This window comes from Condylostylus longicornis, unplaced genomic scaffold, assembly GCF_029603195.1.
Source record: "Condylostylus longicornis isolate FDR11 unplaced genomic scaffold, ASM2960319v2 ptg000125l, whole genome shotgun sequence".
Lineage (NCBI taxonomy): Eukaryota > Metazoa > Arthropoda > Insecta > Diptera > Dolichopodidae > Condylostylus > Condylostylus longicornis.
In genome coordinates, this window is record NW_026578093.1 from 451,076 (window position 1) to 595,254 (window position 144,179).

Sequence of the window (144,179 nt, forward strand, 5' to 3'; positions counted from 1 at the left end):
TCAACTTGACACCACAGTTACTTCCCATATCTTGAGTTAACTTACCCTATGAGAAAAAAAAGCTGTTCATTTAAAAATAATGAAATGCTTTCAGTAACATATAAAACGTTGAAGGCGAGGGTTGTGCTTGTTGTTTTTCCGCTGTTTCAAGAATTTTAAAATAATTATGAATGAAAATATTAATATATTTTCTTGATTTTTCAAATATACTTTCGAAATTTTACCTGTTTTATAATAAGTGTGAATTTATTTTAATATTTCTTCTCAAAAAATAGCTACTTCGATTTAAAAAAACCCATATAAAATAAGGTCGTGCTTTCAAGTTTCTCTCTGAGCATTGGGACTTGTTAGATATAAAGACATTAATCGTATTTATAACGTACTAAACTTTTTGGAACGTGATACTTTGTAAAGTTTAAGCCCATTATTTAAGTCACGGATACTTTGAAATAGATTCGAATCGTTTAGTAAAATTTGCTAGTGCCAAATATTTGTATATTTGTACAGATAATAAACGTTACATTTACTGTTCTTAGCTGGCATAAGTGAAACTATTAAAAGAATTAACACAATACAACTTTTTTTTTAATTTGAGATATTTTATTTATTATTTAAATTAAAAAGAATTTTGAAAGTTTTTTTTTTACATCTAATGGTAAATAGTTTGATTTTTAATAGCTATGTATTTATATATATTTCATATGTATGCTATTTCAATTTAAAACCATTTTTTCCAGAACTTCCATTTGTAGCAAAAACAAATTAAATACCTTCCTTTTTTTTTTTAAAAACAAAACATATTAGCGATATTGGTGATGTCGCGGATTTGCAAAGTCAGGATAACCTACGTTATGTTGCTGTACATGTTGATTGTAAGTTGCAGCTGAATTGTAAGAATTAAAATTTTCCAATGATTGTGATTGATTACTATAATTTTGTATGCAATAATCTTGCATGTTATTGTTGCCATAAAACATATTAATATTGCTTAGACTATTCATACTATGTGCATTATTGTTAGATTCGTTACTTGCGTTGTTCAAATTAAGCATATCTATTGCTTGTTGGTGTATAAACATATTATTGGAATCGAATTGCTGTTGCATAATAGACGATTGCTGCTGATAGTAAGACATTGCGTTGATATTTCTCGGTAAGTCTTCTTTACTATTATTAATTTGCCGATTTTGCAACTTTTGTTGGTTTTGCTGTTGTTGAGAAGTTGTAGGAATTGGCTGCGATTGTTGTTGATTTTGCAGGGATAAATTTTTACTTTTTTGCAAAGAGCCCATCAAGTTTGCAATCAAATTTTGAGTATCAACTAGTGAAATACCTAGATTAGTAGTAGAGTTTGAGGCAATGCTACTTGTTTTTGACATATTTGATGAATCTTCAATTTGATTTTCATTATCCCGCAATGAACGTGGAACAGAATCTCCACGAAAAGAATGTGCTAATATTGAAGACTGGGATGGAAACACTTCATTGGCCAATTTTAAGGAATGCTGCGTTGACTCATCAGTATTTTTACGTGCTACATTTTTTGAAGCAGCTTTAACAACATCGTCAAAGTTATAATCGTCTTCGTCATCCTCTGAATCAATCATTTTCTGTAATTTACGATCATCATCTTCATCATCTGAAAACATATTGTAACGTTTCTTTGACAAACTGTCATTTTTATTTGTTTCTAGCTTTTTTTTCCCGTTGTCAAAGTTTCGGATATCACTTGAATTTTGAACTTCTGTTAGACTAGATATATTTACGGATTTCCTTAATTTTTCTACTCTAACTGGGTTTGTCATTTCCAATTTTTTTAAATGTGTAATTAAATGATGCTGCTCTTCACTAGACAAATGTTTAAAATTTTGTAGCAGAGTTTGCAGATCAGAATCTGTCAAGCTCTCTAAGTCGGCCACTCCACTCTGGGTGTTTGTATCTTCTTCTTCATCAGCTGGTTCATTTACTTCTTCTGACTCCTTTCTTTCTTCATATACTACTTCAGCGTTATATTCGTCGTGACTTTCTCTTATATATTCTTCTTCTCCTTCAATTGTTTGTGGCGGATCAATAATTCCTAGCTCAATTAACAAATCTCTAACAGTAATGGCCATATCGCGTTCTTTTGATAATTTAACCATTAGTATCAAAACGTAGATTAATTTATTCATTTCATCGGTGGTTATATCGGTGCGTTTCTGGAGTACTAAGGCAGCTGCCAGCTTTGAGGAAATTATTTGGCGATTTATCGGTAAATCACAAAGTAAATTTTTATTAAGCGGAGACTTGCTATTTTTTGCATCATCTTTTCCATTTTCTTTCGCTTCCTGTTCGCCCTGTTTTTGTTTTTCAATATTTTTCTCATTGGCTTGATGGATTATTCCCGCTATATTTTTGATTGCTCTTTTAACAGTTTTAACTTTGTTTGAGTCAAAAACTTCAGCTATCAACTGGCCTTTAAGTTTTTCTTTCACTGTTTCAAAAAATACGCAATGGTCATCGCTCATTAACATGTCATCTGCTGAATTTGCTTTAATCTACAATTAAATCGAAATCATTATATGAGCATCGTTTACTACGGGCCAAATATAAATTTTTGCATATATAAAGAGAAATAATCGACCGATTTCATTGAAATTTAATATTTAATTTCTTCGTATTGAAACAATGAACATATAAATTTTTTGGAAAAATCAGGGCTCGAAAACTGATCTGCGGGCCGATTTTACATTTTTCACCATATCTACGGAAAGAATTGATGGAATTTCTTGAAATTTAATATTTGAGTTCTGGTTAACTGGCGAGCATTTCTGGGAATTCGGGTAGCACAAAACTAAACTCTACTAAGAGCTAAATTTACATTTTTCTAGGTATGCTAACTATAAGCTTACTAATGTCCTAAAAATTGGAAAGAAGTATTTAAAAGACATTTTTATAATACTCTGTAACACTTGCACTTAACTAGACAATACACATTGCGGTCAGTTATGTGCTGACCGCATCAGATTTTTTTTATAATATTTTTATTATAAGTTTAGTTTTTTTGCATTACAAGGAAGCAAATGAAAGACTACTGGGTAAAAGAAAATCCTAGTGTCGTCCATAAAAACGTTAAAAGAAATTATTGGAGGACGTGAAAAACAAATCATCCAAAGGTAAGAAGTACAATTTTCGAAATTGAAGAAAAAATCTATATTCATTCGCGTAAAAGAACCTTATAAAACAGAACTTTGATCCTTTGCCGCTTAAGATGCCTGAAACAGGTTGATATTATCAGACAATTGCAGTCATCATTACTTGTAATTACAGTCAAACTTGTAACCTAAATCTGGAAATTACTATTAGAAGTCTGCCAGGACTACAGATGTAAAATAAATTTCCCGAAGGAAGTTGTATTGAAATTATGTTTTGACGTTTCAATAAGGACCGAAATTTTTTTCGGTTAAGTCAGCGGAATTTTGGTGGTTAGCAGAGCCACAAAAATTTATAAAAAAAACGATAAACAGCTAATGTTTCTGGTAAAAAAAAATCAATATCGAGTTACTAAATACCTTAGGAAGCACGAATGTTGAACAATGAGATTTTGTAAATAGACCATATCCAAATTATATCCACTTAAAATTAGTTTTTACAACGGTGATAGAGTAAATTTACATAAATTTCTAATATAACTGCCGTATAGAAAATGCGATAAGTCTACTATTACAGTACATGCATGATAGTATATACAGTTTGCTCAAAATTATCACGTCGGTCACCAATCCTGAAAAGTTTTGGTTTTCGCTATTTAATAATAAATAAATAAATAATTTCATTCACTTTGTGAAAGTGTGAAGACTATTTAATTTTACAAAGTTTAAAAGTATAACAGCTTCAGCTTTTTAAGCTTTGGAAAAGGGAAAATAAATGATATAAAGAATGAAGATTTTTTGATAAATTTATTTTGAATTCTCAGATTAGTAGAAAATTATTGGCTAAAATCGTGTCAGAAAAGTTAAAGAAGAATTTAATAACCCAAAATTCTGAAAGACAGAGTTATCTACTGGTTCGTATTGCTTAGGTCGTGAAAGGAAAAGGACAATAGAGATACAAAGATGATTAAAACTAAAATTGAATTAAAATCGGATTAAAACACTACCATATTACACCGTGTATTAATTTTGCAACCACGAGGTAGTAAATAATTCATTGAACGTTGATTAAAATATAATATATACCTTTTCTAAAGCTAGTGCTTTTGATAACAAATCAATCACTTTTGGTCCCAAACTACCCAAATGATCCTCAAGGGCTGTAAGTAGCCTTAAAACAGCAACAACTGTCAATGGTCCGTTATCTTCCGCCTCGACTGACTTTTCCTTTTCTTTTGGGGAAGATTTTCCAACTAAATCATCCTCATATTTTACGTACTTATATGGATTAATTGCACGATATGTTTGATGAGGTGGTGCATAATATCTGGGTACATAGCCCACATGACTCGTCAATCTAGTTATACCGCCGGGCTGCGTTATATGTGGTCTTAATATATAATATTCATTTTGTGCAGCTGATGATAAATGCGAATATCCCGTTGCCCTAATATGCAAAGGTGATCTAGAACGATGAGTTCGTTCATGGCTATGATCTCGATGACGTGCCACAGTATGAGTGTGGCTGTGGCTCCTGCTGCGACTACGTCCATTTCGATGTTTTGAAACTTTACTTTTGCCGCTACTTTGTTTATCACTAAAATCATCACTAAGTGAACTTAGAGATGGACTAATGGACCTAGTGCGCGATTTACGACGTCGTGCTCGACTTATATGACTTGAAGTTGATTTGCTAACGCGTTTGGAAGATAAATCCAGTTCGTCATCGCTAATGTCAATAACGGTTGAAGACTCGTTAGATAAATTTGACGATTTACTCTCATTTAATGGTTTTCGAGGTATAGTTCTAATTTTATATTTTTCTTTCAGCTCGTCAGTTTGTTCTTCACCATCTTCCGGCAAGTTAAGGCGTCGTCTCAATTCATTTTTTTTTTTATCTATTTCTTCCTGATAAATGTCTTTCATTCGTTTTGTCCAAAAAGTAACCCATTCGGGTTTAAAGTCATATTTATTAGCATCCTTTTTTTCTGAAAAAAATATAATAATATAATGTTAATAAACGCATTTAACGTGAATAAAATTTTTAAAATGGAACTTTCGTAAGCTCGGACCAAGTTTCAAGGGAACTCCCGAGTTTTTATAGGATTTTTAAGAGATAACATTTTTTTATTGAAATCCCATTTGTAATTGATATTAACTATTATTTTTTATTATTTATTTTATTTAGTTTATTCCATTGTAGTTTTACCTACTTTATTTTACACTGACTAAAATTATGCCACTTCGTAGTATATTCATATGCATTTCATATGGAGGCTTCTCCTGTAATTCTGTGACCAAAAGGTTGATAAAGAAAACCGTAATTTCGTCTTAAAAGGCCGAGAAGATTTTTCGTTAATCCCGATATACACGCTAAAGCTTAAAATTTATAATGTATTACAACATTAGTTCAAAATTAAGCAATAAAATTACAATATTCCGCTTTACTGTTTGACATCTTTTGTTTCTGGTCATCTTCGGAATCTTTTTCAGAATCTTGCGGTCCTTAAAAATCGATTCTTGAAATTATTCTCAATAAATAGTATAGCAGAGCTTTTTAGGTAGTTTTCTTCAATATCTCGCCTGATTAGACATATTTAATATTTTTTTTCTTACGCCAATTTCTGGACTAAAGACTTTTTGCGTAAAAAATGATTTTCATTAAAGTTTCAAAACAAGAAAACTCTGTAGAACTTGCCAAAACCTTTTCTATAATATGCCACTTGGTCACATTATTTTAATATTTTTACGCCTTCTCGGAACTTATTAATGCAAAGGATTTGCCAGAAATAGATAAAGTTGGATGTAACTTCAAAAATTTGATATAAAAAGAAAAATCGTTGTGATCGTTCAGCACTAAATTCATTTCAGTATATCCGCCCCCCCCCCCCTCCTTAAAAATCCATTAAACTAGGGAAAAAAATTTCAGAGAGACCTCCGATATAGCGATTCTTGTAGTAAATTAAAAAATCTGATGTGGTCAGCACATAACCGACCGCATTGTGTATTGTCTAGTTAAATGAAAGTGTTACAGAATATTATAAAAATGTCTGTTAAATACTTCTTTTCAATTTTTAGGACTTTAGTAAGCTTATAGTTAATATACCTAGAAAAATGTAAATTTGGCTCTTAGTAAAATTTCGCTTTGTGCTACCCGAATTCCCTGAAATGCTCGCCAGTAAGTTTCGGTAACAACCAGAACTCAAATATCAAATTTCAAGAAATTCCATCAATTCGTTCCGTAGATATGGTGAAAAATGTAAAATCGGCCCGCACATCAGTTTGCGAACCCTGATCTTTCCAAAAAATTTATATGTTCATTGCTTTAGTATGAGGAATTCATATATTAAATTTCAATGAAATCGGTTGATTATTTCTCTTTATATACACAAAAATGTATATTTGGCCCGTAGTAAACGTCCAGTTGCCGATGCCTGATTTGCTCCAAAGGCTAGGAATTTTCACGGACGGTCGAGCAAAGCTCATATATGAAATTTCAAGTAAATCGATTGAATATTTTCTTCAAAATGGTGAAAAATGTAAAATCGGCCCGCAAATCAGTTTTCAAGCCCTGATCTTTCCAAAAACTTTATATGTTCATTGTTTTAATATGAGGAATTCATATATTAAATTTCAATGAAATCGGTTGATTGTTTCTCTTTATATACACAAAAGTGTATGTTTGGCCCATAGTAAACGTCTAGTTGCCGTTGCCTGATCTTTCCAAAAAATTTACATGTTCATTGTTTTAATATGAGGAATTCATATATTAAATTTCAATGAAATCGGTTGATTATTTCTCTTTATATACACAAAAATGTATATTTGGCCCGTAGTAAACGTCTGATTTCTTCCAAAACATAGAAATTTTCGCGGACGGTCGAGCTGAGCTTATATATAAAATTTCAAGTAAATCGGTTGAACATTTTCTTCAAAATGTTCAAAAATGTAAAACAGGCCCGCTAAAAAGTGCAGTTCCCGAGGCCTGATATATACCAAAAGTTGATCGATTCGTGCCATGGTGGAAACAAACTTACATATAAAATTTCATCAAAATCGGTTCAGCCGAACTTGAGATACACGCGTGCACACACAGACCGACAGACCGACAGACGGACATACCGACAGACCGACAGACGGACAGACCGACAGACCGACAGGTTGCTAAAAATAGTCTACTTACTTCCCTACTATGGAGAAGTGCATTCCCACCGAAAACTCGATATGCAAAATTTGTTGCCATCACATAACCTACCTATTGTATACACAATACGGTCGGTAAAAAATGCATTGACTTATAGTTAATAAATAACAAAATATTAATAAAAGTGCGTGATGGTTTCCTCGTCCCCCTCGTCTCCGGGTTCTAGTTAAAAATAATTATCCTTGATAGTGAGCGAAAATTTTTGGGATAATTGATTGATGAAATACCGACATAATACTGCTTCATCTTCTATTCGATTACTTGTAAAAATAATAATGTAATATTTTCCGTTTTAAATTTAGTTTTTAACTGTTAATAACAATTTCTTATAGCTAGGACACTGAATATAAAATTTTAATTATTAATTTTACACTTTACTATTAAGGCACTCACAACAAAAAATTGATTTTAAGTTTTGAAAAACTTTTACTTTAATTTCTTTATAATTTCAATTTGCTAAAAGAATAAAATTGCCATTTTCTAAATCGCTGTTGCAACAGTGATACCTCGTAGCCCGCAAAAACTAAATCTTACAGGGCGATGAAAAAAGCGAATAGCTCTTTTGTTTCAAATGATAGGTCTGGGATGTGAAAAACAATTTTTTTTTTTTAATTTCAAGGAATAAAATATTAATACATAAAACTTCCAAAAATTATTATTAGGGGAAGAAAATGTTCTTACGAGGTATCACTATTTAATGTTCTTTTATATGAATTGTTGATACGTGGTTCCACAGTACAAAGTATAAACTGTTGATTTCGTACTAGAAAATGTATGATTATTTGTAATATTTTAAAACAAAATTATCAAAAATTATAAATATATTTCTTATTAACGCATAATAAAACAAAAACTTCTAATTCATTGTGTATTATGAAAGACAAACAGCTAATTCATTATGTATTATTAAAAAAGATACTCTTTGTTTATTTATGAAAGATTTTTTTTAATTATTTGTAAGGAAGGTTATCGTAAAAGGAGTTATAGTCCTTTGGAACTACTACTTTTATTTCTTGTAAGTGAAGCCATTTACGGTGTAATATTTTCAACGGCTCATTATGTACGCTGGTGAAATTTTTTAAATTTGCTGACTTCATCATTTTAATGTTCGAACGTCTTAGTGGTAACTCGATCCAACTTCCAGTAAAAGCCGTTTTAACTTTAATGCCAGTTGGACTATATTGTATAACCTTTACGTTATTGACCGTTGAGTCAACTGGTTTAATAGATTTAAATATTTTATTTTTGTCATAGTTTTTTGTAAATTCATAGGAAAGTCTTATTATATATGGATTTTTTTCCTTGCATTTATAGTGTTTTTACAATATAATATTCAATATAGAATATAATATTCGCAATATAGAATTTTAAATATAAAAAATCCGTTCCGCAGTTTTAATTTATGTGACTTACGAGGTTTCGCTGCACAAGAAAAATTCAGAATATAAAATTTAAAATTGTGTGGTAACAAAGTGATAACTCGTAAAGGCTGAAACGAGGTTGACAAAAAATTTTATTTCTTTTTAACAATTTCGTTTGAATAATTACTTTTCGTGTGAGCTGAATTATGCAACAATGAAATGAAATTTTAAATAAGCGATGTGAAGAAACAAATTCATTTTTTCTAAGTTGTGAAAAAAGAAATAGTTTTAAAAAAATTTGAAATCAGAATTAACAAATCCCAAATACACAAAATAGCGATGACGATGAGAAGGGGACTGATGCAGGTAGAAGGGGAAATCGTCATCGCAATATCGATGAAATCAGGTCATCGGAAGAACTACAACGGCCTTATAGACGTGTAGGAGCTTCGTTGGTTAGACTTGGAGATCAGTCTTAGAATAACTCTATGACTATACATAACTCCTGCTAGCTCCTTAGATACTCCTTAGGCGTCGATCGTGTGATGCCACATGGTTCAACAGACGAGTTTGCAGGCCAAATTGCAGAAGCTTTAGAGGTTGGCCTGCCTGAGGGTAACCGGGACAATGCGGAGGGCTCAGACCGCTGTGCAGATGTTGATAATTGGGTTGCGACCACTGCACCTCCATATAGTGAAAGAAGCTTGACAAACGACTTACCGGTTTCATGTATCACAGGATTCATAGAGACTTCATACGCGGACGTGTCCAGGACGTTAAGAGCTGTAAGTAGTTCGTGTGTAAGTAGTATCCGCCCGCAAACGCAAGCTACGTATGCTGATACACTATACTTTAACACAATATTAATACAGCAATTTATAACATAACATGTTATTTAAACTCAGCCTAAGCGATCAATTACTGTTTACGCATAAAATAATTCGCTACTAAAATCCATGCACGTAATATGTATTTGGATCTTATAATACATGTGAATAAAACGCGTAAGTGTATAATCAGTTAGCACTTATACTAATGTATATAGTGTAATGCGTAGAGCATACGATTTTTATGCAAAAAGTCTCAGGTTCGAACCCTGTAAAATGCGATTTATCAGATGAACTTTTTTTTTATGGATTATTTTATTTTGTTTTGTTCTTATTTAAAATGAAATTAATAAAGCTTTACACTTACAAAATAATATTAGTAAGTTTCCGCCCCTTCAAAAACTTAATGCAATAAAATAACATTTTCTTATTAAATTTTGTCCTAAAAATATATTGTCAAGAAATTTGTCAAATGCGTACGTACATACAAACTTGTTATAAAACTATGTAGATTTTATTAACTTTAATAATTTTCTTGAGTGTTTACTTCATGTTATAACTCACACTTCCAAAACACAATTTATATAGAAAACTTATACTGCCAAAAGTAAATACAAATTACCCCTATGGGATGTAGTACCATTTTGTGAAAAGCGGACACATAAGGCATCTTGGGAGGGAGTGAAGGGAAGGGTAGGTGGAATTAATGCTTTTTCTGGGCAAAAGCATTAATTCCAAAGACCCTATCTAATGTCTTTTGTCCCATGTCTCTAACCCATTTAGAAATAACCGTCTAGAAGTTTCAGTATTCACGAATGCGCTCCAATAGAAGGATGGATTGAAACAAAATTGTGTGCACGATCGACGCCAAACTTTCACAAGTAGTTTCCTAGGGTAGCTGCCATACAACTCAAACAGGTTTTTTTAAATATTTCAAAAACTAATAAAGATATTAATATCAAATTTTGCAAAGTTGTGTCTAATTATATTTTGCATATGTTCTGCAAATTTCAATCCAAATTTATGTCACATATATTCTTGGCTTTTTTGTGGAATGGGTTGATAGGTTCTGGTAGCTGACATACAACTCCAAAAGCTAATTTTAAATATTCGGAAAAATAATAAAGTCAGACTCATGAAACTTGGCAGTCATGTGTCTAATTATAGTTCACTTATATCCCTGAAGTTTTAATGGAATGGCTTGATAGGTTCGAGTGTCTGCCATACAACTCTAAAAGTTAATTTTAAATATTTGGAAAAATAATAAAGTTAGATTTATGAAACTTGGTAGTTGTATCCAATATTATAGGTCACACATATTCGTAAGGTTCTATACAGTGATTTGATAAGTTCGAGTAATTGGTATACAACATTGAAAGTTAATTCGAGATATTTCAAGATTTTTAGTCTCAGATTGTCCAGATGCAGGGTATAATTTGGTCGGTTTATACATAGACTCCTATAATGTACAAGACATCTTAATATTTTTTTGTATGTGTCTTTCTGAACAAAGTTTTTTGTTCAGAAAGAAGACTATTCATTTTAGTCCATATATAAATTTCGTACGGGAAGGCTGTGTCGCTAAGCGGTAAAATAATTTATTTTTTCTTTAAAATTTAATTTTGATTCAAATTTAGTGAATAATTAATTTTTTGGGTTATTAAATAAAATGAAGATTTATAATTTATATTAACTAAATCTTGTCTTTTGTTCATAATATTTAGAAACAATGGTGAATTTGAAAAAATAGTACTAAAGTTTACTTTTTTACTAGTAGTAAATAGTACTATCACATTAATATCAAAAAAGAACATATTGATAAATCAAAAACTCAAAATAAAATTAAAGTTTAAAAAAGAAAAGAAATAACGGTTTATTGTGAAAGAAGATTCTAAATACAATTTTAAAATCAGTAGAAGATTCTAAATAAAATTGTACTATTGGTGATGGCAGAAATTGACCAGAGCAGCAGTATAGTATCAAGTATGGTAACTCGAGTTTTTACTGATAATTGCCGCTCAGAATAACAACAGTGTTTAAGTAATCATATTTCTATTAGTGCTTACTCACTTCATATTTGTATATCATTATTCAGTATTATGATAAACGACAATTCAAATTGAAATTAATTAAAACAAAAAAAATTTTTTAAAATAGTTTTAAAAGAATTTTAGTAAAATTATTTAAAAAAATTTTTTTAAAAAAAGTTAACTTTTATCCAAAATTTAAATACATAAATTAAAAGTTATATTAAAAAATAATCCAAGTGATTTAAATAATATAAATTGCAATTTCACACAAGTTGTTAGGACTGATAAACACAGTGACGCCCTTCATAGTCCGAGATTAAAATAATATTAAAATAAAAATATAATATTAAATAAAAATAACATTAAAATAATAAAATGGTTGAAAAAAGCTTTGAAATAACAGTTACTGACATATTTATCTCCTTACGCGTCCCGGTTGCCATCAAAAATCCCAAACTTCATAGACAATATTGACGAAATACTTAATTTAAACGCAGTGTCTAGTGGGACATGTGGGACTAGTGGGTCTACGGACAACTCGTCCAGTTATCTTTAAATAACTGGATTTAATTACTATTATTTTTTACAATTCAAATATAACTGGACCCACGAATGATGTTTTAAATATGTAGGAAACCGCATTAGAATGGGATAAAAATAAAAAAAGTTCATTTTACACTACGCGGACAGAACTAAACCTGGCTTAAATGTGACAAATGTTAAACCTGAGGAGACTGAAAATCATCTGTAAAATAAGAATTCAATAGTTACTCTATGTTGCATGGTTGCAGAAGTCATAAGCATTTATTTATATGCAGGAAGAAAGTGATACCTTTTCTTTCAACAGGCTGCAGCTCGAAAACGAGTATTTCCTGGAATTGGACGCTAACAAAGTATTTTTAATTTAAAAGAGCTTTAAAATTATTTTTTTTTTCATTAATAAGTAATTGATTAAATTATATTCGCCTATATAATTTAATCAATTACTTATTAATGTTAAGATTTCTCTGTTAAAAAAAAATTAAAAAATTTGTGCGGTTTAGATGAATACATAGGTACATTTATGTGATAAACTTTATAGGTTTTCTCATCAAATATTACTTGTTTTAAAAAAATGGATTCAAAATTTTATTTTTTTATGTAAATATGTTATGTACACCTAATTCTCTCTTTACATGACAGAATGGTTCCCGAGAAATTCGTGTAAAAAAAATCGTGTAAAAAAAGATACTGGCTAAGTATTTTACAAAAATAATAGATTGGTTCTAGACTTCAAAAAACAAGCTAAAAATACACTAAATTATATAAAAAAATTATTATTGTAGATATTTTAAGAATTTATTTTCGTTTTAATTCATTAAATTAAATAACTGATAATAAAATAAATTAAAATTTAGATTTTAGAAAAAAATATGTACAGTACAACAATAAAAAAAATTTAAACATCAAACAATTTTATTATTGTCACTGTCATCACTGGAACCAGTTCAATTGTATATATTATTGTTGTTTAGTAATCATAATTATTCGAACAGCTGCTTTTACTTTTGATTCAATTAGAATACCAGGCTTATTTTACGTAAAAAAAAATTTTTTGTATTCGTGTTATTTCAAATTACACTTTTTCAAGTCACTTTTAGTATTTATTTTAAGCACTAACCTCATATTATGTAATAGAGGCTTAGAGCCCACTAAAAATCGGCAGGAGGTTATAGATATAACTCTTATAGATATAACTCTTATAGATATAACTCAAAAGATCATTCCTTTTCTGACCACCGTTATATAGAATTCGAGTTGTTAACCAACCGAAATGCTCCCTTGATCTTCAGAAACCGCAAAAGGACTTATTGGTCAAAGTTCAGAGACTCGCTAAGCGATCTCTTGGGTAGTGGGGTCTTCCTCGTTCTAGGACAAGTGGGGGCCTTGATAGTATGGTGGCGGGTCCACTAGCTCGGTTAAGAGGCAAAAGGAAGCCGCAATGGTGGTCCGAGGAGGTGAATGCTCTTCGGAAAAAATGCAGAAGTTAATTCAACACAGCAAAGTTCAGCAGTGCATCGTCTGATTGGAACGTATATAAGGATGACCTCAGAAAATACAAGCGTCAGCTGTGGAGGGCGCAACGATCGTCCTGGAGGGAGTTTTGCGGAAGGATTGGCGGGGTTGCGGAGGCATCTAGACTAAGGGGGTTCTGGCAGGTGACCCAGTCGTGCCGAGTTATCTGCTGGCAGCTGACGGCTCCTGGACCAGCTTCACTTCGGAGTCCTTTGGGCTGCTTCTGGATGCGCATTTCCCGGAATCCTTGGGGGAGTCTGCTTTAAATGTCTACGACATCGAATCTTGTTCCTCGAAAGTGGTCACCGAGGGAGGAATTCTTTGGGCTATCCACAGCTTTCAGCCTTTTAAGTCGGCAGGCCCGGACGATATAGTGCCTGCGGAACTACAAAATGCGGCGGAGGTCATCCTGCCCTGGCTGAAAATTATCTACGAATGCTGTATAGACCTAGTTCACATTCCAAAATCGTGGAATGTTGCTAGGGTCGTCTTCATTCCTAAAACTGGGAGGAGCTCTCACAGCTGCCCAAAGGATTTTAGACCAATTAGTCTAACATCGTTTCTACTAAAAATATTAGAAAAATAGATAGACGCATACATAAGGAGCAACCTTAACCCGAGGTGGGTGTTTCCGCCACAACATGCGTATCGAAAGGGTAGGTCAACGAAAACGGTCTCCTGATATACTACATTGAAGGATACCTTAACTGCGGGGAATACACACTGGCTACCTTCCTGGATATTGAAGTCGCTTTCAACAATATCAGGTCGCGATCGATCACTCAGGCTCTGTCGGATCTCTCAGTTCATGGCTCCCTGACTGCCCTGATAAGGAATATGCGGTCGAGCAGATCCATTAGGGCCAGCTTTGGCGGGTTATGCATTGAGCGCTCTGTTGGAAGGGCACCCTGCAAGGGGGTGTGCTTTCTCCTCTTCTCTGGGACCTGATAATCAATCAGTTACTAGAACTCCTGGAGGGGGAGGGCTATAAGGTGGTCGCCTACGCAGATGATGTGGCAGTGGCCGTGTCTGAGAAGCACCTCCATGCACTAAGTGGGCTGGTACAGAGGGCTCTTAGCCTAATTTCGAACTGGGCGACCGACTGTTGGCTATCTATTAACCTTCAAAAGACGGAGCTAGTCATTTTCAATAGGAGGTATGAGATACCGGGCGTGGCTCCTCCGAAACTTGGCGGAATCGCCTATCCTTCAGCAGGGAGGCTAGATTCCTGGGGCTGGTTCTGGGTTCAAAGCTGAACTGGAGGCTTAACATCATGGAGAGAGTAAAGAAAGCAACTATTGCGCATTACTCGTGCAAAAGGGCTATCGGGAAGAGAAAGGGAAAACGGAAGAGAAAAGGGCCAAACATGGTTTATTGGCTGTACATCGCGGTGGTGAGACCAGATCTGATGTACGGAGTTCTGGTGTGGTGGTCGGCGCTCCGTACTTCCTTAAACCTGAGGTTAATCAGCAGGGTTCACAGGATGACAATGGTGTAAGTTGGTTGAGCTCTGCGCTCCCCCCCTATACAGGCTCTTGAGATTCTCTTGCATCTGCTGCCATTAGATATACTGGGCAAGCAGATGGCTGCGGAGTCTGCAGTACGCCTTGGGATCGCATCACAGTGGTCGTCTGGCCCCACAGGTGACGCTTTGATTCTTACGTACTGGGGGCACGGGATGGGGTCAATTGATTTGGTTCCTCCCGTGCTTTCATTCGTGAGGAATTTCGGAGCATCGGTCCTGCCGAAGCAAAGCTGGCGGGACGTGGTCAGAGATGGCTCCGTCCATTTCTACACGGATGGATCCAAATTTGATGGAGAGGTGGGTTGGGGGTGTTTACTCCGAACATTTAAGAGCTGAGCTTTTTTTCCGCCTGCCGGACCACTGCAATGTCTTTCAGGCAGAGGTGGCCGCAATTGGGGAGGCTCTGATCTTGGCCGGTTTCCGAGGAACTCGGGCTGGTTCTAGAGAGGGAGAGAGGGGGGATCCGGCGGCATCACATCGGGCCTTAGTGGCCTAGGTGCACCCTTCGGGGGGCCGTGCAATCTAATCTAACCTACTTCTAATTATGTCGCGTAAAAATATAAATATTTTTTGAGGTTTACTCGTGTTATTTCAAATTCGTGTGAAAACAGAATTGGGGTGAGTTAATAAAAAGTAAATTAAAAAATTTTTTTTAATGTATTTACTATTTTTGCTTTACCTGTAAAACGTTTTGTTAACTGTAATTTATTATTCTAGTTTCTAAAAAATGAAATTTAATTTTGTTATTATTTAAACGTAATAATAACAAAATGAAATTTCAAAGAATAACTCGTTCGTACGCATTATATTCAAATTGTTTCATATAGTATGCATAATTTTATTTTTGTTGGGTTGTTCAAGTAACAATTTCCAAGAGTAATACTCTAAAAAATCGACCAAAAATTCATAAAACTCTTATATTACACTCGAATACTCTCATAATTTTTTTTTCTTTTTTTTTGTTTTTATGCATGTAGCTTTCGAAAAAAAAGTCCAGAAAAAATATCTAGAGCTAAAAGCATCATCAAATTTTAAAAAAAAATTGATGTAAATATTATAAAAGGTTCTAATTGTTATTAATCAGATAAAATCATGCCTGACGATTCTACAAATTTACAACAAAATAATAACCTTTTAGAGTCGAGAATTGTCAGTGCCTTCATTTTATGTGTTACGCACGGATAGAATAATGATATACCTGTAAAAATTCGTTTGGGAATCCATTATTCTCATAGGAGGAGCTTAATTCTCATAACTCTAGTTGTTAGGCACGACCATTTTAGTATTGTCATTTTTGCTTATCTAAAATTTAACTCTATTGAGACTGAGAATTCTTTTTTCTGAAAGAAGTCCGAAAAATATTTATTGTACAGAAATTATTAAATTAAAATTAATGAAATTCAAAATTATAGTTTTATTTGAATATAATAAAGCTTTAGTTGGAATTTATGGACATTAGTATATTAAAAAAGAAATAAGATATTATAGGGTATTACATTAGTAAAAAAAAGAAATAAGGTATTATAGGGTTATAAAATATGTATAACAATTTTTTAATTCTAATTATTATACCCTGCACTTCGTGAAGGGTATATTAACTTTGGTATGGAGTTTGTAACTACTTGAAGGAGTCATCTGCGGTATGGACATATATATATATTCTTGCATTCTGCGTCGATTTAGACATGTCCGTCTGTCCGTCCGTCCGTCCATCCGTCCGTCCGTCCGTCCATCCGTCCGTCCGTCCGTCCATCCGCACGATAACTCAAAAACGAATAATGCAATCGACACCAAACTTTCACAAGTTTTTTCTTTTGTGCCAAGGACGAGCCCTATTGTTACTGGACTAATTCGGACCACGGGTTCGGGTAGCTGCCATACAACTCAAAGAGTTTATTTTAAATATTTCAAAAACTAATAAAGCTATAAATATAAAATTTTGTATACATGTGTCCAATTATATTCTACACATGCTCTAAAAATTATAATGGGATAGCTGCACCGGTTCGGGTTGCTGCCATACAACTCCAACAGCAAATTTTTTATATTCGGCAAAATAATAAAGTCACATTCATGAAACTTGGCAGTCATGTGTCCAATTATAGGTCAAATATACTTCTGAAGTTTTAGAGGAATTGCTTTACAGGTTCGGGAACCTGCCATACAACTCCAGAAGCTAATTTTAAATATTTGGAAAAATAATAAAGTCAGATTCATGAAACTTGGCAGTTATGTGTCGAGTTATAGGTCAGATGTATTTCTGAAGTTTTAGTGGAATTGCCTGACAGGTTCGAGTAGCTCCCATACAAGTCTAAAAGCTTATTTTAAAAATTTGGAAAAATAATAAAGTCAGATTCATGAGACTTGGCAGTCGTGTGTCCAATTATAGATCAGACATATTTCTAAAGTTTTAATGTGATTGCTTGACAGGTTCGAGTAGCTCCCATACAAGTCTTAAAGCTTATTCTTAATATTTGGAAAAATAATAAAGTCAGATCCATGAAACTTGGCAGTTGTGTGTCTGATTGTAGATCAGATATATTTGTGAAGTTTTAGTGGAATTGCTTGACAGGTTCGGGGACTTGCCAAACAACTCCAAAAGCTTATTTTAAATATTTGGAAAAATAATAAAGTCAGATTCATGAAACTTGGCAGTTGTATGTCGAGTTATAGGTCAGATATATTTCTGAAGTTTTGGTGGAATTGCTTTACAGGTTCGAGTTGGTCCCATACAAGTCTAAAAGCTTATTCTAAATTTTTGGAAAAATAATAAAGTCAGACTCATGAAAGTTGGCAGTTGTGTGTCCGATTATAGGTCAGACATATCCGTGAAGTTTCTATAGAATGACTTCACAGGTTCGAGTAATTGCTACACAATAACGAAAGGTACAGGGTATAATTCAATCGGTTTATACCGACTGAAACGTTTTTACTTGTTTTTAGTTAGCGTTGCTTTTTTTCGAAGTACAATATCAACTTTTATCAATAAAATTTTAATGCCAGCAATTTTTTGATTTATAAACATGGCAAAAAATTATTTTAATTTCCCATATTTATAATTTTATAATATTAAATTTTTGAATACAATTATTTATTGATTACATATCACATACGTAAACATATGCAAATTTTGGTTCATTTTTGTTAAAAAAATAATTACTAACAGCAGAATAGATATATTTTTTATAAAGTTCGGAAAAGGAATGATATATTTATTCTACAATGTATTGCTTTCTCTTTCTAGTAACATTATTATATATAACTTGTGAGAGTTTTCGTAACTCTCATACTAGTTTTGGTATGAGAGTTATATGTTTTAAAAACTTTCTCATTACAAGAATTAATAACTCTAGTAATTGCGCTCTTTTGTTCTTATAACGATCTCACTAGGGTCTTTTAGTGTTCTACAAGACTGAAATTATAAGAATAATATTCTTTAAGAATTCTCAAGATAGCTCTACCAGAGTCTTTTAAGATGCAAATGGTTACTTGGGTATTACTACATCTTATTGTGTATCTAATTGGAATAGATATGTACTGTATAACAAGGTATGAAATTTTATATTTATAACAATTGCTTTCATACCTTATAAAATGAAAAATAAAAATAGGAAAAAAAAATTTTGTTGTTATCAAAATAAAAATAACAAAATTTTTACCTGGCTTAATTTAATTTAGTTCGACGTTTTTGATACACTCGTTTGTGTACAATATTTTGTTTCTTTTTTCCTACACAACTCTTATCACCATTCCATTTTTATTTTCGGCGAAATCAAAAAGATTTCATTTTTATTTTTGGTGAAAACGAAGAAAAAGCCTTTGACAATTTAAAAATTATTCTATCTAACAAGTTTGTACAAGCAATTCATGAACAAAACGCAGAAACGAAATTACATACTGATAACTCTAAATGTGGGTATGGGACAGTATTATTTCAAATATCATTTGATGAAAAAAAATCAAACCAGTATATTATTACGGTGAAAAAAAACTTTACCCGTCCTCACAATATTGTAAATTCCCTAAAAAAATGAAGAGTTTACTTATTAGGTTTTAAATTTGAAGTTATAATAAGTAGCGTAGCATTCGACGCAGCTATGCAAAAGAAAAGATTGATTATGAAATTTTTAAATTGACTAACGAAAATAATCATTTCGCAACAAAATAAATTATTGCTATAAGGAATATTAGGGTAAACTACCCAGTGGTCGGCACTCCTACCAATAATCGGCACAGAACAAAATAATGTGGAATTCGTAAGAAAATGAATGGGAAAGTAAAAACCAAAATTATGCGAACCTTTCGCTGTTAATTTTCTCTTTCTGAATTGTATAAATTTATTTATTGTTTATTCATTCGTATTTCGCAATATCTCAAGCAAAGCGGGTGTGTCTGAGTGTAAAATAAAAAAAGTGTTTTTCTTAAGTTTTTGTTAAAGAAACGTGTAGGTATTTTCATTATTTATCCTAATAAAACAAAGTGTAGAAATGAAAACAATAATTAAAAAAAAAGAAAAAAGAGTAAATTTTTAAAATATACTATATAAATTTTATAAATATTAATTTAATTAAAAAAAAAAGGGGTGTCGATATTTGGCGCAGAAAATGACATATTTTCAATTATCAGCTTTTCTTTGATTATTAAATAAATTGAGTTAAGTTTCTTTGATAAAACTTTAAAAATACCGAATGTTAAAGGGAAACATATAAGGACGTATTCCGAAGAAAATCTGTCTAATGCTTTAAAAGTTGAAAGAAGTGGTATGCCAAAGAAAACAGCAGCTAAGCAGTTCGGTATTGCTTGGACTACGATTCAAAGCCGGATCAGTGGAAAGGAAGATTTGAAATACTCAAAACGCTGTAAAAGATTTTTGGATCAAAATCCAAGACTAAATCCTTTTAAAGGTAACAAACCGGGAAGCATGTGGTATAGTGCTTTTCTTAAACGACATCCTGATTTAGTGGAAAGAACTCCTGAAGCCGCAGCTGCATCGACAAGGATTCGACATAAGGAACTGCTTCAAAAAACTGAACATTGAAACGATAAATTTAGAAATTTTTCGTTATAATTTCTTTATTTGTATCATAATTACCATTCATATTATTAGAAATATTGATTTTTGCATTACCTTAGCAAAACTGCATAAAAGCCAAAACAATAAAATATATTATTAATAAAGTTGGGTCAAACCAATGGTTTGTATTGTAGCACTTTTCCTTTCAACAATTGAAAATATTGCCTTTAAATCCAGTGTATGTATAACACACAGTTAAAATCATTTTCATTCATAAGCGAAACTTTTTCTAGGATTGCATATATTTAGGATGAACGTTTTATGCAGTCTTTGAAATAAAGCACAAATTAATATAAAGAAGGGTTAATATAATGCTCGATTGTAATGGTTAATTGTGTGAGTTAAGAAAAATAATTATATTTATTATTGTCATGGAATTTATCATTTACCATTTTGTTTTTTTAAAGTTTAATTATAGCACGCCGCGATAGGGGAAACAAGCCACTGCCTTTCTGCGTTTGCAAAATTTGACAAATGCGTATGGTTTTACTGCAATAAATAATTAAAAAATGGCATTTTTAAAGTTTTGGGTGGGTATAACTTGTAGAGGGGGGGAGATAGGTAAAAATTTTATTCTACGGAAATAAGTTTCTAGGAAAAATCTATGCACATATTAAATTTCAGCACTTTTTTTTTGAAATTTTTGGAAAAGTGTTGAAAAGTACATAATTAAACAAATAAGTATTTCCTTTGAGATCTAATAACTTTTGAGTAATTTATTTTACAACCTCGCTTTGAGTTTTGTTGCATAAAATCGTAAATTACCTTTGACAATAAGCACTTTAAACGATCAATTACTGTTTACGCATAAACTAATTCGCTACTAAAATGCATGCACGTATGCATTTGGATATTATAGTGCGTGAATGTATAATTAGTTAATACTAATACTATATAGGGTAATGCGTATAGCATACGATTTCTATGCAAAAAGTCCCAGGTTCGAACCCTGACAAATGCAATTTGCCAGATGAACTTTTTTTTATTGATAATTTTATTTTTTTTAAAATGTAATTAAAAATGCTTTACCCTTACAAATTAATATCAGCGAGTCCCCGTTCTAATTTGAAAATTAGTAAAATTTTCAATAATTTTTGAATATACTCTATTTATAAAAAGTTTAATGCAATAGGATAACATTTTCTTGTAAAATTTTGTCTTAAAAATATATGGTCAAGAAATTCAGTGTACTTTTATGTTTTGCTTACAATTTGCAGCAGATCGAGAAAAGAATACATAACTAAATGCGTAGCTACATACTTATTATAAAGCAATATATATTTTATTAAATCTTTACAATTTTCTTAAGGGAGTGTTCACTTCTTCATATAACTTACACTTCCAAAACACAATTATGTAGAACACTTATACTACCAAAAGTAAATAAAAAGTTACCCCTACAGGATGTAGTACCATTTTGTAAAAAGCGGTCACAAAGCATCTTGGCAGAGGGTAAAGGGGAAGGATGGGTGAAACTACTGCTTTTTCTGGGACCCTAGAGGCAAAACCTTTATCTAATGCCTTTTGTCTTATGTCTCTAGCCCTTCTAGAAGTACCCGTACTTTTTGGCTTCTGAAAAGTAGCTATATATATATAATGTAAAATAGAAAGGTTTTTGAACAGTTATACGAAATATGAATAAAATATAAAATTATAAAGGGAAACTCAAAGTACTACGTAGCCTGGTGGGTAGCGTGGTAATCTCATAACCAGAGGTTATTGGATCGGTGCTTGCCTGGATATTGTCGTATTTTTCTTTTTTTGGATTATTTTATTTTTTTTTTTTATTTTGTTTAAATTTTTTGTTATTTTTTTTGAATATATAACAGATAAATATTATTATAAAAATTTAAGGGAAATTTCCAAAAAAATATTGTTATAATAGTTTGGTAAAATTCGCAAAAATTTTAAGTACATAAATATGTATGCATATTTCTTTTAAAGCTTCCTAACTAATTTTTTTTTAAGCTTTCTATATGAATTGAATAATGTTCAAAACTGTGGTTTGCTACATTGAAATAAATTTTAAATGCATAAATATTAAATCATGGGGGTAACATACAGAAATAAATTTTTCAAATAAAGAAAAGGTTTAGGCATAAATAAAATAATATTTTTATTCAAATATATGCATGTACATATGAATGTGTTAGAATTGAACATTTAAAAAATTTTTCGTTCCAACATATGAACATATGTACGTATGAATGTATTAGAATTGAACATTTTCAAATTTTTTGTTGGAACAATTAGAAATTAAATTTTAAGTACAAACATAAATAATTATGAATGTATACCTATTTTTTTAAAACTGTGGGTGAACATATAGAATTAAATTTTTCAAATAAAGAAAAGGTTTAGGCAAAAGCGAAATAATAATGTTATTCAAATATATGGATGTGTATATCAATGTATTAGAATTTAGGATTTTAAAGTTTTTCGCTCAAACATATGAACGTATGTACGTATGAGTGTATTAGAAATGAACATATTAAAATTTTTTCGTTCGAATAATTAGAAATAAAATTGTTAGTGTAAACATACTTAATTATGAATGGATACCTATTTTTTTAAAACTATGGGTGACCATATAGAATTAAATTTTTCAAATAAAGAAAAGGTTTAGGCAAAAATAAAAAAATAATTTTATTCAAATATCTGTATGTATATATGAATGAATTAGAATTTAGGATTTTAGAGTTTTTCGCTCGAACATATGAACATATCTACATATGAAGAATAATAAAGTTGGGTCAAACCAATGGTTTGTATTGTAGCACTTTTCCCTTCAACAAATGAAAATACTGCTTTTAATTAATATAGTCTATGTATACCTATCACATTATTAAAATTATTTTCATTCATGTACGAAACTATTTCTAGGATCAGTCTGATATAAAGCTAATATAAAATAAATTTAAAGAAGGGTTCACATGATGGTCGATTTTAAGGGTTAATTGTGTGAGTTAAGAAAAATAATTACATTTTTTAATGAATTTACCGTTAGCTTTTTGCGTTTATAGAAATTTGAAAAAGTTTGTGGTTTCGCATTTTAAGGTGCCAAATATTCAAATTTTACAAATTTCGAGAGGTGATAACTTGAGGGGGTGGAGATGGGAAAAAATTTTCTTCTAACGAAATAAACTATTTATGATTATCTAAGAGCTGCTAAAATTGCAGAGCCTTGTGACGTACGGTGTAGAAGAAAACTGGCATCAAAAATAAAAAAAAAGTGATTTTAGATAACGGTAAATTTCAACCGCTATTTTGTTCTTTTAAAGTTCAGAAATGGTATGCCGCGATAGAAGAAGCCAGCTACTATTTTTCTGCTTTTGCAAAATTTGAAAAATGTTTTTTGGCTTTATTGCGATAAATAGTTAAAAAATGCCGTTTTTAGGGTTAGGGGGGCTATAAATTTTAGAGGGGGAGAGATAGGTAAAAATTTTGTTGTACGGAAATAAGTGTCTAGTAAAGATCTATATGCGCACAAAATTTTAGCTTTCTATCTTCAAAGGTGTAGAAGTTTTGTAAACAGGCTCACGGACAGACGGACGAACGGACAGAGTGAAACTAATAAGAACTTTTTTTCAAAAATTTTTTGGAAAAGTGCTAAAAACAATTGCAAAATTTAATATTAATTTTCATGAAGAAGCTTCAACCTTATATTATCTTCCTCTTTTTTGACGGACGGAGAGAGTGAAACTAATAAGCAATTTTTTCGAAAATTTTTTGGAAAAGTGCTAAAAACAATTGCAAAAATCAATATTAATTTTCCATACAAAATCTTATACTATCTTCCTCTTTTGGAGCTTCAAGGATTAACATACCGAATGGTACAAAATTACACCTACTTCTAAAAGTTCAAATTATACATACCCGCTTGCAATTCCTTATAACGACGATTCCAAAATTGCTTCCATTCTTCAGGATATAACGGATGTTTTTCTGGATTTTTTTCATAATTTTTAAACTGTTTATCTAGATCATGAACCGCAATTTCAAGCATACAACTGAAATTAAATACATGTGAAAAATTAGAATTTAATTGTAATAAAAAATTTATAAATTATCTTGATCACTCAAAGCACAATCCAACATAATAAAATATTATAGCGGTTCATTACTATTTTCGCCGTGCTTGTTGAGTTATTGGCCCTTAGATTATTCCCAAAATAGTGCGCAACAACAAAATTAAAGTCAGAATATTATATTTTTTACTTTAGTTAAAAAAAATTATATGTACTCGTAAATTAAATATGCATACCAGAATTCTACGTTTATAAACTAGCATTTTTCATGAACTGGAATACTACTTCTACAAAACTAACCGCTTTCACGGGGTCCAAAATCGTACTGTCACCTCCTTGTAGTGGACCCCGGTAATGGCGGATCCTAAAAAAGTGATTGAAACGAACAAAGTTGCATTCGTGCCGTGCCATGTCTCGCGGCGCAACCCTTATTTTGTAAATTTCAGCTTTATATCTATACGTCAGCTAACGATAGTCGTCTCAAATCAACAGCATATGCCGATGACTGCGTGGCTAACGGAGAGCTTAGTCGTTAATATATGAACTCTGGATACCAGGTATCCTCCTTTAAGCCTCCAGCTTAAAAGAGCCTTTTAATGGTATAACGGGTTCTGCCATGGGTGACTTTACTTTCCTGCTCTACTCGTGGGAACAAAATGGAAAATGAAACAAACACTTAACCAGTAGGTGTTCAAGGGTCTGTGGAACCAGAGTTTCTGTCGACTGACGCAGAGGAGAAACTTCTTCTCAAGCCAGTGGAGCAAAAGGTAGAGCCTTCAATGGAGACGGATAATGAGGATTCTCTTGGACCTATTGTCCAACAACCTAAAAGGAATCTAAAAAGATTGAAGATCAGAGCGAAGAAACAATATATCTTTGGTGTATCTAAACGGCGTATAGCAGCATACGTCAAGGACGGCATGGAGGAAGTTCGCAGAAACGAGAAGTTGAGGGTTTGCGGATCGAATGTTGTGGTCAGCCATCCCCAGAAGAAGAAAAGGTCAGAAAGCGGCACTCCGGATCCAGGACCCTAAAAAAAGAGGTTGATAACGGGCAACTAGACGGTGACAACATGCCCAGAAGATGAAACAACCGTTAATCTCTCTAAGGACAAATTTCTTTGTAAGCTAGGGAAGTAAAATTCCAGCTTCAGGATAAGTTCCTGGAGGGCGCTGAGGATAGATACAGAAAAGGACAGGGACGGCTCTATCATCTTCTTCGTGTATGATTTTTGTTTGGAAGATCTACGGAAAGCGGAGTTCTAACTTTTCCTGAGCTTCTTCCACGTTACCGTTACGGCCAAGGGAAGCAAATCCTCTCCAGGTGCTGGCGACAGGATAAAACAATTCAAAAAACCACCGCCCACCGCGACAATAACGAGCTCTTCAGGTGAACCAAAAGAAATGGAGGCAAGAAGAAAGGAAAAACCAATTACCCCCGCGCCAAATACAAACGTCCCGGTGAACAAAAAAGGCCCAAGCCCATAGAGAAGCCCAAAACTGTTGCAATATTTGCTACTGAGGGGACTAGTCCTGCACCTATGACAACAAAAGAAGCGATGGCAAAAGGTGGCGCCAGCCAAGATACGCAAGAAGTCGACAAAGGAGAGGAAGCTCCATGAAAGCCTTTGTATAAAGAGCCTATGACCATAGATAAGAGCCGTAAAAAGAAATATCACTATGAGGTGTAAATTTATATCATGAAAAAGCTTCTACAGATGTCCTGATTCGAAAACTTGTCAAGGACTACCTTGACATCGCCCTTATCCAAGAGCCTGATGTGGTGAGTTATTATATGATAATGCAACTGAGGGCAGGTTGAGAGCCATTTTAAAGACTTCTGCGCCAAGAATCAGGTGTTGGACAGACTTTATTGGATGCTTATACTATCTCCCGGAGGCTTCGCGATATTCCAACATTTGTAAACGCGATCAGGGAGGAAGTCCTTGACATCATTCTATGCACCGAATTTCAATAGGGTCGATGGGTGTCATGTCCCAAGTGAGACATCTATGTCCGACCACAGGCTGATCAGAGTTAACATCACAACCTCGGGTAGTTTTGCGGAAGAGGTGCTTTAGTCCACAGACTTGAGGCTATACGAAACGCTCCTCATGGATGGAATGCGCTCCGTATCTGCTTTTGTCAAGACCACGGCGGACATCAAGTTGGCTAATGGGGCCTGACAGTGACTATTATTGATGCCTACCGCGGGAATTGTCCTATCAAGCCGAGGCGAAGCAAAAGTAAATGCCCATGGTGGAACGGAGAACTTTTAAGGCTTGTAATAAAGCCCAGAATGCTTTTTGATAAGACTTTGTGGGAATAGTAAAGATGCTCACGCACGGCTAAAATAAAGAGATAAGGAAAGCAAAGATGGGCTCATGAAGAGCGTTCTGCAAGGGAATGGATGAGTTCCCAACAGCACCAGGCTTCATAGAGTGCTAACAAAAAATATGCAGACAGGCTGGGTCTAATTGAACGGTCTGATTGCCTCATGATCAAAGGCGGAAAGCAGACGTTGGAGCTGATGACTTCAACACTTTCCTGATTCGGAGGTCATGCAGAGCTGCCCAAGTCTGGTCATTGATCCGAGGGCTCCAGGCGTAAGGAAGATGATTTGGGCGCTCTGGTTTCGTTTTCACGACGGGAAGGTTAGATGGGCTATATATTCTTTCAGGCCTTTCAAATCACCAGGTGAAAACGACGTATTTAGCGAGGCCTTAAGCCCGTAAGTTGAAACGGGTAGGTGTACAGACCAAGTTAGAAAAGCTTCAAAGGCTGATTTGTCTGGGAGTTATTGGGGCAACGCGGAGGGCTCCCACGGATGCTTTGGAGGCATTCGATGGACTACCACCATTGCACCTCTGCATTGTGCCGGAAACTCGACCAACAACTTACCGACTTCTTTCTGGTCATGTGGCAGGGGAAAAATGGTCCACAGCCCTAATACAGTTTTTGTCGAGAACAGCCAAATTCTCGGGTGTATGTCATGATATAACTTTGATCGCGGATACGAAGTGATGTTTTCTGATCGACGCGGGTGAGGACAAGGTGGCCCAGTTTTTCAGACTACTTCTACTGATGGGTTCAAAACGGAGTCCAGGGTACAGACGGACACATGTGTAAGGCGCCTGGATCCGTATTACTCGGTGTTTCCAGTTCAAATACATGTAATAGTAATTTGTCTGAAAGTAAACTTACAAAGGGGATATTATAAAAATCGCACTATTTATGTGCTCTCAGGCAGGGCGGCATTGTTGGCACTCCATTAAGTTCAGATCACATCCGATTTGGTTTGGAAAAAAGCTGTTTTGGAAAAAAAGCTGGTCACATCCAAGCTTGTTTTCAGTTCTGCGTGCTAGCGCTTATGGAGTTGGCATTAACAAACACAGTAAAGCTCATTTTGGTGGCAGGAAACAAGGGCAACAAGATCGCTGATGGGTTGCGTGGAGAGCATCTGGGGTTCCTTTCGTTCGACCCTTCCTTCTGGAAACCTGCTTGAGGACGAATCAAATGTTCGTTGAATACTACAAACGGATGTCATCATGAGAAACTGTTTCTTTCATCTTGATCAAGGAAGTTCTTCTCAAAGCTACTTGGTGTGGACCGAAATCGGATTCGTGCAATTACTGTTTTCTTCACTGGTCGTTGTGGGGTGAAATATAGCTTTCACACATTCTGTATGACTGTCATGCTCTGGATATCAAGAAGGGCACATGGCTTCGGCGGGGCTTTTTCAATGGGGAGAAGCTTACTCCCTGAGGGATATCTTCGAGGGATTTGATATGGCAGAAGGATACGAGTTGCTTTACCCATGTCTCTCTTCGGCAATAAAAAAAACCAAAAAGAAAAAGTTTTTTTTTTTCTTTTTCCTTCGTCTCTCCTAAGAGGAACATAGGACTAGTGCATGATATCATGCTCCAGTCTCATTGCGTTATAGAGTTTCAACTAAGTAGGCGACTACCTTGTCATAGTTTTCTTTTCTTTGTATTAATCTTGGATAGTAAAATCTATTGTTTATTTTCCTGTTTTTAATATTTGAAAAATTACTTGTATTCCAATTTTTTATTTTATAAGTGTTGTATATTAAGCTATAATATTGACTATAAATTTTTATAGTGATCTGTACGATGTTTGAACACGAGACCCTTCAGTTGAAGGACTGGTGCCATAACCACCGGTCAGGTTAAAAAGAACATTCTAGCTTTTAAAAATTTTAAATATTTGAACATAAAATCGTCTTTCAATTTAACATAGGATGAATATATTCATATTATGTTGCCTATCAAAATTACCATAAAATTAAAGAATGCTGTCTTTTAGTGAATCTCCGTAAACATTTGTAATTCTAAATTATATTAAAAAAAACACGTTGCTAAAATAAATAATAAAAAATTTAATTTTATTCATAGATCAAAATAAGAATTGAAGTTTAAAATAACAGAATTGGTGAAATCATGCTCGTGTGCTATGCTACCCTTCACCACTCGTTTTGAAAGTGAAGCATTTAGTCTCCTGAGTTTTCTTGAAGACAGGTTTATCCTCAAGAATTAATTATAATACAAAACACGTCGATTGGGGTACTAGACTAACATTAGTGAAAGGAAAACCTGATTGTTTTATTTGAGAGTGGCAGCCATTACCATTAAACTGGCAGACCAACATATTGGCCAAATGAATACAAGATTTGTTCTTCTTTACTCAGAAAATGCTATACTTTCTATCATCAAATTTCATTACTCTGAAGAATTTCATTATGCAAAGTGATATATTGCCTAGAAAAAAGGAAAGCGATATGAACATGAATCCTTGGATATTAGTTGCCCGAGAGATATATTTAATATAATACTGCTAAATATTCAATATGATAAACTATATAATACTGGATAATATTATTAAAATTAACCAGCTGTAGAAGAAAATATTTATTCTTTATGAAGAATTGTAAAACTTACAAAACAATCAATTCATGTCCCCCCCCCTTTCATAAACCCAGTTACTTACAAAAGGACTAACAATGCCGACTTTCTAGGAAAATCCAAAATTTATGTAGAAAGTCGAATTACGTAAAAAAATAAGTGCACGATGCTTAGTATTAGAAGTAATTATTATACCAAAATGTCAAAGTCAATATATCAAAACGTCAAACAAAAATTGAAACAAAGTTTTGCAAGCCAATAATGTCTAAAAATTTGGTATTGAAAAAAATTAAATCTGTTATTGAAAGTTATTGAATCTGAAGCATCAATTTGGAATTAGAGAAAAACACTTAGGTATTAATCAAGTTAAAAGCGAAACAAGCCTTACAGAAAATTGGTTTGGTGTAAAGGATCAATCCAAAAATTAGAAAAATTCTATTCAGTTAAAAGATTATTTAGAACCAAACAAAGGTGATGTTCCGGAAATAAGAGTGGGTGCATAATATAGAATAGTGGTAAAATACTGCCTCATTATTTTATTCTTTATGAAGTTTTATAACTTCACCATAGTTTTATTTAAAATATAAGTTGTAAATGTTTACCATGAAATAAATCTTACGTAAGAAAAAAATTGAAACATCTGAAATTAGATTTCAGTGCTGTATTTGCAAAGAGTTTGTGCACATAAAATGCACCAAATAAAATAAAAGTGAAGTTTGTATATTAGAGAAATCAAAAACTGGATTCAAATGCCAGACATGTGTAGAAGGGGGAAAGTAAGAAAACCAAATCTAATGAACGACCTTCAATAATTGAAATCACGGACTATTTTCATAATCTTCTGTAATATAAACTGGACAATACACATTCCGGTCGGTTGCGTTCATCAGATTTGGTTTTTTTTTAAAGTTTAAGTACGGTATTAATACGATTGTTGTACCGTATCAGGGCTTTCATTACCTTTACATTGTAAAAAGAAACTACCAAAGCTTTTGATACATTTTTAGCACTTTTCCAAAAAATTTTTGAAAAAAAGTGCTTATTACTTTCACTCTGTCCGTCCGTTCGTCCGCCCGTCTGTCCGTGTGCCTGTTTACTTCTATACCATTGAAGATAGAAACTAAAATTTTATATGTACATAGATCTCTACTAGAAACTAATTTTCATAGAACATACTTTTTACCTATCTCCTCTCCTCCAAAAGTTATAACCCCTCAAAACCCTAAAAATGCCATTTTTCGACTGTTTACTGTAGTTGAACCATATGCATTTTTCAAATTTTACAAACGCAGAAAAGCAGTGGGATGCTTCTTATATCACGGCATACTATACTTGAACTTTAAAAAAACAAAATAGCCGTTCAAATTTAACATTACATAAAATCCTTTTTTTTCAAACTTTTGATGTTGTTTTTCTTCTAGACCCCAGCATGTGGGAGCTTGAAATTTTAGTAGCTTTTAGGCATTGATAAATAGTTTATTTCGTCAGAAGAAAATTTTTTTCCATTTTTAAAATTTGAATTTTTGATGCCTTATATTTCCGAAACCGCAAGCGTTTTCAAATTTCAATAAATGCAGAAAGGTAACGGTAAATTACATGACATTAAAAAATATAATTATTTTTCTTAACTCACGCAATTAACCCTTAAAATTGAGAATTATGTTAAACCCTCTTTAAACTAATTTTTGCTTTATTTTTAATAACTGCATGAACTGTTCATCCTAAATATATGCAATCCCAGAAATAGTTTCGTATATGAATGAAAATAATTTTAATAGTGTGGTAGGTATACATCGATTGTTTTGCAAAGCAGTTGAAGGGAAAAGTGCTACGATACAAAGCATTGGTTTGACCCAACTTTATTCATTACAATTTTTACAATATTTATACATGCTTTCACGCTTGTTTGAAAATTTAATTTATAGTTCTCTGCAAATGTTAATTTTCAACGAATGTTACCACATAATTAAAAACAAAGCATTTTTATACCCTGCACTTAGTGAAGGGTTTATTAATTTTGGTATGGAGTTTGTAACTACTTGAGGGAGTCATCTGCGGTATGGACATATGTATAGATTTTTGCTCAGCGTAAAATTCTGCGTCGATTTAGACATCCGTTCGTCCGATCGCACGATAACTCAAAAACGAATGATGCAATCGACACCAAACTTTCACAAGTTTTTTCTTTTGTGCCAAGGACGAACCCTATTGTGATTGGACTAATTCGGACAACGGGTTCGGGTAGCTGCCATTCAACTCAAAGAGTTTATTTCAAAAACTAATAAAGCTATAAATATAAAATTATATACATGTGTCCAATTATATTCTACATATGCTCTAAAAATTATAATGGGATAGCTGCACCGGTTCGGGTGGCTGCCATACAACTCCAACAGCAAATTTTTATATTCGGCAAAATAATAAAGTCAGATTCATGAAACTTGGCAGTCATGTGTCCAATTATAGGTCAAATATATTTCTGATGTTTTAGAGGAATTGCCTGACAGGTTCGGGTACCTGCCACACAACTCCAGAAGCTAATTTTAAATATTTGGAAAAATAATATAGTCAGATACATGAAACTTGGCAGTTGTATGTCGAGTTATAGGTCACATATATTTCTGAAGTTTTGGTGGAATTGCTTAGCAGGTTCGAGTAGATACCATACAAGTTTAAAAGCTTATTTTGAATATTTGGAAAAATAATAAAGTCAGATTAATGAGACTTGGCAATCGTGTGTCGATTATAGATCAGATATATTTGTGAAGTTTTGATGGAATTGCTTGATAGGTTCGGGTACTTGCCATACAACTCCAAAAGCTAATTTTAACTATTTGGAAAAATTATAAAGTTAGATTCATGAAACTTGGCAGTCGGATGTCTAATTATAGGTCAAACATATCCATGAAGTTTCTATAGAATGACTTCACGGGTTCGAGTAACTGCTACACAATAATGAAAGGTGCAGGGTATAATTCAATCGGTTTATACCGACTGAAACGTTTTTACTTGTTATGCTGCATTTTAGGAAAAAAACTCAATATTGAGCACTTTATTGCTGGAAATATATGCCAATTTATTTAATTAGTTATTTCTGGCAACATTTATATGACATAGATAAGAAAAGAGTGCTCGATTTTTCGATATTTTATATAAAATAAAAGTAAATCGGATAATTTTATTTAGATTTTTTTTACTACAAATATTTAGAATTAGCTTTCATAGTTTTATGACAGTTATTCGAACCTGTCAAATTTTCCCATAAAAGCTTCATCGATACTTCTGACCTATAATTGAACCCATGACTGCCAAGTCTAATGAACCTTATTTATTAGCTTTTACAGTTGTATAGCAGCTACCCGAACCTGTCAAGGTATTCCATAAAGAGTTCAAGAATAAATGGAATATAATTGGACACGCGAAAGTTAAATTTCATGTTAGCTTAATTATTTTTCCCAATACATACTTAATAATGCGACCCAACCCTGTTAATCTCGCACTTATAATTGGACACATAACTGCCAAGTTTCATAAATCTAGCTTTTTTATTTTCCCGTATATATAAAATTAGCTTTTGTAGTTGCATGCCCCCTATCTGAACCATTCCATTCCATTGCAATTTCTAGAGCGTATATAGAATGTAGTTGGACAAACGTTTTTATACTTTAATTAATTTTGAAATGTTTAAAATAATCTCTTAGAATTTTATAGCAATTGGCTACCCGAAGAACCTAGGGATAAAAGAAACAACTTGTGAAAGTTTGGTGATATTTGCTTTACTCGTTTTTAAGTTATGGTGCGATCGGACGGAAAGACGAACGGACATGTCTAAATCAACGTAGAGTTTTACTGTGAGCAACATACCACAGACGATTGCTTCAAGTGTTTGAAAACTCCATACCAAAGTTATTATATGAATTTAGCTCTAAGTAGAGTTTCACTTTATGCCATCTGAATTCTCTGAAAAAATCATAAATTCGGATCGTAGCTAGGTCTCCTTACCCTGATATTCCCAAAAATTTTAAAATTTCTTTGTTTTGACACCTTGAAATTACATATTAAATTTAAAGAAAATCAGTTGATTATTTCTTTTTGCATGCGCGGAAATATAAACTTGGCCCGTAGTTAGCAACTGATTTCTTTCAAAAGTTATATGGATTCTCGAACTGTCATACTAAACTTATACAGAGTGTCCGAGACTCAATGTTATACCCGAAAAAAGATGATAGATTACATGAAAGCGAACAAAATATACCTAGTGACATTTTCCTTTTTGGGCCTTTAATCTCGAGTTATGGGTTCCAATTCGAGTTAAAGTTGGAACATGCAAAAATCGTCTGATTTTTACATTTTTATTTATAACTCAGAAAATAGGAAATGTAAATCCAACTTTGTACACTCATTTTAAAGCTTATTAGCTTTAAATAAAATCATTTATCATTTTAAATCAGCTACTAAAATTCTCCTTCTAACGGTATACCAGTGGTTGCAAAGACTTTTTTTAGTTTCAGAGAGATTCAGCTTCATAGTCAAAATTTAAAAAAAAAAATTCTAAATTTCTGTTTAACCGACATTTACTCATAGTTCCACGTTAACCTATCGTTTTCTTTACAGGCCTATATTCTGACAAATGTGGGAAAAATTTTAGAAATAACATGTCTATCAGGCGAAAAACTGAGCTTAAAACCAGAAACCAATTTTTTTAATCTTAACATGTATCTTTTCTTTTCCAAAATGAAAAACATTTGCATTACTTTTATGTCTCTACAAAATATTTCTAAAAGTTTCAGGAATATCGTGTCTGCGAGGGATATATAAGATCAAATCACAAAAAAAAAAACAGCAAAAAAAAGTAACGTTTACCCTTTGATCTTCTATGTATTTTGATTTTATTAAAAAAATGCAATTAGTGATCTAAGTTTAGCTAATATTGAAAATTTTAATTTCTTATTACTTACAAAAATCACTAATTCTTATTACTTTCTAAAATCGGCCCGCAGTAAAAACTCAGTTCAAGAGACCTGACATATTATGCAAAATTGATCAAACTGTCTCATCCTCGATAAAAGCTCAGATACAAATTTTCGTGAGAATCGAGCCAGCCGAACTTGAAATGCTAATTTGCACAGACTGCCACACATCTGTCAAAAAATGGTTTATTTTCGCTTCCCTTGCATAGAAAAGCAAGAATATTTCCGCCAAAAATTGTAGATGTGAAATTTGGTGTCATCATAGAACTCCTTTATTGTATGCAATGCTTCGGCAAAAAGCTTTTAGTTAAGACACCTAGAAAATTTGGTTCTTACAGGGAATCCATTTTATGCCATGGGATTACCCTGAAAAGTTCATCAGTTTCTTCCTGTAACAACAGAACCCAAATATTGAATTTAAAAAAAAATCGTTTAAATTTCTAACAATGATACTTCCAAAAAAGTATAAGTTCATTGTTTTTACACCCTAAAATTAAATATTCAATTTCATTTTATAAATCTATAATTATGAAACTCCAGAAAATTAAAACAAGCGGTAACCCCAATATAATAAACAAATTGATCAAAACAACAAACATCTGATTTGTGATATTTTTATTTTTATTATAGTTTAAGTTTTGTAAGAGTGTAGTTTTGTTTCATTTACAATTTGTGTTAATTTATTTTGTTTACTAACTTATATCTTAATAATAAAATACGATTTTAAAAATTTTATTAAATTTAATGATTAGAGCTATTGCGTTAGTAAATTATATTAACATAAAATTAAAATTTGATCAACAACTTAATGTAAAAACAATATTGTCATATTGCCATATAAAATTATATTTTACCCCTGATGAATATTTGAAATTAAATCGAAACGTTGGTGAAGAGCTAAAGAACATTATTTTATTTGTCGTACACCAGACTATACAAAATTTTTAAGTGTTAAAATTAAGGACGCTACAAGTAGAATTTCAATCGTGAAAATATTAGAGCACAGAGTAAGCACATAATTTCCAAAACCATAAAAATATAGAAGCACTGCAGCAAAAGTATTATTCACTTAATCGTAAATGCATTATACAATATGCACAAAAAGAGCCGTTGCTGTAAAATTTCATTTTGAATCCGACAATATTTGATCAGAAAATATTTATAGAGAATTTAAAGATTATTTATACACTTATAACTTAAATCTGCAACAACTGAATGTGTTTACAAAAATGCTGCTCATTTCAAAAAGCGCAAAAGCATGTGATGTCATTTTAATATGTTATCACGTATTTCGGCTCAAAATATGCATATTGGTTCCTGATACGTTTGTTTTGAATTTGTTTATCGATAAAGGAATAAGGAGCATTGGATTTTAATCGCTACAAAATGTCAGATGATGTATATGATGAACATCAGAAAATATTGAAATTGACACATGGCCAAAAAAGTACCACCATCTAAAAAAGTACACTAAATTATATTATAATGTCATATACAGAGTGTCTCATAATAGTGCATTGTTATATGCCATTGTATAGGCTCTCATGAGTAGAGCATACATAACAGAACACAGACACCATTTTGAACGAATTTTGTACAATTTTCTAAGTCATTAAAGGAAAAAATTTAGTATAAAAGAAGAATTGCACTACTGTATTTTTCTCAATAACCATTGAAGGTTGCCTTCTCCTTCTTCTTCTGCCTCTTCGTTTTCGAATGTTGGCGATCTTTATACATCTATTATTTAAGTGATGTTGTTGACAATTTCTTTATGTTTTTCTCGGTCTTTAGAAGATTCCATTAGAACTGACAAGTTCCTCAAACCTGTCCAGAGTCCATGTTTCCATTCCATACAACAATACAGACCATACGCAACATTTCACTAATCTGACCTTTAGTGCTATGTTGAGATCATGATTGGTAAGCACTTTTTTGTATTAAAAGAACATTGCTCTGGCAACTTCAATTCTACACCTTATCTCATCTGAAGAGTCTCAATTTTCATTAAGCCAGCATCCGAGGTATTTAAACTTAGTTACTCTTTCTAGTGCTTTATTATCTATAAGTGTTGTATTGTTGAAGATGTTTTTCCTGCTTACAATCATGTAGTTTGTTTTATCAATGTTAATATGAAGACCGAATTCTTAACTGTGGTGGTTAACTTTGTTAACAAAGTTTGTAAATCTTCAATACTGCCAGCTATTAAGGTGATATCATCTGCGCATCTGATGTTATTAATGTTGATACCGTTAACCTTGATACCTTTTTCTACATCACTGGTTGCTTAAATATGTTCTCTGAGTAGATGTTGAAAAATAGAGGTGAAAGAATACAGCCTTGTCTAACACCTCTTAGAATCTCGATTTCTCGTGTTGTTTCTGCTTCTATTTTGATTTCAGGTATTTGTTTCCAATATAATCGTTTGATGCAGTTTATTTCTTTCTGGTCGATGTTCATATTTTGTAAAATTTCGATTAGTTTATCGTGTTGGACTCGATCGAAGGCTTTTTCGTAATCTATGAAACAAATAAAAACATCTTTTTGCACATCTTTACAATTTTCAACCAGAACCTTTGTACAAAATAAAGCTTCTCTTGTACCCATCCCTGCTTTGAAACCAAATTGTGGCTGCCCCATTGCTGCTTCACATTTTGATAGATTATTTTGGATTATTTTTAGAAATATTTTTAATATGTGACTCATTAAGCTTATTAGCCTGTATTCTTCACACCGTTTTGCATTTCTTTTTTTTGGTAAAGTAACAAAAGTCGATTTTAGCCAATCTCGAGGGTATTCTCCGATGTCATATATTTGATTGGATAATTTTACTAATATTTGTAAATTTTCTTCATTTATCAATTTTATTATTTCTGCTGGGATTTCATCAGGACCTGTTGTTTTGTTTTCTTTCGCTGATTTGATGGCTTGTTCAATTTCGCTTTTCTTGATTGATTGACCTGTTAGATTTGATGTTGCTAACTCAGTCAAAGTCGATCTACTCCCTTTAGAGAAGAGATCTTTTATGTATTCTTCCCAGACTCGTTTCTTTTCTTTTATATCGAATACGACCCTGTCTTCCTTATTTACCAAAACAGATGAAGTCTTTTTTCTATAAATACCGGATGCCTCTTTCAATTTTTTATGAAGGTTAAAATCGTCGTGGACTTGTTGCAATCTTTCTATTTCTTTGCATTGTTGATTGGGCCATTCTTTTTTTGCACATCTAATTGTTCTTTGGATGATTCCGTTTAACTGTTTGTATTTTACCGGATTTATATTCCTATATTTTCGTCTTTCATTTCTCAGTTCTATTATTTCTTCAGTCATCCATTTATTATTTGAGATGTGCTGTTGGTTGCCCAAGTCAAGGGTGCCACCTGTGTAAAATACGAGAAAGCTCGAATGTTACGTCCCCTAGAAAATTAACGTTTTCTTTAAATGTAAAGTTAAAATTTCAAATTTTCGAACTTTTTCGAAAGAAAGTCAAAATTGATTTCAAGTGCTTGTAATTTCGAACCTGTTGAGCTGTGAACATCGTCTCCATACAAAAGTTTTGTCTACTCATGAGGCCCTATACAATGAAGGCCCTATATAGGAAGCCCCTAGTGCGAATCGCACTGGTTTTCAATATTTTTGAAAACATTAAAACAAAATTAACACTACATGGCTACAAAAAATATAAATACTGTGAGTTCCATCGTGTATGTATATTTCACAATTTTTTCCACAATGATTCAACGAATATAGGTTTTTTTATGTTCACCATTGTTGGCATTTTAGATTTGCTCACCGGTATAACACTGCGACTCAGCATGATTGTATGTGCATTAGTAATTCATTTATCGCAAAATATAAGAAATTACATCCATATAACAGCAGTGCTCATTAAAGTCAGTCAATCGTTACTCATTTGAAATGAGCATTTACTAAAATTTTAAAACAAAAAATATAAAGTTCTCCTTTCTATGTACCGTTGGTTTGCTCTAGCACCTGTACAATATACATGAATCACACGTTTAGTATGAATATGGTAATGCTGTGCAAGAATAAAGTCATATTGAAATGAAGCTTAGCATACAGATGTCATATACACTTTAGGTTCTACATAATCTTAATATATTAATTATCATAATAATGCAAGCATTATGTTGATTTATATCACAAAAAAAAAAATCTGATATGGTCAACACACAAACGACCGCCAGACATTTACATACCTAGCAAAATGCAAATTTAGTTGTTATCAGAGGCTGACTTTATGCTAACCTAATTCTCTCGTCAGCTAGCTTTGGTAGCAGACTCAACTCAAATTTTTAATTTCATGAAATTCCATTGATTAGTTAATTCAATTTTACGGAAACTGTGTACAATATATAAAATGATATGCATACCTAAAATATTAGGGGAATTCCCAATAAAATTTTTTTTTCGTTTCTATATTATTCTTACTATGTATTTTTTTGTTTTTTATATATGTATTTTTTTTTTTTTCGTTTTCTTTTTCTATACTATTCTTACTGGCCCGGCGGATTGGGCCACGAAATATCCGCAGTAAGGTATGCTTGTGGTAAGAGTCCACTAAAATCCAAATGGAAATCCAGACGCGACGGACTCACAATGAGCGGCTCTCTGGTCTGCGACTGATCCCTGAGGGACGGCAGAAATTATATTTGCTGCCTTGCACGAGGGAATTACTCTCAAAGGCTAGGAGAGGAAAACTCCAAAATAAAACAAACAAATGCAATGAACAAAACACAAGGATTGAATACCCCAGGTGGAAATCCAGTAATGCTGGAAAGTCCACACTCTTCGGAGGCTGGTCTCATGGATTCTGGGGGAGACCACTTATTGCATAGTAGATCAGCGTTAATGGACCCATTTAGAAGGAGATCGGGAGTCATGTGATCATCCCCATTGGTGATTGCAGAGAAAAAGGACAGAGTTAAGGATGATAACTCTGAGAAAAAGTCTAATAAGTTTGCGAAAGACGAAAAAATGAAAACCCAAGAGGTTAATATGAAAAGGCATCTTATACAGGAGAATAAATTGGCAGAGAATGAATCGTATATGAAACCGACGAGGAGAATCGTATATGAAACCGACGAGGAAGAACTGGCAAGAGAAACTGACTGGATCCTAAAACAGAATAATGCAAAAAAGCGGAAAATGGAAAAGACTCCTGAAATATAGTCAGAGAGGACATTTAAAAAAAATAATGAAACCAGCCCTAAAATGAAGGCTGAAAATCCAAAAAAGAACAAGCCTCCTCCGGTTATATTGAGCAACATTAAGAACTATTCCCACATAGTTAAGATATTAAAAGAAGAAAGAATAAACGTTAAGGTCAATATGATTAATAATGACCAATCAAAAATAAATGCGGAAAATTAAAATGAATACAGATTACTAACAAAAGCTATAAATAAGGCTAGACTGGAGTGGCACACGTATTAGAATAAACTGACGAGGCCAGTTAAAGTTATGGCTAGAAATCTCCATCCATCGTGTGAGCCAGAGGATATAAAAAAAGAGCTTATTAGCAAAGGCTTTAAATGTTTAGACGTTGCAAATAAAATCAAAAGGAAGAAGGAAAATGGAAAATATATTTAAGTAAAACTTCCGCTCTTTATGTTATCTTTTAACCATTCAAAAGAGATAACCAAGATCTATAAAATAGAATACTTACAGCACATGAGAGTAAAAATTGAAGCTCTTAGAAGCAGCAAATCCATTCCGCAATGCAAGAGATGCCAGAGATTTGGACACTTACAAAAGTTTTGCCAAAGAGAGGCTAGATGTGTAAAATGTGCTGGTAATCATATGACAGCAGAGTGCAACAAGAAGGATCATTTCCAGCCCAAATGTTCGAACTGCAATGAGGCACACCCTCCTAGCTATCAAGGTTATTTGGTTGCAAAAAAATTGCAAAAAAAAAAGATTGAAAAAGAATAAAACCAAACAAAGCAAGGTGTTAACGGGAGTATCGTATTCACAGGCGCTTCAAAGCAAAACCCCACAAAACAGGAAAATGATGAAACCTGAGAACAAGACCCCACAAATAAAAAGAACTGAGCAAACATTATGCAAATGATGCATAGTATGTTGATTAGAATTGACGAGATTTCTGAAAGATTATTAAAAATAGAAAATGCATACACTGAGGTGTATACGGGACACCAAAGAAATTAAGAAAAAAATAAAACTCTATGATTGCTAAGAGCGGTACATCCCAGCAATCAACCAAGAGGAGGTAGTGAAATACTAATAAAAGAAAGTATAGAACATAATGAAGAATTCAAGATAGAAACGGCTGAAATTCAGCTTATTTCGATAAAAATTAAATCGACTAAACAGGACTTTAGTGTTGGTGCGCTATACTGTCCACTAAATTGCAGCATTAAGAAAAATACTTTTAAAGATGTCCTGTACAAGCATGGACACAGATATCTAATAGGAGGTGACTATAATGCCAAACATACAGATTGGGGTTTTAGAATCACCTCAACTAGAGGAAGAGAGCTAAGAAAAGCTATTCAAGAGCTAGGTTGTTGCTATCACTCCACTGGCACTCCTACTTATTGGCCTACTGACACTAACAAGATTCCTGATGTTATTAACTTTTTTATAACCAAAAAAATATCAGAAAACTTTCTACGCCTTGAAGATAACTATGATTTTAATTCGGATCACTCTGCTGTCTTATTAAAACTAAGCGAAAAAGTAACTAAAACGTTATTTAGGCCCAGTTTAACAAATAGCACTACAGATTGGATGAGGTTTAAATACGAAATAATGAACAATATTGACGTAAATATTAATATACAATCAAGAGAGCAATTAGATGTGGAGTTAGAAGGATTTATTAAAATCATTCAAAGAGCTGCATGGAACAATACAAAAATGTCAAAGAACAAACCGACAGCAAATAGCTATCCTCGAGAAATAACTGATTTAGTAAATGAAAAAAGAAGGGCCAGACGTAGACGGCAACATGTGTTTTAAACAGACTTTCCGAGGTGCTTAAAAGAAAAATCCAAGAATTTAAATCGTCAACACACGAAAATTATATAAAGAACTTGTCAGCTACGAGGGAAACGAATTATTCCTTACGGAAGGCGGAAAGGAGCAAAAAGAGACCGATAAGGCACGCTCCGCCACTGATGAAAACAAATGGCAGTTGGGCGAGGAGCAATATAGAGAAGGTCGAATTGTTTGCTGATCACTTGGAAAGCATATTCACGACAAACGGAATAACCTCAGATGTAGGTTTGTTAGAATCTATCGCAAATGAAGCAGACAGCATAGCTCCACTTACTCAATTAGAAATTGCGGAAGAGATAAGATCCCTGAAGTTGAAAAAATCGCCAGGTTTTGATCTTGTTACTGCTGAAGTACTGAGAGAGCTACCAGACGAGGCATTGCAACATCTGACGAAAATCATGAATGCAGCTATGGATTTTGGGTATGTTCCTTGTGCTTGGAAAGTCGCGGGGATAATCATGGTGCCCAAACCCGGGAAATCCTTGAGGAAAACAAAGTCTTACAGGCCCATTTCACTGCTACCAATGATGTCTAAGCTTTTTGCTAGCTTTCTAAAGCTACTATTAAGGAGATTGAAGCCAATAATAGAAAGTAGGGGCCTTATACCGATCCATCAATTTGGTTTTAGAAGAAACCATTCTACAATAGATCAGGTCCATAGAATAACTAATATTATAGAAAAAAAGCTTGGAAAATAAGGAAATCTGCTCTTCTATGTTTCTAGACGTAGCACAGGCATTCGACAAGGCATAAGGCACAGGGGCCTTATACTTAAGTTAGGGCAAATGTTACCATCGTCATTTGTAGAAATTTTGGAATCTTACTTAGTTGATAGATTTAGAATTAAGCAAGATGCTGAATACTCCAAGCTAAGAGAAATAAAGGCAGGTGTGCCTCATGGCAGTATATTGGACCCAACGTTGTACCTTCTTTACACGAGTGATTTGCCACAAATAAAAAATGCTACGATAGCCACTTTTGCTGACGATACTGCAATATTGGCGGTAGGAGCGAACATTGACGATTCGACAAAAAAATTACAGGAGGCAATTAACAAAATAAGCGAGTGGACTAGAGGGTGGAAGTTGAAGTTGAATGAAGCAAAATCGGTTCACATAAACTTCACCAATCAGAAAATAGTGAATTCACCACAAATTAACGTAAATGCAACGAACGCAGCGATGCATAACTGAGCAAAATACCTAGGAATGACTTTAAATGTCAAGCTAAGATGGAAAGAGCATATAACGAAGAAATACATAGAATTAGAAAATAAACATAGAGAAATTATTGGTTACTAGGCCGTAAGTCCAATTTGGCAATTGATAATAAGATATTAATTTATAACCAAATCATTAAACCAATATGGCAATATGGCATTCAACTGTGGGGTTGTGTCAAGAAGACTCACATTAACAAAATTCAAACCTTCCAGAATATGGAAGAATGCATGGTAAATGCGCCATGGTATATACGTAACAGTGATATCTACGGGGACTTAGGAATTCCTTTGGTTGTGGATGAAATTAGGAGTTGTACTACAAAGCATAGGGCTCGTCTAGAACAGCATGTAAATATGGAAGCAGCTCGGCTGCTAGTCAATGGCGTTATGACAGAAAGACTTAAGCGAACAAGACCATTCGATTTAACACGAAATACCAATTTCCTTATGGAAGATATTTAATTCCTGCACGGAAAAACCAAGTTAGCGCGGAAGTAATAGTTGGTCTGTAGGACCAGTTTCATCCGTTCAGAATTTAGGTGATTTTTTAGGAAGATAAACCCTTGGGACGACTGCAATATCCTGGTACTGGATGTCGACGACATGGTCAAACAGCATGTCTGCGTCACCTACGTACCAAAGGACGGGACAACCGTCAGTCTCTCAAGGGACTAATTTCAAAGCAGGATAGAGAAGCAAAATCCCAGCCTCAAGATGAGCTCCTGGAGGGTGCTGAGGATGGATAAGGTAAAGGACGGGGGCTGCTCCATCACCTTCTCCGGGGACGATTCCGGATTGGAAGATCTACAACGAGCACTTCAGGCCAACCAAAAGTGCGTCAACGCACTTTCCTGACTCGGAGATTCTTCGGAATCACTCAAATGCGGTCATTGAACCGAGGGCATTCTGGTCCAGGAAAGATGACTGGCAACGATCCCATTTGGTCTTCACGATGGGCAGGATTAGATGGGCTGTTTTCTCTTTCAGGCCCTTCAAATCTCCAGGTGATGACGGGATATATCCTGCGTTTTTGCAGAGGGGTTTCCACCATATCGCTAGAACATTGTTGGAAATTCTTCGTACCAGATATGCGTGGGGTTACATCTCTCAGGCATGGAGGGTGGCTAAAGTGATGTATATTCTGAAGGTGGGTAAGTCACCAAGCAACCTCCCAAGGTCTTTCCGTCCCATCAGCCTTACTTCTTTTCTATTGAAAGCAATGGAAAAAGTGATTGATACACTCACACGGGACGATGCACTGGGAAGCAATCCCTTGCACGAATCTCAGTACGCCTATCAGTCGGGAAGGTCTACTGTATTCGCTCTGAAGAGTCTGTTGGGTGTCCTAGAAAACTCACTCGAGGTGCGGGAGGTAGCCGTTGGCTGCTTCCTTGATATAGAGGGAGCTTTTGACAACGCTCCATATCATGTCATCTGTGAGTCGTTGCATAAACGAGGGATTGATGCGACGACGAGCTGATGGGTTAATCGGATGCTAGAGTCCACCATACCTGACGATACACTCTTCATCTCCGCTGCAAAAGGAATAGCTTGTAGTTACGCCGACGATGTGGCTTTCGTCGTACGGGGCAAATTTGAGAGCACTATTTCTGATCTTCTACAGCAAAATTTACGTGTTGGGGAAAGTTGGTGCGAAGACGTTGGGTTAAATATAAATCTAAGCAAGAGCAATTTGGTCGCCTTCACCAGACTCAGAATCAGTTATAGATTAACGAGCACAATTCTGTTTGATGAACGTATTAGTTACTCTAGGGAGGTGAAGTATCTGGGGTTAACCCTGGATGATCGTCTCTCCAGAAATACCCATAGCTACGGCGGCCTTGTGGACGTGTAGGAGCTTCATCAGTGGGACATGGAAGATCAGTCCCAGGATAGCTCTGTGGCTATATACGGCCCTTGCTAGGCCCATCGTCACCTACGCGTCGATTGTATGGTGCCGTAAGGCTCAGCAAGCGGGTGTGCGGGCCAAGCTGAACAAGCTACAGAGACTGGCCTGCCTGGGAGTGACCGGGACAATGCGGACGGCTCCTACCGCTGCATTGGAGGTGATGATCGGGTTGCCGCCACTGCACCCCCATATATTAAAGGAAGCTCGACTAGTGACTTACCGACTTCTCTCTGGCGAGGACAGGGCGGGGCTAAAGTTGGCCTACAGGACTCACAGAGACTTCATTGAGAGCGATCCGATTCTAAGAATAACCATGTTGGATGCCTGTCTGCCGCGGTACAACTTCGACCGCAAGTACAGGGTTCTGTTTCCCGATCGATGGACGTGGGGTCGGGGTGGCCCGGTACTCGAGCCGGGTTCAAGCGTTCGGTATGCGGACCGAAGTCCAAAACGGAGTCGGGTGTGGGTTCGGGTGTATACGCTGTCCGGTCGGACTCGCGTATATATGAAACCTTTGACCCGTATTGCACAGTGTTTCGAGCCGAAATACATGCAATAGAGATCTGTCTGAGAATCAATTTAGAAAGAGGGTATATAAACCGCACCATCTATGTGTTTTCGGACAACAGGGCTGCACAGTTGCTGCTTCATTCAGCTCAGGTTACATCCAACCTGGTCTGGGGCTGCCTTGCTGCACTTGTGAAATTGGCATTGGAGAACACAGTCACGGTCATTTGGTTGCGGGACCATAGTGGCCATGCGGGCAACGATATTGCCGATGGGTTGGTGCGAAAGGAATCGGGGCTGACTTTGTGCAGCCGCTGCCTCTCTGCGGTCTGCATTCTTCCGCCGTGGGGACCAGACTTGCCTGCCTGCTCGCGGCGGAATGCGGCCGTCACTGGCGGGACACGAAAGGGTGCTGTCATGCGAAGATGTTTCTTTCGGTGTGCTCCAGCGGATTCACCGCAAAGTTGCTGGGAATGAGCAGAAGCCGGGTTCGCACTATTGCGAATTTCTTCATGGGGCACTGCCCAGGGAAGTACCACCTGCATAGGCTGGGGAAGTCTAGCTCCCTCCTGTGCGGAGCGTGGGGAGGCTACAATAAGTCAAGAATGGCTGCGGTGGCTTGGGGGATTACTCCCACTCGGTTCCCTTGAAGTCTACAATCTACTTAGTTAACTAATCTTAAATTATGACTATTTCTAGAAGCCATTTTCTTAACCATGTCCCTCTTTATTAAAATTGTCTTTGTTAAGTCTATCTTCAACATACGTCTGACAACCGTCCTGACAAGCAGTCTAGTGCAAGCATATTATTTCATTTTATCTGGTGAAATAATATATTATGGAAGATAATAACCCTCCTCGGCTAAACTCAACTAAAATTACTGGAAACAACATAGTATCATTGAGAATGAGAACCGATAAAAATTTAATTTAGGAAATATAAAATGTAAGGACGATGTAAGGGATTTGCTCGGCAATTAGAGAAATTAAAATTTGATATTGTTGCTTTGCAAGAAATAAAATATAATAAAGAAGATAAAACTGAAAAATAGATATGATTAATATAAAATATGACGGTTTAAGTTTATTCAGTTCTACAATAATTCTAGCTTGTAGTACCTTTGAAAATTCATGCTACATACACTAAAAATATAGATTTTACTGGCTAGTTCGGAAATTACTGACTGCAATAAAGTGCGTTCGGAAATTCAATCTGCAAAAACGAAATGTTAGAAATGTAGCGCAGGCCTCTAGTATAAATTTCGTCGTTGCCTCATGAAATTTCTTTTTTTTTTTAAATTTAAAATTAAAAAAAATTTTTAAATTTCAAAATGGCAGATTCAGATATTGAAGAGTTATTAAAGTTTTCTTTAAGTTTTCAAATCTTGTTAAAATTTCCTTATTTTGCAGTAAATTGGAAGGCAAAAAATATTGGGATACAATTTCATAAACAATGTCACTTCTGTTATTTTCGAATGAATTTAGAAGTTTCAGAATTTTTAGACTGCGTAAACGAAACAAACTTAGCTAAAGTTTTTGCACACTGTTTAACGCTGCGACTTAAAAATTTTAATTCCAATGTAGAACTTTCAGCATAGCGTGCATATAGGAGTCGAAATAATCAAATTTGGAAAGACCTACAATACGAATATGTGCTTTTGGTGGTTCTTATCTCTGCAAATACTTTTTTTCTAAAATGAAAATTTGTAAGAAAATAACTGGGACTAGATTTCTTGACATGGAAAACCAGTTGCTTATAGCTAGAACAAAGAGTGAAATTGAATTGACTTAAAAAAATGCAGAATTGAAAAAACTTTTAAATTATGTACGGGAATTAAAATTTGAAAAGTATTGTAGTTCCTGTAGCTATTAATTATTGTTATTTGTCAGTTTTCTGTAATTATTATTTAAATATTTTTTTAAACAAAATGAATTAACGTTAAATACTATTTTATAAACAAGAAAAAATAAATAAGTTGCCCAATTGCTGTGGCTCACTTTTAGCATTTTATGAAATAAAATTTTTGCAAAAAAAGTGCTTATTTGTTTCAGTTATTAGGCGTCAGTCCGTCAGTGCACATGTTTTCACTCCTGAAGATATAAAGGTGAAATATCATATATAAATAGGTATTTACTAGTAAGATATTCCATTTTTCTTTTAAGAAAACAAGTTTCTAGCTTATTTTATGTATCTCCTCTCTAAAAGTTATAACCCTTCATAGACCAAAACAAAAACCATTTCAAATACAATTTTTTGAATACTTATTTTGAAAAACCATAAACATTAAAATTTTGTTGAAATTTAACATTCCCAGAGATTTTAAATCCACACGAATTTCAGTGGTTTTCTGAGCAATGTCTTCTAAATTTAGTAAATCTATCAAAAAATAGTTACACAAAATCTTCACTAATTTTTCTGTTTTTAGAAAATGCCACTTCATTTTTAAATAGAATTTCCCGAAGTTACATAAACTAATATCCTTACAAATTTTTATCATTTCATAACCACAGTTTGAAATTTTAAAAATTTCAAACTTCAAAGTTTTAAAAGTTTTTGGAAAGTAATCGATGTACGAAATCATGTACGAAAATGCATCAATATGGTAATACTTTAAAGTTTTGTGTCCAAAAATGCGAAAAATACGCATCGTAAGCGCAACACATTAAACCAGCTGCGCATAAATTTTTTTGGGATTTTGTATTGATGCAAATTTCGTACAAGTAAATATATCAGTAGGGCCAATGTGTTTAATAAAAGTCGTTGAAATTGCTTGGCTCCTTCTGGTAGCTGCCCTACAACTTCAAACGTTATTTGGTATTATCTCAGAAATTATTGGAATTATAATATATAAATCTTGTGAAAAAAGAGTATTATTAGAACTGTTATGTGTGATAAAAATTATGGAAATAGCTTGGCTCCTTCTGGAAGCTGCCATACAACTTAAATAGTAGTTTGGCCATATCTTAGAAAATATTGAAAACACAGTACTGAAATTTTGCATAAATTTATATGGTAATACGGCAACTTAAAATCATACTCTGTCCCGTAGCCAAGCTATGGATCATAGAATTGTGATCATTATTTTCAAGAGTGTTAATGCCATTTATTCCATATGACATCGTCCGTAATCGTAAGTTTTCCAGAGACAATTGTATATCTTATGTTAATAATATTTATAGAGGAAATGTGTCTGATCGCCGATAGATTTTTATATTAATTGATTCTTTGGTTATTTGAGTGACGATCCACAGATATCCATAAATACTGTTAATCATTATTTCTATACTATTTCTTGAATCCAGCTCTCATTTCAATCTGCTAAACACCATGCTTTCAAATATGTTACAGGAGCATTTAGTCAAAGAAATGTTACAATAGCTTTAATAGTCAAATTTCTTTCTAAACAATATAGCTACGCCAACGTGAGCGGAAATTTTCGATTCAATATTTTTAAAATATATTATGAAAATAAGAATTTTAAATTTATTTATATGGATACAAAGATAATAGACTTAGAGTCAGTAAAACTGTGCCTATATCTATACTTGTGCATATTGCTAAGGTTATAGTGAGTTATAGCTACATAGTAGTTTATTCTCCTTTTTATATAGTATACATTAAATGTCATTATATAAGAGAAAAAAAAATAAAAAAACTTTAAATTCATTTCAGTGCTCCAATTTTGCCAACCGTGAATATAACTTACTCACACATCATGCAATTGAAAAATCCAAATTCCAATTATTAAAATACAATAATGTTAAATCATTCTGGTAAAACTTTGGCCCCACACCGCGTTTTTCAGGTTTTTCCGGTATAAACGAATTTGATACATTTATACCAACTGTGAGTAAAACTTAGCCACAAAAAAATTTTTTTTTAAATTACGTACATTTTTAGATAACTTAATATAAACGCGCAATGTGTAAAAATTATTTTTCAGATAAATTTATTTGTAGTTTGCAAGAAAGAAGGCATTTTATATAAAATTTATAAAAAACAGTTTTAAATGCGTATTTAATTTATAATTATTATATATATAAAAAAATGTAATTCATTTAATAATTTTACGAATTCCAATAGCTAGTGATACGAAGTTCAGTAGTACTTACAAGAAATCTGTAATTTGTGCGTAGACGTGAATATCCACCTGATATTCAAATTCTCTAACCTTATAAAAAAACAATCTTTATACTTTTATAGTAACACAGACGTCTAATCGAAAGAATTTTCAATTGAATGTTAAAACCAAACTGCAGTAAAACATCTTTAAGTGAAACTCGCTTCTTAAGCCCGTATTGAATAGAACTAAAGTAATTTGTAGAATTGAGATAATTTACAGCTTCACATTTAGTTGCCTTCTCAAAAATCATGGAAAGAGACGGTAGGAAGAAAATTGGTCTATAATTATCAAAAAGTTTTGGATCACCTTTCATAAATTACAGTCGCTAACTTTAAATCATCGGGAAGAACACAGACAACACATTGGAATTAAATATATAAGTTAGAATAACTACTATTTTAAAAATAATCTTTTTCAAAACTCTATTTAAAATATCATCAATCCTGGGAGAGTTAGAATCTTTACAAGACTTAAGGCCTAATCTTCTATCTCACTATTTTACTCGAAAAGAAAGTGGCTAACAATTATATATTTGTATAATGTAATTTTCGGGCGAGAAGAATTATTCGGTATTGCGTATCTCGTTTTTTTCTAAAATGTATTCAAAAACGTACGTGAATATGATCCAAGCAGGTACAGCTATCCCTACTATAACGTAACTTCTTATTAGATAGTTTTGATTTTTGTAAACTTTATTTTTCCCACCTATTTTCATTTAATGTAATTATTACCTCGAATAATATAAAATACGCTTCTTATTTTCGCGAAATATTAAAAAAATTTCACTCGCTTAAATTGAACTTTAATTCCACTACTTTTAAGAAAATGAACTCACATTCTATGGTCAATTTCTATTTGACATACACATTTGCACATTGTAGTAATTTTTAATTTGTATTTAATTTATTAATTAGCGGTCCAACTTACATTTTTTGATACATACTAAAAGTTCAAAGCATACAGTTCAAATATGTTCAAAAATATTGAAACAAAATTAAGACGTGGATGCACATATCACCCCACAAAATGTAATAATTAAATGTAGGAACAATAATTAAATGTAGGAACAATAATTAAATGTAGGAACAAATATTTAAAATTAAATCGGGTTGCCTCCAACTCACTAAATATAAATATTTATATCCATATATCGGCCCAGCAACAGTCATTCGAGTTGATCTTGTATAATGTTAACCTGTATAATGTTCATAAATAGTATGTTTAGTATGAAGCTCCGCAAGAACACATATTAATGTAAAATCAAGCTACTATACAGGGTGTCTGAAAAGTTTTCGTACTTTTGGAAATACTAATTTTTCTCGTTAATTCTAGTTTTTTTTTTTCAATTTGGTCTCATTATTTGCATTCGTCGTGCAATTTTACCACAAGTAGTACCTGTTAACTCTGTCATTATTTTTTGTTAGCCTTGAAATGAACCGCGATAACAAGTGCATTACTATTAAAGAATTGCATAGCTCAGATATGAAGACAGCTGAGATTGTAAGGAGCGTCCTCATAGTGGCCGTTCTTTCACTTTATGATCGAATATTGCGCGAAAATTATCAACAATTTTCCAAAGCCCCTCCGTGCATGTATTACTTCAAATTGAGCTAAGTTTGAGCATTTGTTAAAATTTTTTATTGAACATGTTTATCACTACTCTAGTAAACGTCTCTGACCAGTTAACAATGTTGATTTCTTAGTCCATATAGCAGTTCTAAGGTGTAAAAATATTTAAGAAAACGTACGGGAACTTTTCAAACACAGTGTATACTCCATGTCATAAAAAAGTCTTATGGATTTCAATTACCAAACCTACATCACCATGTGGCGATGATAGGTGTTACCTTTAATTAATGCACTTACCATTTTCAAGTAATAGCTGCTTAACCCTGCTATCTATAACCGTATACCCGTGTTTTTATAAGCAGTATTTTTTATAAGCAGTTTAAGTTTATGTTTAAAATATTCATTTATAGTGCTTATTGTTGTCAAAAATAAAAAAAAAAGTGTCGTAAATCAACAACTGGTATACCCGGGTATACATACACATTTTATATTCAATCTTTCCGTAACCTTTCAAATTGGCGATAGAAGAATTAACATAATTTTTTACAATTAACCAATTGTTGTTATATTATTTATTCTTAAAGAGGGATTGAAAGGGAAGATGAAATAAAATATAAGCAAAGAAAATAAAAAAAAAAAAATCTGATATAGTCAGCACATACCCGACCGCATTGTATATTGTCTAGTTAAGTGAAAGGGTTATACAATATTATAAAAATGTCTTTTAAATACTTCTTTCCAATTTTTAGGACATTAGTAAGCTTATAGTTAACCTAGAAAAATGTAAATTTGGCTCTTAGTAGAGTTTAGTTTTGTGCTACCCGAATTCCCAGAAATGCTCGCCAGTTAACCAGAACTCAAATATTAAATTTCAAGAAATTCCATCAATTCGTTCCGTAGATATGGTGAAAAATGTAAAATCGGCTCGCAAATCAGTTTTCGAGCCCTGATCTTTCCAAAACATTTATATGTTCATTGTTTTAATACGAGGAATTTAAATATTAAATTTCAATGAAATTGGTCAATTATTTCTCTTTATATACGCAAAAATGTATATTTGGCCCGTAGTAAACGTCCAGTTGCTGATGCCTGATTTCTTTCAAAAGTTAGCAATTTTCGCGGACGGTTGAGCAAAGCTCATATATGAAATTTCAAGTAAATCGGTTGAATATTTTCTTCAAAATGGTCAAAAATGTAAAATCGACCCGCAAATCAGTTTTCGAGCCCTAATCTTTCCAAAAAGTTATATGTTCATTGTTCTGATACGAGGAATTCATATATTAAATTTTAATGAAATCGGTCAATTATTTCCCTCTATATACGCAAAAATGTATATTTGGCCTGTAGTAAACGTCCAGTTGCTGATGCCTGATTTCTTCCAAAAGTTAGGAATTTTTGCGGACGGTCGGGAAAAGCTTATATATGAAATTTCAGGTAAATCGGTTGAATACTTTCTTAAAAATGTCCCGCTAAAAAGTGCAGTTCCTGAGGCCTGATATATCCCAAAAATTGATCAATCCATGCCATGGTGGAAATAAACTTACATATAAAATTTCATCAAAATCGGTTCAGCAGAACTTGAGATACACGCGTGCACACACAGACCGACAGACCGACGGACCGTCAGGTTGCTACAAATAGTTTACTTACACTTCCCTACTATGGAGAAGTACTTTCCCACCGAAAACTCTATATGCAAAATTTGTTGCCATCACATAACCTACCTATTGTTTACACAATACGGTCGGTAATAATGAAATTGTAAAAACAATGTTTTTTTTTTTAAGAATCTGGTTTTTGTGTGACGTATGTTTATGCTATGATATTTGTCTATATATGATTAGAATAAAAAGAAATTTTTACATAGAAATAATCCACAATTTGTTCAACCGCCTGGCTTGATGTCATTTCAGTGCTGTGTAAAGGTAACGCACATATAAAAAGTAATTTTCCAAAAATGTTAGGATCTCTCCTAATTTGTAAAGTTTTTGAAGAATTTTGAAAACTTTTGTAAAAATGTAGGACATATTATAAAGCTTCTGTTTTTGTTGTGAATTATAATAACACAATAAAATTATGAAATATAATTGTAAAATAACGTTTTTTGTTCATTAAAAATTTGTATTTGATGCCTTAGTTAGATATTAGCTATATTTTTATTTTTACGAATGTGATACTATAGATGGATGGATTAAAAACTCATCAAAAATCATAACTCACATTATTCTCTTATTCTTTTCAAGAGAAAAAGAAGAGTAGCAAAAAATATACATATGTACATATTACATAGGTATATATTTATATGTATACCCTTACGTATACGTTGGATATGTTATATTAATGTTATATGTAACGTACATGTGTTGGATATAAGCAAAAATTGTCATAGTATTCTTCAAAGAAAAATTAAAACAAAACAATTAAAGGAAAAATGGAAACTTCTTAACCAACTGCATCGGGTTGAACAATAAATCTATAAGATCATAATTTTTTCCTGTATGATTATATTTTTGATAATTTCTCTACTTTGTTTTTCCGTATGATTATGTTTTTATACTTTACTAAAAATTAAACTAATAAATCGAACGTGAAATACGAAATTTCCCTTTCTTACAACTATTTACTTAAGTATTATATTTTTATATAACAATTAATGTTAAAGCAATTTTAGGTATATATTACGTAAATGTTAATATTTTTTAATTGATTTTGTAAAATGCTTTTGAAAAAAAAAAATAATACAAACTGCTGCAAAGTAGAATGAATGTGCATTTTGCAGGTATAATTATGTACACATGTAAATAAAGGTTGTTACCACTGTGCTTTTCTATGTACTTTCTGAAAAATAAAATTTTGAAAAATATGCGAACCAGAATATTGAACATGGAAGCGAATAAAAATTCTTGTTTAGAATGTTAAGAAAATGCGTTTGTACTAATGACAAGCAAAACTAAACACGCACACTTCATTACTCTTAATAATTTTTGTATTTTATTTCCAAATTTTTATTTTATTTATACCTATATGTACATATATCTGAAATATAAGCAATATATATTGTTTTTTATTTTCTTTGCTTATTTAAATCTTTATCAGCTGATGAAGATTTAAAATTTAATCGAAACACATTGTTTTATTTGTCCTACACCAGACTACACAAAAAAATTTTAAATATTGTAAATTTTTAACGACAGCGTTTTTGTAGTTTTGTGTACAGTCGCGATAAAACCAGTTTTGTTTTTAGTACTTTTCCAAAAAAAATTTTTAAAAAAGTGCTTATTAGTTTCACCCTGTCCGTCATTCCGTCCGTCCGTGGACACTTTTTTTGTTTACAAAACTTCTACACCCTTGAAGATAGAAAGCTGAAATTTCATACATACATAGATCTTGACTAGAAACTTATTTCCGTAGAACAAAATTTTTACCTATCTCCCCCCCTCTAGAAGTTATACCCCTCCAAAACCCTAAAAATGGCCTTTTTTAACTATTTGTTGTAATGAAACCATAAGCATTTTTGAAATTTTGCAAACGCAGAAAGGCAGTGGAAATTATTTAAATAGTGTGATAGGTATACATAGACTGTATTTAAAAGCAGAATTTTCACTTGTTGAAGGGAAAAGTGCTACAATACAAACCATTGGTTTGACCCAACTTTGTTATCGCGAATTTTTGTTTATTTGAAGTGTTTTTTGCCTTACGAAAATTTTGCTCAAAATAATTTGATCTAAATATTAATTTTGATTATAAAATTTATTTTTTTTTTTCAAAGATCAAAACTCCGCGTATTGTGGGACACTTTGCTTCGGGTATTTTGGTCCACATTTTTACATGCATTTTAGTTTTGTTGAATTTAATTTTTAATTAATTTTGTCTTCTAAATTTTTTTATGTCTTTTTTTTATTCTGGTAAAATATTCCACGGTCCACTTTCACCTCAAGTGTGGTCCAAATTTCCCATCCATTTTCAGAACTTTGCAAATATCACTTCTTGCACTAAAAATGAATTTGCAACAAAATTATTTAACATAGAAGTCTAAAATATTGCATTTGAAATTGAATAAAGTAATCTTTGACTGTTACTCTTGTCCGGGTTAAAAAAGTAACTAAAAAGTCTTGTCCGGTTCATATGTACATAAATTTTTACTAGAAACTTATTTCTTTAGAAGAAAATTTTTACCTATTTTCCTTCTCTAAAAGTTACAGCTCCTTAAATTTCAATAAATGCCATTTTTGAGTAGTTATTGGAGCAAAACCAGAAACATTTTTGAAATTATGCAAACGCAGAAAATAGCAAGTGGCATCTTTTGCCGTGGCATATCATCTTTGAACTTCAGTTAAAATTTACTGTTAAACTTTGTCTAAAATTCGTTTTTTCTAAATTTTTGATATGGTTTTTTTCTAGATCTCAGATTGTGGACTATAAAATTTTAGTAGCTCTTAGATATTCATAAATAATTCATTTCGTTAAAAGAAACTTTTTAGCCGTCAATGAAGCCCCCTCTAAAATTATCACCACTCAAAATTTGTAAAATTTGAATTTTTGGCCCGTTAAAAAATATAATTATTTTTCTTAACTAGGCAATTAACCCTTAAACTTTGTTAAATGTTTTTTTTTGTTTTATTTTAAAGATCGCCTGCATTGCTCATCCTAAATGTATTCAATCTTTAAAACACATTCGTATATGAATGAAACTAATTTTAATAATGTAGTACACAGATTGTTTTTAAAAGCAGTATTTTCACTTGTTGAAGGAAAAAGCGCTACATTACAAAAAATTTGTTTGACCGAACTTTATTTTTTTTGTCGATACGTTGTACCTACTTCAACAGTTTTGCTATACGTAACTTTCACGACAGTACCTTCTCCTCACCGATATGAATTTTTCCAGAAATAACTCCAACTAATCACGTACAAAGAGCTTTAAAACTTTGACCAAACCATCCTGTATTTACTTTTGAATTGTTAAAAAAATGTGAATTTGCAACCTCGGCTGTAAAGGAATTGAATGTTAATAATCGATTAGCAGACAAACAATACATGCGATCTATTACACATAGGATGTAGATATGTTTCCTTAATTTTGAGTAGTATTGTCTGCTTAAATTCATAAGGAGCATAAAAAAAAATTACTCTGTTCTCATTTTTGAGTATAACTTTATTCCACATGCATGCATTCACGAATTATAATATTTCCTCAATTATTTTAGATTTACAGAAAATTTCTACTAACATTTTTATGACAATATTAAGAATAATATGTAATGACTTTTATTGCGTAGTAGGCTCATTCAATTTATGAACAAAATCTGTGTACACTTTATATGATACAATTTTACTAATACAATATAAGTATACAAAACGTAGTAACTTTGGCTACAATTTATGTATTATAAGATACATATATACATATAATGTATTTTATGATTTTTATGTTTTGTTTGTGTTTAACCATTTAATACACAATAAGCCAATTTTCTCAAATTTAAACTTCTCTCTATCAACATATAATTTATTACTTTAGGCAAATACCAAACACTAATTTTGTTTGACCTCCTATAATGTAATTTCACTTAACGTAAAAATTTTTCGGTCCCAAAAATTACGTTAAGTGAGAGATTGCTGTATCAGAAGTAGTTCTAGTGACTTCGTTTACAGTAGATACCATAACACATTAACTAAACAAGATAAATAAAACTCCACATTATCATTTACATTTTAAATATCTAAGTTAAAGTCACCTAAAATTATTAAATTCCTAGTTGCAATAATGTCTAAAAAAACTCACAAATTTCGCAAAAAATTTATTAAGGGTGCTTCTGTACAATCTATAAACACAAACAAATGTAAAAGCTTCACTATTAAAATTGTGAAAGAAAATCGGCCGAAAAAAAATTTAAACTAACTATCTCCTCACAAGCAAATTTATCATTTGCAAATGAGGTTACTATTTTATTTTTTCTTTGTTTTGTTTAAATTAAATTTGATTTGAACATTGATCCCTAAGCGATTACAAGAGTCTGTAATCCCAATCGCTCCATTAAGAGGTGTTTCACAACAAAAAAAAAATTGACATATTAGATTTTACGCTTAATAAACTGCAGTACAGTGACTTTTTTAATGCTAGTATCTCTGGTTTTATAAATTATTATCCAAACCTAGTCATACAACAGCCTAATTTTTAATGTACTTACCGATATTTTTCCCATTTATAACGTTCTTGAGCAATTTCCGATGCTTGCAATGATAATTCTTTAGGAGTTGGAAGGTTAACTTTCTTTTTCTCAGCAATTTTATGCGTTCTTAAAAAATATATTGTTATTTAGTTTTTTACTGGAGGTTTTATTTAATTTGTAATACTTACTCATCAAAAGGTGGAGAACGTTGAACTCTTGGGCGAAAAACAGAAGAATGAATGTTTTTACCTTTACTTTTATTTTTTTTGTCATCTAATTTTGCATGGCATTTTAAATCTTCTTCAATATTTCTATTAAAAGACGTATCAGAATCGCTTGAAATATCATCAAGACTATTACGATCCTTACGAGTTAATGAAATCATGTGATCGGCCCTCTTACTCGGTGCTCGAACTCTAGGGGGCGACGGATCTTGTACTTCTACAATAAAATAGAAACCGTTTTATATAATTCTTTATTCAATAAAGTATGATATTGTATAAATACTTGAAGTTAGTTAATTTTAATTGTGTATGTACACATGTATATATCTTATAATTTTGATCCTTATATAAATACATACGTAGGTGAGCATTTAAAATGAAAATTTGCGAAAAAATACTTGATTTTCTCACAAACTACATAAACGGAGCATGCAAATTCAGTGAGAAAGTTTTGTTGTACTAACTTCAGTAGATATACTTTTTTTCAAAAGCTTATCTTTTTATAAACATATGTTGAAAATAGCAAAATACTTTACTGTACGTACGTTTTTTATTTTCGACTAAAGTCCTATCAATAGCATTAATAAAATTCGGACCAGTCTTTTCATCAAAATGTTTTTCAGCAATAATTTCTTGCAAAATAATATTTCTTTTCCGTTTGAAATCATTATTTTCGCAAACGGATGGAGCCAAACGCCCATGGTGCTGTTCGATCGCCTGTATAACCCCTTCAATTAAGCGTGGCATAATGGTCTTTGCTTCTGGATTATAACGAAATGGTATCAGCTCTTTAACAACAGTTGGAAAGTGTTTCTCCTAGTGGGTACAAAGTAAATATTTTGTACATAAAATTAACAGACAAATACATACTATATAAACACAAAAAAGAGTAAATAAATAAAACGTTTATAACAGCTTTGAATTTTTTTTTCTAAATCATTTATAATTATTAAGAAACACTTTTTCCACCAAAATTTCAGCTTTTTACAATGGTGTAAATTTTGCACAAACATTTTTTGACTTACTACTTGAAATTTACTTAACTTATAACCGGAACTCAAAGTTTTCGATCAAACTTTAGCTATAATTAACAAAATAATGAAATGTCAATAGTATGGAGTAATAAGGAAAATTTTTGAAATTTGAAAGAAAAACACCTTTGCCAAACTCCGTTTACTTGTATAATTCAATTTATTTTTTAATTCTTAATTTACGTTTCAAAGTGTTGTGCATTTGTACATTAATTATTCTATAAAAAAAAAACACTATGTAAACTGTTACTCAAATTTTGAATTAACTATCAAAGAGGTTATTTAAAAAAAATAAAGAATAAATAATATTCACTTTACAAAAATATCACGTCTTTTAAACAAAATTATAATAAGTTTGCACAATTGTAGTAAAGTTATCTTATTATTAACTTTAATTGCTAAATGGCAATTACTCGAATCTGTCAAATCATTCGATAGAAACTTCACGCATATTATGTCTAACTTATAAGAGGACACACGATTGCCGAGTTTCATGAATATATCCTTAATATTTTTCCAAATATTTAAAATTAATTTTCGGAGTTATATGGTAGCTAGACGAACCTGACAATGGATTGATGGATGAACGGACGGACGGACATGTTTCAATCAACGCAAGAAACATTTTACGCTGAGCAAGAATATGTGTATATATATATCCATACCGAAGACGACTCCTTCGATTAATTACAAACACCGTACCAAAGATAATATACCCTTCACGAAGTGCAGGAAGTGAAAAATGTTGAAAATATGTTAGTATTAACTGTTTTCCATTGAAGAAGTTAGATTTTTCTACAATCCACAATTTTTTTTCATTCGCAGATGAATCGAGACTGTATATCCACCAAATGTTAAGATATGAAAGAATAATATATTCATCTTAAACTTATAGACAGCTACATTTTTCATTTTGCTTTAGTATTTATTTTAAAGTTATATTTTTTATCACTTTACTCTCCTTACATTTTTAAATTATGACGTTTTCATTATATTATGTACATATATATTTTTCTACAATATTTTGATTTATATGAACACTTGAGTCGTTAAAGCATCTGCATTTGTCTACATTTGCACGAGAAGTATAAAAAAAAAAAACTTTTGAAATGGTGCAACATATTGTGTTTATGCTGTAACATGTACATAACAAAAATATTTATAAGAAATTAATTTACACATATGAAAAAAATTTGCCAATTTTTTTTTCGATCACAAGCAAATATTAACTTAAAAAGCTGAAAACAAGGGAAATTCAAGAGGAAATAAAAATTTCGAAAGTAGTGCAAATTTTAAAATATGGTAATATATATGATCAATTTTCGAACTTTTTTTGCTTATTTTTTTGAGCTCTGATTTCAAATAATATATTTTAATGAAGATATACATTTAATTGAATAAAAACAGTACTGTGCCTCTTCCTCTACCGACATTAAATCTAGTATGTATTTCATTAGCACTTAATGAGTGTACATAGGAAAAAAGTATGTATTTTCTGTTTAATTATTTTACTAAATGTCATAATATCTTCTAAGATCTAATAAAATGACAGCTTTATCATGATAGACTGCTGTGTTACCCACAAGTGTATATTTAAAACGAATGGACTATGTGATGCAATTTGAAATAGTTGAAATAAGATACACTACAAGAATTTTACGTTCCAACCTTCTTTTTGGTTTTTAAAAATTTAAAATTGGTTTTATAAATTTTTTGAAGTCAAATTTAAAAAAAAAAGAATGGCACAATTTATTAGGAACAAAATATTTATTAAATCGCAAATATGTTTCGCTATATGCAATCACACCAATAATTATTGTACAAAGCCGAAAACAACAAGAGATTTAGTAGCTTAACGTAAATGTTTTTTTAAGATATTAATATCCATATACTTGATTCTACTTTAATTTTGCATTGAAATCGCTTTGCAAAAATATCTATAAGAAAAACTGCATATAATTTACTAAAAACTCTTTTCTTTTGCTTTTTTAAAGAGCAAAAGACACGAGTTTTAACAAAAATATGTATTAACAATTTAACATTTTATTCCGAACATAAACTATGTATTTTCTTTAAAACACTTCCATATACATTTATTTACGATAACTTCAATACTTTTAGTTTAATGGTATTTGATGTATAAAATTTTTTTTTAAAAAATTGGATTTGTTTATTTAAAAAATTACTGTTATAAAATAAACAATTCCTTACCAAATATTTAAGTCGATGATTATAGCTTATCCAGTGTCCGAAAATTGTTCTTTGATCACCTCTCTTGTCACATAACAAACAAATGTATGACGGGTCTTTGCCATCAATAGTTAACTCGACACAATACTCAATACCTATTAACGCTCCATCTTTATATTCTGTTAAGTAGGTTTGTATGATGGATGGTACTTTAACTTCATCTTCAAAACCAGGAGGTACAGGCTCCCCGGGTGCAATATTCATTTGAACTAAAAGAATATTTTTATAAGTTTTATAACTATTTTTATAAAGCGTTCATTTACTTTAGGTTTTCAATCATTTAAAACTCACTTTTTGGTTTGGCAGTTAAGGGAGCACGAAAAATATGCACATCGATATGTGGTTGCGATAGCTTTTGCTGATGTTTTTTTCCAGAAATATGAGTTTGCAAAGCACGTTCACTTGTTAAATTAGCTACACCACACAAATGACAATTATAAACAAATTGCTGCAAATTGTTTTTATTTGCTACACGTGAAAAAACGTGTCCTTCTGAACCGTCGCTTAAACGAACTGTTTGACTGAGAAAATGTCTTTCGATATCCTAAATAATATATTCAAAATTTGAATAATATCATATATTACGTAGACTATTCTGTGAATCAAAAAAGTCACAAAGCTTAAAATATGTCATGTAAAAAAAAAAGAAATTGTGTAAAATAGCACCTCTTCAACAATTTAATTTTAATGCAAATGATATTTTAAATTTCGCAGATATTTGAGATAATTGAGACATATATTCACTTAATAGTTCTTCTAATTTTCCCAACTTTTAATAATTGAAACGATTTTTTAACTAAAATAATTGATAAACATGATTAAGATATATATCAGTGTAATTTAAAATTATATTATTGACAATGTGATAGAGAGAAATATGATTTAATAAATAAAGAAGTACTATTCTTCATATTCATATTCATGGCTCTTAAAATTTTAGATAATTTAAAAGATTTTTTTTTATTTAATTTAAAAACAAAAATTAGAATATCTCGTATTAGAAGTGTTTTCAATAGTTAAATTTTTATATAAAATACTACAAGCATTAGATTTGTATTGTTATTGTTCCTAGTAACATTAAGGTATTACTCATTAAAAATTGCTATTATTTGTAAACGCCAAGAGAAATTATGTTTGTAGTTTTTATTATTGTTGTAATTGAATAAATCGTACTTACTCAACAGTGAATAATTCATAATGGAAATTAAAGTGCCATTTAGCATCTGATTTATTAAGATAGTTATAGATAATTCATTATAATACATTCAATATAATGCATTATAATGTGTGAACATTGTGGTGTAATATAATGAACTCACAAACAAGTGTGAGCTATTAATAATGTAGGAAAAAATTAATATACTACGTAAAAAATTTACAGAAACACCAGTAAAAATTTACAGGAGAATTTTTTACATAGTATATTTTTCACCCGTAAAAAAATGTTTAATAGCTCACATATTTCCACTAATTTTATGCTGTCACATTTCTATCTTAAACAGATTTCATTATAATGCATTATAATGTATTGTAATGTATTAGCTATCTTGGACAGAACTAATGTTTTTAAACTTTTGACAGCAAACATTTAAAAAAAAATATTAAAAAAAAAGTAAAAAGATAAAATCAGCTGATCCTACGAAAACTTTTTTAAAAATATATTTATGGATGCCTTTATAAAATACCCAACAAGTTTTAATTTATTCAAAGATTACATATAACAGTGAAATTCATAATTAAAAATAATAATTTTATAGATACTGTTTCTTTTTTAAATTCATATTGAAAAAAATACCAGCAAAAATCAAATTGGAATTATACCATATCTTTGTAACGGCTTATTTTAAATTTTTCTTTTTTTTTTAATTCGTATAAGGTATTTTTCAAGTACATATGTGTATATTAAACTAACTGAACATTTTTAGTTTGAAATAGTTTTGCTTTTTAGAAAATTAGATAAATAAAAATTATCATAAAGAATTAATAACTCATTAACACAAAGTAGAATTATGTATTTAAAAATGATATGGAAGTTATGTGGATGAACTGTAGTGCCCCGTCCAAAACTACTGAAAGCTAACTTCAAGGGCTCTATCTACATTTTCCCGAAGTTCATCGTCGTTTCTTCGAACCCTCGTAGCTTGGGTTTGGATTATACTACGCACAAAAAAATTTCGGGGTATGATGCCAATAGTGGACTCGTTAAACATATACTACCATATTCTGTTAGTCGCGAATGACGCGATAAAAAATTGTATCACTTCCCGTCTCCTCAGACAATAATTTTATAAAAAGTCAGCCTTTTTCTACTATCGACATTCCAATTTTTTGATGTTAAAAGGTTAAAAAATTTTATGATTTAATGTAAAAATTTCTAAAAAAATATTTAAATACAACTTTTAATTTTCTGCAACAAACAGACTAAAAAGGAACAAATGCTACATTATACAACTATGCCTCGTAAATTCGATTAAAAGGATTAATTTGCACCTAGCAAAATAAAGGGAAATTAAAAAGCCTCTAACAACAGTGTCACACCATTAAAAAGGAAATTTCATAAGCCTTAAAATGAGTACACGAACTTCGTTTGCCTCCTCATATTGCGCTAATTATAAGAAAATATAATAATTTATAAATAAAAAAAATAATTTATAGTAAATAAATTATATATGTACATATAAATAATATAATTATGTCTACTAAAAGCAGTTAATTTACGTTTAAATATACGTTGGATTCGATAAGAGGAGCCAATAAAAAAATATTAATATTAGTTAAGAAATTAAAAGGAACAAAAAAATTTTAATAGAAATATATGCAAATACAACAGACATCCATGCATAGTTTAGCCAAAACATTTTCATGCAAAATGTGGCCAATACGAAACCTTGTGACTAGTATTTAAAAAACAAAAGTCGTCAGATCTGACGTATAACTAATATAAGTTTCTAATTCTAAACAACATAATTCTACAAACCCCAACTTCATAAATTATATTGTATATCTTACCTAAGGACTTTAATGATCACTAGAGGGTGATTCAGTTGCGAAATCAGAGTTTTTTAGATATTAATAAACTGAAGTATAAAATTTCATTGGCACCTAAAACTTCCAAATTATATAATAAAACTTAATACGATATATTACTAAATCTAAATTAAACACCACTAGAACTACCATTCCGTCAAAATAACGGAATTTAATATTTTACATATAAATTTTATTGTTATTTTTTTTTAAATTAATAATGACTTTTAATATGAAACTAAGGTACTCAAAAATTGACTATCTTCTTGTTAATAAAACCGTTAATTCTGAGGAAACGCCTTATGTACACTTATACATACAAACCCGTCAAAATGACGGAATTAATAATTTTGTTCTTATATTTATAAATACTGGCCAAATTTACAGTTGCTTGAATGAAAAAAAGTAAAACTTCTCATCGAATAAATATTCTATTTATATATTCCGGGAAATCCCCAACAATGAAGAATAAAATACTGTTAGGTAATATACATATATTTATTTAGTTGATGCCTTTTAGTTGTGTAATGATATTTGTTATAGCAATTTCATATTTTGCAAACGTAACAAAGTGAAAAAAGTTAATTTTATTGTTTTTACAAAATTTTATGTATATAAAAGTGATAATTATCTTTTTTATAATAAAATTACTAAACCACCAAGGTAAGTTTAATTTTATTCAAAATAATATTCATATACATATAAAACAATTGCCCTTCTAATAAGGTTTTATAATTATGAACCGAAATACTAGAATAACAAAATTATTGAAAAATGGGGACCTCGTTTTTTCAAAAGTACAATGAGTAGAAACAAGTTCACGGAAATTTTGCGCTTTATTCGATTTGATAAAAAAATGAAAGAAGTAAGAAGTTTTACAAGTACAACTCTTTCCAACCAAGGCAAGATGTAGGTATACGCAATACATGACATATAAACCTTCTAAATTTGGGATAAAGTTTTGTTTGGTAACCGATGCTGAAAATAGATATGTACTAAATGGTTTTCCACACCTAGGAAAAGATAATTTACGAATATCATCGAAACCTTTACATGAATATGTGGTTCTAAAGCTTGTTGAACCTTGTTTAGGTTGCGGAAGAAGTATAACTACTGACAATTTTTTTACCAGTATTCCATTGACAAAAAAACTTTTAGCTAAAAAAACAACATCAGTTGGAACTAGGCGAAGTAATAAAAAAGAATTACCGCAAAAAGCAAAAGTATAAAAAAATAACATGGCTCGATATGAAACTATACTATTAAAGTCTGATAATATAGTTCTCACTATTTACAAATCATAGCCTGCGAAAAAAGTATTAGTTCTAAGTTCCAAACATACCAACGTGAAGATTGCCAAAAATTATAAACTTTTACTAGAAACTGTCGAATTCTATAAAAAAACTAAGTTCGGAGTAGATGTTTTTGACCAAATGGCTCGGAAGTACAGTGTAAAAGCAAGTTCCCGTAGATGTCCATTGCAAGTTTTCTATAATAGATTTGGCAGGAATCAACGCCTGGAGCTTATATAAGGATATTACTAGCGAAAATTTATAACAAAAAAAACAATTTTTATACCAATTATGTGAAGAACTCGCTAATAAATATATACATAATAAAATGCTGAAATCTTCGCAGCCAGAAAAATGGAGTATAATAGAGACCATGAAATCTACTTCGGAACATCCTAAAGAAGATATGCAGCGAAAATCTTGTGTAATTGGATTCTGCAATAAAAACAAAACAAACTCTCTTTGTTTTAAATGCACGAAATACATGTGTGGGAAGTGTACTGCCGAAAAAATTTCTATTTGTAAGAAATGTGCTACATAAATCCTTTTTATTTATTTACTATATATTATTTAACTGAATTTGTACCTTTTTTATTTTAAATTATAATAAACTAGAAGTTTAGAAATTTATTCACAATTTTTTAATTAAATTCCATTTTTCAAACTCCCTTCAAGTGAAAATACTTTATAGAGCACCATCCCATTGATAAAAAGATATTTAGTATATTAAAACAATCTACTACATACATTATTAAAATTATTTTCGTTCATTTACCAAAATGTTTCAAAGATTGCAAACATATAAATGAGCAATGTATGCAATCTTTGAAAACAAAAAAAAGAAAATAGAAAGAGGCCTGAATTTAAGGCTTAATTGCGTCAGTTAAGAACAAGTAAAAACGTTTCTGTCGGTAAAAAGCGATTGAACTATACCCTGCACCTTTCATTGTTGTATAGCAATTACTAGAGCCTGTGAAACAATTTTATAGAAACTTCCACATATGTCTGACCTATAATTGGACATACGACTGCCAAGTTTCATGAATATGACTTGATTATTTTTCTAAATATTTAAAATTAGCTTTTGGAGTTGTATGGCATGTACCCGCACCTGTCAAGAAATTCCACTAAAACTTCAGAAATATGTCTGCCCTAAAATTGGACACACGACTGCCAAGTTTCATAAATCTGACTTTATTATTTTTTCGAATATAAAAAATTTGCTTTTGGAGTTCCACCACTCTCACCATCCGAACCGTAATTGTATTATTTCTGTAATTATAGAATGTAATTGGACGCACGTGGACAAAATTTCATATTTATACCTTTATTAGTTTTTGAAACATTTAATATAAACTCTTTGTGTTGCATGGCAGCTACCCGAACCCGTTGTCCGAATTAGTTCATTTAAAATAGGCTTCGCCCTTGGCACAAAAGAAACCACTTGTGAAAGTTTGGTGTTAATTGCATTATTCGAATCATCCTTTACGAAGTGCAGGGTACAAAATTGGTTGTATTTTTTAACAACATTGCATTTACCGTTAGTTTGCTGTACTTGTTAAAATTTGGAAAAGCTTACAGTTTCAGAAATATAAGATGCTGAAAATTCAAATTTTATAAATTTCAAGGAAAATTTTAAAATTTCAACTTGAGCGGGTGAAGGTGGAAAAAGATTTTCTCTAACGAAATAAGCATTTCCAGAAGCGGTTAAAATTTCAGATTTCTTCGACCTGGAGAAAACGGTTTTAGATAAAAGTAAATTTTATCGGTAAATTTTAACGGCAAATTTTAACGGCAAATTTTGTTGTTTTATTAAGTTCAAATATTGCATACAGCGGTGGGAGAAGCCAGTAACTATTTTTCTGCGTTTGCAAATTTTGAAAAATAAATAGCTGAAAAATGGCATTTTTATGGTTATTTTCTTCTACTGAAATAAGTTTCTAATAAAACCTATGTATGTACGTGTTAAATTTCAGTTTTCTATCTTTAAAGGTGTAAAAGACGGAAATAAATAATTGCTGTGTTAAAACAGTAAAACTGTTGTGTTAAAACAGTAAAACTGTTGTGTTAAAAGAAATACGTATTAAAACCGACTTAAAAAGCAAAAATATAAAATTATAAAACGAGCAAATATAAATTAAAAAAAAAAAAACTAAAAATCCTTGATACTAAAGGATATAATACATAAAAATATACAACCAATTTTAGTTACCAGTGGTTAAGGCACTGGCCCTTTAACCGAAAGATCTTCAAACTTTGGTCATGCCACTAAAAAAATTATACCGAATATTATATGGCTTAGTATCAGGCGCGGTCCTGATGTATTCGTCGCCCTAAGCGGTTCCTAAAAAGTGCGCCCCCCCCCCCCCCCCCCTTCAACCGTTTCACCTATTTTATTACTGTGAACAAAATTTAATGGGCATTGCACATTGTGCATCATAAAGCACTTTCTTGTAACCTTATTATGCTGAATTATAGAATTAAAGTCTAGAACTAAACTTTCAATTTTTTGTTTTTTAAACTCAAAAACAAGGTAATTTATTTAACTGTACGTTTTTTTATTAAGTTATGATCAGATTTATATCAATCATTTAAACTTGACTTTTTGATTTTAACAACCAAAAAATTTATTTTTTGACTTACAAGTGAAACTTATTGTAAAAGGTTCTATGAAAATGATATCAAATGAACTTTTTCAAAGCTTATTTGAATATGAAAAAAAGTAAAAATTTATTTTTATTTTTATTCGCAATTTTAAATTTACGAATAAAATTTAGCTTTTTATTTCACAAATCGCCTGAGAAATGAAGCAGCGTATAAAAAAAGTTTCGACTTGCACTCAAATAATTTAAGGAAAATCAAAGTTTTGTTCTAAAATTTATGACTTGAAAACTAAGCTTTTTATAAACATTGGTACAAGCTTTTATACTGTTCATTAAATTTTTTAGACTTTATTAAAATAAACGCATTTACTGGTATTTATAGGCTTGTTTTTTTTTGAAATTTCAGAATGTTGTTCTGCTTAAATGTTTTAATTTTGGAGATAAATGTGTGAAACAAATTATGCGCCATTTCATTTTACTTTTATTGTTTGGATGATTTACACAAGATCAATTCAACATAAAATTCTTAACATTCGATTGATTATTAAACAACATTTTTTCAATTCAATACAAGTAGTAGATTTTATCAATTAAAATTTAATTCTGTGATTGATAACAGTTTTTTCAAAAACGAAAGCAGAACATAGTAGTAGAAATTCATAACGATCATGTAATTTTAAAATTCATTCAAAATTTTTTGTTGTTAAACAAAAACAAAATATTGGTATACACAATCTCAATATCAAGCTATGCTTTCCATCATTTAAGAATATTGCTCTCATTCTCTTTTTATACCCTGCACTTCGTGAAGGGTATATTAACTTTGGTATGGAGTTTGTAACTACTTGAAGGAGTCATCTGCGGTATGGACATATATATATATTCTTGCTCAGCGTAAAATTCTGCGTTGATTTAGACATGTCCGTCCGTCCGTCCGTCCGTCCGTCCGTCCGATCGCACGATAACTCAAAAACGAATAATGCAATCGACACCAAACTTTCACAAGTTGCTTCTTTTGTGCCAAGGACGAACCCTATTGTTATTGGACCAATTCGGACAACGGGTTCGGGTAGCTGCCATACAACTCAAAGAGTTTATTTTAATTATTTCAAAAACTAATAAAGGTACAAATATAAAATTTTCTATACATGTGTCCAATTATATTCTACATATGCTCTAAAAATTTTAATGAGGTAGCTACACCGGTTCGGGTGGCTGCCATACAACTCCAAAAGCAAATTTTTTATATTCGGCAAAATAATAAAGTCAGATTCATGAAACTTGGCAGTTGTGTGTCCAATTATAGGTCAAAGATATTTCTGAAGTTTTGGTGGAATTGCTTGACAGGTTCGAGTGGCTTCCATACAAGTCCAAAAGCTTATTTTAAATATTTGGAAAAGTAATAAAGTTAGATTCTTGAAACTTGGCAGTTATGTGTCCAATTATAGATCAGATATACCTGCGAAGTTTTAGTGGAATTGCTTGACAGGTTCGGGTACCTGCCATACAACTCCAAAAGCTAATTTTAAATATTTGGAAAAATAATAAAGTCAAATTTATGAAACTTGGCAGTTGTGTGTCCAATTATAGATCAGATATACCTGCGAAGTTTTAGTGGAATTGCTTGACAGGTTCGGGTACCTGCCATACAACTCCAAAAGCTAATTTTAAATATTTGGAAAAATAATAAAGTCAAATTTATGAAACTTGGCAGTTGTGTGTCCAATTATAGGTCAAAGATATTTCTGAAGTTTTGGTGGAATTGCTTGACAGGTTCGAGTAGCTTCCATACAAGTCCAAAAGCTTATTTTAAATATTTGGAAAAGTAATAAAGTTAGATTCTTGAAACTTGGCAGTTATGTGTCCAATTATAGATCAGATATACCTGCGAAGTTTTAGCGGAATTGCTTGACAGGTTCGGATACCTGCCATACAACTCCAAAAGCTAATTTTAAATATTTGGAAAAATAATAAAGACAGATTCATGAAACTTGGCAGTTGTGTGTCCAATTATAGGTCAAAGATATTTCTGAAGTTTTGGTGGAATTGCTCTACAGGTTCGAGTGGCTCCCATACAAGTCCAAAAGCTTATTTTAAATATTTGGAAAAGAAATAAAGTTAGATTCATGAAACTTGGCAGTTGTGTGTCCAATTATAGGTCAAAGATATTTCTGAAGTTTTGGTTGAATTGCTCTACAGCTACGAGTAGCTCCCATACAAGTCCAAAAGTTTAAATATTTGGAAAAATAAAGTCAGATTCATGAAACTTGGCAGTTGTGTGTCCAGTTATAAATCAGACATATCCGTGAAATTTCTATAGAATGGTTTCACAGGTTTGAGTAATTGCTATACAACAATGAAAGGTGCAGGGTATAATTCAATCGGTTCATACCGACTGAAACGTTTTTACTTGTTCTAATTTCTTTCTATTCTCATTCTTAATTTGTGTTTTTTTTGTTTTGTTCTTGTTGTTTACTAATGCAATAGTATACTAATGCAATAGTATGTAATAATAGAAAAGTAATACATTATAATAATGTGTTTGTTTGTTTGGTGAGTGGGCGACAACTAAGCAAAAATAAAATTTTGCATGTATGAAACAATTTAAATATAATGTGTACGAACGAGTGTAGCCACTAAGCATAATAAAAACATTGCTTTGTGATATAATTATATGTGTACGAGCGAGTGTTGATAGGGAGCAATCTCAGCAAAATAAAAATTTTGCTTTATGAGATAATTATATGTGTACGCATGAGTGTTGATCTTATTCATATTAGACAATATAAATTATGTGTACATGTGTATTTTTGAATATTTTTATTTTTTGCGTATATTATATGTATATTATATGAGACGATTTCACTTATATATATGAACAATTGAATGTATACAACTGTGTGGAATAATATTCTGTGTTTATAGGCATATACAAATTCATTCTATAATGTATATAAAAGTAATAATATTAATAATTGTAATCTGATGATTCATATCATTTAAAAAAATATGTTCTGCATTCGTATAAAAAATAAGAATGAAAGAGTAGTGTAGAGTAAAGAAATGTATGAGTAATTTTCATTCTATGAACATTTTTTGTTATATGGTGCAAATAGAAAATATGTGTAGGAACAAAATATTATGTTTGCATGTAGGTAGATTTTATTAAGTTAATTTCGCTATAAATTGATGTATAAAAAAAAACTTGGAATCCTTTTTTTGGGTGAAAATTTTTTTTTTTGAATTTAGGGGTTTTTTAAGTTTTCAATGGCGCCCCTATTTTTTATCGCCCATTGCAAATGCATACTTTGCATGTATGATAAATCCGGGGCTGCTTAGTATATAATAATTATTCATACATCTATATTGCGGTCGATATTAAATACCAATAAAAAAAAATCTGATGTGGTCAGCACATAACCGACCGCAATGTGTATTGTCTAGTTAAGTGAAAATGTTACAGAAAATTATAAAAAATGTCTGTTAAATACTTCTTTCCAATTTTTAGGACATTAGTAAGCTTATAGTTAACAAACCTAGAAAAATGTAAATTTGGCTCTTAGTAGAGTTTCGCTTTGTGCTACCCGAATTCCCTGAAATGCTCACCAGTTAGTTTCGGTACCAACCAGAACTCAAATATCAAATTTCAAGAAATTCCATCAATTCGTTCCGTAGATGTGGTGAAAAATGTAATATCGGCCCGCAGATCAGTTTTCGAGCCCTGATCTTTCCAAAAAATGTATATGTTCATTGTTTCAATACGAAGAATTTAAATATTAAATTTCAATGAAATCGGTTCATTATTTCTCTTTATATACGCAAAAATGTATATGTGGCCTGTAGTAAACGTCCAGTTGCTGATGCCTGATTTCTTCCAAAAGTTAGGATTTTTTTGCGGACGGTCGAGCAAAGCTTATATATAAAAGTTCAAGAAAATCGGTTGAATATTTTCTTCAAAATGTTCAAAAATGTAAAACAGGCCCGCTAAAAAGTGCAGTTCCCGAGACCTGGAATATCCCAAAAATTAATCAATCCGTGCCATGGTGGAAATAAACTTACATATAAAATTTCATTAAAATCGGTTCAGCAGAACTTGAGATACACGCGTGCACACACAGACCGACAGACCGACAGACGGACATACCGACAGACCGACAGACGGACAGACCGACAGACCGACAGGTTGCTAAAAATAGTCTACTTACACTTCCCTACTATGGAGAAGTGCATTCCCACCGAAAACTCGATATGCAAAATTTGTTGCCATCACATAACCTACCTATTGTATACACAATACGGTCGTTAAAAACAGTTATTATCAATAAACTCAAATTTTTAAAATAAAGAAAAAAATACAGCACTTTAGTCAATAGTCTAGATAACTCAATTACTTATGAAACTGAAACTATACTCTAAAATATTAATAAGAAAATCCTAATTTTCCTAAGTGGATCAAGGAAAAAACAAAAGACAATAAAAAAAAGGAAAATTAAAAAAAATAAAAACAAGAAACAATATTAAAAATTATTTCAAGATTTTGAAATATCTATTAGTTTTTTGATAATTAAATTCTGTAATTTTTGACGTAACAAGTTAGCTAAATTTTCAATACAAAAAAATTCATTATTAATCTATTTCAGCCATAATTGCAGATGAGACTTAATAATATATTTTTCGAGACCAAAGCATCAAAAGTTTCCAAAATAAGAGGAACACTCTTTTAATACAGAAATAAATTTTTAGATCTAACGTTATATATTGGAACGGCTTTAAGCGAAAGGTAACCAGATCTTAAAAATAAAAGTTTAAAAATTTATAAAAGTATAAATGCCGCAGAGGTAAAATATTTAGACACTAAGAGGGCAAGCTCGTCCACCTGCAATTTTCGCTACGCAGTTGAGCTATTTTCGTTACGCATCCTAATCTCGCGTTTTCGCCTTTTAAATATATTGAGTATTTTAAAAGAAGCTTTCGCCCTATTGAAGCCGCGTGAGATCTTAGATTGGTCACCTGTTGTGGTTAGTAATGTCTTTATTAATAGTGAAAAACAGGCACATCGCGATCGTGGCTTAAAACCAAACTGTGGCCCCAAATCCTCGAAGCTGGTAGGGTGGTGCTTTCAAGATCTAACAAAAATGTTTGCTCGTTACTACTTTACCCTTTTCTGCGTTCAGTTTAGCGTTAAGATAAGTTGGTCAGCTGCGGATATACATAATTGGCATTTAAGGCAGAGAAGGTTAAGGTCCTTATTAGTGCCGTTAAATGGGTAACATATGTAAACACTATCTATCGTGCGTTTTTCAGAAGCTGAACATCAGATATTGAGGATGTGGCCAAAATAAGATCTTTGGAAGTCAAACGACAATTCGAGGGATTGTAGCGTATCACATGTCACAATCACAGCTGGGAGAGATCTGAACCAGATGTCGAAGGTTCAAATCGAAGATTTTAACTAGTTCCTAAACAAAACAATTAGTGGCTTAGACAGGCGACCAGCAATCAAAAATTCTACGACGATCTGCTAGTAAAACGACACATTTGTCCTGATTGTGCTGCCGATCTTGTCGAATCAACCATGTCGACTGACCAAACAACCAATACCTTTGCATCCTGGTGAAGTGTTTATGAAATCCAAATCCGCCGTTAGAATAATTTGTAAGAGACATCAATTGCTAACATCTATTTAGGAAACACAGTTCTTACTGTACCAAATACATATAATAATCTATTAATCTATGAATATCACATTATGGGTTTGTTATAAGATCAGAATATTTGGATGCTCAATTTGCAAACCATTACAATTGAATAACAAATTTACCATTTAATTTATATTTTAATAAACATCCTTATATTTAAGTTATTTAAAATTAACAAATTTTATTTTGTTACGTAATATGTATTGGTATTCAATATTATTTAATATTTATAAAGGATTATCATTTTTATATTACTAGTCGCGAAACAAATGTCATTGTTCTGGATTTCGACTAGAAGATATAGAAGGTTCGCCAAGTGAATAAAATTATTTCGAGAGAAATATCAAGAGTAGGCACATGCAAATTGCAAGTGATTGTAATTAATTCTTAAGACTTTGTTATTTTGACTTGGTAGTTTATATTATTTTGAGGTTTTCTGAGGCGATTGTGAAATGTTTAGTAAAATAATTTTGAAATAAATGTACAAATTTTTAAATATATGCACAAATATATAATAATATACATAATAATTTTTAAATATATGTACAAATATATAATAATAAAGTAATAATTAATTAAAGCGATTTAAATAATATTGCTACATATTTACCTATATGTTATCTAAGGATATAAGCGCCAATGGATTTGGTTGATCTCTTATAATCGGAAAGTAATCATCATAGCATCGATGGATAGTTATGTAAAAATCATGTACGAAAATGTATAAAAACTGTAATACTTTCAAGTTTGGTGTCCTAAAATGCCAAAAATACGCATCTTATGCGCATGATATTAAATCAGTTGTGCATCAATTGTGATTTTGTATTGATGCAAAGTTTTTTAAATGGAAGCTGAAAACTTTTTTAAATGGAAGCTGAAAAGTTTTTTAAATTTCTATTATTTTTGTCAGCTTCTGCTGAGAAGTAAATAATTTATTATTTTAATTCAATAACTAATTATTTTAATTATTTCTTTATGCACGCTATTAACATTTTCAAATGTTCCATTATATTAAAATCTCCATAACTTAGTAGAAATTAAAAACTTTTTTTAATAGATTTTCAGTTGTTAATAATTTTATTACTTTTACACAAAATTTGTTCAAAAGAAACTCCAAAAAACATGATTTAGAAAGTTTTCGAAGATGTCAAAATAATATTGCATCAGCAAGGTAAACGCATCAGTGACTTTTTTTGCATCGATGCTCCGCTGATGCACATTGTTGATTACTTTCCTATTATACCCTATGTTGTTAATTTGAAAACAGAAACAACGATGTTGCGCGGCGAAAACAGATTTATAGAATACACAAATTTAAATAGGACTACACAGAATCAAGCGAAATTACTGCTGGTGGTAAAATAGCCTAAATTCCTATTTTACAGCTGGCGGTTTAATAATTGACATTATCTGTTTGCGTGGATGTGTGACATTATATGCAAAATAGTGCAGTCAGCCTTCCCACTTGGATACATTTTTTGCTTTAAATTTAACTTGGATACAAAGATACTCAAATTTGCTAAAATGCCGAAATTTGCAACAATTCAAAATTTTGCTGAAATATGGATACATTTATTTCTCAAACACTAAATAAATGTTACAAAACTGTAAAATGCTGCTAATATTAAAACGCGAAATTGCTTTATCTTTAAAGTGTTATTTGCTGGCCTTTCTAAACAGATTTCCGAGTTTACTAGAAGAAAGTAAGAAATCTGCTTTATTAAATGAGTACTGCCTCTTCCTGTATTTAAATCTAGAACATTTAGACAAGAACGTACCAGAAATATTTTGGTGTAAGCTAGTTGTAATAGAAAATGCATTGGCTGTACATATTTTTTAAAATTTTTCCGTTTTAATGGTGAATTGTCATTAGCACATAATTCAACTACTACAGAAGGCATATATGCATATGTTTTTTCTGACCTTAACTTTCACATTTAAAATATAATAGAAGTTGTATGTGATTTCTTAAAGAATTTACCATAAATAAAAAAACCAACAATAGGGCGGTTTGGTATAAAAATTCTACTTTATGACGTTGTATACATTATGGACACATTTTTTCCTTGAAATTGGATACATTTTGTTTTTACCAAGTGGGAACACTGAGTGCAGTTTATTTTGCCGTCCCGCTGTAATTTTGGCTACACAACCACTTTACTGGTTTTTACAATTATCCCTATTTTTTACCGCAGCACAATTTAAAAAAAAAATCTTGTTACTATTATATTATTGTGATGGTTTTGTTCCTGAAAATACACAATTTCCTTTTCCCCTTACTGTACAATGTTTGTAAGTTTAGAAAAGTTCAAAAATAAAATTTACCTGGGTTACACTACTGTCCTCTTTGGCCATTATTTCAAAGAGATCACCTTAAACAAAGTTTGAAATTTTAATTTGTTTAACAAAGTTGTTTATAAAACTCGTATGTACATATATACATGTATGTATATAAAATATTCGATAACTATTTATACTCACTATCTAATGCCAATCCACCATATTGTTTAAAACTTTTCATGGGAATCGTTTAATATATAGAAATAACTGGTATATTTTTTAAATTACTTAATAATTTAAATTTATATCTTACCGAATAAAAACTTATGATCCAAATTGCTTTTTTAAACAGTGATATAGTATTTAACTTAAAAAAAATGCACAAGAAACACAATAGGTAAATGAAATATATGCGGTATGATTTTAATTTAGTGATGGAAACTATCGAATATTCATTATCAAATAATTCGAACTGTTACGAAAAATTTATTCATTTCAGATATTCGAATGGATAAAATTGAATTTTTCCGATATATTCGAAGTGCTTTTTCATCGGATATTTTAATTTTTCTTTAAAAAAAAATTCCTTTTTTAAAAAAACATTTTTGGTTTTTTTGTAAATTTGTACAAGAATAATAACGAATAATAAAGGAAGGAGCATCTTGAAAAAACAAATGATGCCAAATATTTTCTAGTTGTCCCTTTCTTTGCTCCGAGCATTGTCAAAGTCGTAAAAGCAGCGTTTTTATTTTATTTTCTCGTCTGGTTCTTCTATAAAATATATGTAATTTGTAAGAAGGATAACTTTTTTTTTAAGTAAAAAGTAAAAAATATATCAAATGTTTTTCACTTTAGATATCTCTATACAAAAAAAAAAAAATCAAATTTAAACAAACCTCATTATTTTTTTTTTTTTGAACAAATTGCAAATACTTATAAGTATTTTAATATCACAATATTTTATGACCGTCGAAAATGAACATATTACAATAATAAAAAATTTCTTATATTATCAGTTTTGCTTGACAATTTATTAAACAACTCTAAACAATATTAATAACTATTAATATAAATACTTAATTTTAATTAATTAAAATGTAATCTTAAAATGTAATTTTAAGGACCCTAAAACAGTATAATTTTTAACAAAGTTTAATTAATATGATGGTTATTACTTACTGAAGTAGATGGTATGTTTTCAAATTCTTCCATCTTCATTAGTTGAACTTAATTCATTTAAACACAAAATATTTTAGAATATAAATAATTCACACTCATGTTCTATTTTACTTACTGAATTCAACGCCATCCGGACATCTTCATATGTTTTTTGAGGACCAAATCTGCATATGGGAAATATATTCCATTTCATCTTTCAAGGGAAATATATTCCATTTCATCTTTTACAGGAAAACTGTAATTAAACAAAAAAAAATCTTGGTCAGCTCATAACCGACCGCTATGTGTATTGTCTAGTTAAGTGAAAGTATTATAGAATGTCATAAAAACGCCTGTTAAATACTTCTTTCCAATTTGTAGGACCTTAGTAAGCGTAAAATGTAAATTTGGCTCTTAGTAGAGTTTCGTTTTATGCCACCCGAATTCCCTGAATTCAACTAGAACTCAAATATCAAATTTCAAGAAATTCCATCAATTCGTTCCGTAGATATGGTGAAAAATGTAAAATCGGCACTCAGATCACTTTCTGAGCGAAAGTCAACATAAACTCGATCAAAAATATAAAATTTAATCAATATATAATTTAATTTAACATATAAAATTTAATCAAAATCGATTCAGCCGAACTTGAGATACACACAGTCCGACAGATCGACAGGTTGCTTAAAATATTTATGTACACTTTCCTACTATGGAGAAGCTCCTATCGAAAACTAGATTTGCAAAATTTGTTGCCATCACAGAACCTACCTATGGTATACACAATGCGAACGGTAAAAATGTCATTTAAATTACTTGTTTGCATGCTGCATTTTATCAAACATAAACTCATTTTGCTTAAATCCGGTACTGGTATGTTATCCAAAGGAATTTTAGATTAAATAAAACCAAATGCCTTCTTTGCAAAATTAAAAACTTAATAAAATAAAATTATGAACTAATCAAAGCTCAATAGTACCCTTTTAATAAATATTTAGTTTAATTATTAAAGAAAGATATTTCTTTTAGTTATTGAAATGAATAATATTGCCATGTGTATGGTATAAAAAAATTATTTGTTTTTTGCAAATGGAAATAACAATTTAGAACTATACACCTTTTTCTTTTTCAACAAATTTTTTTCTCTTTTTCAATTGTTATAATTTTTTTATAAGTTTTTATAAAATAATATTCTTTTTTCAACATTTATTATTAAATATTTTCTGATTTTTTATTTACAAATTGCACTAACTTTATAAATAAAATATTAAAACTTTCTTTGTTTACTTCTTATATGACGGCGCGCAATTATCTAAGAAAAAAAAAACAACATTTGGCATTTAATGTTATTTTTCAATTTGACAATTCTCGGAGCAAAGAAAAGGTCTTCCCAGAAATTTTTGGCTCCACTATGTTTTTTTTTAAGATACGATTTTTTAGGGAGTGTAAGCAAGATAGAAACAAAGATTCTCCTTTCTTTAGTTTTTCTAATTCGTTAACGAATACCTACTTTTTAAACGCTAATTAATGTCTTTATGTCTAAGAAGTCCCAATGCTCAGAGAGAAACTTGAAAGCACGACCTTATTTTATATGGGTTTTTTTTAAATCGTAGTGGCTATTTTTTGAGAAGAAATATTAAAATACATTTACACTTATTATAATGCAGGTAAAATTTAGAAAAAATTATTAAAAAATCAAAAAAATATATTAATATTTTCATTCATAAATATTTCAAAATTCTTGAAACAGCGGAAAAACAACAAGCACAACCCTCGCCTTCAACGTTTTATATGTTACTGAAAGCATTTCATTATTTTTAAGTGAACAGCTTTTTTTTCTCATAGAGTAAGTTAACTCAAGATATGGGAAGTAACTTCGGGGTCAAGTTAAAAATATAATTAATGAAAGATAATTATTGAATATTGATATAAATACATAGTAAAAAAAAATTTGAAGAGGGAATTAGAAAATATTATCTAAAATACAATCAAATATTATTTTTTAAATACAAATTTTTATATACTCCTAAATTTTACCTCTATTTTTATTTGAGAAAAATTTTTAAAACGTAATATATTGACTAAGTAAAAAAATATTTAAAAGGTTTTGGAAAAGACAATAATATATTTTTATGACCGGATTCGAATATCTTTTTCATTTTTGAAATAAATAGTATCTTACGAGTAGCAAATGACTCAAAAACTCCGATTGTGACAGGTAGTAGGTACTGATGTAAATTTTTATCCGTTTGCGTTTACTATAAAGATTCATAAACAGGCAGGACCATTTTATAAATAGATTGCTCTTGTTTACCTGCTTATAAAATATGAAAGAAGAGCATAGCAAAATTTTTGAAGCAATCAATATAACATGTTTGAAATAGTTTTAAAATAATTATTTAAAAAAAAATTAATTGGAAGTAGGTACATACATATTTATTTTTAATAACTTAAAACCTAACTGAAATTATTGAAACAATTTTATAAGTAACGTATAAATAACCGAAATGAGATAATTCAAATTGTTGAAATGTGTCAACCTATATTACTTTTACTAACATTTTTGTTAGCCGACACTACTTAACTTACCTTATTGGGAAATACAAAATGTGCATAAAAAATCATACATCCTTCCTCATTAACATTTGAAACCATACTGAAATATGAATTTGATTTGTTTTTTTCATTTTTTCTTTCCTCCTACCTTTCTTTCTTTTTCGTGCAATAGAATTTAAATGGGAAGCCTTTTAAAAAATGTGTATAATATTCTGAGATTTTTTAAAATATTAAAGTTTTTTTTAAGTAAAAAAAGAAAGAAATAAAAAGAAAAATGTAACGATCAGTAGCATTTAAAGAAAAAAACAGGAACGAAGCCAAAAATTCGTAATATTTCGTAAAAAAAATTGAGTATTGGGACTTGTTAGATATAAAGACATTACGCTAATACGTTGATATTCCCATATCTGCCACAGTTTTATATGCTTCTAGAAATACAAACTAGTAGAAATCAGCACAGTGTGAAGGAATTACATTTTCTATCATATTTAACTGCACTGCATTCTTGATATTATATGCTATTTTTTTTATCTTATATTGTTAAAAAATACAAATTATTTTTACTGCTCATGAAGAATCTCAAAAGGCTAACTGAAAATGTAGTCATAAAATCTAACTACATTGTATATGTCACAAATCAGCTATGTATAGGAGAATTCACCAACAAATTAGAAGCCGTATACCAACGAAGAAAGAGTCGAAAACGAGTAAAGTTTTTGTCCGCAACATAGCGTTTAATCGGATCCGTTTACGAGCTAGAAGGATTTTAAGACACTTTGGCGAAACTTTAATATACTTAAGTTTTTTGCTTTTAACTTCGATTCCAAAAAAGATAGAAGTTTCAAACAAATAGTTTATTAAAGAGCTTTATGACGGTTTTAAATAAAGAACAGTAGGTTGTTTGATTTTACATGCTTTTTCAGAAATACAAGCATTCGAACTTTAGGAAAATTCTAACTAGGTCATTTTCGACCCTCCGCACGATGTTATATTGCATCGAATCATCCTGCATCTTATTAAAGAATAAATATGTATTTAATGCGGACGTAGAAATATTGCTAATTTCTTAATTTTTTTAGCGTCTTCAAATATAAGGTTGTAGCTATGTTTTTTGCAACTTTTAAACTACCTTTAAATTTTTAAATTTGAAAATTGAACGTACAGAAGGTTGCGACTTTCATTTAAATATAAGTTTGGTTGTGCATCGAAGCAAAAAACGAAGCAAACGATAAAGTAAATCCTTTGAAATTTTACATTTGTTGAAAATTTTTTGAAAAACAATTGTGATTATGTTAAATTCTAAAGAATATACGAAAATATAACTTTAGTTACCCTACTCCAATTTGAACTACATATCTATTATGTTTAGTATACATTATCTATTATAAAGATATTTTAAATTCAAAATAAATATTATTCGATATATTCGATACTGAAATATATTCAATATTCGTTTTTCGATAATTAAAACTATTTAGTATTCGAAAATTCGATAGTCCAAATCATTCGATAGTGCTCATCAGAATTATATAATGTGTGACGTGCACAATCATAAACTCCTATAATTTACAAGCCATTTTAATATTTTTGCGATTGTGTGTACAGGATAAGTTTTTACAAATAGAAAGACTAGCATTCCTTTGGTCCACACATAAATTTTTTATGGGAGGCTATATCGCTGAAGGGTAAAAAAACTTATTTTAAAATTTAACTTTGATTTATATTTAGTGAATAATTATATTGAATAAAATTAAGATTATATTGAATAAAATTATATTAAAGGAAATGAGTTTAGCTGTCCTTTCATGGTCTCAAACAAAACACGGCGGTCACCACCTCGTAATACATCACTAATAAATTTAAATGATCAAATAATGATTAATGGGTCTCACGGATCTTTAAGCGAATATATAACCTCTAGAAATCTAATATCAACCTCAGTTTTTTCGTGGCGAGGCCCGTTTGAAACGGATGAGGAAAACCTGTTATTGGCGGGATAACCATAAATATCGCGCTGGCCTAAATATCCAGATGTATTATTGCGGTCCTCCAAGGATGGCGGTTGGGCTTGGGGCTAACAACCCAATCCTGTGAAAAAAATATTGTTACGAATCCAACACTACAGCCTCGGATATCAGAATGAAGTTTACGGCACCGAACCAGCCAATGTAATAGGTTTAGAGATTTATTTATCGGAACATGGAATGAACATGGAACTTTACATAGCCCAGGAACGCTAAAAGGAACCTTTTGCGAAAGAAGAGGAATACCTTCAAACTGTTACTATTTAACATACTACACGAAGAACTAATTATTTTGGAAACGGCGTCTGGTTTGATCACAGCTAGCACAACATTTCCGCATAAAAATATACACAAAAGAATATGGACATCACCAAAAGAATTAACACAATCAAATCGATCACGTCATGATCTTAAGGAGGCATATCCATTGGATATTGGATGTAAGTCTCAGGGGAGAAGATATCAACTCAGACCACTATCTTGTACGAAATAAATGAGAATGGAGACTCTGTGCTGGAAGCTCTGCAAGAGCGAGGCCAATGAGAAATTTGACACTGTGAAGCTAAAAAATTAACATGAGAGTGCATCGTACCAAAAAATCTTGACCGAAAAACTAGAAACAGAGACAGCATAAACGAAAACAAGTGGAGGAAATAGTAGAAATCGGTTATTCTAGAGAACTATATATAACAGAATTTGGTTATGGCACCGGTCCTTTAATCGAAGGGTCTCGGGTTCAAACCCCGGTCAGGTCACTATAAAAATTATATTCAATATTATTATAACTTAATATACAATACTAATAAAAATATTATACAAGTAATTTTCAAATATTCCTAATATTCGATATTAAAAAAAAAAAAAAAAAAAAAAAAAAAAAAGACTAAGAAAAATAAATAGTAAATATTAACAACCTCAAATACTTAATATATAAATAAAAAAAAAAAAAAAAAAAACACTACGGCAGGCTAGTCACCTACCTAGTTAAACCCTATGACGCTATGAAACTAGTGCATGAGAAATCATGCACTAGCACTAGCCCTATGCTCCTTCTAGGAGTGAACAAAGGAAAAAAAAAAAAAAAAAATATATAACAGATTTAGAAAACCATTCGAACTATCAGCAACAACAATAGGGTATACTAACGGAGCGCTGCAGATAGAGGTGGGTCAGATACTCAGTACATGGCAATAACATTTTTCACAGCTGCTGTGCCGCCCAAATAATGCTGGCACGCAAACTAGAACCCCACTAGTAACAGCAGGCATTAATGAAGAAAATCTAACAGCAGACGAAATCCGTTTTGCAAAAAAAAAGTCTTAAAAAAACATAAAGCAGCCGGAAATGGTGGCATACCAGGCGAACTTTTCAAAACAGAAAATGAGGAGCTAATTAAGCAACTTCACATACTAATGCGAAGGATATGGGATGGTCAGGATTTGCCAAATGAATTCGAAGCAAGCCCTTATTGTACCTGTATACAAAAGAAAAGGAGACAAGAGTGTGTGTTCTAGTTATAGAGGTATAGCCCTGCTAAACAGTGGCTTCAAATATTTTATTTTCAAACCTGCTACAGAGAAGACCAGCTCAATACACTGAGTCAATATTAGATGATTATCAAACCGGTTTCCGACAACAAAGATCAACTACAGATCATATATTTGAGATACGTCAAATTTTGGAGCATTGCGAGCTTAATATTCCAGTTCACCAGCTATGCGTAGATTACAAGCAGGCGTATGATTCGGTTGATCAGGAGGGTTTGTGGTATACTCTGCAGTGACTTGGGATTCCACCGAAACTAAAAATGGCGATACAAAAGACGGTGCAAGACTCGAAATATTATGTGAAAATAAATGGAACACTGTCTCAGAGCTTTTGAAGTGAACATCAGTCTAAAGCAAGGACATGGACTCTCGAGAACATTATTCAACTTGGCTCCAAAGTTCATTGTGAGAAATAGCGGAGTGGAAACAAAGGGAAATTTGTTTAGAAAAACCACTCAGATCCTAGCAAACGCCGAGGACCTCACTATTCTATCAAAGAATTTAACGGCTCTGAGGGAAAATTTTAACAATTTTAAGAAAGAATCAGAAGCTCTTGCTCTACAAAAAGAGGTTTAAATCAAAGTCAAGATTTCGCGAAAAATGAAATATCGGTGAAAATAAGTAACAGAATATCACAAGGAAATAAAGCATTTTATGCACTGCGTCTGTTAGTGGCCTCTCATGTTCTTTCACAACAGCTTGCAGATTTACATGATTTTGTTTTGGGTCTACAATCACACAAAGCCAAAGAAAACAGACTGGATGCTAACAAAAAAAAAAAATGTAAAGATAACGGATACAAGTACTCCAACATCGCCAATTTCGAGATAATAAGGAGAACGTTAGAAACTAGAACAAATATAGCTTACTTTTACGAAGTATACTGTCGGAAAGTAGTTTCCAATTCGAATCAAATATCAGTACACCTACAGAGACCAATAGAAACATAATTGGAAAAAGGTCAGTAACAAAAAAGCATCAGAAGCAACGACAAGTAATATTTAGTAACGTAAAAAGTTACGTTGCTCTTAGCAAGGACCTGAAAAATAAAAACATGAAGCATACATCATATATGCTAAACAACAACCAGATCAAGATCAATGTAAATACGGAAGAAGCATACAGGGAGCTTACGAATTACGCGAACATTGCTAAGATGAAATGGTACTCATACGAAAATAAGCAGACCAGATCTATAAGGGTAATGATCATGTACCTTCAACCATCGTATGATCCAGATAATATTAAAAAGGAATTGCTGGAAAGAGAATACAAAATAATGAGTGTAGTAAATAAATGTAATAAAAAAAATTGAATGATAAAGAATATATAACTAAACAACCATTGTTTATATCAACATTAAATAACACTGAAAACAAAAAAAATATATAACATAAATTCCAAATGCAACATGAAGGTAAAAAAAAAGCGTTAACGAACAAAAGATGCCAAAAGCTTCGATACACACATAAGTATTGTAAAATATAATACTCACCTAAGTCGACATCCAAATAATCAATCAAAGATAATTTAAACTACAATATCCAGAATAGGATACAAGAGATGGAATGCCAACCAACGTCAATTGAAGTACAGAAAACGGAAACTTGTGGTTGGTGCAATATACTTACCTCCCGAATTCAACTTGAAAAAGGATGATTATACTAAAATTCTACAAGAACAAGCAGAAACATTCATGTTAGATGGGGACATGAATTCCGAACATGTTTCATGGAAAATACGGGAAACTATATACAAAAATCAAATAACATCACGTACCCTAAGTACATAAAGTAATTAATTAGTGAAAAGAGAAGAGCTGGAACAAGGTGGCAGTTGACGAGAGACCCAGTTGATAAAAATTATATACAAAGACACAAAAGATTAAAAGAAAAACAAATGAAGAAAAAGGACATAAATTTACAAAATATTTAGAAGAGGTAAACTTCTTATATTTAAGTATTTTTTCTTTTTTTTCGTTGGTAACACTAAAAAGTAATAGACATCTTACAATTAAGTGCTTAAAAAGTATAATACTTTTCTTACGTTGGAATTATTATCCTGTTGGAGATAAAATCAAAGTTTCTTTTTTGCGGTTAACTGTACATATATTGAGAAAAACAAAATCGAAATAATGCAATATTTGTTCACAAATAAAGATTTTCCTTCCTCTAACTTATGAGTCGTTCGCCCTGTTGAATGTTCCAGACCACGCCTTTCAGATAATAATGAATACCAACAAAATGCCGAATGTATTGATCCCGCAGATGAATTAGTGACTTTTGATATGAGCAACTGCAACATGGATGAAGTTGCGAATTTTCTGAAAGCACTAGCAACTCTAGTAATAGAAAAAAGAATATCACGAAAGTTTCAATCCTTTCAGAAGATCTTGTTAAACAAAATCGGAAAATCGAAGACGAAAATAAAATTCTGAGAGCTCGCTCAGCTAACTTAGAAAAAAAAATTGCAATGTGGAGATAAACTCGAAAGTCCATTAGATTTAAATAGACAATTAGAAAGAAAAAATTATATTGTTTTGGACGGTTTGGTAGGTAGCATGAGTAATCCAGAAGATACAACTTTTCAAATTGCAAAAATAATTGAATCCACTGTTACTAAAAAAGATTTTGCACAAGTAACTCTTCTGCCAAGCAAATCTAATGCACAACCAAATAATTTGCACCTAATAGAATTCAAGTCTCTAAAATCCAAATCTGAGTTTATGGAAAAAAAGCGTATGAACCATTATTTGCCACTGATCTTGGATTCACTGTAAACAAGGAGATCTGTTATTGTCCATTTCAAGCTGAACTCTACAGGAACGCTAAAGATGTTAATGTTAAACAGAATTTGCATTTGCGAAAAAGAAAAAAGTAAAATTTACAAAATTACTTCTCGCAGTGGCATTGATTAAATTTCAAAGATATTCACATAATTTTAGTTTAAAATTTTTTCTAATTGTACATAAAATATTTAACCTTAAAAATGTATGTGAATTTTATATTAGTCAGTTTAATGCGTCAGAAATCAAAGTTTAAATATGTTAGAAATTTTAAAAATCGTATACTTGCAGATTCTACATTTGTTTACAATGACACTGGGTGCTGTGGAAATATATTGTTCAATGTTGTCTACCTTAATCCGATTTGAAGTGGGGCCTCGCAAGTCGTTCTAGGAAAGGTTGACATTCTGCTAAAGAAAACTATCAAACTGATATCTTCTCCTACACCCAACCCATCTTCGATATTTGCAAGTGTCAACTTTATCTTGTTGCTTTCAAAGCAATTAACAACAGCCTTAAACATAGCTTTATTTTGCGACGAAACTTCGAATTTCACGGATACAATACTCGAAACAGGTGTAATTACTACTTGTCACTTTTAAGAACGGCTAGGCATAGAAGTAACTGCTTGTATGAATCTTTAAAAATGTTCAATGATTTGCCGGACGAACTCAAGTTTATAGGCAGCATTTCCATTTTCAAAAGAAAAATTCCGGAATTATTGCTAAATAAATCGGATTATGATAAGTAAAAGAATTATGATATTAGTTAAAATTTAAGCCACCTTTTATTTTTTTATGCTACTACTCTTTTAAAAATTTTCAAAACATAGTGTAGTTTACTTGGTTCTTAATGCACTTGTATGCACCATTAACCTTCTGAAAGACGATTGTTCCACTTTAGGTGTTTGTTTTATATTGACGTAACTTTGAGACCGGATTGCTTATGCTGTGGTTGTAATCTATGTTATATTTTTCACAAACATTGTATTGCTATTAGCAAAACGTTGCTTTTATGAAAATGGCTTAAACCTTTTGCATTTGTCTTTCTAATATTATTTTTTCTAATTTTGTTTGCTTTTTTAGCATGGTAAAATGACTCATGTTGTGAGAGGAAAAAAAAATGAAATAATTATCTTTTATTATGATCTATAAAAATTTAATATCGACTGTAATAATGCGATATTGATAAAAGGAAATGAGAAGTAAAGCAAATGAAATACCATACACAAAAGTGACCGAATCAGTTGCCAATATAAATACAATACAAATAAAATTGCACGATATGTTAAATCCAATTCTCATAAAAACGAACGACATACTCCTATATGTAATATTGATAAAAGCAAATGAGAAGTAAAATAAACAAAATACCATACACACAAAAGTGACCGAATCAGTTGCCAATATAAATACAATACAAGTGAAATTGAACGATATACTAAATTCAATACAAATAAAAACGATCGAGACCTGAAATGAAATATTACGTTATATAATATTAGTATTGACAAATTATACATTTACGCGTTTTATTCGCATGTGTTATATAATCCAAATACAAACATCCATGCATTTTAGTAGTAAGTTATTTTGTGCGTATAGAGTAATTTATCGCTTAAAGTACTTATTTTCAAAGGTAATTTACGATTTTATGCGACATGAGTCAAAGCGAAGTTCTAAAATAAATTACTCAAAAGATATTAGATCTCAAAGGAACTAATTATTTGTTTAATTATGTATTTTTTTGTTACTATTTTTAAGAAATTTTATTATTTTAAGTTTTATTTTATTATTTATTAGAAAAAAAAACGTACCTATGTATATGCATGTTACGGATGTGTTTTGAAGAAAAAATGTAAACTTAAATTGTCTCACACAAAATGGAACACAATTTCAAAACTACAGACGTAATACTTGCAAGGCTTGCAATGCAGGCATACACAACTAGTTATTCTATGCAAATAAAAGTGACCGAATCAGTTGCCTTATCAATATATTATAAAATACAAATAAGAGTATTGTATAAAACGATGCAAGAAATATGAACGGAATTTAATACAAAAAAAATTTAACAATGTATTAAATAACCTACCACTATATGCAAAACAAAGAAAAATTAATCATTATAAGTTAGCAGTCTAACTCATTATGGATTGAAATAAAAGGTTAAAGTAAATAAAAGTTTAAAAAAATTAGTATAGGATTTCAATTTATTTTTCGTGGACCAGAAATAAAGATAATCATAATTATTTTTATTCTATAAATAAAAGAATTATAATAATTCTTATAAGAAATAATTGACACTCAAATAGCTTAAAATTTTATTTCTTCAAATTTAAGAAATTATTTACAATTTAACTATTTTTTAATTTAACAGTTTTTTAAGTAAAAGTTTTCAAGTAAAAGTTTTAAATTTTTCTCGTCGTTTTTAACTTTTTGCTCCGTTTAAGTATAGAGACATTTTCCGGTTCAAAATTTATTACTAATTTATAAAACCCATTAAAATTCTTTAAAATTTACCATAAATACGAGTAGTCATATATTTATAACCAAAAAACATGCAATTGTATATACAGAAGAGAAGGGAACGAAATGAATGATTGAATAAGATTTTATAATCGATAATAGGGAGTACTTACTTGCTATTGTAACGGAGTACTTTTTTGTTTCAACAGGTACCACACGTGCTTGTATTTCTTTCAATTTTTATAACTGGGTTATGTTTTATACTTTTTTTGAGTATTACTGCACTACCACATTTTACTGAATTTTTTGAACTAGTTGTACGGTAGATTTCGTAATTCAGTTTTGTGCAGCTGTTTTTCACAAGATGTGTTGCAAAAATAAGACACACATCAATGTTGCCTATATCTAGGATTTTTATGTTACAGAAACCCGTTAGCATTCCATGCTAGTATTTTATAGTTATTGCTCTGATCTGTCTTCCTTTGAAACTTTGTTTATCCCCTATTTTAGAAATTTATAGCCTCTGTTTAGTAAGTAGGCAGGCATATTTGCCTGAATCCTACCTGTTATAATTCTAAAGGTTTCAGCCTGTACAAAATTAAAAAAAAACTCGTTGCCGATGGTCTTCTCACCATTACGTTTCTCCTGAGTGGATTATCAACAACATTTTGATAAATTTCTATGCTGCTGGACTATCCATTTCGATTTGTTTTCGAAATTATCGTCTCCTAGCCTTTATGATTACAGAGCCTAGCGTACAAGGCAGCATGTTTTCTTCCACGAAATCATAACAGGTTTCGCCATGTGAAAGTGAAAGTAAGAATTGTTTAAGAGAGGCAATGTGATATTAACTGCAATCAATATCATATATTTTGCATCACTAACCCATTTGAAATCCAATATTAACATACAAAATGAGGAACTACACGCTGAAGTAAATACGAATCTGCAAATTCCGCAAGTATCACAAAGGCAAGTTAAGGATGAAATAGAAAAACGCTTCAAAAGGCAAAAAGCTCCAAGGCACGATTTGATCATGGGCTTAGCCATCCAAAAGTTAGGAGACGAAAAATCCGAAATCAAACAAAATCCGAAAGCGTCTAACCTAGAATAAGCGGCTTACTTGTCTGCGTCTAATCCCTAAGGGAGGGCAGGACATATAACAGAAGGAAAATTGAATAGCCTTGTAGAAAGCAAGGGAAACTACTAAAGTATTTTATCCCAAGAAAATTGCATGAACGTACAAACAAAAATACGGCGCTCAGTTTCCGGCGAAAAGATGGTGCTAAGAATCCCAGGAGGTAAAACAAAATGCAAATCAAAGTAGACATTTGGATTGTTCGCAGTATTTATGAAAGCGGAGAATTAGCAAATATAATTCAGGAGATGAAGATACTTCATATAGATATTTCGGAAAACAAATGGTGGGACCTGTATTATTCCGGAAATGAAAGAAAAATGCATAGGAACGGACTAAGCATAATTGTCTTAATAGATAAATGCATGATGTAATATGTACTATATTCAGATAGAACCATGTTACTTAAAATATGCGCAAAACCCTCGAATTTGAATATTATACAACAAATATTACACAAATTAATCAAAAGCGACAGGCTCATTCAGCTTTTTTGGTTTAATTTACGCCCCTGTTGACTTTACGAGTCCTTATCTGTATCACAAAATAAGGACCAAAACATTATTCGTAACTAAGTCGATTTTATTTTAATAAAGGACCAATACACTCGTAGTGTATCAGTATCAAACGTTTCAACGCGACCAGGTGCTTATGTGCCATCATACTATAACCTCGTATTAGTTGAAATTAAACCAAATAACAATCTATAAGAAAACCAGCACGTAGGAAACGTGTAGATCTACAGAAACTCAAGGAATATGCTTGCATAAATGATGTAGCTCAGGAACTCAATAGCTGAGTGAAACATGTTTTTGAAAATACAGATTTAATAATGCAGGATGGAGTGTGGGATCATATGAAACATAGGTTCAAAAATATGGCTTCAAACAAACTAAAGCCCACAATCTATACCCCGAAGCAAAAATGGATGAAAAGTGAGATCCTAAATTTAATGAACGAAAGACGCAAATATAAAAAAAAATCTGATGTGGTCAGTACATAACCGACCGCAATGTGTATTGTCTAGTTAAGTGAAAGTGTTACAGAATATTATAAAAATGTCTGTTAAATACTTCTTTCCAATTTTTAGGACATTAGTAAGCTTATAGTTAACATACCTAGAAAAATGTAAATTTGGCTCTTAGTAGAGTTTCGCTTTGTGCTACCCGAATTCCCTGAAATGCTCACCAGTTAGTTTCGGTAACAACCAGAACTTAAATATCAAATTTCAAGAAACTCCATCAATTCGTTCCGTAGATATGGTGAAAAATGTAAAATCGGCCCGTAAATCAGTTCTCGAGCCCTGATCTTTCCAAAAAAGTTATATGTTCATTGCTTTAATATGAGGAATTCATATATTAAATTTCAATGAAATCGGTTGATTATTTCTCTTTATATACACAAAAATGTATATTTGGCCCGTAGTAAACGCCCAGTTGCTGATGCCTGATTTCTTCCAAAAGTTAGGAATTTTTGCGTATGATCGAGCAAAACTTATATATGAAATTTCAAGTAAATCGGTTGAATATGTTCTTCAATATGCTCAAAAATGTAAAACAGGCCCGCTAAAAAGTGCAGTTCCCGAGGCCTGATATATACCAAAAGTTGATCGATCCGTGCCATGGTGGAAATAAACTTACATATAAAATTTCATCAAAATCGGTTCAGCCGAACTTGAGATACACGCGTGCACACACAGACCGACAGACCGACAGACGGACAGACCGACAGACCGACAGACCGGCAGACCGACAGACCGACAGGTTGCTTAAAATAGTTTATTTACACTTCCCTACTATGGAGAAGTACGTTCCCACCGAAAACTCGATATGCAAAATTTGTTGCCATCACATAACCTACCTATTGTTTACACAATATGGTCGGTAAAAAGACAACGATGACAACAAGGGCATACAAAACTTAATATGTAAATTCAGAAATGGACTGACCTCCAAATAATCGCGCAATTTGTACACATTCCATAAAATTAGGAGAGCTCCAGCACTGTAATCGCCAACATCCAGTAGTGGATAAGCAGACGAAGAAGAAGCATAATTACGGAAAAATACAAAAACTTATAAATTCAAACATTGTGAACTTTGAAATTTTAAAATAATATTTGGTGCAATTTATGTAACTATGCTTAAAGACAATAGAATTTTATAATTGATTCACAATTTTTTTTTTAAAAATATACAATTATAAAATAAACTATAAAATTTTATCAATTATTCAAGTACGAAATAAATACTTATGAAAGTACGAAATAATAATTGTTATCTTAGTTTAATTTACATACCTATGTTTTTAGTCAATGTAAGTTCTTAGTTTTTTTTATTTGTGATATTTATTTAACTATTTTATTATCATAAAAAACATAAAAAATGTTTTATTTTAACTAAAGACTGGCACTGCTTCAGTAAACTGTAATCCCATTGCGATGAGTGATTGGCAAAGGTAAGGAAACTGTTACAGCAGAGTAATTAAAGGGGTTTTGGTTTCCCGACTGTGAGTGGAAGTTACAGCAACTTAGCGCTCAAGAAAAGTAGCTCTTTTTTAATACGTATTAGAAAAATAGTTCTTTTTTTTGGTTCTTATAAAAGAAAAAATTTTTGTTTCAATTTTAAATGTTCTTTCCTTTTTATTATTTTTTTGGGGAGTATGTTGTAGTACCATTTAAAATTTCTACTAATTGTATAATATAGGGAAAGGTATAGACATTGACATGTGTACATCTTGACAGCACTTTACTTTTAAAGTGGGAAAATTTGTTTTTTTGTAAGCAAGAGTGCTTTCAATGTGACTTGTATGTTTAATGTTTTACGTCTTTTATTCAAGATTCAAACGACGATTGAAAATGCAAATCACTTAAATTCTGCAATTTCCGCAAACGATTGAAAAGCTGAAGAAATATTGGTCTGTGCTTAGTAACAGTCGTGTGCCATTAATATGTAGTTTGGATAAATATAGGATGAATATGGTGGAAATTCATATTGTGGCCAAACTGGTTGTCCAAAAACTTATTTCCACGATATATCTAACTTAGAATTAATATTAGATACATTTTTTTTTAATGCGAACATGTTTCACTTTTGTAAAGCAATATTTCAAAAATGGGATAAAACACATTTAAACCAACCTTAATAAAAAACAAGTAAAAACGTTTCAGTCGGTATAAACCGATTGAATTATACCCTGCACCTTTCGTTATTGTGTAGCAATTACTTGAACCTCTAAAATCATTCTATAGAAACTTCACGGACATGTCTGACCTATAATTGGACATACGACTGTCAAGTTTCATGAATCTGACCTTATAATTTTTCCAAATATTTAAAATTAGCTTTTGGAGTTGTATGGTAAGTACCTGAACCTGCCAAGCAGTTCCACCAAACCTTCACAAATATATCTGATCTATAATCGGACAAACAACTGCCAAGTTTCATGAATCTGACTTTATTATTTTTCCAAATATTAAGAATAAGCTTTTAGACTTGTATGGGATCTACTCGAACCTGTAAAGCAATTCCACCAAAACTTCAGAAATATATGTGACCTATAACTCAACATACAACTGCCAAGTTTCATGAATCTGACTTTATTATTTTTCCAAATATGTAAAATAAGCTTTTGGAGTTGTATGGCAAGCACCCGAACTTGTCAAGCAATTTCACTAAAACTTCACAAATATATCTGATCTATTATCGGACACACAACTGCCAAGTTTCATGAATCTGACTTTATTATTTTTCCAAATATGTAAAATAAGCTTTTGGAGTTTTATGGCAAGTACCTGAACCTGTCAAGCAATTCCATCAAAACTTCACAAAAATATCTGATCTATAATCGGACACACAACTGCCAAGTTTCATGAATCTGACTTTATTATTTTTCCAAATATTAAGAATAAGCTTTTAGACTTGCATGGGAGCTACTCGAACCTGTCAAGCAATCGCACCAAAACTTTAGAAATATGTCGGACCTATAATTGGACACACGACTGCCAAGTCTAATGAATTTGACTTTATTATTTTTCCAAATATTTAAAATAAGCTTTTAGACTTGTATGGGAGCTACTCGAACCTGTCGAGCCATTCCACCAAAACTTCAGAAATGTATTTGAGCCATAATTGGACACATGATTGCCAAGTTTCATGAATCTGACTTTATTATTTTTCCAAATATTTAAAATTAGCTTCTGGAGTTGTATGGCAAGTACCCGAACCTGTCAAGCAATTCCTCTAAAACTTCAGAAATATATTTGACCTATAATTGGACACATGACTGCCAAGTTTCATGAATCTGACTTTATTATTTTGCCGAATATAAAAAATTTGCTGTTGAAGTTGTATGGCAGCCACCCGAACCAGTGCAGCTATCCCATTATAATTTTTATAGCATGTGTAGAATATAATTGGACACATGTATACAAAATTTTATATTTATACCTTTATTAGTTTTTGAAATATTTAAAATAAACTCTTTGAGTTGTATGGCAGCTACCCGAACCCGTTGTCCGAATTAGTCCAATAACAATAGGGCTCGTCCTTGGCACAAAAGAAAAAACTTGTGAAAGTTTGGTGTCGATTGCATTATTCGTTTTTGAGTTATCGTGCGATCGGACGGACGGACGGACGGACGGACGGACGGACGGACGGACGGACGGACGGACAGACGGACATGTCTAAATCGACTCAGAATTTTACGCTGAGCAAGAATATATATATATGTCCATACCGCAGATGACTCCTTCAAGTAGTTACAAACTCCATACCAAAGTTAATATACCCTTCACGAAGTGCAGGGTATAAAAAACGTTTGTAAATTTCATTTACTTTCAACTCTCAATATGAGCGAATACAAAAAATTTGAGAATATAAGCAACTGTAAGTGATTTTATTTTTTTTGTTCCAAAAATGGCCATGTGTGCCATCAATGTAATTTTTTTTATTGAGAAATTCTATTACTTTTTTCTGTTCTTGTTAGAGTTTTACCTTTTTTTCTATTTTATTTTTTTTTTCCTTTATTTTTTTTCCTTTGTTCACTCCTAGAAGGAGCATAGGGCTAGTGCATGATTTCTCATGCACTAGTTTCATAGCGTCATAGGGTTTAACTAGGTAGGTGACTAGCCTGCCGTAGTTGTTTTTATTTATATTAATTATTTGAGGTTATTAATATTTACTGTTTATTTTTCTTAGTTTTTTTAATATCGAATATTAGGAATATTTGAAAATTACTTGTATAATATTTTTATTAGTATTGTATATTAAGTTATAATAATATTGAATATAATTTTTATAGTGACCTGACCGGGGTTTGAACCCGAGACCCTTCGGTTAAAGGACCGGTGCCATAACCGGTCCTTTAAATATTCAAAATGGCGAGCAATAAAGTAACATCAGTATGTAACAAGTGCAATAAAAATATTTAATTGACTGGTAATAACTTCATTATTTGCGATGGAAATTGCAACAAGCCTTTCCATAAAAATTGCACAGGTTTATCCAATCAAAAATTTGATGAAATTAAAACTGGAGACTTAGTTTGGTTTTGTTCAAAATGCTTAGCAGCCAAAAGGTCAAGAAGGAGTTCAGTATTCAATGTTCCCGCAACCAGTGATTTGCAAAATAAAAATGAAAACTCAATTGATGTAAGTATTGAAAACAATTATACAAATACTAAGTCAATAAATGAAAAGTTGGATTTAATTATTGCGAAAAATGAATCACTTGAGAAAGAAATTAAGTCATTAAAATTATCCTTAAATGATTACAAAATAATTACTGAAAACTTAACTGTGGAGAACTTAGCACTCAACAATGAAATCGATGAACTTAAATCTAAATTAAAACATTTGGATGCTAAGATACATAACAATATACAAGCATCATTAAAAAATAGTATAAAAGTCTATGGTGTACCAAAAAATGAAAATGAAAGCCTAACCTCAATTGCAACGAAATTGTTAAACAATTTAGAAATTGATTGTTCGGGAAATATTATAAAAGAAATATATCGCAAAAAAAATGAACGGGCGAATGACACTTTACAATCGGCACCAATAATTATTGAATTTATGCAAAATACTACAAAAGCAAATTTACTTTCAAAATATAAAGAACTGGTTAAAAATAAGGCTTTCCTTCATTCTGGTAAAATACTCAATGACAATAGCAAATCTCCAATATATGTAAATGAATATTTATCAAATTATTATAACTTTTTATTCAAAAAAGCAAGAGACATGAGAAGAGACAAAAAAATTGAATTCACTTGGGTTAATGACGGAAAAGTCTTTGTTCGCAAGAACAGAACCAGCAAAATTTTTCACGTAAAAAATATTGATATTTTAAATGAACTATCAAAATAATCAACATAACCAATTTCTCATTAACCCAAAAAATCTATATTATGACACACCTAATGAAATTTTGTTAAGCTCTGATTCATTAAAAATTTTATACTTGAATGCTCGAAGTTTGAAAAATAAAATAGATGATTTTAATATATTATTGAAGTCTTTTGATTACCAAGTTGATGTTTTTTGTATCACTGAAACCTGGGTCAAATCTGAAGAAAAGCAATTCTATAACTTGTTTAATTATAATGCTGAATATTCTTGTAGACCAGATAAGAGTGGTGGGAGTTGTGGCATTTTTATAAATAAAAACTTAAGTTACACGAAAATGCATTCTTTCAGCAATAACTCTGATAGTTTCTTAAGCGTTAAAATAACTAAAAATAATAGACATTTTAATATTATTAATGTTTATCGAGCACCAAACATTATATCAACCAAATTTAATGACTTTCTAGACGAATTTCAAAACTGCATGGTAAATACTAATTGTAAAAAAAACACTTATATCACTGGTGATTTTAATTTAAATTTATTTGATATTAATAATAATAATGTTAGCAAGTATAAAAATTTTATGGCTTCAAATTATTTTTACAATTGCAATGGAAATTCAACAACGAGGAAATTATCTAACACCTGTATAGATCATTTTTTCACTAATAATTTAAATGAAAGAATAGAACTATCGCATGTAAATATGGAATTACTAGATCACGATATCATACTGACAGAAATTTTTAATAACAATATATTGCAAAGTAATAAGATGTCATCTGAAAACAGTATAACCCTCATAAATAGAACTCTTAGCCCGTACTCTATAAAAAAATCGTTAATGAACAAACAACTCATTTTAAATACGACTAAAAATTGTGAAGACACCGTCAATGATTGGCTTGAAAGGCTTAAAGAAAGAACTATGGAATCGTACAAATCATCAAATATAAAACGTAAGAATAACCAGCACTGGATCGATAAAGAACTTATTGAGGCAGTGAAGGTCAAAAATGGTTGGTTTGCAAAATGGTCACGTGATAGTTCCAATACATTCTTAGAACATCAATATAAATATTATAGCAATAAGGTTACAAGTATGCGCAGATATAAAAAACAAAAATATTTTGAAAAAGAGTTTGCAGAACATTGTACAGATTCCTCGAAAACATGGCAATGCATAAATAATATGTTATATAACAGAGTCAGTAATAAAAGTGGTGTTGATTTACTAAATGGATTGTCAAAGCGGGATGCTGAAATAAAAATTAATAATTTAAATAAACATTTTGCTGGAATTGGTGAATTAATGACAAAAAATTTTGAAAGTAAAATTTTTTACTGATCTTATACTGACTTGTCGTTTGAATTTGAGTTTTCTGATAAAAATGAAATAAATAAGATTATTAAACAGCTAAAAAACTCAAAAACAACAGATTCACTTAATTTATCGAATAATCTGATTAAAATATGTAATGAGTATTTATGCGATTCAATTGCTTTGATAGTTAATAAATCGCTCGCTGAGGGTGTTTTTCCTGAAGCCTTCAAACTGGGAAGAATTGTTCCAATTTTCAAATCTGGTGATAAGAGTGATTATAATAATTATAGACCAATTTGTATAGCTCCTGGCTTATCTAAAATTATAGAAAAAGTTGTATACACACAGGTTTCTCGATTTCTCGAAAAGAACAAGATTCTTTCAAAAACGCAATATGGTTATAGAATCAAATCCAACACCGAAACTACTGTAGGTGATATGATCAATCGTGTTCAAAACCTAAAAGATGATAAAAAAATGGTTTCGTTGTTATTTATGGATCTGTCAAAGGCCTTCGACACAGTTGATCATAAAATACTGCTGATGAAATTACGTAGTTATGGAATAAAAGGGTTGGCTAACAAATGGTTTTCATCTTATCTACAAAGTCGAAAACAATTTACACATATTGGAGCCAATAAAAGTGAAAGTCAATTGGTTACATATGGTGTACCTCAAGGCAGCATATTGGGTCCTCTGCTGTTTATAGTCTATATGGATAGTATAAACAAAATCGGAATTGAAGCTGATATATATCTTTATGCAGATGATATTTGTTTGGTATTCCAAGCCGATAATTACAACGATCTACAAAATAAAATGAATTGCGAACTAGATAAGGTAAATGAATGGATGATAACTCAAAAATTGACAGTGAATCGAAACAAAACTAAATATTTAATTGTTGCTGCAACGGCCCCTAAACTGAATATAAAGATTGCAAATGAAAGTTTACAACAAGTTGATAATTTTAAATATCTTGGAATCTGGGTGGATAACGAAATAAATTGGAAAACTCAAATTGACTATCTCAGTAAAAAATTGTCTTCAGTTGCTGGAATCTTTTACAGAATAAGTTCGTTTCTTCCAAATAGAATAAAAAAATCAGTGTATTATGCACTATTTCATAGTCATGTTAGTTACGGAGCCGGGCTGTGGGGTACGGCACCTAAAACAGCTATCAATGAAATACAAATTATTCAAAATAGGGCCATAAAAAATCTTTATAGCTTAAACTGGCGTGAAAATACTGAATACATTCATCGAAGTAATGATTTACTGTTAATTCGTGATTTGGTCAATTACAAATTAATACTTTACATTCATGACATAAATGCTGATAATATTCACACAAGCACAATTATATCCAAAAGAAAAGATCATCATCGAGTTAATACAAGAAGTCAAAATCTTTTACATTTTGATAAAAAGAATACCTGTAGATATGGGACTCATACATCATTATACCAAGCAATCAAACTATATAATAATTTAGATCATAATTTGAAATCCATGACGAAACCAAAACTGAAGGAGGCCTTAAAAAAGATATATATAAATAAATATGCGATGCATTCAAATACGAATCTTAGTTAAATTCAAAAAGAGTTTACTGTAAATTTTAATTTTAGTGTGTTTAACTTTGTTCTTTTCATCTCTTGCATTATTATCATCATTACAAAGTAACGTTAAATTCTAGTTTTATCTCATTTTTTCTTTTAATTTAAATGTCAAAATATCGTATTGAATTTATTATTGTTTGAATTTTATTTTTCGTTTTCTCTTTTTTTTTGTTTTTTAATTTCTCTTTAAATTGCACTTGTTTCTTTGTAATTATTGCTCTTAAAAAAAAAAAAAAAAAATTGTTAATGAATAGTATAGCCTTACATTGAGATTTTGTACCTCTTTAGGCATTAAGTTTGAATAAAAATAAAAAAATAAAAATAACCACTGCACCAATGGTCAGATACCGGGTTTTCCTTTATTTAGTTATTTTAAATTTTGTTTTTTATTTATATAATGAATATTATTAGCATTTAAAATAAAAATAAGCAAAACGCTTACTGATGGGGGAATCGAAAAAATTATGAATAGGTTCCTAGATGAAGACGATGAAGGAGATTCAAACCTAGGAGAGTGTGAAAAGTTAATTCTGATAGTGAGTTAGGAGCAGTGTATGTAATAGAAAAAAAAATCTTATCAGCCTTCTAGGAATAGTCATAGCATTAAAGAGAAAAATGACTTTACATGAAATTCCCGAACGTGGTAGACCAATCTTTGCAACTGAGTGCTTCATATTCCCGCACCGAAAGTTATAGATAAAAATGTTAGCACATCTCTAGAGCTCTGAAAATTTTTATTTGATTATATTATGATAGAGCTCATAGTAAAGCAATTTCGGTCTATGGTATTGAAAATTTCGATCAGTGAACTTTTAAGGCTTCCAGAAGTTAAAAAAAACCTGGTATATCTGGCACAGAAAGAGTGCAAAATTAAGTAAAAGAAAGCTGTGTGGTTTTAAGGTTTGCAGTACCGTATATGAAGCTTTGTTTTTATAAATACTACGCCAATATTTGCAAAAATTGTTGGTAAAAAATCGGCGATTCAATACCCTTTCGCTAAGCCACGGTTGCAAATTTTTTTTTTGTTTTTTCTTAAATTTTTTTCCTTATATTTTAAAAGTTAAAAAGATTAATTATGATCTTGTTATTTTAGTATTTAAGGTGTTTTTTATATTTTTTGTGACATGGAAATTTTAAATATACTCAAGTACCTACAATTTAAAATTTCAAAAAAAAATGTAATGAATCCAATTACGATTATTTTTTTTATAAAAATATATTTATTTTAAGACTAAAATACAGATATTAAAAAATGAAATATATAAGCTCTTTTTTTGTAAACTTATGGACAAGACACAGCAGTGGTACATGTTTGCATTCAACGTTCCTAAAATATATGTGCGCACTGAAGTGGTTAAGATCCGCTAGAATTTTCTATCCTTACTATAAATTACTAGCTAGCTAATCTAATATGAAGAAGTGACCGCATTTCCTATACGATATTTAAAAAAGAGGATTAGTGATCGAACTATCAATTAAAATTTTCTATTATGATACCTATCATAATAAAATTCTCTTTACCTTTCCCTATATTATACAATTAGTACAAATTTTAAATGGTAATACGACAACATATTCCCCAAAAAATGATAAAAAGAAAAGAAAATTTGAAACCGAAACAAAGATTTTTTTCTTTTATAAGAAAAAAAGAACTTTTTTTCTAATACGTATTAGAAAAAGAGCTAGTTTTCTTGTGCGTTAAGTTCCTGGGGTTTCTCATTAATTGCCGGAATTGTCCTGTGAAAACTAAAACCCCTTCAATTGGTCCGCTCTAACAGACTCCTTACTTGTGCCATTCAAACATCGCAATGGGATTTCAGTCTACTGAACTAGTACCAGTCTTTAGTTAAAATTAAACATTTTTTATGTTTTTTATGACTATAAAATAGTTAAAAAAATGTCACAAATAAAAAAACTAAGAATTTACATTGACTAAAAATAGTTATAAAAAATAGTTATAAACTAAGATAGCAATTATTATTTCGTACTTCGATAAGTATTTATTTCGTACTTGAATGATTTATTTCGTACTTGAATCTATAAAGTTTTATAGTTTATTTTATAAATTAGAAACTAAAAAAAAGTAAGAAAAATTGTGAATCAATTTTTGTATTTTCCCGTGATTGTGCTTCTTCTTCGTCTGCTTAACATTTACGGAAGTCGGAATTATAAATAAAAAACAAATATTAAAATTTGAAAATTAAAAAAGGTTTTATTAGTTAATTATTGTTATATTAGTTAAATAATACGATTTAGTATTAGTTAGATATTACAGATTTTATTTAAGTATCATTTAAATATTCTTTTTAAATATTCTTCTTTTAAAAATAACGTATATGTATAATATTCCTTAATTCGTTTCTATTTGCACTAAAACAACTCGCCTCGCAAACGGTAGGAACAAGAACGATTAATAATTACTATAAAGCTTTATTCCTTTTTGATACAGTCACGTTGCAATGCAACGTTCTGATAAAAGAACAAGAAAAACAAAATTTATTTTGCATAAAAATATGCATCAAACATAAAATTTGAAATCGATACGAAAATGCAAAATATGCTGATGCGCACAAATATGTTTGCGCATGTAAATTATTGTTATAAAAAATATACTTTGTTATAGAGTGTTCAGTAGTTAAAATATGCTTCTTGTATAGGGTGTTCCGGTCGTTACCGTAACTCCCCCACCCTTTGACGAAGGCTCCGACGGAGTTATTTTAATGCTTTCTTTTTTTTTATAAAACAAATATATTACAATTACAGTAAATATGATTATAATTACCAATTTTACAGGATAATTTATAAATTTTTCAGCGGTACTAACATACGAAATTTCTTTAATGTTTTCTCTATTACTTTTTATATTTTCTAAATGCAATTTGTTAAAAGTTAACTCAGATTCAGTATTTATATTTTCTTTAATTACAATATTTGAATTTGGTAAAATTATATTATCTTTTATTTCAACGTTAAAATTTTTATAAGTTATGTATAATATTAATTATAATTTGACATTGTTCAAATTTTATCAAATTTGTTCCCTTAATGGTAATATCAAAATCATTACAGTTATGAATAATATTGGTTTTCTCAATATTTTTTGTGATAATTAATGCAATCTTTATTTCTTTAATGGATGATTCCTTAAATTTTCTAAAATTACATTCAGTTTCATTTTGGTTACAAAGTTTTATAATACATGGATCATTTATTACCTTTAAATTTCTTTTTAAGTTTCCTAATACATTTGAATAATATACAATCTTATTATCATCAATTAAAATTTCCTGTTGTTCGACATTTAGTGTTTTATTTAGTTTATTAGGTATCGGTTCTATTAAGATTTTAGTATACGATTTACGTGAAAATACTGGTATTAAAATTACTATGACTAATTCTTTTCCAAATGCAACAATGCTAATTTTAATATTTGCCAGGGTATTTAGGTCTGGGATTTCTTCAAATTCACTGTCAGTTAATATATTTTTTGTGAGTATGCCTAATCTACTGGTTAAAATTGTCTGTTCAATGTCGTCAATGTGGTTTTTCAGTAAAGTAATGTCGTAATTTATGTGATATAGTTGTTGAGTATAGTTCATTTGGTCCTCTAACTGGATTATTTTATTATTTAGATCGGCTGTTAAATTTTCAACAAAATGTTTGATTCTAAATTGCCGATTTTTAATGTGTTCAGTTATGTTATGAATTTGTTCGATTATTTCAGCGCTGATTTTTATTTGTTTATTGTTTTCCCTAAAAAGCATTCTGTTATTGTCTGTCAGTACCTGTAACTTTTGATAGATTTCTTTTTCGTCATCGCTATCCATCACGCCGGTAATATATTTTAGAACCCTTCCTGCCCCATCTATGAGCGAGCGTTAACTTTTTGGGTGCGGATGCGTTAGTATATTGTTTATTTTTTGTATCAAGCTGTTGTAATTGTGAAGTACTGTACTTAGTATTGCTCCAGTCAACATTGGTTTGTCCAAAAAAGGTTTAAGATTTTCCCATATCAATTGAGATGTTTCTTTATATTTCGTAATGTTGATAATGTGGACAATTTTATTATGGATGTAATAAGTTTCACTTCACTCGATTTTAAGTTAATATATCCGTTTTCGTTATTGTTAAGGTCTTGTACATCAATTATTTGTGAAACCGCGATCGTGATGATGGGAACAAATATATTTAGCAGTTTGTAGAGTTGCATTATGGATTTGATCTAAAATAACAAGTTTTAAGTAAAGTTGATTAACTATTGGTTTAAATATGCATAATTCATATGATTAAGAAATAATTTATTCTTTTGCAGTATTTTATTAACAATTTAAGAAAAGATTTGTTATGTTTATTTGTTATTTGTTATTTGTTAGTGGACGCGACTTGTTCAGAAACTAAATTTTTCATTCTACTTCTGTGTTTGGTTGAGGTTTCATTTGTTTTTATTTTGTTTCTAGTTTTTGATGGGTCTTGAAATTTTCCTTTTTTCCTAACATGCGTTTTGTAGTACTTATGACCTGTTTCTAAATCTAACACATGCCCTGCATCTTGTAATTCTGTATTGATTTTCCTAAATTTGGAATGGTTTTTTCCACCTCTTACTTCTTTAATATAATTTACGCCTAATTCTAAAGAACCAAAGTTTTCTTCTTAAGGATTTCATTATAGATTTGTTCGTATTCGTCTTCCTTTACTTTTCCTTGAATGAAGTCAATTGGTTTTTTATTAGTCGAGGAGTGTATAGTATTATTGTAGTAACCGTTAATTAAAATAAGTTGTTCTTCTATAGTTAGGTTTCTTTTAGTGTGTTTTAGTAATCGCTCGTTTACCGTATTATGGAGGCGTTCAATGTCCGAATTGCTATTATGGTTCGAGTTAGATGTATAATGTATCTCTATGTTGTTCTCTTTTAGAAATGTTTTCATTAGGCCCGATTTCATGCCTAACTCATTATCCGTAACTATTTTATTTATATTGCCATATACACTGATATATCTCATAATGACCTTTCTAAATTCTGGTTCACTTCGGTTCTGTATTTTGGTGAACATAGCAACTTTACTAAACTTGTCGATCATTGTGAGAAATAGGAACTTATTTATTGAACAGAACACATCCATGTGTACTACCTGTTTGGGTCTGTTAGGGGTTTCTGATAACTTTAAATCTATTTTTGGAGGAGACCTATTATATTTTTCAGATATACATATCTCGCAATTATTTATATATTCCGTTATTTTCTGTTTCATGTTGGGCCAATAGAATTCACTCTTTATTTCCTCGTAAACTTCGTTAATTCCTCTATGATTATTTTCTAAATGTTTATTCTGTATGAGGGTTTCAAATTCTTTTTCGTCTGTAATATTTTTTAGGTTTTTGGTACATCTTATGATTTTGTAATTAGGGAAGTGATTTGTAACTATATTACTTAATTTTTCTAAGATTTTATCAGAAGTAAAGATAGCGTTAGCGTTTTTTGGGTCAAAGTGATTTTTGACAATTAAAACCAGGCTACGTTCCTGGCCTGCTATATTACTAACATAGCCCTGCTATATTACTAAAAGATATTATGAAAGATTATATTATATATTACTAAAAAAGATATCCGAAATCGGGATAAATAAGTATAGGGGAAGAAATCAGTTTTTCTTTTAGAGTGTTGAAGCTATTTATATACTGTTCGTTATTTACATAAATTTTAGAGTTTTTCTTTAGGAAGACAGTCATCGGTTTAGCTATATCAGCGAAGTTGCGAATAAATTTCCGGTAATATCCGGCAATACCGAGAAACCTTTTAATTTCCTTAGGTGACTTGGGAATATGACATTTTTGTATTATTTCTTTCTTGTATTATTTTTCAAATTGTTTATATGTTCCTTTAAGCCATTAGAGAACACCACAATGTCGTCCATATATGTTAAACATTCCTTTCCAATATGATCTTTGAGAATGTTGTCCATTAAACGCTGAAATGTACTGGGACCGTTTTTCAAGCTAAAAGGCATCTGGCGGAATTTATAATGACCATTGTCGACGGACAACGCGATCTTTTCTATGTCTTTTGCGTTCAATTCTGATTTTAAATCTATAACTGAAAAATATGAGCTTTTTCCGAGTTTGTCGAATATTTCTCCAATATTGGGTATAGAATAGGCATCGCTTATCGTTTTTTCGATCAGCTTCCTATAATCTATTACTATACGATATTTTCTATTTCCAGATGCGCCCAACTTTTTCGGAACGACCCATACTGGACCGTTGTAAGGACTCGAGCTTGGTTGTATTATTTTGTTTTCAAGCATTTCTTCAATTTGCTTTTGAATTTCTGCTTTATGAATATAGGGATATCGGTATATTTCAGTTTTTATAGGGATATTGTCTATTGAATTGATTTTATGTTTTATTTGGTTAGTAAATGTTAAAGGTGTTTGTTGAGAGAATATTTCGTTGAATTTGCTTATAAGGTTATTTAATATTCTTCATTCAAAATTAACATTCATTCAAAATTATTAAATTCTACGATCTCATCAATTTCTTCTAATGGAAAGACTTTGTCAAAGTTGAAAATTTTTGGTTCGTTGCTTGTATTAAGAATTTTTGCTCTAGCCTTAAAATTAGATACTTCGTACACACCTTCCAATACTTGAACATCAGAACTTAATTCGATCTGGTCTATTAATACATCACCATTATATTCTCTAACGGGAATTCTATAATAATACTCGCCAGGATCTATCTGATATATTGTATTTTCTGGTTGATGACTGAAGTAAAGTTTTATGCGAACTTCATCCATAGTAAGGGTTTTATTTTTATAATCAATAAGAGCCAAATGTCGTTGCCAATTAATCCATGATATGTCTCATGAAAATTATATACGAAAAAGTAAAATTTTCTGCTAGATTTTATTTTAAATTCTTCGAAAACATCTATAGATATAAATTCATCAACAATGGCATGGTTTCTCAATGCTCTTAATATTTTTGGGTTTTTAGGCGAACTTATTTCGTCTGTTCTAACTAATGAATTCGACGCACCGCTGTCTATCAGAAATTTGTAATTATGAACTTTTATGTAGGGGAGTTGGTTGATCCCATCTCCCGAAAATTTCCAATATTCAAAGCTTGCTGATAATTAATGTCGATAGGTTCGACTTGAGAATCGTTTTGAGTAGGGTTATAGAGTCTTTCATTTTGAGTTTGTTGCCAACTAACTTGAGGGAAATTTTGATTGCTGCTACTACTATTATTGGTATTAAAGGGATTTCGGTTTGTAAAATTCGTATAATTATTATTGTTATTACGGAAAAAATTTGAATTTCGGTTAGTATTTGTGTTGGTTGAATTGTGACTTGTATTATAGAAATTTCTGTTCATAAAGTTATTATCTCTCCGAAAGTTCGTGTTACTATTATGTCTAAAAGGTAATTGTTGGGAGTTATTGTTTTTGTTGTCAAAAGTACTACGATAGTTATTAAAGTTTGAATGACTTTGACTGCGAAAATTATTTCTATTATTATTAGTGTTATTATTTCTAAGGTTGGTATTACGATTGTTATTGGTAGGGGGGGCTCCATTATTGTTATTATTAAGGTATGCGTATCCCGACTCATGTAAAATTTGAATCGACTCTCTAAAGATTGTGGATTCCTACAGGAATGTATTGATTTTAAAGGCTCAGGGGCTTTATTTTTAAAAACGTTTAGGGCACTGATATTGTCTGCATTCAAGTGACGTGTCATGCTTGTATTATCCACCCGGTATTCTAATTGAGTTTTCATATTAAGTCGACGCAGTATACATTTAATATCATTATAGAAATCTACAGCATGAGTTTTGAAAATAGCACTTCTTAACTCATCGAACAATTGGTCGATCTATAATCTGTCCCCAAAATTATTGTTAAGGATCTTTGATTTCGTCCCAAGTTGCTGCTTGGTGATTAATTTCTATGACCTCTCTAGCTTTTCCCGTTAGTTTGGATTTAATTATATCGGAAAAGATACCCTTTGAGAAATCGTCCTATTGAATTAAAAGAGGAGTTATTCTATCAATCAAGTTTATAAAATTTTGTAAAGTACCGAATTTGCCATAAAATTCGGGTACGCGTTCTAAATATTCTAGTTGGTCGAGGGATAGTACTTTAGTTCCAGTCTCAGGCATTTTCCTTTGTCTTTCGGTATTTCCGTTAAAAGAAAGTAGTAATAATTTTTCAGCTAAAGTGTCAATATTGTCACTCTTAGGAGAGGACATAAAGTAGAGAAAGAAAAATTGATAATTTTATTTTTAAAATTCGAGTAGGAAACTTTAATTAATAAGTTTGTTATTAATTTTATAAAAAAAATTTTGTTATTCTGAACTATTTGGAAATTGATTTTATGTAAGTATATAAATTGATTTTACGTATGTATTTAATACACAAGTTTTAAATTTGATTTGGGAAAAAATGTATTAGCAACTTAAATGATAAACTAGACTTTATACCTTTGTTTTTTGCAGTTACTTATGTCGCAAGAATAAATTATTAGGATTTCAAAATGTTTCAATATTCAACTTATGTATATGACTTAAAAACGGTTATTATGTGGTTTTAAAATAAATTTTGATTTTAATTATATTATTATTTTTGTAATATTTTCTAACTATGTATTTTTATTTATGATAAATTTTGTAATTTTATTTTTTCTTTTTACTAATCAAACTGATTCAATTTCTTCATACCTTTTAAATTCTTATTCTCATAAAAATTTTTTGTTTTTTTTTTTTTTATTTATTTTTTTCCAATTGAAAGAAAAATTGAAGTTGGTTCTTATTTTGTTACAGAGAACTTATTTTAATATTTAATAATCAATTTATTATTTAAAATAATATTTTAAACTTTACGTAAGCTTTATTTATTTGAAAATCTCTTTTTTCTTTATATATATATTTTTTTTGTACACAATTATTAATATATAGCAATGTGGCTATATTTACTAAATTTTAATTGAATGCAATTTTAACTTACTTTCTTTTTGCCTTTATGATGGTCTATGATGTTGTTGATTCTTGTTTCCAGTGATGGAGTTGTTCCAGTGTTCCAACTTCTCGTTAATATGCGCCTCAAATCCTGCTCATATAATTTGATTGTAACAGTGTTTGAATGTTGTGAACATCAATTGCTGTTGTTTATAATATTATATATATTTATGCTATTGGTAGCAGGCACCCTGTGATTTGCGCTCACAAGTACCGGCTAGTGTTGTTTATAATATTATATAATATATATGTTGTATTAGTAGTAGGCCATTAACCTGACCATCGGTGCAGTGGTTATGGTAACGGCCCTTTAACCGAAGGGTCTCGGGTTCAAACCCCGGTCAGGTCACTATAAAAATTATATTCAATATTATATAACTTAATATGCAATACTAATAAATATTATATACAACTAATTTTCAAATATTCATAATATTCGATATTAAAGACTAAGAAAAATAAACAGTAAATATTAATAAACTGAAATATTTAATATAAATAAAAACTACGGTAGGCTAGTCATCCACCTAGCTAACTCTCTATGACTATAGAAACTAGGACATGATAGATATCCTGCACTAGCCCTATACTTTTTTTTTCCTTTTTGAAGAAGGAAAAAAAAAAATTAGTAGTAGGCACCAAGTGATTTCCGTTCACAGGTACCGACTATAGTTTAATTTACAAAAAAAATTTGTAATATTGTTATTAATTATTATATGAATTTTTATTATATAAGATTTTTATCTTTAGATTAACAAATATTAAAATTTGAAAATTAAAAAAGGTTTTATTAGTTAATTATTGTTATATTAGTTATATAATACCATTTAGTATTAGTTAGATTTTACAGATTTTATTTAAGCATCATTTAAATATTCTTTTTAAATATTCTTCTTTTAAAAATAACGTGTATGTATAATATTACTTAATTCTTTTTTATTTACACTAAAACAACTCGCCTCGCGAACGGTAGGGACGAGAATGATTAATAATTATGCATCAAACATAAAATTTGAAATTGATACGAAATTGCAAAATATGCTGATGCGCAGAAATATGTTTCCGGGTGTAAATTATTGTTATAAAAAATATACTTTGTTATAGGGTGTTCAGTAGTTAAAATATGCTTCTATTATAGGGTGTTCCGGTCGTTACCGTAACTCTTAACCAGTACTGGATGTTCGCTCTTCTTATTTTACGGAGTGTGTGCTAATTATGTTTCGCAGTCACGATATTTGTTTTCTTCCAACACTTCTTCTGCCTTTTATTTTATCTTGTGGGATTAATTGCGAGATATAATATTCTTCGTTACACATTATATGACCTAAGAATATAATTTTTCTGCATTTGGTAACAACCAAGTCAACCAACAGATAATAGCTTACAGTCGCCATATATTCTGCCTAAAACTTTTGTATTTTTAACATTCTTTGATATAACCGAATTTCAAAATCTTCCAGCTTTTTCATTGGAAAAATTTTGAGAAATTTTTTTGTGCTTCCAATCCACAGACCACAAGTAGCATTTTAGAAACAAATGCTATTGCTTAGATGAATATCTCGACAGTAAAATTTTTTTTTCCTTTGTATAAAGCTACTGCGGTTGTACTCGATTCGGCTTTTAATTTTTTGAGTCCCTGTTCTCGTGCAACCTACATTCTAAATCGTTTTATGGTTCACCATCAACATTGACTTAATACTAATATATTCCAGCTGCTTTCCTGATTTCCGTATGAAGATTGAAATTGTCATGGACATCAGTCAGTGCGATTTTGTAGCTCTATGTTTTAAACGTATTTAGCTTTGAATGCGCTTGTATTCATCGTTGTAAATTTAGGATCTCATTTTTCATCCATTTCTGAAGGCACATGATTCCAGATTCCATCTCCTCCTGTATTATTCAAATCTTTGTTTTCAAAAACATATTTCACTTTACCATTAAGTCCCTGTGCTACATCATTTCTGCAAGCATGTTCCTTGAGTTTCTGCAGGTCTACACATGCTGGTTTTCTTATAGCTGTTAATTTGATTTCAATTTGAACTAACAGAAGGTTGAAACGTTTGATACTGATGTACTGTATCGATCATTTACTAAAATAAAATCGACTTAGTTACGCATAATGTTTTGGTCATTATCTTGCGGAGATTGCAATGTGTTAAGTCGACGTGGGCGTAAATTAAAGCAGGTGTTCATTATTTTAAGTTCATATTCTGTGCCGAACTGAATGAGCCTGTCACTTTCGGCTTACTTCATGAGTTGTTCGTTTTCCTCGTAAAAAATTCAATTTCTTCCTCAAACTTACTTAAGGTCGGTGACTTGTACAATATTTTAATTAAAGGGTTTTGCGCATATTTTAAGTAACATGGTTCTATCTGGATATAGTACATATTCCATCACGCATTTATCTATGAAGACAATTATGCCTACTTCTTTCCTATTCATTTCGCTTTCATTTCCGGAATAATACAGGTCTTCACCATTTCTTTTACATTTACAGGACCAGGACCAATCTGTCTCGCTAATACCCAAAATATCTATATGAATTTCCTTCATCTCTTGAATTATATTTGCTAATTCTCCGCTTTCATAAATACTGCCAACATTTCAAATGTCTATTTTTAATTTTCGATTTGTTTTACCTCTGAATTCTTAGCATCATCTTTTCGTCGGAAACCGAGGGCCGTATTTTCGTTTGTACGTGCATGGAATTTTTGACATAAAATACTTTAGTAGTTTCCCTTGCTTTCTACAGGGCTATTCAGTTTTCCTTCAGTTATTTGTCCTGTCGTCCCTCAGAGATCAGAAGCAGACCAGAGAGCCGCTTATTCTAGGTCAGACGCCGTCGGATTTTGTTTGATTTCTAGGACTTTTCGTCTCCTAGCTTTTGGATAGCTAAGCCCGTGTCATACAAGGCAGCATGTCTAACAGTTGCTTCGAGGAGCTGGTTAGTGTGCCGGAGTTTAGATAGTTATGCTCCTTAGACCTCACATCCCTCCTCCCCTCCCGATAATTATGCAATCCACTTAATTTTCTTTGTTTGAAAAAGAAGATGAAAAAAAACAATCTTTAAGAAACCCTAACCTCAATTTTTCACCTACAGACCGGTGGATGCTTCGATTGTATTGTTATGTTAACTATAAGTTTACTAATGCCCTAAAAATTGGAAAAAGGTATTTAATAGACTTTTTTATAATATTCTGTAACACTTTCAATTTACTAAACAATACTCATTGCGGTCGGTTATGTGCTGATCAAATCAGATTTTTTTTATTTGTATTCTTTTCAGAGAGAGAGCTTGCTATATAACTTACAATATGCTTCTAATAATAACGAGAATAAGAAGTGAAATAAATGAAATACTATATATTTAGAAGTGATCGAACTAGAAATCTATCTTAATAAGAAAATTGAAAGATTGAACCTGTTACTATTACAATAAATTTTTTAAGTAAATTAAACAAAAGTTTAAAAAAATTATTATATGATTTCCTTAGTTTTTTTTTTATTTTAATTGTTATTACCGAATAATTATTTTTATTCTATAAATATCCTATAAAAAATAAGAAATTTAAATTCAAATGGTGTAAAACTTATATTTCTTGAATTTTAAGAAATTATTTAAAATTTAGCTGTTTTTTAAGTAAAATTTTTCAAATAAAAGTTTTAAATTTTTTTCTACTTAAAATGGTTTTAAACTTTTTGGTTTAAATAAGTTACATTTTGTGGTTTAAAAATTATATGTAATTTTAGTATTGTGCTTAAAATTTTTGTTTACTAATATAGAAAAATGGCGAAAAATTTTAAAAGAAAAAGGATTTTGTTCAAAGGAAACGTGATCAATTTTACTTGACAAGAATAAAAATAGGATAAACGAGAAAAAATAGAGTTGACCTTGTCAACTCTGTGATACCCGTACGAATTTGTTACCCTATGTGCGAACAATAAGACATAACTGACTATGGGACAGACTATGACTTTAAGTTGCCGTATTACCATATTAATTTATGCAAAATTTCGGGACTATGTGTTTTTCAAAATACTGTGTGTGCCAAACTACTATTGAAGTTGTGTGGCAGCTATCAGAAAGAGCCAAGAAATTTTAGCGAATTTTATCAAGCACATCGGCCCTACTAATATATTTGCTTGTGTGAAATTTAAATACCACAGCTTTTATAGTTTCTAAGATATAGACAAATAACTTTTAAAAATTGTACGGCAGATACCAGAAGGAGCCAAGTAATTTCATCGACGTTTATGAGACACATCGGTCCTACTAATATATTTGCTTGTGTGAAATTTCAATACCACAGTTTTTATAGTTTCTGAGATATAGCCAAATAACTTTTGAAGTTGTATGGCAGGTACCAGAAGGAGCCAAGTAATTTAAAAGAACTTTATGACACTCTTTGGCCCTACTAATATATTCGTTTGTGTGGAATTTCAATACCACAGCTTTTATAGTTTCTGAGATATAGCCAAATAAATTTTGAAGTTGTATGGCAGCTACTCGAACCACTACCCCGATCATGTCCAATTTAAATAGGCTTCTGGCACTTACTACAATAAATCATTTGTGAAAATTTGGTGAAGTTAGCTCAATTAGTTTTTGAGTTATCGTTGTCAAAGTCGTGACAGGAGTGTATTTATTTTATGTCTTGTCTGGTCACTACTATAAAATACGTGTAATTTTGTGTAATCAAATTTTAATCAGTGGCCCCGGTAGCCGAGTGGTAACGCACTCGAGTATCAAAGTGGTATCCATTCCGGGGGGGGTCGTGGGTTCAAATCCTGCGGTGGTCGCAATAATAATGATGAAGTTACTGAAAAAGTAGCTTCATACTACCACAGCGTCCACAATAGAGCTAAAAATAATAGTAAGAATATTAGTATAACCTTAATATGAAATATTTACGTATAAAAACTATATCCAATATTATAACCCCAAAAATATCCAATATAAATAATAAATTTCATAAATAATACTAAAATATAACCATATGACTGTCTGACATAACTTGACAACTGAATGACATCGGACAATCTTCATCATGTGTGGATGAAGATTGTCCAAGATGAAGATCATCCAAGACAATATTATTGTCTTGGTTATCCGCAATGGCAGCACGCAAAACCAATAAACACGACACGTTCCCTCTACTGAACGATAGATGGCCGGGAAAACATTGTATTAACCATCGAGTAGATAGCTGCGGGAGACTAATCATCTGCTCAGTGAAATTTACTGATTCTCGAAACGGAAGCAGAGCCTCGGATAAGTAATATTGAGAAAGAAATGGCGCTGGTTGGGGCACACGCTAAGAAGACCACAGGCTGCGATATCGCGCCAAGCGTTAGAGTGGAATCCACAAGGGAAACGTAAAAGTTGGAAGGCCGAAAATGACTTGGCGTCGAACAATAGACAAAGAAATCATCGAAAGCGGCCAGACCTGAGCACAAATAAAAAAAACATCTGGCCCGCAACCGAGTGAAATGGAGAGGCTATGTGGAAGCCCTATGCTCCCCAAGGGAGTGAACAAAGGAGAAGAAAAAAAAAAAAATCAAATTTTAATTAATATGATGGTTATTACTTACTGAAGTACATGGTATGTTGTCGTATTTGTTCTTATTCATTAATTGAGCTTCACATACTAATTTTTATCTCAAGAGACTTGCCTGAAATTTTTGGCTTCACTACGTTTTTTTTCAACAAACTATTTTTTCGGGAGTGTAAGTGAGATAAAAACCAAGATGCTCCTTCCTTTAGTATGTCTAATTCGTTGCATATTTTAGTATGCAGTATATTTCAATCAAATATTCAATGAGGAAGGAAGAATAGTAATGAGGAAGGAAATATGATTTTTCATGTACATTTATATCTCAATTAGGTAAGTTTAGCAGTGTCGGCAAACAAAAATGTTACTGATAGTAATATATACCCTTATTATGATTGGCGAAGCGAATGGCTAAGGGAGGATTAGGCGAATCGAATGACATTTTAACTTATGATCGGCGAATGTTTGCATTCGCCAGATTCAAAATGTTGTTACTGCAAGACATCAAAAAACCTACCGAAAATAATGAGGTTAACGCCACACATACGAGTACGTACATTGTTTTTGCTTTTTTGCAAAAGCAATTGAATATTCCCATCCTTTTACGAATGCCAAAATGTTTTTGTGTGAACTTTTGAAAATATGGAAAAAAGTGTAAAAAATTCCAATTTTGATAAACTACAGCGGCCCCGTGCGATATTTTTGTGCGAAAAATTTAAGAATTTTAAAAATCTTATTTTGAAGTTTTGCACAAAAAAACTATTACCAAAAAATCATCATTTTAAAGATAAACCTTAACTTTGGGCAGCAGTGTATGGAGATCTTTTACCTCTCATTGCAGTACATTCAAAAAAAGAAAGAAAAAAATCCGTAAAATTTCGTGTGTTGCTGGGCAATTGATTTCCTTCAGAATTTTAGTTTTCAAAGTTTAAACCACCTAAAACGAAAAAAAAATAGTTCTATTGTAAAAAGATGGATTTAGGTACTTAACATATCTAAAATTTAAACTGCTTTCGGTGTACATCTTCCACTTTCGGTGGTAGTGCTCCGTCCATCATCCAATTAATTTGAATTTATCCCTCATTCAATGAATTTGTGATGTACAATTAATAAATATTTTATTATTATACTTTTATGTAAGTCATTCTTATGTATATGTGACATTGTACATAATTATGTATGTTATATATTGGATTGTACATACCTTGACATTACAAAAAATCAAGGAATGGACCATAAACTGCTATAATGTACAAGACATGTTAATATTTTTGTATTTGTGTCTATAGAATAAGGTTTTACCAAAAATGATACTATAGCTCTTTTTTAGTCCATGTATGAATTTCGTATGGGAAAGCATTATCGCTGAGCAGTAAAATAATTTATTTGCTGTTTAAAATTCAATTTTAATTTAAATTTAGTGATAATTATATTAATTTTTTGTGTTATTAAATATAATAAAGATTTATATTTAAATTTTTTCATTTGCTCGTAAAATTTGGTATGAAACAAAGATTATAAAAAAAATAATACTAAGATTTATTTAAAAGGAAAAGATAAAATCACTTTATAAATTAGTAAGATTTGGAGTACTTTTTTAAGTTTTTATTGTAGTCATATTTAAATAAAATGTAATACTATATCCGATTACCTTTATATAAATAGAAATGCCCCGAAAGTGTTGCGTCGGAGGATGTATAAGCAATAGTCTACGAGAAAAGGAGAACGAAAATGCAAACAACGAAGTCATCAGGGATAAATGGATAAAAGCATTAGGAAAAAGGGATTCGACACCAACGAAGTATATTTAATTTGTAAGAACTTTAAATTTTTATTTTGTTGCCTGTGGCAAATATAATTTAATCAATTACCTACTATTGTTAAGATTTTAGCAATTTAAATAAATAAGTAATTTAATCTGTAATAAAAGAAAAATACATAGGTCTATTTATGTTATAAAATTTCGAGGTTCTCTATATAATGTTTCTTAAGAAAAATAGTATAAAAATATTATTTTTTTATGTAAGAACATAACTTTCTGTAAGAACATGAAATTTAATATTGTTATTATTTAATAAAATATATTCTGTATATATTTAGTATTTAATCGTTTTTATTTTTCAGACATCCCAAATCTTTAATTTTTTGTTAAGAGTATAGTATTTAACCCAAAATACTGCCCTGAAGCACACCTGCTCTTATATATCTAAGTATGGAAAAGTTCTCCCCCCTGTTTGACTCTAAATAATCTGACGGTTAAATAAGAAGAGAGAATATCTACATATTGCTTTGGTAATATTTTTTCTAACTTGTATATTACTCATTCGTGCCAAACCTTGTCGAAAGTGTGTAAGATGTTCGAAAAAAAAATTTCAAAAATGGCAGAAAAATTGGTCTATAAGACTTGGTCTCATTTAAAGGTTTACGAGGTTTTGGTGTCATTATAACTTTTGCCACGTTCCAAGCAATTGGGCACATATTTTAATCTTAATGCAGAATTCATCAAAAGAGTCAAGTTATACCTTTTTTTTGGTAATTGTTTCAGCATCTCAGAGGTAATTAAATCATAACTCGGTGCTTTCCTCGACTTTAAACTTTTTATTTCTTCTACTATTTCTCTTTGTATAAATGGAGCGATAACCTTTTCTGCTCCCACATTTCCCATTGCAATATTTATGTTTTAGTGTATGTCATTTGGCCTAAAAATTTGTTCAAGATGATCTGCAAATATTTCAGCCTTATAAACAGCGGCTGAACTTAAGATTGGCATTTTAATATTTTTTGCAGCCCTCCATAAGGAAAAATTACTTTCTTGTTCGTTCGGCTGACAAATTTTTAATGTAATTATCAAATGAATCTTCTTTGATTTTTCTTATTTTTCTTTTTAGATTCTGAGTGAATCGATTGAGAGTTTTATCTGCCGGATCTTGAGTTTTGCCATCCGCGTCTAGCTCTTCTCTTCTCCCTTATCATATTCAGTGTTTCTTTCTGGTAAGTCATACCCGCGGATTAATACTCATATTGTTTTGTATTATTCCAGGCAGCGTTTTGTATGATTTTATTAAAATTTCTACCTTAGAATCTAAATCATCTTGGGTTCGTAATTTAATTCTTTATTTTATTTTATTCTGTATTTATTTATTCTGCTTATTTTATTCTTCTTTAAAACTAGTCCAGACACTGGATTTATTAATCAACATGGGCTTATTTTGTTTTTTGGTAAATATCTCAGTTAAATTTAATATAACTGGAGAATGATTATCATACTACATCATAACTACATTATTTTGCTTTCAGCAGGTTTTTGAGGTGGTAAATCTTTTCTTTCTTTGGTATGATTATATGTTTCACCCCTCTCCACTGGGGCATATTATATTCCCTACACTCTATTCTCAATGTAGTTGTTTTTGGGGTTTTTGAAGTTTTGGGAGTATTTTCCGGTATTATTTTTATTTGTTTATGTTTTGTAAGGTTATTTTTCTTTTTTTGTAATTTTCATGCAATGTATTTATTTCTTTTATTGCATTTACATTGCTTGATTCCAATTTCAGTCTATTATTTTCCTGTCTGAGATATTGGATTTCATTTTTTAATTCTTTACAAAGCGCTTCTAGCTCACTTATTCTTATATTTAAGTGGCAATTATCAGTTTTCTGATCTTTTATATTATTAACTGCATGGTGGTGTCCGCATGACCCGAAGTGTTCTTTTATAAAAGTCGGTAGTAGTTGTTTGATGCAATAAGTGATCTCCCCCAGAATTCGTGACACGAGCATCCGAAGAGGGTGGACTTTCCAGATTTACCTGATTACCACCTGGGGTATAAAATCCTTGTGTTTTGTTCATTGCATCGATTTTGTTTTATTTCGGAGTTTACTTCTCCTAGCCTTTAAAAATATATCCCTCGTGCAAGGCAGCACGTCCAATTTTTGCCGTCCCTCAGGGATCAGTCGCAGACCAGACAGAGTGTCCATTCTGGATCAGACGCTTCTGGATTTGTACTGAATTTTTGTGGACTCTTACCACAAGCATTACTACTGCGGTTATTTTGAACCGCCACACGCCGGGGAACCAAATCACCATAACTATTTCTAACTTATTCGGAAATATCTAATTTACCATATATATCTAAACAAAAAGTACGATGATCAATTTTCAATACACCGTATGTAATGATTAGTAAATTATGTATTACGAAGTCTTGAAAATAAAGAGGTCTGCCTGGACCCTGCTCTTTTTGTGAATATATTTGTTAAAATTACAAATGTATTTTTGGCTAAATGATATTTCTGAAGAATCATTTTTTTGTTGTTTTTTTTGGAAAAGTCATGATTTTTACCTATTTTCATTTCGAGTTTTCTAAACGAAAAGTTGAATAAAACCTAAAAAATAACTAAAATATAACTATTATACTAAAACGAAACCTAGAGCTTTCTAAACAACATATCAAAAATTTAAATCTTAGCTCAAAATTTTAACTATAATTTTGAATAAACATATTTTCGAGTTTTTTCAGCATTTTTTGTACCGCAATGTCAGTAAGCATATCTACATTAAGAGAATTGAGAGTAAAACGTGTTAAATTGAGAGTAAAACGTGTTCAAAAAACACGCAAAAAAAGAATAAGTGTTTAAATACATTTAACTCGTTTTACTGGAAAAACTATGAGAGGTACAAAATAATTTTATGTGGGTTAATTTTTAGATTTCATCGTAGCGCATTGGGAAAAACAAAAAAGAAATATAAAAACAAAAATTTTCGACAAATTTCGAGTTTTGTAAAAAAAATTTCAAAAGAGAAACAAAAATTGTGACTTTGACGGGCTGTATCTCGAAAACTATGACTCAAATCAAATTAACTGGAGGACCAAAAACAAAGAAAAATCAGTCGCCTGTAAAACAAGCTTCTAATGATAACTCTATGTTTTGTGGTTCCGAAGTTATAAGCATTTATTTATATGCAGCAAAAGTCCGGCATCTTTTTTTTTCAGCAGCCTGTAGATCGAAAACAAGTATATCTAAACCACCCCCCACCCACCCTCCCTTCCTTTTCATTTTTCGCTGGAAATTGATTAAAAAATCACCTCTGAAATTATTTGCCACCTTATGCGAAACATAATTCCATTGGGAATATTTCATATGTAATAGATGTTATCCTGACACAGTTCACAGGGTTTTGTTCGTTTGAGTCGTCCGCTAGAATTGCTGTGTCGTCCGCAAAGTTGCCATCGTTATATCAACCATCTCTGAGATATCGCTAGTAAACAGCAGATAAAAATAGGTCGCAAGATACTGTCTTGAGGCACACCTTTTTGTATGTTTTTCAGTTCAGATCTAGTTTTTCCTTGCTTGAAGTAAAAGACTCTTTCTGCCAAGCAGGATTTATTATTTCAAAAAAGCTTTTTGGTAAAATCCTATGCAATTTGTAAAGAAGACCTTCGTGTCATCCTTTATCGAATGCTTGTGCCGTATCAAGAAACACTGAGGAACAAATACATTTTTCTTCTAAAGCTTCTTCAATAATATTCATCATTCGATGAACTTGTCTACCGTTGAGTGCTGATTTCTGAAGCCGAACTGATGCGCTAGAATTATACTGCCATTTTCAATCACAGGTTGCAATCTTCTTAGGAATAGTTTTTCAAACACCTTGGAAATACCTGGAAGTAACGAAATTGGTCTGTACGATGTCGTTTCGGTAAACTGCTTTCCCAACTTTGACATCATAATAATCTCAGCTACTTTCCAAGTTGCTGGAACATTCCTGAGCTTGACTACAGCATTCATTATTTTAGTTAGGAATAATATCAGTTTTTTAGGTAATTGCTTTAATATTTCGGCGGTGGTTAAATCCAATTCCGAGCTTTTTTTTCGTCCGTAGAGCCTTTGATATTTCTCTTTCGTTGAAGAATGTTATATTATGCCTGTCTGGAATATAAGTTGACTTAAGCTCAAGATGATATCAGATTCAATGTTGTTGGGTGTAAATCATACAGATGATCAGCAAATTTTTTTTTTTCTACTAGGTAAAAAAATCTCGAAAGACAAAGAAGGACGGCTCTATCTGCCTTTTTCCACCGACAGTGGGGGTGCGTAACTCCTACCGTAAAAAATCATCTAAATTCTGAACGGATAAAACTGGTCCTACAGACCATCTATTACCTTCCAGCTAACTTGCTTTTTCCGTGCAGGAATTATATACCTTTCATAAGGAAGTTGGTATATCGTGTTAAATCGAATGGTCTTGTTCGTTTAAGTCTTTCTGTCACAACGCCATTGTTAACATCCGAGCCTTATTGGTTTAATGATTTGGTTATAAATTAATATCGCCATATTGGTTTAATGATTTGGTTATAAATTAATATCTTATTATCAATTGCCAAATTGGACTTACGACCTAGGAGCCAATATTTTTCTCTATATTTATTTTCTAATTCTACGTGAATCGCCAATGTTCGCTCCTACAGTACTTCCGCAGTAATAAGATCAAAACCTGGCGATTTTTTCAACTTCAGGGATCTTATCTCTTCCGCAATTTCTAATTGAGTAAGTGGAGCTATGCTGTCTGCTTCATTTGCGATAGGTTCTACCAAACTTACATCTGAGGTTATTCCGTTTGGCGTGAATATGCTTTCCAAGTGATCAGCAAACAATTCGGCCTTCTCTATATTGCTCCTCGCCCAACTGCCATTTGCTTTCATCAGTGGCGAAGCGTGCCTAATCCTTCTCTTTTTGCTCTTTGCCGCCTTTCATAAGGAATAATTTGTTTCCTTTGTAGCTGACAAGTTTTTTATATAATTTTCGTACGTTGCCGATTAAAATTCTTGGATTTTTCTTTTAAGCACCTGGGAAAGTCTGTTTAAAACGGTCTTATCATCGGGGTGACGCGAACGTTGCCATCTACGTCTGGCCTTTCTCTTTTCACCTACTAAATCAGTTATTTCTCCAGGATAGCTATTTGCTGTCAGTTTTTGTCCATGCAGCTTTTTGTATGATTTTCCTTCTAAATCCATGATTTTCTAAATGATTTTCTTGAAATCCTTCTAACTCCACATCTAATTGTTCTCTTGATTGTATATTAATATTTACGTCAATATTGTTTATTATTTCGTATTTAAAGCTCGCCCAATCTGTAGTGCTATTTGTTAAAATGGGCCTAAATAATGTTTTAGTTATTATTTTTTCACTTAGTTTTAATATGATAGCTTTAGGTTTGGAAAGTTTTCTGATATTTTTTTGGTTATAAAAAAGTTAATGACATCAGGAATCTTGTTAGTGTCAGTAGGTCAATCAGTGGGAGTGCCAGTGGAGTGATAGCAACAACCTAGCTCTTGAATAGCTTTTCTTAGCTCCCTTCATCTAGTTGAGGTGATTCTAGAACCCCAATCTGTATGTTTGGCATTATAGGCACCTCCTATTAGATATCTGTTTCCATGTTTGTACAAGAGATCTTTAAAAGTATTTTTCTTTATGCTGCAATTTGGTGGATAGTAAACAGCAACAACACTAAAGTCCTGTCTAGTCGATTTAATTTTTATCGAAATTTCAGCCGTTTCTATCTTGAATTCTTCATTATGTTCTATACTTTCTTTTGTTAGTATTGCACTACCTCCTCTTGGCTGATTGCTGGGATGTACCGCTTTATAGCAATTATAGCCCTTTATTTTAAGGCTCGTATAATATATCAAATGAGCCTCCGACAGCAAACAAATATCTATATTTCTCGTTTTGAGAAAGACCTCCAATTCTTGTTTCTTATTAAGAACACCATTAGCATTCCAAGTTACTATACGTACCTCATTTACGTACATCTTTTCTTAATTTCTTTGGTGTCCCGTATACACCTCAGTGTATGCATTTTCTATTTTTAATAGTCTTTTAGAGATCTCGTCAATTCTAATCAACATACTATGCATCATTTCCATAATGTCTGCAAAAAGAGTTTTGTTCTTTGGTTCCTTCATTTTTCTGTTTTGTGGGGTTTTGCTTTGTAGCGCTTGTGAATACGATACTCCCTTTAACACCTTGCTAGGTGCCGTTATTCTGTCTATTTTTGGAGTTCCTTGTTCATTAAATTTAACTTGGTTTTGTTTGGTTTTATTCTTTTTCAATCTTCTTTTTTGCAATTCTTTTGCAACCAAATAACCTCGATAGCTAGCAGGGTGTGCCTCATTGCAGTTCGCACATTTGTGCTGAAAATGATCCTTCTTGTTGCACCCTGCTGTCATATGATTACCAGCACATTTTACACATTTAGCCTCTCTTTGGCAAAATTTTTGTGTGTTTCCAAATCTCTGGCATATCTTGCATTGCGGAATAGATTTGCTGCTTCTAAGAGCTTTAACTTTTACTCTCATGTGGTGTAAGTATTCTATTTTATAGATCTTGGTTATCTCTTCCGAATGGTCAAGAGATAACATAAAGAGCGGAAGTTTTACTGAAATATATTTTCCATTTTCTTTCTTCGTTTTTGATTTTATTTACAACATCTAGACATTTAAAGTCTTTGCTAATAAGCTCATTTTTTTTATCCTCTGACTCACACGATGGATGGAGATTTCTAGCCATAACTTTAACTGGCCTCGTCAGTTTATTTTCATACGTGTGCCACTCAAACTTAGCCTTATTTATAGCTTTTGTTAGTAATCTGTATTCATTTTTATTTTCCACAGTTATTTTTAATTGGTCATTATTCATCATATTGACCTTAACGTTTATTCTTTCTTCTTTTAATATCTTAACTATGTGGGAGTAGTTCTTAATGTTGCTCAATATAACCGGAGGAGGCTTGTGCTTTTTTGGATTTTCAGCCTTCATTTTAGGGCTGCTTTCATTATTTTTTCTAACTGTCCTCTCTGAATTTATTTCAGGAGATTTTTTGATTTTTCGCTACTTTGAATTATTCTGTTTCAAGATTCAGCCAGTTTCTCTAGCCAGTTCTTCCTCGTCGGTTTCATATACTATAACTTCCGCATCTTCGTTTTTCTTTTCTGTTGATGCTGATTTTATTTGATTTTTTAAATCTACATTCTGTGCCTGCAATTTGCAGATCTCGTTTTGTAGCACCTTACAAAGACTCTCTAACTCGGTTATTCTTGAGTCCTGAGTATCCAATTTACTCTCCCGTATAAGATGCCTTTTCATATTATCCTCATGGGTTTTCATTTTTTTGTCTTCCGCAAACTTATTAGACTTTTTCTCAGAGTTATCATCCTTAACTCTGTCCTTTTTCTCTGCAATCACCAATGGGGGTGATCGCATGACCCCCGATCTCCTTCTAAATGGGTCCATTAAAGCTGATCTACTATGCAATAAGTGGTATCCCCCAGAATCCATGAGACCAGCCTCCGAAGAGTGTGGATTTTCCAGCATTACTGGATTACTGGATTATTCATTGCATTTGTTTGTTTTATTTCGGAGTTTTCTTCTCCTAGCCTTTGAGAATAATTCCCTCGTGCAAGGCAGCACATATAACTTCTGCCGTCCCTCAGGGATCAGTCGCAGACCAGAGAGCCGTGAGTCCGTCGCGTCTGGATTTCCATTTGGATTTTAGTGGACTCTTACCACAAGCATACCTTACTGCGGATATTTCGTGGCCCAATCCGCCGGGAAAATGATCAGCAAATTTTTTCGCCTATTTCTTGTCGCTGCGCGCCCAAGTTCCATCTCTTTTCCAGATTGGCGCCGAATGTTCTATTGGTCTTTTCAATTTGCTTGTTGCTTTCCACAGCGAATATTTTGATTCTTTCGTAGCAGTTAAACTTTGTAAATATTTCCGGACAGACTTTTATATCTTTGATCAATCTTCTTAAGTTTTGTGATCTATTATTTAATATATTCTTTTTTGCTGCATCTCGTGTTTGCTGGCATCTTCTCCGGGCTGTACGTTTTTTGCTTATCATATCTATTATGTGTCTGGGATAATTGTAACTAGATTTTCGTTCTATACTGGACTTTGTGTTTTCCCGTGCTGAATTTTGTATATCGTTCATAAATTTTTCTACCATTGCTTCCAAATCGTCTTGTGTATCCAATACTTTGGGTCTATTCTTGCTATTTATTTGGGCATTTGGGTCTATTCTTGCTTCTCAGTTTAGCCTTAAACTTGCCCAGTCCGTAGTAACGTTAGAGAGAGAAGGTTTCTTTTCTTTTCTTAACACCTTCTCATTCACCCTTAAAATTACCGCAGAATGATTGGATTTAAAATCATAGTTGCCCTTGACAGTGAAGAAATTTTTTGCCACTCTTTTTGTTATAAAGAAATCCAAAATATCAGGTGTTTTGTTAAGATCTGTGGGCTAGCTTGCCTTTGGAGTGAAATACACATTCAGTTTCTCCTGTAGCTTAATGATAACTGCACTACCGCATTGCGATGGCTTTACTGGGTGCATTGCCGAATAGATTTTGTAACTGTTAGTTTTCATTTCTTTGCAATTGTGGCATTCTCGCCACATATGTAGATGTTATTTTAACTTTAATATAGTTTCTAATACTAATTTTTTATTGAGAACGCCGTTGGCGTTCCAAGTCAGGAAGCAAAATATTGTCGCGCTTTGTTGACTTTACTACGCGGTGTAAGTAAGTACTTCTTGCTATGCCTTTTTTCAAGGTCGTCTAGTCTTAGGTTAATTTTATCTAAGGCACTTAGTATTTTATCCATTGTTTGACAAACAATGTTGTCATCTGTTATAACTGTTTGCTTATATATTGAAGGCGTGTAAATTCCCTTTTGACCTCTTGTTACTTTCGCTGATGTGAATGCTTTCGGCTGACTTTTCCGTTTTATATCTTTCCTCATGTTTCTTCTTCTTTGTAGATCCTTGGCTACTAAACATCCTCTGTAATTGGCTGAATGAGATTCTTTGTAATTTGCTCATATCGGTACGGCTGACTTTGGCTTTGTGCAGGAAGCTGTCAGGTGTTTTCCTGCACATTTCACGCATGTAACTTGTCTGCTGCAAAACTTTCTAGCATGGCCTTAGTTTTAGTTTCTAGCATGGTATCTCCTTGTTTTTTTTGGGAGCTTCTTTTTAACTTTCGTATTTTGGATATGCGTGATATTATAATTTTTTTTCGTATCTTCCCCATTGTTGAAGGAAAGCAGGAATAGTGGAAAAGAAATTTCTGTTTTTTTTTTAGCAATATTAGATGCTGCGTGCATTTTGAAGTCCCTTTCTTTTAGTTCCTCTACAATATCTTCTGACAGACACGATGGGTGAAGACCCCTTGCAACCACTTTAACTGACCTTGTAAGTTTATTTTCGTAAATATGCCATTCGAATTTTTTTTCATTTATTGTTTCAGTGAGGTTTCTGTAATTTGTTTTTTTCCACATTAATCTTTAACTGTTTGCTGTTTAAAGCTTTCACGTCGTAGCGTATATTTTCTTCCTTTAGAATACTTTTGACTGTGTTGTAATCGTTTATGTTTCATAAAATTACTGATGGAGGCTTGTGTTTTGCTGCCTTATCAGACTCAGGATATGATGTCACATTAAGTTTTCAAGTGAAGTATTCTTTTGGCCCTATTTTCCGTTTCTTTTTAATGGCTACTTAGTTTATTTCTAAGATCATTATTTACAGATCTAAGTTCCCTTACTTCTCTTTGGAGCTCTTCTCAAAGCATTTCTGAGTCTTTAATTTTTTTAGACTGTTCTTTTTGAATTATTTCGCTGTCTATTTCCTTTGTCTGTTGTTGTTTTTCTTGACATTGTGAGGACCGAGGATGATAGGAAAATTGGTGTTCCCCGTTTGTTGTACTTTCATGGCATCAGGAGTAGACGTAGGCAACCTGACTACCACTCTGCTATTTTTAAACAGATCTTTTCCAGATTGGCGCCGAATGTTCTATTGGTCTTTTCAATTTGCTTGTTGCTTTCCACAGCGAATATTTTGATTCTTTCGTAGCAGTTAAACTTTGTAAATATTTCCGGACAGACTTTTATATCTTTGATCAATCTTCTTAAGTTTTGTGATCTATTATTTAATATATTCTTTTTTGCTGCATCTCGTGTTTGCTGGCATCTTCTCCGGGCTGTACGTTTTTTGCTTATCATATCTATTATGTGTCTGGGATAATTGTAACTAGATTTTCGTTCTATGCTGGACTTTGTGTTTTCCCGTGCTGAATTTTGTATATCGTTCATAAATTTTTCTACCATTGCTTCCAAATCGTCTTGTGTATCCAATACTTTGGGTCTATTCTTGCTATTTATTTGGGCATTTGGGTCTATTCTTGCTTCTCAGTTTAGCCTTAAACTTGCCCAGTCCGTAGTAACGTTAGAGAGAGAAGGTTTCTTTTCTTTTCTTAACACCTTCTCATTCACCCTTAAAATTACCGCAGAATGATTGGATTTAAAATCATAGTTGCCCTTGACAGTGAAGAAATTTTTTGCCACTCTTTTTGTTATAAAGAAATCCAAAATATCAGGTGTTTTGTTAAGATCTGTGGGTTAGCTTGCCTTTGGAGTGAAATACACATTCAGTTTCTCCTGTAGCTTAATGATAACTGCACTACCGCATTGCGATGGCTTTACTGGGTGCATTGCCGAATAGATTTTGTAACTGTTAGTTTTCATTTCTTTGCAATTGTGGCATTCTCGCCACATATGTAGATGTTATTTTAACTTTAATATAGTTTCTAATACTAATTTTTTAGTAAATTAGTATTTGATTAGTTCGTTAATTAGTATTTTATTAGTTCATTTCTGAGTCTTTAATTTTTTTAGACTGTTCTTTTTGAATTATTTCGCTGTCTATTTCCTTTGTCTGTTGTTGTTTTTTTTGACATTGTGAGGACCGAGGATGATAGGAAAATTGGTGTTCCCCGTTTGTTGTACTTTCATGGCATCAGGAGTAGACGTAGGCAACCTGGCTACCACTGTGCTATTTTTAAACAGATCTACTGTTGATTCTTCATCCTTGGCATTTATGTCCTGTTATTCATTTTTTCAGATTTCCGATGACTTACTACCTGTCAAATGCTGTTCCTTGTTGTTTTTTGATGAGAAGTGGTGTCCCTTGGTTGTCCATTGGCATAGCTACTCCAAAAGTAGGCATTTCTTAGCATTCACCCGAAAGCACTTTGAGAATGCTTCCGGCCCCTAGGCCTATGATCAACATTACATATATAATGAGGAAAAAAAAATTTTCCTAATAAATAATGAGATGAAACTTAAAAAAAGAAAAAGCTCTTCATAATAATTACGGAAAAGTACATAATCAAACAAATAATTAGTTCCTTTGAGATGTAATATCTTTTGAGTATTTAATTTTGAGTAATTTCTTTTGGGTTATGTCGCGTAAGATTGTAAACTACCTATGACAATAAGCACTTTAAGCGATCAATTACTGTATACACATAAAATAATTCGCCACTAAAATTCATGCACGAAATATCTATTTGGACTTTATAATGCATACGAAAAATGCGTAAATATATAATTAGGTAATACTAACAATATATGGGGTAATACGTATTGCATATACGATTTCTATGCCAAAGCTCTGAGGTTCGAACCCTGAAAAATGTGAATTATCACATGAAGTTTTTTTTTGTTGATAATTTTATTTTTTTTATTCTTAATTAAAATGAAATTAAAAAAATTTCCGGCCTATTTTTTTAAAAATACCTTATCTGTAAAAGTTTAATGCAATAAAATAACATTTTCTTAATTAATTTTGGCCTAAAAATATATTGTCAAGAAATTTAATGTACACTAATGTTTTGCTTACTAATACATTTTGAGCAGATTAAGTTGTCGCATTACCGTATGAGTTTCTATTACCTTAGTAAAATTTCAGTACTGCATTTTCAATATTTTCTAAGACATGGCCAAACTACTATTGAAGTTGTATGGCAGTTACTACAAGGAGTCAAAAAATTTCAACGATTTTTATCACACATAACATCCCTAATAATACATTCGCTGTCATGAAATTTCTTTATTATAAATCAATAGTTTCTGAGATAATGCCAAATAACTTTTGGAGTTGTAAGGCAGCTATCAGAAGGAGCCAAGCAATTTCAATGACTTTTATCAAACACATTTGACCTACTAGTTTATTCGTTTGTGCGAAATTTCAATACCAAAGCTTTTATAGTTTCTAAGATGTAGCCAAATAACTTTTCAAGTTGTATGGCAGCTACCAGAAGGAGCCGAGCAATTTCCACGACTTTTATCAAACACATTGACCCTGCTAATATATTGGTTTGAGTGAAATTTCAATACCACAGCTTTTATAGTTTCAGAGATACAGCCAAATAAATTTAGAAGTTGTATGGCAGGTACCCGAACCCGTATCATGATCATAACCAATTTAAGTAGGGTCTTGGCATTTACTATAATTAATCATTTATGAAAATTTTGTGAACATTGCTCAATTATCTTTTGAGTTAAAATTAGGATGGACGGACGGGCAGACAAAGCTAAATCGACTCTGAATTCGACGCTGATCAAAAACATACATTTGAATCTATATCTCAGAACACTACTTCTTAGCGTTACAAACGGTAGGACAAATTTATTATACCCTTCGAACATAGATTCGTACGGGTATAATTATCTCCTTTACCTTGGGTGGATCCTACAAGCAAAACCCTATCTAATGCCTTTTGTCACATGCCTATAGCCCTTCTAGAAGTACCTGCACTTTTTCACACCTCGGAAGTAGTTATGTATAATAACTAGTCGTGTGTGCTTGTATTGCAAGCCTTGCAAGTATTATGTCTGTATTTTTGAAATTGTGTTTCATTCTGCGTGTGAGATATTTTAAGTTTACTTTTTTTCTTCAAAAACACACCCATAATATATGTATAGGTATTTTTTTTTCTAATAAATAATAAGATAAAAATTAAAATAAGAAAAATAATTACAAATAAAAATAGGTCAAACCAATGGTTTGTATTGTAGAACTTTTCTCTTCAACAAATGAAAATGTTGCCTTTAAATCCAGTGTATGTGTACCACACTATTAAAATCATTTTCATTCATAAACGAATCTTTTTCTAGGATTGCATACATTTAGGATGAACGATTTATGCAGTCTGATATAAAGCAAAAATAAATTTAAAGAAGGGTTCACATGATGCTTTGATTTTAAGGGTTAATTGTGTGAGTTAAGAGAAATAATTATATTTTTTAATGAATTTACCGTTAGCTTTTTGCGTTTATAGAAATTTGAAAAAGCTTGTGGTTTTGAAATTATAAGGTGCCAAATATTCAAATTTTACAAATTTCGAATTGTGATAACTTGAGAGGGAGATGGGAAAAAATTTTCTTCTAACGAAATAAATTATTTATGAATATCCAAGAGCTGCTAAAATTTCGAGTCTTGCGACGTACGGTGTAGAAGAAAAACGGCATCAAAAATTTGGGAGAAACGGATTTTAGATAACGGTAAATTTCAACTGGCATTTTGTTTTTTTAAAGTTCAGAAATGGTATGCCGCGATAGAAGAAGCCAGCTACTATTTTTCTGCTTTTGCAAAATTTGAAAAATGTTAAAAGCTTCATTGCAATAAATAGTTAAAAAATGCCGTTTTTAGGGTTTTAGGGGGGTATAACTTTTAGAGGGAGAGACAGGTAAAAATTTTGTTCTACGGAAATAAGTTTCTAGTAAAGATCTATATAGATAGAACTTCTACATCCTTGAAGATAGAAAGCTGAAATTTTGTACATACATAAATCTTTACTAGAAACTTATTTCCGTAGAACAAAATTTTTACCTATCTCCTCCCCTCTAGAAGTTTTTCTGGAATAATTTTATACCACCCAAAAACCCTAAAAATGGCCTTTTTCCTATTTGTTGCAATGAAACCATAAGCATTTTTGAAATTTTGCTAACGCAGAAAGTCAGTGGCTTGCTTCCTCTAGCGCGGTATACTATAGTTAAACTTTAGAAAAACAAAAAGGCCGTTCAAATTTACCGTTATCTAAAGTCTTTTTGTTCCAAATTTTTGATTTCGTTTTTCTTCTAGACCCTAGCCTGTAGAAGCTTGAAATTAAATTAGGGGCTTTAGACATTAACAAATACTTTATTTCGTTAGAAGAAAATTTTCCATCTCCACCCGATCTCAAGCTATCGCCTCTTGAAATTTGTAAAATTTGAATTTTTGACACCTTATATTTCCGAAACCGCAAGCTTTTTCAAATTTCTATAAACACAAAAACCTAACGGTAAATTCCATGACATTAAAAAATATAATTATTTTTCTTAACTCACACAATTAACCCTTAAAATCGAGCATTATGTTAAAACCACTTTATATTAATTTTTTCTTTATTTCAAAGACTGCATGTATGCATCATCCTAAATATATGCAATCCTAGAAATAGTTTTGTATATGAATGAAAATAATTTTAATAGTGTGATAGGTATACATAGACTGTATTTAAAAGCAGAATTTTCACTTGCTCAAGGGAAAAGTGCTACAATACAAACCATTGGTTTGACTCAACTTTATTAAAAATATTGTGTTTACATGTTATTATTTAATTTATATAAAGCTCTAAGAAATTATTCTTATTAGCAATTTTTCAATAATTGTTTTAAAATAAGTTTCTTTAGTAAATTTTGGAATAGACAAAACAAAAATAATTGTATTTCCTTGAAAAGCACACAATTTTTAATAAAAGGTAACAATTCAATTATAATGTTTTTATCTTTTCTCTTATGTTATAACATTTTTTGATAAGATTTCCAATTTGCGTGTAAGAATAATTTCTTTAATATCAGAAATTTGTTTAATTAGTAAATTTATATTTTCTTTTATTTTTGTTTTTATTATAAAAAGTTTTAGATCTTCATTAATTTTATTTAAGCTATTTCTAATTCTACTAATTTCATTGTTAATTTGATTTTGGGCTAGATTCACATGGCCAGTTATGTTTTTAACCTGGTCTGAAATTTGTTTATTTATAGATGCTTTTATAGATGTTTATTTATAGATTAGATATTAAACCTCATTTAGCGACATGATGCGGTATGATACTATTGAAATCTTCCTTTAATTGTTTTAAATTGTAATTAGAGATTTACGTATTTCGGCTTGTTCATGCAAACGTATGAACCTTCATATGAGGAAAAGTCAACCACATCCATTGTGCGCTTAAAACTATGAATTAGTTTTACCTCTGATTTTTTTAAAAGAACATAACCGTTACCCGCTGACTTCAATTTCAGACAATGCCAGAGAAAAAAGTGGCATAAAAAGGATAAGCAAAAGTCATAAGGCATCTAAATATAAATAAAGTAAATAAATGATTGTCAGAATAATAACTAATTTTAAGTTTCAAATTTAAGTTTTCTTTTAAATTGATTAAAATAGCGTGGTAGAGATTGTTTATTTATTTTAAAATGATTTTTACTAGAATGGGTAATAAGTATTTTTTATGATAGAGTTGTAATTTGGTTATTCTATTTAGTATTAGTTAATTATTAGGGTTTTCTTTTTTTCTTTTAAGATTAAATTTATTTATTGAAATTTCTTTTACTTTAATTAACTTGTTATGAATGGAAGATGGCTTCCATCACGCCCATTGTGAAACCCAATAAGACTGGTTTCGACAATTATTACAGGCCGATAAGTTTACTTAGCTTAAAAGAGCTCTTAGCTGAAAGCTCTTTTAAGCTACGTAAACTTATCGGCCTTAAATTTTTTAGACCGATAATTCAAAAGTTTAAATTTTTGAAAAATGCGTGAAGAGTAGAATAATGAGAAATTTCTTAATAAAGGAATTCGGCCAGAGCAATGTGGGCTTCGAACAGTACATTGCACCTGCCATTAAATTGCAAGAATTCACAGAAAGATTAAAGATAATTTTCATAATAGGATATCTGCTGGAATGATATTCTTGGATATTGAAAACGTGTTTGATTCCGTTTGGCACGATGGGTTGATTTTCCAATGTGAAATTCAACTTTTCTACGTTTTTATTCAAACTAATTAAGAATTCCCTCGATTCTCGCAAATATTTTGTAGTGATTGCCAAACAAAAGAATGGACTTTTTGACATAGTTGCGGGAACTCCTTAGGGTTTGGTTTTATCTCCAATTTTATACAATATCTATATATCTGACTTTACCAAATTGCCAAACTGCGATGTCGGCCTATATGCCGCATTTTTTCGTTATCAAGAAAATCTTCTGAAATTTTGTTCAATCTTGAGAATGCTTTCAAAATTTAAGTGAATATTTTTTGAATAGAAAATTAGAATTTATACCGAAAAACTGAAGTTATTTTTTTTATACGAAATAGGAAACCTTCAGAAATTCCTGAAAAATTCAAAAATTCCTGACAGAAATCTAAATTTGGGTGGCAATGAAATATTATGGTTGAAATTTGTAAAATATTTAGGTATTTACATCGATGAAAAACTTTTATTCAGATCCCATATTGATAAAACACTAGTGTGCAAAGTTAATTAAACTAGAATATCCTTTAATACATCATAGATCCCGACTCAATATCGAGAACAAAATGTTACTCTTTCGACAAATATTCAAAACATACTATTATGCAGTTGGGAGGTCTGTGGAACTGTGCTATATCCCATTTAAGACGTCTTCAGCTTAAACAAAATCAAATACTGAAACTAGTGAATTTACCTTATTTCTTTTCTACCTCCAAGTTACACCAGCTATCCCGTGCTGGTTTTTTATGTGATAATTAACAAATAAAGTTGAGTGAAACCAATGGTTTGTATTGTAGCACTTTTCCCTTCAACAAGTGAAAATACTGCTTTTAAAATACAGTCTATGTGTATCTAATTTTAAAATTATTTTCATTCATAAACGAAACCATTTCTAGGATTTCATATATTTAGAATGAACGATTTATGCAGTCTTTGAAATAAAGCAAAAATTAATAAAAAGTGGGTTTACCATAATGCTCGTATTTAAGGGTTAATTGTGTGAGTTAAGAAAAATAATTATATATTTTAATGTCATGTAATATTTTAATGTAATGAAACCGCAAGCTTTTTAAAATTTCTATAAACGCAAAAAGCTAGTGGTATATTTCATGCAATCAAAAACTATGATTATTTTTCTTAACACACGAAATTAACCCTTAAAATCGAGCGTTAGGTTAACACCTCTTTAAATTTATTTTCACTTTATTTCAAAGATTATTTTCACTTGTTGAAGGAAAAAGTGCTGTAATACAAACTATTGGTTTGACGCAACCTTGCTATTTGTAAAAACTTATCCTATACACACAAATGCAAAAATATTAAGATATCTTGTACATTACAGGAGTTTATGCTGTTACAGCTTGACATTGCAAAAAATCAAGGCCTAGACCCTGCTTTTTTTGTGAAGGTATTGGTAACATTTCATATATATTTTTGGCGTAATGACACTTCTGAAGAATAATTTTTTTTTGTTCTTTTGAAAACTGATGATTTTTCCCTATTTTCATTTCGAGTTTTCAAAACGAAAAGTTGACTAAAACCTAAAAATTTTTATACTAAATTGAAATTTATAGTTTTCTGAACAACATATCAAAAATTCAAATTTCAACTCAAAATTTTAGCTATAATTTTGATTAAATATATTTTCAAGTTTTCCCGCATTTTTTTGAGCAGCCACAATTTTAAGATCTTAAACAGTATATGGGAGAGAATTGAGAGTTAAAATCAGTTTGTTGTTTTAATATTTCAATAGAAAGTAGTGAAGAAAAAATAAGATTTTTAATTTTTAAATCGAGTTTTTGTGCTGTTATTTTCATTAAAAATATAAAAATTTTTAATAGAAAAAAAATATATTAGAAATTTATATCTAAATATATTAAAGGAAAATTTAAAGTTTGTATTTTGAACCTGTGAAAAAATCAACTTTCTACAAGAATTTTTAAAGTAAAAAAGAAGCGTTTCAGAATTTTTACGAAGGTAAAAATTCATATTTTTCATACAGTGAATAAAAAAAAAAATTGTGCTGTGCATATTAATAAGAAATAAATAAAGTTTTGATGTAAAATTTTTATTTTGTTTATTTTAAAATAAATTAAAAAAAAATTATACATTAGATTTTAAGCTTTATCATTATTGTGCTTTTTAATATATTCATATCATTATCGTTCGCAAATGCGCGGTTCCTGGATGTCCATCCAATTATAAAAATTAGCATAATAAAAATATAATAAAGAAAAATGTTCTAGTCTTTAAGTTTCCTAACGAGGAGATTTGTGGGAAGGCATGGATTGAGGCTATTCCTAAAAAAAATTGGAAACCTGCTGAGAGTAGTGGTGTTTGCCATTTACATTTTAAAAAAACATGTTTTTATCCAAAAACGCATAGAAGACTTCGATTAATTCCAGAAGCGATTCCAACTATTTTCCCCAATTGTCCGGTAACCATAGAAAATTGCGACGACACAGTAATAAATTTTAATGATTTAGTAAACAAAATCAATAAAAATATTGTGTTAGATGGCTGGTTAGTATTTAAACATAGTTCCTGCATTGTATTATATATTTTAGAAAATAATGTAACTTCGGGTGTGAGTTTAAATGTAAAATAAAAATTAATTGTGATTTAACAGTAAGTTGCTTTTCGGGAAATAGTGAAATACCAGCCATTAAATTAGAAAATATTTTCTCAGGAGATATGAAACTTGGTTATTGGACTCAACTAAAAAAATTATTACCTTTTTTGTACGCTTATAGTTCTGATACCAATTAACTTAATGAAGCTTTAAATTCGGAAATTTAAAAAGAGTAGGTTATATATGCTTTAATTTTAGGTAAATGAGTGGATTAGGCCTACTGGGGATACCACTATAAAATAAAGTTGGGTCAAACCAATGGTTTGTATTGTAGCACTTTTCCCTTCAACAAGTGAAAATACTGCTTTTAAAAATAGTCTATGTACATCCACCACACTATTAAAATTTATTTTCATTTATAAACGAAACTATTTCTAGGATTGCATATATTTAGGATGAACCATTTATGCAGTCTTTGAAATAAAGCAAAAATTAATATAAACAGGGGTTAACATAATGCTCGATTTTAAGGGTTAATTGTGTGAGTTAAGAAAAATAATTATATTTTTTAATGTCATGGAATTTACCGTTAACTTTTTGCGTTTATAGAAATTTAAAAAAGCTTGCGGTTTCAGAAATATAAGGTGTCAAAAATGCAAATTTTAGAAATTTCAAGAGGCGATAACTTGAGAGGGGGTGGAGATGGAAAAAAATTGTCTTCTAACGAAATGAACCACTTGTTAATGTCTAAAAGCCCTTAAAATTTCAAGCTTTTACAGGCTGGGGTCTAGAAGAAAAACGACATCAAAAATTTGGAAAAAAAGGACAGAGTGAAACTAATAAGCACTTTTTTTCAAAAAATTTTTGGAAAAGTGCTAAAAACGCGCACAATAAAAATTCACAATAAAAAAATTTGCCTGTAGTGCAGCATTTTAACAAAGTTTTTAAAAAATTAACAAAGTTTGGAAGGTTTTTTTAAATAAATTTTTTAATGTTTTTATAATACAGAATGTTAAGAATCTATAATTTTAAAAACCTTTCTAAATAATATTCAACTATAATAATATTCAAATTAATTTTAATCTAATTCGTGAAAAAAATGACAATAACAATGGCATCGGCTTCAGTAATAGAAGTAATTTTAATTATAATACAAAAAGGATACTAATAAAAATTTAGATATATACCATAATTTCTGTCATTTTAATTCTCAAAATAATATTAGACACCAATTGCTCAAATAACTCTGGACGATCTAGACTAAATTACAATAATTTACAGTAACAGCTACAATAATAATTCTGGACAAGAATTAACAATAACAGTAATTATGGAGCTGGGAATAATCCCCAGGAACCAATTGAAATCGATCATGTTCAGGGTGAAATGAATTTTCTTACAGCTCGCCAAAAACGGATTTGCGGATAGTAGAACTAACAATAGTAGATGAAAAACTTAGATACCCTATACACTGGTTCTTTAACTACCTTCGCAAATTAGAATAAACTTCCTGAATATAAACGAATCAATACTAAAAAAACAATTAAATTCAACACTATAAACCGAATTATTTACAATAAAAAGGTAACATAAACAAGTTTGCCTTTAGAATTTAAAGAAGATACTGACATGGTATGGAAACTAACTAAATTTGACAATAAAACTTTTAACGGTATTATAGCCAAAACCTCCTTCAACTTCTAGGGGCAGTTATTAATATGGAAAATGAGTTGCTACAAATAAATAATAATAAAATAAATTTTTTAACTAGTCGTCTATATACTTTAATTGAGATATGCTAATTAGATTATAGTGGTATAAGTAATGGCGATTTTGAAACTCTAACTGAATCTTTAAATTCTAAGAAAAAAATCATTTAAACAAGTTGCTGCACAACTACGGGAACGCCTCTCCTTTAAAGAAGGTAATAACTCAATTAGCACTACTACATGTTTAACATTAAATTATAACCAATTTGGATAGGCCAATATATTCTAAAACATTTAGGTACCCACATATTCATGAAGAGGAGATATTGAAACAAATATCTGATATGCTCAGGCATTGAATTGTAAAGTAAAGTAATTCGCCTTGTAATATTCCTGTGTGGATTGTATCTAAAAAGACTAACAATTCGGGAGAGAAGAAATGGAGAGTCGTTATCAAGTACCATGAGCTTAATGAAGTGACGGTTGACCAGCAGGACAACCACCCAGTGTGTTTTGCTAGTTGAACCTTAAATTAATAGGAAATAAAATGTTCAGCAACTGAAAAAGAACTATTAGCTATTGCGTGGTCGACTAATTAATTGAAACGTCACCTTTGTGGTGTTAAATTTGACTTATTGACTGACCATAAGCCATTAAAATGGTTACATTCTAAAATACAGAGTAAAGACGTGAATCCAAGGCTTTATGTTGGTTACTTAAACTAGGAGAATATAATATAAATATTGATTACACAAAAAGGTAAGGAAAATAAGGTAGCTGATTTTCCCAGCAGAATAACCCAAATAACCGATTAACCCAAAAACGGAGGTGACGGAGACTCAAATTCATTACATAACAACTTTGATGAGAGCAAAACAGTACATTCTCAAAAAGAGGACCTTAATGACCACATACCAATACTGGAGACAGGTGTAAACACATTTAAGATACAAATTATGTTGACAGATAAAAAATTAAAAGAACAGAAACTATACACAACAATAGAAAAGTATATAAAATTAAGTATATATTTATAAGCTCTTAAGATTTATAAAATAATTTATCCGACATTTTAAGGAGATATATAAAACCAGGTAAAACAGAAATTTATGCTGATTTACCTGACCATCAATACACCATAGGAATCCAATAAAAGAAAAATATAATTTCATTGAAACTCCAGAAGATATTATATAAATTGTACATATGGATGAATATACTAATTCCAAATCAAATTTCTAATTTTCTTAGATAAATTTTCCGACTTTGCAACAGCTTACTTTATTGTATTCATCTCGAGAATAGACACAATCAAATAATAATTGAAATGCTCAGAGATTATAAAACACAAAGAGAACATTTTAAAAAATTAGATAACGAATTTTGTAGTATAAATATAAAAGACTCTTTAAGAAATGAAAATAATGAGCTTTATTCAATCAAACCGAATTTACATGCAGGTAATTTTGACATCGAACGATTACATATTACTTTTAGTGAGAAAATTAGAATGTTAGGAATGGAAAACAAAGACCTTAGTATTAAAGAAAAAAATTCTAAACCTATGGAATGGTATGATATTTGTTATCATTCTACGAGCAAAGAAAAACCAATAAATATTCAGGAAGATAAGGAAAAAACTAGATCTCTAAATAAAAATAATGTAAAAAGAGAAACCTACCAAGATTATAGAAGGCTATTTAAAAAATTATAAAAGTATTAGACATAACAAACAGCCTAGATACATTTAAATTATATAATATTCCTCTAATATTAAACGAAAAACTAAATTTTCAGGTAAAATTGATATTCAAAATGTTACTGCTGACCATGATACTAAGCTACTGCCAAGGATATCTTAGCGCAGAACAGATTCATACAAATAAAATTTCTGACCAACCAATTAAATATTAGATACCTTAGACACTGTAGAAACAAATATAAAACTTGCTGATTTAGTTGAAAAAGAAAATACCCTACAATTTCAAATATTAACAATCCCTACAAAAATACAAGCATTAATTCCACAAGGTTAAAAACGAGGTTTAATTAATTTTGTAAGCACAGTATATAAGTGGCTTTATGGGACAATGGACAATACCAACAGATTAGAAGCCGAAAATCATCTAAACGTCATAACACAAAATAATCATATAGCAATAACAAACATAAATAAACAAGTAAACATTAAACAAAATTTTGATGAATCTTTTGCAATACTTAAGGAAGCTATTTAAAAAAACAGAGACATAATTTCAAGAAAAATTCAATATGATTAGAGAGCATGACGCAGAGTTATTTATACAAACTCTATACACAGACTATACTTTAAAACTGAAAATTTAACAAGACAGTATAGAAAACCTAGAAGATAATATTTCATCAATCAAATCAGATGCAATATACAGTGGTATACTATCAAATGAGGAAATTATTGAATACGACATTGACTTTGATAAGTTCCAAAACATAAACTTAGGAACTTTAAGAGATGACAAAAACAACTTAATTTTCCCTATAAGCTTTCCAAAAGAATTTATTTATGGACCTAACAGTTTCACTACTATTACCAATGACCGATAATACAAATAGAGATTTAAAATTAATTCTTAAAAATATTACAAAATTCAATAACAAAATTTTTACTTATACAAAAAATACAGCTCCGAAAAATTTAAAACTATAAAGCCATTGCCTGGTTAAAAGAAATTACAATAAATCGTTTAACGTTGGATCAGAAATATTAGAAATTCATGGAGGTTTAGTAATTGCAAAAAAATAAATAATGCATTTTTTCAAGTAATTGTGATGAAAGATCATTTCTCTTGAGGAGAAATTATTTAATTAAATTTAATAATTGTTCTGTAAAGATTAATTATTTTGCAATAAAAACAAAGAAACTGAATTTAAACATAACTTTTTATTACCAAAATTTAATGATAACATTAAAAACATAAATAATAGATTAGATTAGATTAGATTTTCAAGGGAACCGAGTGGGGCAGGAGGAACTTCCCGAGCCACCGCAGCCATTTCTGACTTATTGTAGCTTCCCCACGCTCCCGCCTATAATATCCCCGTCCCAACTATAAAGCCGGAGATATCCCCAAGGGAGTTGGACAGAAGTTCCCGAACACTTCGGAAGCCATGTCCAAGACAATTTCCGGCGCCGAACAGTCGCAAAGGATGTGCACGGTTTCATCTGATTGGGTTTCAAATCTCGTTATAATTGAAAAACCTAATGGTAAAATTAGATTATGTTAGGATCCTCAGAATCTTAATAAAAATATTAAGGAAAGGTATTATGAAATTCCTTCATTTGAAGATATTAAATTGAAATTTTGTAATAAAAAATTATTTTCGGTCTTTGATTGCAGAGAAGGTTTCTACCAAATTGAATTAAATGAATATTCTAAGTCATTATGTACTTTTAGTACTCCATTTGGGCTTTATAGGTTTACTAGACTGCCTTTTGAATTAAAAATTGCACCTGAGGCATTCCAAAAATTGAATGAACAGAATTTTGGCGACATTCAAAATATAATCGTTTATATTGATGACCTTTGTATAGCTGCAAGTAATGAAAGGGAACATGATGAAACTGTTAAATTAGTAATGGACAGAGCTAGAGGACTTAATGTTAAATTTAACAAAGATAAGTTACGATATAAAAAAAATGAAATTTACTTTCTTGGGCATAAAATAAATGAATGTGGGGTAGCTTGTGATATGAATAGGATGCAAGCAATTGAAAATTTAGAAAATCCAAAAAATAAAAAGGACTTACAGGAATTAATGGGGTTTATTAATTATATGAGTAGTTTTATATCTAACTTGGCTGAAGTATCAGCACCCCTTAGAGCTCTTTTAAAGAATGGTGTTTTATTTAGATGGGATAAAACTGAAATTGAATGTTTAAATAGAATAAATTTATTAATTAAAGATTCGCTTACTTTGAAACATTTTGATTTTACTGAACCTATTTCCATTCAGACTGATGCATCGAGGAGTGGACTGGGTGCATGTCTAATGCAAAAAGGAAGACCAGTTTGTTTTGCATCCAGAAGCATGACTGAAACTGAAATTAATTATCCCCAAATCGATATGGAATTTCTGGTGATAGTTTATGCATGTAAAAAGTTTCACAATTATTTTTATGGTAGAAAAATTGAGATCATTACGGACCATAAACCATTATTAGGAATTATGGCGAAAAAATATTATAGCATACCTTCCCCTAGATTGCAAAGGCTCAAACTTAACAGGCAAATATATGTTTATAGCCGATTTTTTATCAAGAAATTTTAAAATGGAAAAGCAAGAATGTGAAGAAATGAATGGTCTGTCTGATATGATACACACAATAAATGTAAGTGATGAAAAGAAAAAAAATTTTCAGGATGAGACTTTAAATGATTTAAAGGATTTATTTAAAACAATTAATGATGGTTGGCCTGTAAGAAAAGAATTATTATGTGAAAAGCTGAAACCTTTTTGGAAAAAAAGAAATGATCTTTTTGTAGTTGATGGATTAATATTTTTGAACGACCGTATTTTTGTACCCAAATCTTTAAGAGACGACGTATTATATCAATTACATTTACCACATCTGGGTGTTGAAAAAACTAAAAGTAGAGCTAGATCTATTGTATATTGGCCAACCATGAATTTAGAAATTGAGGAGTTAATTCATAAATGCAACATTTGTGAAAAATATAAATATTCGGAACCCAGGGAGCCTTTAATCAGTCATGATATACCTGAAATGCCATTTAGTAAAATAGGATTAGATATTATGGAATTAAATGCTAAGTCGTTTTTAATTATAGGAGACTACTATTCAAAATACTTAGATATTATACCATTGTATAATAAAACAGCTAGAACTATTGTTGAGAAATTAAAGGTAGTGTTTTCATATCACGGTATCCCAATATTGTAATAGCAGATAATATGCCTTTCAATTCATACTTGTTTAAGGATTTTGCAAAGAAGTATGATTTTAAAATTATCACGAGCAGTCCATTGTACCCAAAATCGAATGGATTTGCTGGAAAAATGGTAGGTATTTCTAAAAGGTAGAAAAACCAGAACTTTGCTACCTGGTAAACAAATTTTTTGTAAGAATTATAATAATAAAAATAATAAAGTTATTAAAACAATCGATAATAATAATAAAAGAAATAAAATGAATGGGTACCTGCTACAATAAAAAGCAAAGATAAATCACCACGTTCATATTGGATTCAATTTTATGATAAAGTTTTTAGAAGAAATTCGAATTTTATAAGAAAACGTAACAATTAAAATGTATAATTTTGAATCACATTGAATTTTGATAAATTAAATAAAATACATATATGTATGATGCAGGTTATTTCGATGAATAAATAGTTTTATATCTAATGAATTTCTATCCCAAAATAATCTTTAATGAAAAGTAACAGAAACTGAAATTAAAATTTGAATACCAACTTAGTTACATATTTTTGATAATTTTTTATAATAAATAAATTGGATTAAAAGATATAATCAATAAATTAAAATTTATTATGTATAGTTTTGAATTTGAAATTTATTATAAATATACAAAGTTTTGAAATTGAAATTTATTTTAAAATAAAATTTAGTATTTTTAAATATAAATTTAAATTTAATAAAGTTGGGTCAAACCAATGGTTTGTATTGTAGCACTTTTCCCTTCAACAAGTGAAAATTCTGCTTTTAAATACAGTCTACGAGTATGTATACCTATCACACTATTAAAATTATTTTCATTCATATACAAAACTATTTCTAGGATTGCATATGTTTAGGATGAACGATTTATGCAGTCTTTGAAATAAAGCAAAAATTAATATAAGCAGGGGTTAACATAATGCTCGATTTTAAGGGTTAATTGTGTGAGTTAAGAAAAATAATTATATTTTTTAATGTCATGGAATTTACCGTTAGGTTTTTGTGTTTATAGAAATTTGAAAAAGCTTGCGGTTTCGGAAATATAAGGTGTCAAAAATTCAAATTTTACAAATTTCAAGAGGCGATAGCTTGAGATCGGGTGGAGATGGAAAATTTTCTTCTAACGAAATAAAGTATTTGTTAATGTCTAAAGCCCCTAATTTAATTTCAAGCTTCTACAGGCTAGGGTCTAGAAGAAAAACGAGATCAAAAATTTGGAAAAAAAGGACTTTAGATAACGGTAAATTTGAACGGCCATTTTGTTTTTCTAAAGTTTAACTATAGTATACCGCGCTAGGGGAAGCAAGCTACTGCCTTTCTGCGTTTGCAAAATTTCAAAAATGCTTATGGTTTCATTGCAACAAATAGTTAAAATAGGCTATTTTTAGTGCTTTGGGGGGGTATAACTTCTAGAGGGGGGGAGATAGGTAAAAATTTTGTTCTACGAAAATAAGTTTCTAGTAAAGATCTATGTACGTATTAAATTTCAGCTTTCTATCTTTAAGAATGTAGAAGTTTTGTAAACAGACACACGGACAGACGGACGGACGGACGGACGGACTGACGGACGGACGGACAGAATGAAACTAATAAGCACTTTTTTCAAAAAATTTTTTGGAAAAGTGCTAAAAGAGGGGAGATGTATTATGTTAATGAATTATATGTAAAACACCCCTACTGTTTAATAGTGTGAACCACACCTTATATTAAATAGCATTGCTGTACTTCATATTCAATGGTACTGTATGTAGAACATATGCATATATTTTTATATTAAATATTAAAACCAGTAATAATAAACCAGTCTTAGAATAAGCATTTAATTTGTTTTATTTAAAAACTAATACATTCGCAGCAACTCTGAGGTGAGTCCGTTGGAGTACGCCGAAAGAAACACCCTCACATGGCGGCACCCTTTCGTGCCCCGCCAGTGAAGTCCGCATTTCGCCGCCAGCAGTCAGGCAAGCCTGGCCCTCACGGTGGAAGAAGGCAAACCATAGAAGGGCAGCGGCTGCACAAAGGCAGACCAGATCCCATCCGCACTAGCCCATGGGCAGCCTCGTTGCCTGCATGGCCACCGTGGCCTGGCACCCAAATGAAGTTTCTGTGAATCCTGTGGGCCAACTTTCGGCCCGCCTTGTCCTCGCCAGAGAGAATCATTAACCGAGCTTCCTTCATTATATGGAGGTGTAGTGGCATTGCTCCGGTGACTCCCAGGCAGGCCAACCTCCGCAGCTTTTCCAGCCCGTACATCCGCCTGCTAACTTTTAAGGCATTGATCCCCCAGGTCCCTACACATAAAGCTCCTACACATAAACAAGGCCGTCGTAGCCCACCCGATAATTCGATGTATATGGGTATTCCAGGAGAGACGATCATCCAGGGTTACACCCGGATACTTCACCTCTCTAAAATTTTGTTTTCAGTCTGCAAACTGTCCGACGTATAAGACTTTTACGGACAGAAATGTAGTAAACTTTTTACCCGTAATTGACTTTGAATTTTGATCATCCGTGAACGCCAAAACAAAAAAAAATTTTTTCTAGATTTAAAATAATTTTATACTTACATATTAAAAATTAACAAAAAAAATATTTTTATACCCTGCACTTCGTGAAGGGTATATTAACTTTGGTATGGAGTTTGTAACTACTTGAAGGAGTCATCTGCGGTATGGACATATTCTTGCTCAGCGTCAAATTCTGCGTCGATTTAGACATGTCCGTCTGTCCGTCCGTCCGTCCGTCCGATCGCACGATAACTCAAAAACGAATAATGCAATCGACACCAAACTTTCACAAGTTTTTTCTTTTGTGCCAAGGACGAGCCCTATTGTTATTGGACTAATTCGGACAACGGGTTCGGGTAGCTGCCATACAACTCAAAGAGTTTATTTTAAATATTTCAAAAACTAATAAAGCTACAAATATAAAATTTTGTATACATGTGTCCAATTATATTCTACACATGCTCTAAAAATTATAATGGGATAGCTGCACCGGTTCGGGTGGCTGCCATACAATTCCAACAGCAAATTTTTTATATTCGGAAAAATAATAAAGTCAATAAATTCATGAAACTTGGCAGTCATCTGTCCAATTATAGGTCAAATATATTTCTGAAGTTTTAGAGGAATTGCTTGACAGGTTCGGGTACGTGCCATACAACTCCAAAAGCTAATTTTGAATATTTGGAAAAATTATAAAGTCAGATTCATGAAACTTCGCAGTTGTGTGTCGAGTTATAGGTCAGATATATTTCTGAAGTTTTAGTGGAATTGCTTGACAGGTTCGAGTAGCTCCCATACAAGTCTAAAAGTTTATTCTTAATATTTGGAAAAATAATAAAGTTAGATTCATGAAACTTGGCAGTTGTGTGTCCGATTATAGATCAGATATATTTGTGAAATTTTGATGGAATCGCTTGACAGGTTCAGGTACGTGCCATACAACTCCAAAAGCTAATTATAAATATTTGGAAAAATTATAAAGTCAGATTCATGAAACTTGGCAGTCGGATGTCCAATTATAGGTCAGATATATCCGTGAAGTTTCTATAGACTGATTTCACAGGTTGGAGTAATTGCTATACAATAACGAAAGGTGCAGGGTATAACTCAATCGGTTTATACCGAGTGAAACGTTTTTACTTGTTTATATTATTTTTAACGTAATGATAGTCACTAAATACATCAAATTTATTTACTGAATTACTACGTCAGACTGTCTGCATTTAAAAACAAAAATCTACAATTTTGATGCTTAATTGACTTTTTTTAAACGTTTAAAAATTTAAACTTTGACTGAAAGTAAAAACACAGTAGAGTATTCGTAAACTCAGACAACTCAGATTTTGTAAAATTTCACGTTTAAGAATTTACCAATAGTGCTCTCAAATTTGCCCCGTATGACGAAGGCCACATCGCTCGTGTCTGGGGTTACGCCCGGGGCTCGTGTCTGGGGCGTAACCCCAGACACGAGCCCCGGAGCCCCCAAGAGCAGCCATTAGATCATCCACTACAATGGATCGCAGGAGGGGCGAAAGAACCCCGCCCTGCGGACACCTTTTTTGCAGCGGAGATGAAGAGTGTATCGTTAGCTATGGTGGACTTAATAATCCTTTCCGGAACATCACCCATCTGATCGTCATCGCAACAATCCCTCGTTTGTGCAACGGCTCACAGATGACGTGATATGTAGCGTTGTCAAAAGCTCCCTCTATATCAAGGAAACAGCCAACTTCCACCCCCGCACTTCCAGTGAGTTTTACAGTAGACCTTCCCAACTGATAGGCGTACTGAAACTCATGTAAGAGATTGCTTCCCAGTGCGTCGTCCCGTATAAATCTATCAATCACTTTTTCCATTGCTTTCAACAGAAAGAAGAAAGGCTAATGGGACGGAAAGACC

General features: G+C 31.3%; 2 protein-coding genes and 1 long non-coding RNA gene across 4 annotated transcripts; 2 read left to right on the forward strand and 1 right to left on the reverse strand.

The window, feature by feature from the left end:
• Positions 1-589: 589 nt before the first annotated feature.
• LOC129614864 (uncharacterized protein CG7065-like) lies at positions 590-75,507 on the reverse strand. Of its 2 annotated transcripts, XM_055529816.1 has the most exons (11): positions 75,390-75,507; positions 75,278-75,309; positions 75,122-75,168; positions 60,467-60,719; positions 60,137-60,384; positions 57,440-57,710; positions 56,859-57,111; positions 56,689-56,796; positions 24,084-24,217; positions 4,218-5,119; positions 590-2,537 (listed from the first exon to the last, which is right to left on the reverse strand). In XM_055529816.1, the coding sequence occupies exons 3-11, from the start codon at positions 75,149-75,151 to the stop codon at positions 801-803; spliced, it is 3,936 nt and encodes a 1,311-aa protein (XP_055385791.1). In that variant the 5' UTR covers positions 75,152-75,168; positions 75,278-75,309; positions 75,390-75,507; the 3' UTR covers positions 590-800. The 2 variants fall into 2 exon arrangements, with proteins under 2 accessions (XP_055385791.1, XP_055385789.1); XM_055529814.1 differs by having other exon boundaries at positions 75,278-75,412.
• Positions 75,508-80,337: 4,830 nt separating this feature from the next.
• LOC129614865 (uncharacterized) lies at positions 80,338-81,695 on the forward strand. Its single transcript, XR_008697411.1, has 2 exons — positions 80,338-80,475; positions 80,573-81,695. It is a non-coding gene; the product is annotated as an uncharacterized LOC129614865 (long non-coding RNA).
• Positions 81,696-136,902: 55,207 nt separating this feature from the next.
• Positions 136,903-139,894, forward strand: LOC129614883 (uncharacterized protein K02A2.6-like). The gene is made up of 6 exons (XM_055529835.1): positions 136,903-136,992; positions 138,077-138,451; positions 138,593-138,928; positions 139,014-139,181; positions 139,236-139,718; positions 139,793-139,894. The coding sequence occupies exons 1-6, from the start codon at positions 136,903-136,905 to the stop codon at positions 139,892-139,894; spliced, it is 1,554 nt and encodes a 517-aa protein (XP_055385810.1).
• The last annotated feature ends 4,285 nt before the right edge of the window (positions 139,895-144,179 follow it).

Excerpts from the sequence above, each read along its gene's own strand:
- LOC129614883 (XM_055529835.1), top strand. The coding sequence starts at position 136,903 with ATGGACAATACCAACAGATTAGAAGCCGAAAATCATCTAAACGTCATA. Across the intron at positions 138,929-139,013 it reads AAATCGATATGGAATTTCTG|GAATTATGGCGAAAAAATAT; the intron begins GTGATAGTTTAT and ends AACCATTATTAG. Across the intron at positions 139,182-139,235 it reads ATATGATACACACAATAAAT|GATTTATTTAAAACAATTAA; the intron begins GTAAGTGATGAA and ends AATGATTTAAAG.
- LOC129614864 (XM_055529814.1), bottom strand. The coding sequence starts at position 75,317 with ATGAAAAGTTTTAAACAATATGGTGGATTGGCATTAGATA. Across the intron at positions 75,169-75,277 it reads TGGTGGATTGGCATTAGATA|GTGATCTCTTTGAAATAATG; the intron begins GTGAGTATAAAT and ends ACTTTGTTTAAG. Across the intron at positions 2,538-4,217 it reads AAGCACTAGCTTTAGAAAAG|ATTAAAGCAAATTCAGCAGA; the intron begins GTATATATTATA and ends ATTTAATTGTAG.